General features: G+C 39.7%; 1 protein-coding gene and 1 long non-coding RNA gene across 3 annotated transcripts; one reads left to right on the plus strand and one right to left on the minus strand.

Annotated features, from left to right (window-relative positions):
* Positions 1-4589: 4589 nt before the first annotated feature.
* Positions 4590-96844, minus strand: INPP5D (inositol polyphosphate-5-phosphatase D). Of its 2 annotated transcripts, none has more exons than XM_060768114.2 (28): positions 96538-96844; positions 81693-81756; positions 65407-65557; positions 63017-63185; positions 61437-61577; positions 60383-60470; positions 58706-58774; positions 57940-58011; positions 56146-56269; positions 48424-48530; positions 45954-46056; positions 45235-45431; positions 43395-43512; positions 42377-42473; positions 37539-37677; positions 33050-33158; positions 32056-32144; positions 31786-31867; positions 29831-29920; positions 29598-29711; positions 27122-27204; positions 14447-14534; positions 12237-12386; positions 10283-10373; positions 9818-9919; positions 8802-9053; positions 7152-7719; positions 4590-5927 (listed from the first exon to the last, which is right to left on the minus strand). In XM_060768114.2, exons 1-28 carry the CDS (start codon positions 96669-96671, stop codon positions 5925-5927), a joined length of 3594 nt encoding a protein of 1197 aa, XP_060624097.2. In that variant the 5' UTR covers positions 96672-96844; the 3' UTR covers positions 4590-5924. The 2 variants fall into 2 exon arrangements, with proteins under 2 accessions (XP_060624097.2, XP_060624096.2); XM_060768113.2 differs by having other exon boundaries at positions 9818-9937; positions 96538-96843.
* On the plus strand, positions 22867-23758 carry LOC137096653 (uncharacterized). The gene is made up of 2 exons (XR_010909590.1): positions 22867-22926; positions 23674-23758. It is a non-coding gene; the product is annotated as an uncharacterized lncRNA (long non-coding RNA).
* Positions 96845-106113: the final 9269 nt, after the last annotated feature.

The following is a 106113-nucleotide window of genomic DNA, read 5'->3' on the forward strand; positions in this document are numbered from 1 at the left end:
AAATCTTCTAAACGGGCACAGACAGCACTTCTCAGTTCAAAGTATAGTCCTGGGATTTAACGTTTGCATGCCTTTGTAACTCTGCCTTCTTGTATGACCATGGTTCTATAAATTTTTATTCCTAGTGCAATTCTGCAGTTACATAAGTGATTGATTAGAAAAACCACAATAATTACTCTATTTTTTAAAAAAGCGTCTGAGAGAGCATAAGGGAAAAAGTAGAGTCAGAAAGGAGAAGAACTTGCCACATCAGTGCCAGCACAGGAGCAGAATGGCTCTGTTGCACCAGGTAGGTGACAGGAATGTGCTTCAATGCTGCTTTGCATCCTTTGTGTGATAGTCCTAAATCATCTTCTTTCTGATAGGCATTCCAAGTATACCAAGGGTCTATAAACACTACTCATATGCCATTTTTCTTTATAACTGTGATTGGAACTGTTATGTTCCCCCTCAGCCTTCTGTTTTTCCAGCTAAATATACCCAGTTTCTTCAACCATTCTTCACGTGACATAATTTCCATACCACTGATCTTTTATCTTCTTATGAACATGTTCCAGTTTGTCTATAGCATTCTTATGGACACAGTAGTCCTAATGTGGCCTGTTAGTAATGATAAATAGAACCTGAATACAATTTAACACATTGATTTATATTTTTACCCACTTGATAAAAATATATGGTATAAATATAAATCCGGTGATGCAATGGGTTAAACCCTTGTGTTGGCAGGGTTGCTGACTGACAGGTCAGCGGTTCGAATCACTGGCCCCCCTTGCCCCTTTTGTGCAAAACATTATGGTAATTTAACTTACATTCTCAAATAAGAACTGACTAAACATGATTTGAGTATTCATTGCGAGCTACTTTGAGTCTCATTAGAGAGGAAATGGGATACGAATACAACAACAACAACAACCTATTGGGAATTTAATAGTAATATGGAGCAGCACTTAATGGGAAGTAAGTGAAATTATTCTTTGCAGAGAAGGCAACATTTTCCCCATCAACACTGAGCAACCTGGCTCTATTAATGTGTTTTATATGGGACTTTTTCATCTCCCCTCCTTTTTGCCCACAAATCAGATGGGGACGATAACCAGAAATAAAACTGCACTCTAGCAGATTGACAGATCCTCCCAAAAACAGAGCAAGTAAATTAAGAAGACCAATCCTGCTTCTTGGCAGGGGATTGGACTGGATGGCCCACGAGGTCTCTTCCAAAATGATTCTATGATTCTATTAAAAAAAAATTCTATAAATAAACATACGTATGAATTGCATACTGATAAGCTCACACCTATAAACATAAGTTTATTCAGCTGATATTTAGTTTTCTTCCATGGATAATCTACAGCTAGGTTTGCATACACAGTTATCACTATGAAACAATTGTTACTACATGAAAAACCCACATCTACCTTGATTCAAACTTTCTGTGCTACCAGCCCACTTCCATGCTTTACAACTGTTCTGTCAAATCTGAGATCTGACTCAGGGGAGCACCAGCATGCAAAGACGGAAAAACTGAGTGGGAGGGGATCTCTCTCTGGAACGCAAATTGTGGTCAGGTAGAAAATGTGGTCTTCTCTTGAGTGGGCAGAACAGCAAGGAGTTTCCACAATTTCAGAACCTGCACAACACAATTCGCCTACCTTGGCATCTGTTCTGCTAGAAATGGAGTTAGAAGTGCTATTTCTATATTTCTGATCTCTGCAGCCCAGCTAGACGGGATGTTTTCAGCTGCTAGCTAGTTCTCTCCTTCCAGTGATAACTGCAGTTTTTTTCAGTCCACATAACAGGATTTCTAGAATAAGTGCACTCTTATATTAGGAAGTATTAGTCTGAGTGCATATTTTGCAGCTGTGGCAGGAGATTGGGATTTAAGGAGCATCAACACCGAAGCTTTAGGAAATAAAAGAAAGCCTTGTTGTAGCAACTCCATTCTAGATAGGAAATTTAGTTGGGGAGCAAGTCTAAGCCTGCCTACATGTTATGGGCCGAAGATGAGGTGGGGAAAGCCCTAAAAAGATCAGTCTATGCCACAGGGAAAGCAGAATAATTTGCATAAAGAAGGTCACCCAACTTTCTAACCCTATTGCTACTGTCTACCACTGTGCTAAGCAATGCTGCTTTTCCAACAGGAAGAAACTATCTGATTTGTTCCCCAATTCTTCCTGTATTGCTAGTTCTGCTTTTAACACAGCATTAAATCAGACATGTGGGTAGCAGCTCTTTTGGTGGGATTTTCATTACAACGGGTTTACTCAGTTCCAGAGCCTGGAAATATTACTTTTGGGGAGAATGTAACTCCCACATCCCCTTAGCCAATTTAGTTTGTGACTATGTTGGATGGGAGATTCTGGGAATTGTATCCCACAAAGGTAACATTTCCAAACTTTGGGCCCTTCTAGACAGGCCCTATATCCCATGATCTGATCCCAGGTTTCCTGTTTATCCTAAATTATCTGGCAGTGCAGACTCATATAATCCAGTTTACAGCAGAAAACCTGGGATCAGATCCTGGGATATAGGGCCTGTCTGGAAGGGCCCTCAGTTCTCAATTCATTCTTTTCACAGATCAAGTAAACATGACTATAATATCATATGGGAGTGAGGCAGATCTTACATGACAGAACCATGTTAATAAAAATGAGCAGATCTTTGATGCAAGTGTGTATGCACATGCAGGTTCACACACATGGCTGCATGCACATCTCTGTATAAACAATCATGCCTTTCATTTGTCACTGCTTTCTGCATGTTATGAACTGGAGCTGAAAATCATCAAGCATTCCTGACAGCTGGATCTCCATGGAAATTTAGCACAGTGAAAGAACACAGCTATTTTAAGAACTGAGCTAAAGTTGGGAAACGTATCTGTGGGAAACAAGCTGCTTTTGAGCACTCACAGTAATTTAATAGGGAAATGACTGGAAAAAATGGGCTGTGGGGCAAAAACAGCATACATGTCCCTTGGAAGGGAATCTGCTCTCAGTTGGAGGAGACCAATCCAGCAGGAAAACAGCAGCACTTATGTGCTCTAAATTGGGATCTTTCCCCAGCTATGGGGAACCAGTCCTTGGCTCAGGAAAAATGAGGGATATAGCATGAACTACAATTGTATTTATTTATTTTAGATAGAAAAACAGCTCTTTGAAAAACTTCAGGTTGTTGTATCTTCTTCAGATCAAATCATTTTTTTAAAATTCAACCATTTTTAGTAGTCCTTTGTGATAATTATTTTGCTGGTAATGAGCTTTCAAGTCAAATATAGGTAGAGCCTTGATGGATTAAACCACAAGCCCATCTGGTCCTGAATTTTGTTCCCTTAGTGGCCACCCTGATGCAGGTGAGAAGTTCACAAGAAGGACATGAGCATATTAGTACCTTCCTGCTCATGCACCTGATCAACTGCTATGCAATGGCATGTTGCTTCGGATACTAAAGATAACAGAAAGCCATTCTGAGTAGTGATTGATAGCTTTATCCTGTACCAGTTTTCTAATCCTCTTTAAAGACTGTTCAAGTTGACAGCCATCACTACTTCTTCTGGTGAAGAATTTTATTATTTAAATGTGCACCTTGTGTGGTACAGATTCTTTTAGCGTTTTCCCTAAGTCTCCTTATAATCAATTTAATTTAAACTTGCATTTTTTTAAAAAAAATTACAGCAGTTAAACCCGAGGAATTATCCAGCTCCACTTCCCTTTTCCTCTGCTTGTAGAGTTGAAAAGCGTGATTATTTCTTTTTCAAAGGTTACAGACAGCTTGCATGTATGTGTATGTGTTTTAAAGTCACTGTTGATTTACGGTGAGCCCATGGATTTCATAGGATTTTCTTAGGTAAGCAGGCCTGTAGCCGTGTGTGTGTGTGTGTTAGGGGTTCAACCCCCCCCCCCCCCCGAAATTTTTCAGGTTAAAAACAAAACCTGCTTTACTCATGAATTTTAACTGGTTAACCAAATCCCCATGCTAAGTCTATGAGAGGCAAAAAATTACGAATCCCTCCAGAACTGCAAGAACCATCTCAAACAAATATTGACAATTTATTTACACTGTCATTACTTGCAGCAATAGCCAATGTAGCGAAGCAACCAAGTTGGGGGGGGGGCGTGGTGGTGGTGATGAATGCTCTCATTAAGGAGGCCAGACTTGGTGGAGGTGGTTGACAGGGGCGAAGCTGCAGGCTATTGAACCCCCCCCCCTGAATTTTTTTTTGGCTACGGCCCTGTAGGAAAGGAATACTCAAAAGGGGTTTTGCCAGTCCCTCTGTCTATGGTTTACAACATTAGCTTACAAATGTATTAATTTGCAGTCTGCTATCCAAGTACTAAAGTGCAGACCCTGCTTAGCCAAAGGTTAGGTGAGATTTGTTACCCCTAAGGGTATTTAGGTCACATAGACAACTTACAGATATTTCCCAGATCAGTAAAGGATCTTAACTAGACAAGGAAAACGTTATATTTCATCATGCTGTTTTGAGCTACAGAATCATGAGATGGAAAGATGACAAAGAGGGACCCCAGTGTAAAGTCTTCATCGACTAATAACTCAAGGCAGACAACTTATTATAATTAGTTTTATTTAATTTTAAGGAATTAATGCTATTTAAAATTTCAGCAACATGGGAAAGCAGCAAAGGTGGCATTATAAATAGTACAATTCTATAGCAAAACTGAGGATAAAAATCACAAATTAACACAAAATAAATCAAATGAAAATTAAACCTCAAATGAAGCTAACACGAGTCTATTACAAATGCTACTAAAACAACCTGTAAGACAAAGGGAGACTGTAACTCTCATCAGTCCTAATCAACATGGCCAATGATGAGGAATACTGAGAGTTGCAGTACAACATTGTTTGAAAAAATTCTCTTTGGCCATCTCTGCTATAAGATATTTTGCTTTAGAAAAGTCTGACTAACTTTTAGTGATCATTTTTATTTGCTTCATACTTGTACCTGAAGATGATAAACAAAGTCCTTCACACAGAACTCCAGATGAGATAATCAACTTCATCTAACCCTTAGAAGTACCTGGGACTGATTCCACTTCATGTTATCAATCTGAGATTTACATAATTACTGTACTTACTTGAGTACAATGTGCCATCGAATGTAATGCACGTCTCAGTTTTGAAGTTGAGCATCACCTCCAGATGCCAGAAATGGAAAAAAGGGAATACTTTAACCTTATCTGTGTATTGTATGTTATTGTTTGTGTAAAAAGGCATTGAATGTTTGTCTTATATGTACTGTAATTTGCTCTGAGTCTCTCCAGGGAGATAAAGCAGAACTTAAATAAAGTGGGTTGTTGTAGGTTTTTCGAGCTATATGGCCATGTTCTAGAAGCATTCTCTCCTGACGTTTCACCTGCATCTATGGTAGGCATCCTCAGAGGTTGTGAGGATACCTGCCATAGATGCAGGCAAAATGTTAGGAGAGAATTCTAGAACATGGCCATATAGCCCGAAAAACCTACAACAACACAGTGATTCCAGCTGTGGAAGCCTTCGACAATACATTAAATAAAGTGCATTATTGTTGTTGTTGTTGTTGAAATATGAGTTGTACATTCTTTATTTTCCCTTCTTACTTCTCTGCTGAGTAAATGGATACTATGAAGTTGGATCATTTTCTGGAATTCCCACCATTTGTACCAAAAATATTTTCAACCTCCTTTAAAAAAATAAAATAAAACCCTACTAAAATTGCAGGGTAAGAATTTGGTTTCTGATGTTTAGTTGATTTTCAGTCTATATTAGTTTTGTGTTAATTTCAGGAAATACATATATTGATAAACACAGTAGCATTCATGATTTTACGCAGCAAACCAGATGGTATTAACATAAACTCTGGGAAATGTTTATGCTGATTCCCTCCAGGATTCTTCCAAGGATATCATCATCTGTGATGTTCCTATTCACTGTAAAAAGAAAAAAATGCAGTCACTTCAGTTTATTCACTTAATAACGGACACAGGGAAAACAGTCCTGCCACCAAGCCCACTTAGTCTGGCTCCTGCCTGACATAGGATACCCTTCCAATATCTCTGCTACTGTCAACATAGTATTTTGCATCAGAGGAACATGCAATTTCATCACCATGGAGAAATAGTGCCATGGTGGGACTCATCTAATGTAAGAATTAATCTAACCTATGAAGAAATTGGGTGACAATAGTGAGGAGAATGTAGCAAAATCAATTAAGACATTTAATGTAAAATCTGACCAAATAATATCAAAAATATTTTATGGAAATCCCATCCATATGCCCATAATCTAAGTTCATGCTACAACTACAGAGGTGGAAAAGGAAGAAACAAAAAGACCATATGTTGCAATCAGAGAAAAATAGTTCACCCACCAACTCCCATCAAAAAAGAAGAAGATAAGTTGGTAATTGTAGGTGAATAGAATGCAAAAGCAGGAAATGAAGCATGATAAAAAAATTGCAGGAGAAATTGACCAAGGATCAAGAAATGATCTAGAAGAGCAGCTGATTGGATTTTGTGACGTGAAAGTTTGTTTATTGCAAAAACATTATTTGGGTGATCAAAAAGGTAACCAATAGCCAATATAGAAACCAGGCAATGTAACTGGAAGAATAATATGATAAAGCTCCATTCTGTCTGCAAAAACAAGATCAGGAGCAGGCTGCGGAACAGATCATGAACTGTTAATGCCAAAAATAAGAGTAAAGCTAAAGAAGAATAGGAAATCTATGTGGCAAAATACAACCTGAAGAAAATGTGTGATGTGACCAGTGGATAAGTGGATAAGTCAAAGGTCATTCCACAGAGGGGGAAAACTCCAGTGCTGCCTGAGGGAGCCAGCCATTGCTGGTTGTTGCTGCAATTTTCTTGCCCAGACATTTGAAAAAGCCAGAGGCGCCATCATGGCCAAGAAAGTAGAGGGGATCCGTGTTTCTTTTAGTTTCTTCTGGAACAGACTAAGCTCTTGCCTTTTGCCACTCTGTTCAGAGAAGGGGATGGGGTTTTATTCAATAAAGATTAAGTTACATTATACATACTGGTCCATGGATGAACTGACTCACTTTTTGGGCTGATTTTTGAGTAAATTACTAGGCTTATACATGAATATATAAGGTAAATTCAACAAGTCAGATCTTGTTTCTATCTTAAACCTACCGGCACAATTGTCCTGCTGATAGCCCCATCTTCACTTTGGTGCTTTCTATTGTGTGGAAGTTCTGAACTCTCTCGATAATCACGCCCTTTGATGTTCTGCATGTCAAGTACTAACTGGCTTTTTGATGGAAGAGGAGGCTTACTTTGTCCCATTTCAGATCTTGAAAATTTGACAGGTTTCTTGAATGCTGGTACCACAGATTCTGAACTGGCACAGGGTCCCTGCCTGTTCTGAGTCTTTTGAATAATTGCAGTCTTTTCTTCAAATTGGTTGGAACATGTATATGACCGAAATCTGGGTGCAGGGGCTGGGAAAGGCAGAGAAGATTGTTGCTTGACAGAAGATTTTATGGCATCACCCTCCTGTAAGTTGGTGAAAGGAAAGCTCTGTTCAGAAAGAATTGGGAGTTCTTTTCGTATCGCCTTGAAGATTTCCTGTTCCTTCTTAGACTGTAGCTTATCCTTGGATTTTCCAAAGTCATAAAGTGGGTTGTCAATCATTCCTGGCTTTGGGAATGCATCCTCAAGTAGCAAGGGTTCTGTCATGCTTTTTCTCACCTCAGCATATCTGGAATGAGTTGGGGAAGAATAGCCAAAGGAAAATTGAGTTCAGCGTAAACCAATAGGTAGAGTGAATCTGGTGTATAAATAAAGTACATAAATAAAAGTCTCGGCCAACTGGCTTTAACATCTGGAATGGACCTAATTTGTTAAAACTCTATATACTATCTGTGTACTTCAGAGTGACAGAAATATTGCATTGCATGAATTAGGTGGGGTTTCTGATGGTGTTGGACTGCAAATCATAGCACTTTATGACTGGCTATGCAGGCTAAAGTTGGTGGAAAATTCAGTTTGGTAGTATCTGTAGACCATCCCTGCTACATTTATACTTCTCTAGCACTTACTTTTCAGTAGCCACATAAAAGAGCAGTTTATATAATACTCCAAAAGGAAGTATTATATACAAAAAAAGTGGAAATATTAATGGCATTTTAAACTTAGCAATTACATATTATTTAAATATTTTGGAAGCTACTCTGAGCTATAGACGTAAGGAACAATAAAGATCAAAGAAATATTTAAATAAATAAACAATTTCCTGATTATTGTTGTTCCACACAACTATGGATCACACTGCAAACACCAACAGAACAAAAATTAATTTCTTTCTCCCTGCAGAGGAAGCAGTATAATCTAACATAAGTGAGCACAGCTTTGGCTCGGCATTTTTGCACTCCAGCTCTCTTACCATTGCCTATGCTGACTGAGAATGATGGGAGATGTAGGCCATAAATATCTGAAGGACCACAGGAAATCACTACCTTCTACCACATGTCAAATGTTTACTACTTGTTGAGGAAGCATTGTATCTTCATGACATATAAAAATAATCTTGTCTCTCTTTTTCGCTTCTGTAGTTCAGGGGTGAACAGCTTGTGTTCCTCCAGATGTTGTTGGCCTATAACATCCATCATCATGTGTAACTGTTGTATGAAGCTAAAGTTAGTTGCAGTTAAATAACATTTGAAAGGACACAATTTGCCATTTTGGCTGTAATTTAAAAGTGATTGCCACTTTAGTGAATTAGTCTACTAAAGTGCAAAGGAAATATGATTAAACTAGAGCATCTGTAACCAGAAAACTCACAGCTGATCTTTTCGTTTGGTTGTAGGTTGAGTGGGTACTTTTGGAGACCCTGGTGACAGATTGGACGGGGTGGTGGGAGACTCTAGAGTCGTCAGCGAAGAGCTGTCTTTTGATTGTGGATCATAACTCCAGAAGGCAGGTACTTGGTCTGGTGAAGGAATCTGTTTAAGCTGACCTGTTGCAGAGAATGATTGAGAGGCAGAGGGAACCCGTATATAGCTGGGATTGTTGATATCTGTGACCACTGTACTGCTGAAAAGGGTAATGGAGGAAAAACATAAATAATGTTCACAGTAATGAAATTATCATAGAAATGAGCTAATTCAGATTCTAGATGATATGCCTAGTTTAAGGAAATAGGCTACTTCTGATATTATGGAAATTTTGGACTGCAATTCCAGACTATGCAATAACAAAAAAAATCTACCAAGGTAAATATTTTTACAATTTCAGTGCTTCAATAAACAAGACTGTTAATATTTTTCATATTAAATTTCTTTTCTTGTGCAAAATGATCTGCAAACTTGTATTTTCCAAGATGGTGGAGAAGCTAAAAGTTGCCTATAAAACCAAAACGCATGGGAAGTGCTGGATGTGATCCATTGGCAACCAACCTGAGCTCCAGACCTTCCCAAGCTAGTAAAAGCAAACTTCCTTTTTGCTGGCTATCAACATCTACTGACCTCTATTGCACCAGCAAAAACTCCCACCCTTTGTCTTTATCTCCTGGGAGAATACCGTCATTAAACCTGGAGCGTTTCTCAGGGTGTTCGATATAAATCATAATAGGAACCTACTTTAGAACATGTACTAAATGCACCACAAGGACAGAGATTTTCAGCTAGGGTTACAGCTACAGAGGAAAGGGTTGACCTCACTTCCTGCATACTACAGTTGTCCTGGAAACCTTCCACCTTCCCCAATCAGAAAAAAATATACACTATAAATGAATGTTCCTGATTGGAGAGCAAGATCAGTTAATGTATACTTCCTCTAATATGAAATTACGACATTACCGTAAGAGTTCTTCTTTGCATGGCTCATCTAAAGACACTGCTGGAGTTCCTCGAAAACGAGCAATAGCTGCTGCTTCTTTGGCCACTAAGTGAGTAGATTTTCTGTTGGACAAAGCAGCCCTTTCAGAAAAAGGCAGGTTAGTGAGTGTTAAAATCTGTGCCTATTTTTTCAATCATCATCATCTTTATTTATACCCTATCATTTTCCCTGTGGGGACTCAACACTATTAACATAGTTCCTTGTTTCTCAAAGCAGCTGTTTCTCTACTTTCCATTACTTTACTAAGAGAAAGTTCTTAACATGTTCAATTTATATTTTTTGTTTGCTAGGAAGAGCTGTGTGGAAACAACTTGTTTGTTTGCACTACACACTTCTGCTTGCAAATCCAGATCTGCCTGCGGGCATGTCATCAGTCAACGTGTCAATCACTTTTAAACTCATGCAATTAGCCTCTTGAAACCTACCTATTCGTCTGTTCCCACTCTGTGATACAGTCTACACAGCCCTTCGCTATTTTTTGTCCAGAAGTCTCATCCCGTTCAATCTTTACAAAATCTGAAGGAAACAAACATAAAATTAGGTTACAGGTGTACAATTTTCAGATTATATATTTCTGAATATCAGTTCTCAGTGTCAAGGTTGGTGATTTTAATTCTCATTTATTAACTTAATTCACCAGGGAAACAATATGTTATAATTCAGGCCCACAGCAACCACTGTATCTGCTTAAACTGTACTGCAGAAAGAGGAATAGAAACCCTGACTTGTTTGTTTTAGGGATTACAGTTTAGGCTAATCTACAGTTACTCCTTTCTATGGGCCACATTGGACAGGGTAAATTTGGCATCCTATGATGCTTTCATTCTGTCTTGGGGATGGAGACCCATGCTGGACATCACTCAATGTCATGTGACTTCCAGCAGAGTCCCTGCCCCCAACTGTGATGGAAACCTTGTCAACATGGGAGCCTGCCTGTTTCGTGCTTGCTCCAATGGAATCAGTATGGGTCCTCTGCAGAATGGTGACACTTCCCACATCTTATGGAGAAAGCATCACTGAGCAGGAGCTGCACGCCAGGTGACAGATTTGCCCCACTGCCTTGCCTCACTCTTTTCACCGTGATGCTTTTGTGATGAGATCCTATGCCAGTTTCTCTCATCCATGTTGACTTTGCACCTCACAGAAACAGTGCTGCTACCACAGGAGGAAGATTGAGAGCAATGGTGAAGCTGCGTGAGGTTATACATTTTTCACCCTAGGAATCTCTCATGGGCTTCAGAGATAGAATGGCTGAAGCAGACTGGGTGTTTGACAAAGCCTGGTTTTACACTAACCATATAATGCAGTTTGAACTGCACTGAGCTGCATTATATGATCAGTGTAGAACCATATCATGCAGTTCAAACTGCATTATATGGTCAGTGTAAAACCAGCCTCAATTAATGTTGGGTGGGAAGAGCAGCTCCAAGACGTGGGAGCAAGAACTCTGGCTCAAATCAACAAGGGAACTATTTGTTCAGGAGGAACCAGCTGTTCAGGAGGTATACAGCCAGGTGTTCGCTATGCTAATAAATGCAGAATCCTCTACCCATTTTTAAACAGATCTGGTTGTTAAGGTGCTGGAGACCCTCTTTCCAGCTTTAAAACTGAAAGAGAAAAGTAGCAGAACACTGTAGTCTATGTTACTCATTACTAGACAGAGGGCTCCCTCTCTCCGTTCATTTTCTGGAAGCAGGAAAAGGAAGCCCATCACTTGATTATAGCTCCCATATGAGGAGGAAGAGAATACCTGTTGACTTTAGAAGTCACAAAATGCTTACATACTGTTACCAAGATTTTTCTTCAGTATTTTCCCAGTGACTTGGGCGAACACATTACATTCTCCCTGCAAGGAGGCTGCCTGAAAATATCTCCATCCCTACCCTCTCTATGGCTTTGTGTGTATCATCACCAAAAAGGACAGATTATTTCCCTTCCTGTCAAGTGCACACACGTATATTATGTCAAGTATATCATATATGCATTGACTCAAACACATCAAAATGCATCCTATTCACTATTCATTGCTATCACTATCATTGTCCCTTGTCCAGGACAACCATACAGAGAGTCTAGAATTGAACTGAATTCAAGCTCTTCAACTCAGCAAATTGAGAGAGTGCTTTCCTATATTAACAGGTGCACTGTAATTGTTACAAAAACCAATTATCCACTTATGATACACTCAAATGAAGTATCTAGTGTGACATCGCTTCCCCCGCCCTTACCATACAACAAAACATTCAGAATGTATTGGTTCAGGAGGAAAAGAAGGTATAGCTTCACAACAGTTTTTGGCAGTAGGAATGGTCTACCTGGAACCACCCTTAAAAACACTTCTTAGCTAAGATTATGGTTTAGGTTGAGTAACTGCCTTACCATATAGTTTTTCTCTCTGTTTCCCTTGGGATGTTTGCAGTTTAAATTCCCCTTGGAAGATGCCAGTAATTTCACCATGGTGTGTTAATATAGTTTGGATAGGCACTTGGGATTCAGTAGCTCCACTTCGAAGGGCAATGCAGCCTTCACCTAGAGAATGAGGAGGAAATTGGTTTTGACACAAAGGAAATAAATACATTGTGTCCCATTTTGGGAGAAAGGTGGAATGGAAATGAAATAAAAGAATGAGTGCAGTCTCATATACCAAGTTTGGAATGGTGTCATCAGAGTGTGTTAGAAAGCAACTCACAATACACCTTACCACTGGCTACTGCAGATGGAAATTACTGTCAAAGAACATCTGGAGGCTGCGTTGTTCTCATCCCTGCTATATATCTCCCCCCCCCCCCCATGGAGAGACTAACTATTTCAGTAGCCCCATATAGGAGCCCTTGCTGGTGCAGTGGGTTAAACACTTGTGCTGGCAGGACTGATAGGTCAGAGTTTCGAATCCGGGGAGAGCGTGGATGAGCTCCCTCTGTCAGCTCCAGCTCCCCATGTGGGGACATGAGAGAAGTCTCCAACAAGGATGGTAAAAAAATCAAAATATCCGGGTGTCGCCTGGGCAACGTCCTTGCAGATGGCCAATTCTCTTGCACCAGAAGTGACTTGCAGTTTCTCAAGTCACTCCTGACATGAAAAAGTAGCCCCATACCAGATTGTGCTAAACAGCATTCTAAAAAAACAAGTAAAAGGTTCATGCCAAAGTCAGCTTAGCACTGAGCTCTGATTTAAATATGTTAGAAACCGCTCTGTAAATCAGCCTCAGAGAGAAAGTAATGATATGTAAACACACTGCAAACACAAAGAACACAAGGATTAATTTTACTTTCACTACAGAGGAAACACAATATTCTAATGCAGTGGTGGGAAACTGTCCTTCCAGACATTTTTGCACTGCACACCCACAATTTACTATGATAACTGAGGTTAGTGAGAGATGTAAACCAAAACATATTTGGCCATACCCTTATCAAAAATGTAGTACCTGATGGGATAGCATTTACATGGGGTGGTATGGATGGGAAGAATATATGGTCCTCCAGATGTTGTTGGACTACAATTTCCACAGCACTAGAAATCATAACTAAAGATATGGAATTGTGAGAGTTCAACAGCATTTGAAGGACTACAGGTTGTCTACTCCTGAATGCCACAAATAAAATATTAACTTAAGTGTAGGGCTGCCAGGTAAAATACAAGACACGGCTTCTGTATCTTTAATGGATATGTAGAAAGGGGTATTTCAGCAGGGACTGCTTGTCACAGCATGACTATTGAAGGTATAAGAGTGTTATCTTGTATTTTACCTGGCAACCATGTCTCCAGATAACAGTATCATATTACCTAATATGATACTGGTGGCTCAGTGGGTTAAACCACTGAGCTGCTAAACTCGTTGACTGAAAGGTCGCAGGTTCGAATCCGGGGAGCAGCGTAAGCTTCTACTGTCAGCCCCAGCTTCTGCCAACCTAGTAGTTCAAAAACATGCAAATGTGAGTAGATCAATAGGTACTGCTCTGGCGGGAAGGTAACGGTACTCCATGCAGTCATGCTGGCCACATGACCTTAGAGGTGTCTACGGACAATGCTGGCTCTTCGGCTTAGAAATGGATATGAGCACCACACCCCAGAGTCGGACACAACTTAATGTCAGGGCAAAATCTTTACCTTTATCTTTAACTATATATAGCCCACTTCACCTTACCCACCAGTGAAGCCTGAGAAATACTAATTTCTGCAGAACATATTTTTATCAAACACGTGTCTTTTTGGGGAGAATGGGGGATGGATGCCCCTTGTTCAAAGAATCATATCCGGAAGCATCCTGAAACTATGGCCCTCCAGCTGTTTGGGCCTCCAACTTCTAAAATTCCTGATCATTGAACAAGCTAGCTAAGACTTCTGGGAGTTGGAGGTCCAAACAGCTGAAGAGCCACAGTTTGAGGATGACTGGTCTAAAGAGAGTACCACGGTAGCAATCCTACCGATATGGGGGTTATATCGTATTCATCAATAATAGGACAAAAACCACTACAGCACTCTGGAATTTGCAATTTTCTGCTGTTGTTCTCCCCCACACTCAAAGCATTGTGAAAAAAATGTAAGTAGAGCTTGAGTCATATATAAGCTTTAGGGTAAAGGCTTACCATAAGATTCATCACTATCTGATGACTTAATGCTGATCAGAATATGTTGGTCCAGTAAATACTCCGGATCTGAAATAATTGGTGTAAGCTGCAAGAAAAAGCTTCATGAGTTCAGTCAAACCAGAAATGGAAATATATAAACAAAATTCTTCTCCAGGAAAACTCTTTTCTTTTTCTTTTTCAATTGCATTTGTACTGAAGTTGCTATTCTAAATGTAATTACATAACAGGGAGTTCCATTACATTTAATAAATATAATCCTGAATAACTTGTGTACAATATGAGTCTAAGGGCACATTCAGCAATGAATTGCATGAAGAATTACAATGACAGAAAAAGCTGAGCTGCAATTTTGGAACTTCATGATCTCAGTCTAAATCCGATCTTTGTCATGAAATTACTGGCTTTGTGGTGAAGGTAAGGTGGTATTAGGCAAGTTACTATCTCTCTTAACCCCAGTCCTTAACCTAAAAAGCAGATATTGTTATCTTGTAAGATTGTAAATACAACATGGAGCCTATCCAAATGTTTTGAATATTGAGACACACCATATAAAATGCTAACTAATTTCATGAGCTGGAATGTCTGTATCTCTTTTCAAATGAGTAAATGATGGAATTCTTCCTGACATTAATGACTTGGAATGATTTACAGCTCCACTTCTGGCAGCAAAATGGATTAACAATCATAGCTCTACACTTTGGAGCAAAGGTTGGGGAGTGTGTTACCTATAGGTTAAAAATATCTCTCCCTGGGGCCTCAAAGGCCATTTGAAGGCAATGTAGCTTCCTAATCTTCAGCAGCTATAAGTCCTGCTCTAGATTCTGGACTAATGACCTGCCTGCATGATGCCTTCATCTAAGATCCTGTTGGATTCTTCCTTCCACTAATAGGAGCCTTCTGATTTACAGATCTTAGTTAGAAGTAGGTAGCACCCTCATTCTCAAGCACCTGTATGATAGAAAGTGTGTGCAGTGGCTAGAGACACTGGTTAAAGAACAAAGCAATGACTTGGAGAAACAAGCTAAAGGTTTTCTAATAGGAGCTCAATTCTAAGATAGATAAATTATTCAGGGTGCTAATCTAAGATGGCTTCATTCTAAGAAAGATATGATAAAAGACTGATGAGAAGACGACAGATAGAAAAATATTAATAAGAGTACCAATTCACATCACAGAAGAGTCAGGTGGATAAGAAGGGGGGACGTTTTGGGTCACTCAAACTATCTCACCCCAAGGCTACCACCTTCTTTGAGACATTCTTGATTTTTCGGTTACAAGAATTATGGCACTTCTAACATGGTAATAGGCACAACTGACAGATTAATTGATTAAAAGCCAGATGACTCATCAACAAGAAAAACTATGGTTAATAAAAGGCTGAGCTTTTCCTTTTTTTCTTTCTTTCTTCCCTCTCTCCTTTAACAGCTTTATCATGCACTCTCATTCCACACACACACATTTGCTTTATGGATTAGAGGTCTGCAGCTAAAGACCCGGCATGGTATTAAGATGTGATTGTTATCTTTCCTCACCGCTGTAGCTCCTGACCATATCGTGATATCAAATGTAGGAAAAAGAGAGGAGGAATCTCATCATGTATCCTACTGACCAGGAAAATTAGGCTCCCGCTAGGCCAGTATTTCTCAACCTTCCTAATGCCACAACTTCTTAATACAGTTCCTCATGTTGTGGTGACCCCCAACCATAAAATTATTTTTGTTGCTACTTCATAACTGTAATTTTGTTACTGTTATGAATCATAATGTAAACTGTATTGTTGAAGGCTTTCATGGCCAGAATCACTGGGTTGTTGTAGGTTTTTTTCGGGATATGGCCATGTTCTAGAGGCATTCTCGCCTGACATTTCACCTGCATCTATGGCAAGCATTCTCAGAGGTAGTGAGGTCTGTTGGAACTAGGAAAATCTGGCTACCAGTATTAAAAAGCTCTAAAATTAAAATAGCAAAACAGCAGAGGGAAAACAATCAGGGACATCTAATCACCTCTCAACAAAAGATTGCTCCAGGCACTTCCAGGCTATCAAATGCTAATCAAGGTGGTCTGTTGAAACATTCGCACCTAGCTCCAGCAGACAAGAGTCCTTTGTCCCACCCTGGTCTTTCCACAGATATATAAACCCATTTTCCTAGTTCCAACAGACCTCACTACCTCTGAGGATGCTTGCCATAGATGCAGGCAAAACGTCAGGAGAGAATGCCTCTAGAACATGGCCATATAGCCCGAAAAAAACTACAACAACCCATAATGTAAATATCTGATATGCAGGATGTATTTTCATTCATTAGACCAAATTTGGCACAAATACTCAATACGCCCAAATTTGAATACTGATAGGGTTGGAGGAGGGAGGTTTATTTTATAATTTGTGAGTTGTAATTGCTGGGATTTATAGTTAACCTAGAGGATTCTGAACTCCACCAATGATGGAATTGAACCAAACTTGGCACACAGAAATATATGTTTTCTGATGGTCTTTGGAGACTCCTCTGCAACCCCCTGCAACCCTCACGTGGATCCCGACCCCAAGGTTGAGAAACGCTGCACTAGGCCAACATATCATCCATTTTCCATCCTTTTTCCAGCATTTCATTCTTTGCCCTTCATGTCTTCTTCTCTTCAACTTGTTCTACTCTCTTTTCCATTTTCCCTTTCTGAGCGCCTGCTTCCACTACCGCCCCCACTTTCCTAGTACCATCTGCTTGTTCTGTTCTTCTTCACATTACAGTAAGAGAGCAGTGCAAGTCAATGGTATCCAGAAACTTTTAGGTTCAAAACAGATCAGACCCTGGCAATTAGCAAGCCTTAGTCTCATACTACACATGCCAACAGCAGTCAAAGAACCTTTGGATTACCCAGATATGAGATGTGGGACTCCCTCACTGGATGCCAATGTAACAGCTTGTTAAGTGGAGGAAAATCAATAATTAATTCTTGTCCTCTCTCATATTATTATGTAGCAGCCTAGAATGCCACATACCATGTACAACTAACTGGGGTTACTACATTTCTTTTGGCAGCATTTTGTTGGAAATCCTTTTAAGGACACCAGCTGGAATTTCATTTCAACATGTTCTTCCATTTAATTACCCATATGTTCATTTAGTGCAAGAATTTGGAGCAGGGTCCCGAGAAAGCTTTTTGTAGCCTATCTAGAAGTAAAAATATCACCCAAAGTAGGGCATTTGAGGGCAAAACCAAAAGAGCCAAAATTCACACAATTATTAATTGTATGATTGGCTTTTGAAAGTAAACCGCAAATAAGAAAACTTTGAAATAGATTGGGACCACGAACAGGCAATAATGAACCCTTCATTCAGAGCCTTCCCATGCATGCTTTCTTTCTAATGCAAATTTAAAGCACATACCAGTTTACCTTTCACCGAAAACAATGAAAGTTATGCCCCAGGCCTCTAGTCATGTTACTTTTGCCTTCGAATTACTTAAAAAAACTACTCATGCAATTGTAAGTTGTGTAAGGTGTCTCATCTAATCTGATTGCGAGCTTTTCATTATCTGGAATCTGACTCTCTCAGTGAAGTTGAACTTTGCACTACAAATGATAAATTTAGGTTGCTTACCTGTAACCGTATTTCTTCGAGTGTCCATCTGCGAAATCCACACCTATGGGTTTCCCTTCGCGCATGCGCAGAAATCCAGAACATTCTAAGTTTGATGAAATAAAAAATGATTATTTTGAGGCTCCGCCCCCCTCCCCGCCCCCTCGTATATATATCCCGCCGTGTGCGGGTGAGCTCTAGTTCCCCAGCGCTAATCACAGCTAGGTCTAGAGGCATGACAGAGGGGAGGAAGGGCGGGTTGTGTGAATTTCGCAGATGGACACTCGAAGAAATACGGTTACAGGTAAGCAACCTAAATTTATTCTTCGTGTCCTCTGCGAAATCCACACCTATGGGTGAATAGCAAGCTACTGACCTGGAGGTGGGTCATGCCACGCAGGAGAAGAGGACAGTTCTGCCAAAAGCAGCGTCTTTCTTTGCTTGTATGTCCAACTTGTAGTGGGAGACAAACGTGGAGGGAGTAGACCACGTGGCTGCTCTACAGATTTGGTCCAAGGGGACTCCTCGAAGAAAAGCTTGGGACGTGGACACCGAACGTGTCGAGTGAGCCACGATGTGAGAAGGAGGTTCTTTCTTTGCCAATTGGTAAGCTAGTTGGATCGTCGAAACAATCCAAGAGGCCAACCCTTGAGATGATATAGGGTGGCCCAGCATGTCTTTTCTGTATTTCAAAAACAACTTAGGGGACTTCCTAGAGGTGGAGGTCCTATGTAGATAAAAGGAGAGTGCTCTCTTAACATCATGGGAGTGTAACGCTACCTCCAACGGGGAGGATGGGTTAGGGAAAAAGGCCGGGAGAACAATATCTTGTGACATATGGAAATGAGAAACAACTTTGGGCAAAAACGTAACATCGGTCCGGAGGACCACCTTGTCGTGATGGAACCTAATGTATGGAGGGTCTGAGCGTAGAGCTGTCAACTCGCTCGATCGCCTAGCAGACGTAATGGCCACGAGAAATGCCGTTTTCCAAGACAAGTGGGAAATGTCGGCAGAGGCCATAGGTTCAAAGGGCGGTTTTGACAACTGGGATAATACTAACTCTAGGCTCCACTGAGGTGAAGGAAGGGACGTAGGAGGGTGAACGTTTTTATAGCCCTTGAGGAACAACTGGACAAGGTTGTCTTGAAAAAGGGACGGCAAGCCGAATTTCCTGCGAACAGAAGAGATTGCTGCCAAGTAGCACTTAACCGAGGAAAGGGAGAAATTCTTGTTAGAAAGGGTAACAAGGAAATCTAGTATCACCGAAATAGGTGCTGAGGTGGGCGTGTAGCCCACTGTTTGAGTATACTTTTGAAAAGATGACCACTTATAATGATATGACTTTTTAGTGGTAGGTTTATGGGCGGTCAACAGAATTCTGGAAACATCGTCGGATAGGTTCATTGTGGTTTGATCCTCCACGCCGTTAGGGAAAGGGAGTGGAGATCCGGATGGAGGACCAGGCCGTTCTCTATTGAGAGAAGGTCCGTGGTTGGGGGGAGGCGGAGGAACTCCTTGTTGGAGATGCAGAGGAGAGGAGCAAACCAGTGCTGACGCGGCCACCAGGGGGTGATCAGGATGCAATCGGTATTGTCCTGAATTATCTTGGCTATGACTGGGGATAGGAGAGGGAGAGGTGGGAATAGGTAAAGGAGGCCTGGAGACCATAGGAACAGAAAGGCGTCTCCTAGACAACCTGGGGATGCGTGAGGGCGGAGCCTTGCGCAGTAGAGAGGGCAATGTGTGTTTACAGGGGATGCGAATAGGTCTATGATGGGGGTGCCCCATTTGTGGGTGAGAGTTTTGAATTGTGTGGGATGTAGTTGCCACTCGTGGTTGTTCTTTGAGGACCTGCTTAGAGAATCCGCCAGTATGTTGTCCTGGCCTGGTAGGTGGATGGCTGTGAGGAGGATGTTCCTCTGGATGCACCATTCCCAAATTCGTGTCGATATGGCTAGTAAGGTGTGAGAGCGTGTTCCCCCTTGTTTGTTGATGTAGTATTTGACTGCAGTGTTGTCTGTTACAATTTGGAGTTTGCGGTTCGAAACGATGCGGACAAAGGCTCTGAGGGCCTTTTCTACCGCCATCATCTCGAGTGCGTTTATATGTAGGTTTCGGTCCTGAGGGGACCAGTGGCCGCTCACTTTGAAACCTTTGAGGTGCGCTCCCCAGCCCGAGTTGGAGGCGTCTGTCGGAGGGACATGGATGGGTGAGGTTGGGTGAAAGGCATACCCGATTGAACATTGTATTGCTTTGTCCACCATGAGAGGGAGTGGAGGACGGAGTGGGGTGGGTATAGGATTCGGGATTGAGATTCTCGTAAGGGGTCGAATGACTTGATGAACCATCTCTGCAGCGGTCTCATCTTTAGGCGGGCAAATGGGGTTACATTTGTGGTAGATGACATGTGTCCAAGGATAGACTGGATAGCCCAGGCCGAGGCCCGACGGGATTGTTGGAGATTTAGGATTGATTGCTGAAGGTTGGTGAAACGGTCATCTGGAAGGAAGGCCTTTTGGAGGGTGGAGTCTATGATGGCTCCGATGAACTGGATTCGTTGGGTTGGGGTGAGATGGGATTTTTCCTGGTTCACAACCAAACCCAAGTCCTGTAAGAGAGATAAGGCGTAATGAATATCTTTGCACAGTTGCGTTTTTGATATAGAACAAAATAACCAGTCATCCAGGTAAGGAAAAACCACGATGTTTTGTTGGCGGAGGTGCGCCGCTATGACTGACATGCATTTTGTAAACACTCTGGGTGCGGTGGACAAGCCAAACGCGAGGGAGTTGAACGAGAAGTGTTTGTCTTGCACTGCAAAGGTGAGGAACCTGCGATGGGAGTTCCTAATTGAGATATGGAAGTAGGCATCTTGTAGATCCACCGTCGCTAGCCACGCTCCCGGTGGGATGAAGGGTAGTATGTTAGGAAGTGTAACCATGCGGAATTTGCGTGGTGTGATGAAGGTATTAAGCCTACGAAGATCTAGGATGGGGCGTAGTCCCCCGTCCCTCTTGTCTATTAGGAAGTATCGAGAAAAAAAGCAGGTGTCGGTATTGTGTGTGGGGTTGGGAGATATGGCGCCCTTTTGAAGGAGCGAGTGTATCTCTTCCCAAATCTCCTGGGAGGGTTGTGTAAGGAGGACCTTTCCAACAGGTGGGTATGTGTCAAACTCTATCGCATATCCTCTTTCAATTATGTCCAAAACCCAGGCATCTGTGGTGATAGATTGCCATGCTGGAAGAAACGGCTGTAGTCTATTGAAGTATGTGAATGGTGGTGTGTGTATGGAAGGATGAGTGGTAATGGTTAGTGATGTGCTAAAAACGATGTTTATTGTTATTGGAGGGTCTGGTACCACGGTACTGACCTCTGAAAGGAAGCTGAGGCCGTCTCGGGGCTGTAGACTGGGTGTAAGATCTCTGTCGTCCTCTGTAGAAGGAGGTGTTATAAGGTCTGTTGTAGTAATGAGGGCGGTAGTAATATGAGCCCCATCGTTGGCGTTGGTAAGAGTGAGGTTGTTGGTCATATTTGAAGACCGTTTGTTTCATTTTATGAGAATGCTCGAGTTGCGAATCAGTCTCCGGGTTGAAAAGTCCTGCTTCGTCCATAGGCAGGTTTTCGATGAGGTTGCGGTGTGATTGAGAGAGGATAGCAGCCCTTAGCCAGGCACGGCGGCGAAGGGCCACCGAGCCTGCAATGAGTTTGCCAGCAGTGTCTGCTGTATTTCTTGCAAGATCCTTTTGTAAAGATGACAAAAGTAGGGCCTCTTGCTTAAAAGCTAGAGCCAGTGGCTGATCAGCTGGAGGTAACAGTTCCAGGTAGGGTGATATTTTGTTCCATAGGTGGGTTTGATATACACTCATATAAACCCCATAATGAGCCATGCGTGCAAACAAGCATGCTGAGGAATAGAATTTCTTGGCCATGGAGTCAAGTTTCCTTCCCTCTTTATCAGAGGGAGAGGTCTGGTTAGTTTGGACAGGTTTTGGTTGAGCATCAGTTACAATGGAGTTTGCTTTAGGCATTTTAGAAAGCCATGAAGCTGCGGAGAGATCAATACGGTATAAATTTTCTGCTCTTTTAGGAGTTGCCGGGATCATAGCCGGAGCGACTCCAGTATTTTTTAAAATTTTTAGTAGAAATGGTAAGGTGGGCAACACAGTAGACATGGGCTGTTGTTGTTCAGTAGAAGTAAAGCAGGGGTCTACCACAGTGTCTGTGGGTTCAGGTGTAGCCAGATTTAGGGTCCTAGCTAGCCTTATTAGCAGGGCAGAGAATTTTTTAAATTCTTCCAAGTTCTTGGGAGAAGGGTCAGGGTCTGGGAGTGGTTCATGTATAAGTGGAGTCTCATCTGTTGATTCCAAGTCCACTATCTCTGATTCTTGGTGAGTCTGAATGAGGGGGTCTTGGAGTGGTTGGGGGGGGGGGGTCTGGAGCAATGTATTTCTCTGGAGGATGAGAAAATGTGGCTGTAGGTGCTGCATGTGGGGGTTGTGGGTATCCAAACTGGGGTGGATAATGGGCACTGTAGTCCCTGGTGGGGTTTGGGGGAGGGGGATAGTAGAAGGGGTACATAGGGTAAGGAGGAGGGGGAGGGTAGAGGTGATAAGGGTAATCCTGTGGGCTATAAGGATGATATTGTTCGTGTCTAGCCCTTTTAGAAGGGTGGGGGCTAGGAGAGGGATGAGGGGAAGGGGAGAGAGAGCGCTGGCGGCGGCGCGGAATGCGCGCTGCTGAAGCTTGCTGTTCCGAGGGAGGAGTCTCCCTCGGTACCGGCGAATCCGGAGGGCTGGGGGAGGGAGGAGGAGATGACTGGGAGGGAGGGAGGGGCGGAGGAGAAAGCTCCGTATTAGGATCAGTTTGCAGCGGATCCAGGAGCTCCAGCGGGGGAAGGTAGGAAGGATCTTCCAAATGGAGCAAGGAGGGAAGGGGATCCTGAAGCTGTGTGACGGAACCGGAGAGATGGGGCATCGGTTCCAGGGTAGGGGGGCTCAAGGGCTGCTCGCCAGTGAGTTGCCGTCCCTTTTTTTGCTTTGAGGCTTTCTCTTTTGTTTTTGTCGCCCTTGGATTTTGTCGGGCTTGGATTTTTTTCTTGGCGGCTCCACTGGGGAAGCGCTCGCCTGGCCCGGGTCTCGCCTATCTCCAGCACGTGGAGAGGAAGGCTGAGGGGGCTCTTGGGTTGGGGAGGAATGGGAGGGGGCAGAAGAAGCCTGAGGAGCCAAAGCGCGCTCATATAACAGCGCTTTCAAACGGCTATCTCTGCCTTTGCGAGCTCTAGCTGTAAAGCTGAGGCAAATGTCGCATGACTGGGGATTATGAGCCTCTCCCAAGCATAGTAAGCATTTGGAGGGTAGCCCCGCAGGCCGAGCAGTTTTTGAAATAAGGAGAAGACATACTTAGCCTGTAATCAAAAGAGTAGTCAGCCAGTCCGAGTCGGGGTTGGAGAGGAGACGGAGGTAGTAAAAACAGTCCTTAAGTCAAGCCCAGCCGGTAGAATGGAGAGAGAACGTTCCGAGATGCTGCCTGATTAGCGCGGAAAAATGAACTAGAGCTCACCCGCACACGGCGGGATATATATACGAGGGGGCGGGGAGGGGGGCGGAGCCTCAAAATAATCATTTTTTATTTCATCAAACTTAGAATGTTCCGGATTTCTGCGCATGCGCGAAGGGAAACCCATAGGTGTGGATTTCGCAGAGGACACGAAGAATAAATGTTTTCCTTCCCAGTAGCAGTCCTGCCAGGAGAAATCTCTGGTTTCAAAGCAGTTAAATTACAAAATGCTTTTACAAGGAACATGCAAGTAGTCCCATCCCTTACACCATCTTTTCAACCTTTGCATTGCAGCTTGATAATACCATTAGTGTCTAGTGATGGCTACTAGAAATCTTTCCTAAAGATTTGCATGATTCCATTGTTCTTCCCCCATACTTTTAATTATGAAATTATGTTGAGGTAATCATAGAATCATTGAGTTGGAAGAGACTTTGTGGGCCAAGAAGCAGGACAATTGCATTCAAAGCACCCCCAAGAGATGGCCATCCAGCCTCTGTTTAAAAGCTTCCATAGGAGGACCGTCCACCACACTTCGGGGTAGAGAGTTCCACTGCTGAACAGCTCTCACAGTTAGGAAGTTCTTCCTACCTGTTCTCTTCTGCACAGTTAGGAAGTTCTTCCTAATGTTCAGGTGAAATCTCCTTTCCTGTAGCTTGAAGCCATTGCTCCGCGTCCTAGTCTCCAGGGCAGCAGAAAACAAGTTTGCTCCCTCCTCCCTATGACTTCCCCTCACATATTTATACATGGCTATCATGTCTCCTCTGTCTTCTCTTCTGCAGGCTAAACATGCCCAGGTCTTTAAGCTGCTCCTCATAGGGCTTGTTCTCCAGACCATAGATTATTTTAGTTGCCCTCCTCTAGACACATTCCAGCTTGTCAAAATCTCTCTTCAATTGTGTTGCCCAGAATTGGACACACTATTTATTCCAGTTTTGGTCTAATCTGTGGTATATCTTTGTCCAGTCTTAGGAGGCTGAACATTTCTCTGCTGCAACTTCCAAATGTATCTTCATTCTTTATTGCTTTAGTGCAGCGATGGAGAATCTGTGGCCCTTAAGGGCCATATATCTTGTCCGTTGCAGATGCCCTGCTGAAGTGGACAAGGGACCTGATTTCATTTGATTAATTAATGGCAATAATATGTAGAATAGGTTTGATTAAATAAATAGTGTTAGAAGGAAATCTGCCTTAGTCGTAGTATTAAGCCAAGGGAGACACATAACAAATGGCAGTTGAAAGAAGGGAAAATACAGCCATAAGCAGCTCATCACTTCCTTAGAGATCAGTTGAAGGTCTGAAATGTCAAGCTGAGGAACTCACAGGACAATAAACCCTAAAGCAAGTCTTAGATGTAAGAAAATTCAAAACAATAATGATATTTTACTTTTGATTTATTGGACCAAATAGGTGCCTCAAAGAAAGGGAAAAGCTTCAAATGATAACTGATATATCGAATGACTGCAATTTGGAAGTTGTGCCTGTTTTGATAAGCTTGTGATCAAAGGTGGCATGGTGGATGAAGGGAATGGAGAGGAAGAGAGCGTGGGAAAAGAAATTCTGTAAGGTGTTAAATATCCTTGGAAATTCTATAAAAGATCAACCAACTGCATCTCGGGGGTGGCACTACTTTTTATGTCATGCTGCCCACAATTCTTTGTTTTCCAAACCAATAAAGCTGTTGCATCATCTCTTTGCCTCAGAATCTAAATTGAAACACATGGTTCTGAGGTTCACAGGAAGTCAAGCCTCTTCACTGCCCTCATCAGTTTCCCACCACCAGAACACAGAGCTCAGAGGGACACTTCATTGTGATCCCGAATGTAAGAAAAAGAGAGGATGAATCTCACTGTGTATCCTACTGACCAGGAAAACCGGGCTCCAATTAGGCCACCAGAAAACTCTTTAAAGGGCTTTTGGGAGTCTGATTCTTCTAAAAAGGGGGCTGTGGGGGCAACGGGAGTCACCACTGTCCTATATGCTGCTTCTGTGCATTAGGACTGAAAGACATGGGGAGGAGGTTTCTCATCATGGGAAGTGAAGAACATTTTTCCTCTTCCTTCTTCCATGCTTTTACTGTTGCTAAAACCAACCAACCCCAATAGGACCTCCATATCATAGAAATCTTGGGAGTGCACCAAACTACAGATAATGGCAAACACTTTTGAAATAGAAGACTTCTGGTTCAAGTATACCTCTTAGAGTCACACTGGAGGGCCTAGAAAATGCTTAGAAAGGACATACATATATTGTCAGGCATGGGTTAATGAAAATGTGGATAACGATTTCACGGATATCATGGGGGTCATCTTGTATACATCAAGATGAACATTTACCATCAATCACTCAATGGCCAGAAGATCTCACTGCTTTGAAGACACAAGGAGATGTATTTTATAGCTCCCAGCTTCAAGAAAATGTATTTTTAGAAACACGGTCAGCTTATATTAAACTATATGCCTAGCTCATATTCATATCCTTTTTATTTCTACAGTAGAGTCTTGCTTATCCAACATAAACAGGCGGGCAGAATGTTGGTTAAGTGAAAATGTTGGATAATACGGAGGGATTAAGGAAAAGCCTATGAAATGTCAAATTACGTTATGATTTAACAAATTAAGCACCAAAATATGTTTTAGAACAAATCAACAAAAAAAGCAGTTCAATACATGGTAATGTTATGTAGTAATTACTGTATTTATAAATTTAGCACCAAAACATCACAATGCATTGAAACAGCTATAGATCCGGGTGGGAGGCAGACTGTGTTGGATAATACAAAACATTGGATGAGTGAAGGTTGGATAAGCGAGACTCTACTATACTTTCGTTCTCTTCTGCTTCTTTCCTTCTCTTTTCTCTCCCCTCTTTTTGTTATCATATTCACTACTATAGTGCCCCCTTCCCATGCAATCCTAATCAGGACAGCTGTTTCTCAAGCCCCTTCTATACTGCCATATGAAATCCAGATTATCTGTTTTGAACTGGATTATCTGTGTAGACTCATATAATCCAGTTCAAAGGAGATAATGTGGATTATCTGTTTTAATAATCTGGATTATATGGCAGTGTAGAAGGGGCCTCTGTGGCTAGTTATTTCTGTCTAGCCTGACAGTGACTCATGTGTGTGTGTGTGTGTGTGTGTGTGTGTGTGTGTGTGTGAGAGAGAGAGATGTTTCACCCCTTAACTATTGACAGAATACTGTCCATTTCTGTTGCAACCAATCTCATCAAAACATAAAAGAACATTTTTGTCAATTTCACTTCCCCCTTGAATGGTAAAGGAAGTGAAACTAACAATGGCAAAGTGCTGCAAGATAATGTTCTTGTCTGCAACCTGTCCCTTGGGGACTTGTTACAGCACTATTCGCAAGCTGAGGAAGAATTGTGCAAGCAACAATTGCGAATCAGTGTGCATTTAATAGGACTTTTCAGATATAATCTTAATCATTTTTTGAATCAGCCAATAGGTGCGTTTCCTACACTGCAAAGCTACAGATGTACTGGCTTCATTAAAATAAACAGAAAAAACTACCTTAGGAAGGGCTTCGACAAACTTTACCACCAGTTCTCCCTCATTTCCTTCCTCATTTTCTCCCTCTTTGCTCTTTACAAAGCCTGGAAAAAGAAAAAAGAAATGTTCAACAAGCACCACATTTCCAGCTGAGAAATGTACAACAAGCACCCACATTTCCAAAAATAAAAAATCTGGCAGCAAAGGGGAACTGTTCATTACTCCTCTTTCTAGACACCAGAATGGAAAGCACCTACAGGGATCGGGATCTGATGTTTACATAGTATATTTGCAAATGACCTTGTTGCATTGTCTTTTTATTACTTCATTCCGGTTAAGAAAGACATTAGGCTCACTGCATGTGTGGACAAGAGGATAAAGAGAACATGACAGCTCTTCCTTCACTACTCAAGATAGCATTTTTCATACATTCTAATTTAAGCATTCTAACACATGGTTTCCATAGAAATGTATGCAAATCTCTGTACAGCCAAAATATATATTTTTGGTGTGGAGCTGGGTTACTACAGTTCTATGACATATGAATAATAGGAAAACACGGCCATGCAATTTCCCTTTCAAGTCTAATCCCCTCTTAGGGCACAATACAGTCAATGACTTGGGGCACACTCTTGTTTGGCAGACAACCAGAGATTCAGAAATTGGGAAATATCACTTCTGCTAATGTTGTACAGTTCTGTTTACAGAATCAGCATTGGGTAGTAATAGAATCACTCACACACACTGGTTTCTGATCTTCCCTCAGATTTTTTTATATTGGTTGCCATTCACAGTCCTGTCAAGCTGCAAATTCGAATGTATGCTCCACTTAAATGAAACGCCATTTTGCATAACACAGGGGAAGTCTTTTCGCATGGTTATTTTTCCATTATTTTGTTTGAATTGCAATATGGCTAGGGAAGGGAAAGTAGACCCTGTGAGCTGCGTGTAGCTCTCCAAAAACTGTTTTTTCTAGTCCCTAAGAGCCACTCAATTATTTTTTTTACTTTTTAGAGGGTACGTTTTAACTCAAAATGCACCCTGTCTTTTGGGAAATGGGGATGGGTTGTGGAGAGTAATTTTCATCCTGGTCTAGATTGTATGAAGTCATGGGGAGCTTTTTCTAAATCAGATTGGATTCTAATTTACTGCCTTTTTTTTTTTAAAGCTGCTTTGACTTAAAACCTCTTAATGGCCCTCAAATGGTATACCCTACAATTGGCAGAGACAGCTCATATTCATTTTCTGTTATCTCCCTTATTCAGTTTCTTTTAAAATATACTAGGGGGTATCTACATTGTAGATTTAACACAATTTGAAATCTCTTGCCATGGCTCAAGGCTATGGAATCAAGGAAGTTTCTGTTTGGCGAGGCACTTGCAATCTTTGGCAGAGAAAGTTAATTTTCCCAGATTTCATAGCACTGAGTCATTGCAGTTAAAGTGGCATTAAAAAGGGTAAAGGTAAAGGTTTCACCTTGCCACATAGTTGTGTCCGACTTGCCACCTAGTTGTGTCCAACTCTGGGGGGGGGGGGGGGGCTCATTTCTATTTCTAAGCTGAAGAGCTGGCGTTGTCTATCGACATCTCCAAGATCATGTGGCAAGCATGACTGCATGGAGTGCCATTGCATGTTGTCAAACTGCTAGGCTGGCAGAAGTTGGGACTGACAGTGGGAGGTCACCCCATTCCCTGGATTCGAACCACAAACCTTTCAGTCAGCAGTTCAGCAGCTCAGCGGTTTAACCTGCTGCGCTACTGGGAGCTACAAAGTGGTATTAAGCTCCATTAATTCTAAAGTGTAGATGCACCCCTGGTTACTCTTTCCTCTTCCCACTTTTCCCCTTTGACCCCATTTACTTCAGTCACTGCAAACTGAGTTCAAAGTATTTATTTTATTTATTTACTATATTTATATCCTGCCCTTCTCACTCCGAAGGAGATTCAGAGTGGCTTGCAAGTAGGCAAGTAGTTTAAACTCATTTAACTCAGTAAGAGGGAGTGGAGAGGATGTGATGCTCCCTCCTCCCAGTTGGCTCAAGCAAAAGCAAACTTAGGGGGCAGAGAAAGGGTTCAAAGATCCAGTGTGGGCCATTTGGCCACTAGAGTTTAGGTAATTGGTCCTGCAAAATAGTCTAGTTATAGTAAAGCTATAACTGTAGTTTAGCTATACTAAATTGCACAGTGATACTATGCTACAGTCTGATTTCTGGACTTTAAGAAGCAAGGGAGGTCTGAACAAGGACAATACTCTGAATCTATGTGTCAGTCAAACCCTTTAGAAACTAGGCTTTAGGGAAATTATAATTTCTGCAATCAGAATAGAAACAAATCAAAGCAAAATAAATACATGACTTATCTATGTCTAAGACTAAACTTGAATGGTTGTCTCAGCAGTCAGGTACAGACACACACACACACACACTTGCTGACTCAGTCTTCTGAATGAAGCACTATAACACACTTCTTTACAATAAAAAAGAAAGGAGAAACAGTACTTTCTAAGCAGCTGGAGTGGAATTCAATGTAGAATTTTGTCTGTGATTTTGTCTTGAGAGTGGCACTGCAGTGTAGGAATTCAATCTGTCCTGAAGAGTCTGTGCATTTATTATCTGAAGGAAAAGAACACTTCTGCAGGTTAGAAGTCCGTAAGTTAAAAGACTGCATTGTGACGCTCCACATTTTTCTTATAAAGAGCAATGAAAAAAGAACTTGCACTGCATTTACTCACCATTTTTTGAAACAAACTGTGAGGTAACAGCAACCTCAAACGTGGCAAAGACAGGACTGTGGTCACTTGTCATGATATCAGTGGCACATCCTAAGAAGAAAGGCAAATGCTAAAGATCCTTGTTCTTGACTTCTCAACAAAAGATCAAATATCATAATTATGCACACTTACTCATTTTTTAAAAGTCATATTGTTAAAAAGGGTTATATTTTGGATAGTAACCCCTCTGACCATTATAACACAACCATACCTGGAGCATCTTGAGGATAGGATAATTGTTCTCATATGAACCTACCCAAGTATTACCCTCTATCCATGATTAGGCTCTTATCACTTTCTGAGCTAGGTAAGTAGTAAGGTGGGTAAGTAGTAAAGGTAAAGGATTCCCCTGAAATTAAGTCTATTCGTGTCTGACTCGGTGTGTGTGTGTGTGTGTGTGTGTGTGTGTGCGTGCTCATCTCCATTTCAAAGCTGAAGAGCTGGCATTTTCCATAAACACCTCCAAGGTCATGTAGCCAGCAAGACTGCATGGAGCATCGTTACCTTCCCTATTGAAGCAGTACCTATTGATCTACTCACATTTGCATGTTTTCAAACTGCTTAGTTGGCAGAAGCTGGGCCTAATAGCGGGAGATCACCCCACACCCCGGAATCAAACCACCAACTTTTCAATCAGCAAGTGCAGCAGCTCAGCGGTTTAACCCGCTGCACCACCAGGAGGTCCCAAAGGTGGATAAGGCACCCTTTATTGTGGCATGCTATAACTGGAACTCCCTCCTTAAAGATCTTTGCCTTCCACCTTCCTTGCAGCAACGGGTGAAAATCATTTCATCTTACCAGGTCTTTTAATAACTGTTTTAAATTGTGTTGTTTACGGGTGGGTTTTAATATAAATGTTATTGTATTACCGATGCTTAACTTTCTACATTTTATGTCCAAATGTTATTTTAAGTTTTATGTTTTCATATGGTTAGGTTTTTAATTTATAGTTATATGTTATTGTCTAGCGATTATGTTTTGTTTTTCACATGTATGTACGGCATTGAATTTTGCCTTTATTAAGTTGGAAACTGTAATCCAGCTGTGCTGAGGACAGCGGATGGCGTGAACTCAGGAGTTCTGGGCTGCAGCGGGCTATGCTGGTCGGGTGTCCGTGCTAAGTCCGGCGTCACCCTCAGGGTAAGAAAAGTGGTATATAAATGTAGCAAGGAAATAAATAAAGTATATATTGAAATTGTAGTTTTATACTAACATTCCATTATAGTTGGTCCTCTGTATTTGTGGATTCTGCATCCAGAGATTCACCCATTCATGGCTTGAAAATACCTCACTATCCATTCCTAAAAGCAAGCCATGATTTTCCCATATTATATACAGGATGGACTTGAAAATTAATGGATTTTGTGATCCACATAGGGTCCTGGCAAGAAACCTTGCAGAAACCAACAGCCCACTATATATTGTTCTGCGTGTGGTCATTATTGCAAATTTAGTTTTACATTTTTGGGGATAAGATGATCTGAGAGCATCTCCTGAAAATGGTCTATAAGCATTCTAACTACCTATCTTTAATAAACACTGCCTGAGAGGGCTGTGGTCGTGGCCACTTCCCTAATCACACAGCCAGTTAAACATACACACCACAATTTAGGTCTGTTAATATTCGCCTTCTCAAGCTGACAGGTAACTATGTGGTTCTTATTTAGTAATTGAAAAAAAGGTATTTCTATATTGACAAAGTTCATTGTCCTCACTGCTGATCTGTAGCCCATTCCCCCCTCCATTTGCCACTATACTGTGTATCCTAGTTTAAGGAACACACATTCCAAGCCAGAAAGGATAGGATGTATCTGTTGTCAAGAACTTGGCACTGGAAAGTAATTCCACAGATTCGGCTCTGAATCATTTCCGTTTAAACCAGCTTTGCTGCTATTTTCAATCTGTTATCTACCCACCATAAGACTGACACACCACATGTACGAGGGGATATGATTTCCAGAGCACTCGATCGCACCAGGATGGCAAGTTGTATTTCATCTGCAAACAAAAGAAGAATCAATATCAAGGACACAGCACTCTGTTAGAAGGAACGCTCTGTTGCCAAAATGCCATCAGCTTGCTGCTCTCAGTTATCTTTCCTTCATTTATCTATTGAAAGAAAGAGAAGCTGTTTTGGTGGTAGATACACTCTGAAACATTACAACATGCTATACGATCTGGCTTACCCCGGTTGCTTTCTGCTTGGTGTAGACATAGTTCTCCCGGGTGTTCCTTTCAAAGCGATAGGTTGGGGCAAATGTTATTTCTTCCTCCTCTGAAATAGATTAGAGGGCTGTTTAGCAAACACATGAAATTATAGTAAAAGTGGTAAACGCCTAGCCTTAGGACCAAATTCAGATTTCCAAGGGTCCCTGTCCAGCTTCCTGATGCTCTCTGGATGGCCCCTATCTCCTTCCCATGATACTATTTGGCAGTTCCCCCTTTGTCCCAGTTTAAAAGGCTGTCTCTCTTATAGCTTAATAACCAGAGGTATTTACTTTGGTATATTTGGTACTCCCCCAACTTTGCTTTTGGCCCTGGCCACTATTGAAAGATGCCCCTCTTCCCATCAAATCTCTAAAATTGAATTAAACTCTCAGGTTGAAATTTGTTTCCCAACTGGAGTGGTGCAATGGGTTAAACCCTTGTGTCAGCTGAACTGCTGACCTAAAGGTCGGTGGTTCAAATCTGCAAGATGTGGTGAGTTTCCATCTGTCAGCTCCAGCTTCCTATTTGGGGACATGAGAGAAGCCTCCCACAGGATGTTAACATATCCAGGCATCACCTGGGCACCGTCCCTGCAGATGGCCAATTCTCTCACACCAGAAGTGACTTGCAGTTTCTCAAGTCGCTTCCGACATGAAAAAAAATTGGTTCCTACCCTTAGATTTCATGAAGGTCGTTGAAAACCTTTTAACCTATTGCACTAAAGCTGCTGGTGTGTGATTTCTTGCCAGATTTACGGTGTCATTTTTTTCTGTGATATATATGAGGAGCTACCAAACATTCACCATCACACTGACAGTTTCTATGTGTAGTGTTTCTTAAGCAATAATAATGGAATCTTTTCTTCTCCTTGATTACCTCACAGAAGCAGTATTTTTCAATGGCCAGGTAAAAGGAGAGCCAAGGAAAATCAATGCCTATTTCTAGCCTTAGCAGCATAATTTATAATCTTACCAAACTGCAGAAACACCTTTCGATCTTTCTTTTCTATGAGGAGTTGGTCAAAATTCAGCAGTTCCATATACTGTTGCTGTTTGATCTTCTGAATGATATTCTCTGCTTCCTGATAATAGGGAAAATGTTAAAGGGCAGATGTTAAAACACGTGTCCTGTTTTCTTTACTAAATTGCTAATAGATAGCAAGCTGGCACTCAGGGCTACAAAAACCTATTTGTAGAATCTACCAAAATCCAATATGTTCAGGGGTCATCTTTTGACACTTTCCCCCTTAAAACAAGCTTTAGCAACAGTGCTTGACATGATGCCTAGTATGATTGATTCATTTAAGGTAGCAAGCAAACTAGTATGATTGATTCATTTAAGGTAGCAAGCAAGTGTTCAAACTCAAAAGAACATCCTTAGAAGTTGGCATGCATAGGACTGTATGCTTAGGATGCATTTCAATATACACCTATTTCCACTGCCCTACTAATGTCTGCAGGCCAGTGAATTAACTGGGTTTTACTCTGAGTTGAGCTTTTCAAGGAAGCAGAGCTATTTAGCAGGTAGTGCTGTAATGTATTAACTGAACAGATTTTGAATTGTATTGTATTATTTTATTCAGGGATGAATTGTATAATAGCTTAATTCTATTTTAATATTTGTTTTTCATAAGTTTTAGTTGTATTGCTTTTTAAAATGGTGAGCCACTCTGAGTCCCAATTGTGCATGGAAAGCAGAAAATAATAATAGTAATAATAATAATAATAATAATAATAATAATAATATCGAATCGCAAAGACTTTGGCGCAAGCCAGTAAAGGTGGTCCCAGTGGTGATTGGCACACTGGGTGCAGTGCCTAAAGACCTTGGCCTGCACTTAAACCCAATCGGCATTGACAAAATTACCATATGACAGCTGCAAAAGGCCTCCCTATTAGGTTCTGTACACATTATTAGCCAATACATCACACAGTCCTAGTCACTTGGGAAGTGTCTGATGTGTGATCCAATACAACAGCCAGCATAGTGATCTTGTTTGCTGTGTACTAATCTTGTTGTGTTTCAAATAATAATAATAATAATAATAATAATAATAATAATAATAATAATAATGTGGGAGGAAACCTTTTGTGCAGCTGATCCTCTCAACCGAACACACATTCATGATAACAGTGCCGTCCCAGTGGGGCATATTGGAAACTGTGCAAATAAATTTACGGTCTGAAAAACCATATGAAATACTATTATATGATTTAAAAAAGAGAGAGAAATGGGAAAATATCAAGTTATACCTATAGCTTTGTTAACACATCGCTGACTGTATAATTCCATAATGCAGTTTTGTTGTGTGTCTTCAATTTGTTTCCAACTTATGACAACCCTATCATGGAATTTATTTGACAATTTTTATTCAGAAGAAGTTTGCTATTGCCTTCCTCTTAAGATGGGAGGCTGTGGCTTGCCCAAATTTACTTAGTGGAGTTCCGTGACTGAGAGCGCATCCAGACAGGGCGCAAAATGCATGTCCTCCTGGATATTTGCAGTGGGCGTCCAGATGACGCCCCACGAAATTGAGAATGCTTTTGGTGCAAAGCAGAAAAATCTGCTTTGCTCTGCTTTGTGCCGATATTATTTGTTAGTGGGTTTGTTCCGCACCTTCTTGAAATGCAAAGGGGAAACCCACTATGGCAGCTGCCTGGGCTGCTCTCTCAGAAATTCTGGACTTCTGAGGGGGCAGTCCAGACAACAGTCGCATGTTTTTCTGGACTAAATCAGCCCAGAAAACTGCAAGGGCATAAACCTCCCCTCTTTCTGAGCACCAGGAGAGGGCCAGTAGTAGAGAAATGCCAGCCCCATAAGTTATTTTCTTTTTAAAAGGGGTTCTAAAGGGATGTGGGGAGGGTAGGGGCTTTCTCCCTGTTCTCCTGGTAGGTGCCAGGTGGACATGTATACAACGCTCATGGAAAGTGCAGGCTTTTTGGGGCGGTGTGCAGACTACAGTCCGCCCTGATCTGGTTTTTTTAAACCTGGGTTGGCGCGGACCTTTCCGCCGTCTGGAACCACTCGGTGTGGGGACTCAAATCTTCAAGAGTCATATTCCAAATCACTACACCTTGCTACCTTTTACAATGTGCAATAGCACACATAAATTAATGCTGAAAAAGTAACATTGAAATAAATGCATTTACTAAGTTTACAAATGCTTTGATTTCTTTTAAAATCAAGAGATTTTAAATCATATCAAAAATTAATAATAGTTATGCTTGAAGGAGGGGGCTATGATTTTTTATGTTTAGAAAAGGAGGTTAAGGGTTAAAGGCTGAGAAACACTGAAGCCTTCCAAATGCAATGGGGCTCTTTTTGTCTCTCACCTATTTTTAACCCACTCTTCTAAGTAGTGCTGAAGTAATAGCCACTTTTCCAGTGACAGCCTCAAAAGTTAAAATAGTAGCAAAATAACACTTGAACGTTAAAAAGCATAATGGCATCACATCCTATAATGCTCTAATGCATTTTAAGATTGCAAAAACTCCCTTTCCAGTCACCATTGTTTCAAGTAAGAGGGGGTGGAGGTTAATGGCAATAACTGGAAATAGTTCTTAAATTGTTTTTTTAAAATCAGCATTATAGTACTACAATGGCATACACCCTAAGGGTACAACACTATAGAATTATGGCTTTAACGTATCATTATATCTACTTATATTGCTACTGTGTAGCTTTACACGATATATTGCCACAAATAATGGTCCAAATCCACTTGCTAGTTCCAACTAGAGTAGACCCATTGAGTCAATGGGGATCTGGGAAATTAAGACTCGAGTAAGTAAATATCATTGTTTCATAGCATTAGGAGTGACAAAACCATATTTACTTGATTCTAATGCTCACATTTTTTGACTAAATTACCTTCCCCAAATTAAGGAGAACATTGTTTTCATGTAATATAGTAAATACTTTTTTGGGTTTCCGGGTTTTGAAAATTGAGGCACGCATTAGATACGATGGCATATTAGACTTGAGTAAATACAGGTTTGTTGAGGCCAATGTGATCAAGCAAGTTAAATGTTTGTTTGTTTTTTAAAAGTATCTTTCTAATCTCTACAATAAATAACCTTTCCAAAACGGCACTGAAAGTCTATGAGGTTTTATGTGTGTTTCAGGAAAATGGATTATAATGGCACATTGCCATAGCACTTTGCCATTTAAATGACATTTTGCTTTTTTAAAAAAATTATAGCCAGAAGAACATTTCGGTTCTATCAAAAACCCTAATTTAGGAATTTAAGAACATTCCTAAATGTTCTTAAATACACATATAAGTGCCAAAGCGTAAAGATTAACATGAGAATACCAGCAACCATTTGATCTTGGAAGTTAAGGAGGATCAAGCATGGAAGGAAGATGGTTCAGGAATACCAAGAACCATAGGCAATATTTCAGAAGAAGACAATGGCAAGCCACCCCTGAGTGTCTCATTGAGTGGCTAGAAATTGAGAGGCAACTTGAAGGCACCTCATAGTAATCAAATACTGAAGTGTAATAGATTCACCTTCTTGATAGGTTACTAGCAGACAGGTCAAAACCATACCTCTTTTTAGAAAAGAACAAAAGCTAGACAGTCAGAAGAATATCTGCACCTGGAGAGATTGTGCTATGTTCTGTCCTCAAAAAATAGGCTTTTTGAGGAGGCAGTGAGAGGAAGTGTGGATGAAACAGGATTTCCATAGGACAATTATATCCAGTGTGTTCACTGTAAAACCTGAGTGAGTAAATCACTGCAATACCACAACCACTGCAACCACAAGCAACCTTGGTGTACAATAAGACCAAAGACTGCACAGAGATACAGCTACAGACAGGAGTAAGGTGAACATCTACTATTGAAAGTTCCTCATCTGGTTCATCTCTTCGTTGTACTTATCTGCTTTGGATTTGTTTGCATTTTCAATCACTTTTCATTTTTAGAGTCTATCTCCCCAAATCTACCATACATTATGACTGATGCTATGTGATTTTTAAAAACATAACCCAACAAAATAACTTTTCCAACTTCTGGTTTAGAGCTTTAGTTTTTACAGATTTTTTTTGTTATTGTTCCTGTCTTCTTCTGCTTGACAACCTGCTCTGAAAAGGGGAAGAAGTAACTTTGTGATTGACATATGGGCCAGCCAATTAGTGATGTGCAGGTAATACTTCTGCTGAAAAACAGAACAGGCTTCATTTCAGCTCATGAAAAATGGGACCACCACTAAAATTATGGATGGCTTTAAAACTAAAAGGATGACAGCTAAAGTAAAACAGTCCCAATTCAAATCTCAGTTCAGCCATGAATTTCATAGATGTTAGGTATTCTCTTGGTTTCAGCTCTGCATTTTTCATTGGTGGAGATAATAATAGAGTCCCAACTTACAGCATGTAAAAGGCATGCAATAATACAGGATGTAAAAAGAGTGCAATAGACAATAAGTACTATAGAGAAGCAAAGGGGCTCTCTAACCGTTGGGGGTAACTCCAAGCGGTAATTCAGGTCTCCCAGCCAGAAGAGATGAGTAAAGCGGTGTGTGATGTTAAATGGATTCAACTTCTTGTCTCCGAGTGACAGAAAGCGCAGAATACTGGTGAAGTTCTGGTTTCGCCTAATTAAAAAAAAAAAAAGGATAAGGATGCTTAATATATTGCTTTGTAGCATAATGAAGGGAAAGGCCAGAGGGTAACAACAAAGCTAGAGGAGGGCAAAGTCATGTTAAAGGAAAAAGGATACTAAAACAAGGAAAATATTAAGAAGTAGAAATTATTTTAGCTCTTAGGAATCTAAAGGAAAAGTAGAATAAGCAGAGCATTGTGGCGCTATTATCAGCCATCTACTTATAACAATAACAACCTAAAACAAAGTGAAAAGTTTGGCATGAATAGATTTTACATGGTGCTTGCTTTGTAATTATAGCTCAAGGACTTGTTTCCTGACTAGCTAATAGATTTCCAGTATCCTCTTATAATTAACAATATGTTGTTTATGCTGCTGATAGATAGAGGTTTCCAAAACAGCTGTAAATAATAAATACATGTGTGCTTCAGTGTCAGCTTCCTCACATTCACTAACAATTTTCGTACTGACACTCCATCCATAAATAAACTTCTACCTATTCACTATTCCATTCTTGAACTCCAGTTGGAGAAAGTTTCCATTCAATATTCAATTTCATTTGTTGTATTCATTATTTTATTTATTATTCTGCACAAAACATCAACGAAAAACATAGGAAAGGGACTCCACATAATCAAAAAAGTGTCAATATGACAGTAAATAATGGCGTAAGAGTGGGGAATAAAAAGCCAAAAGAACCCTATACACCTTAATATTTCAACACATGACTATGGACAGGCGTTGGACTAGGTCGTTGGTCATTGAATCAAATTTGGATTTGGCTATATGATTAATAATAAGCTAATGTTTTTAAGCTAATGTTTTATCTATTATGTAATGTTGTATTGTAATGTGTTTTGTATGTTGCTGGCATTGAGTTACTGCCCTGAGTCCCCCCTTGGGGGTTGAGAAGGACGGGGTACAAATGTTTGAAATAAATAAATAAATAAATAAATAAATAAGGCCATCTACAAACAAATGACAACTATACTGACAATGTATAATACTTGTAAAAATACGTAGAGCTAGATAGCAATGATAAAATAAACAGTTTTAATACTGATATATAGACTTGATGTCAGATATAGTATTCCACAAACAGTTGCATGGCACAAATTACAGAATTATTTTCAATAGGGAGAAATGTAATTTGTATACTTAAGTAATAAACTGAAATGTACAGATATGGGATGGGTGCCACCTGGCTTGAAAACAGTACATGTGAAAGGCATTTAGTAGTCTTAGCAGATTACAAGCTGAATCTGAGCTAACAGTATGATGGGATCAATGTGATTCTAGGTTGCATCAATAGGACTATACTGTCTAGTTCAGTGGTTCCCTGAGAGGTGACATGATTGCCAAAGATTTGAAAAGGTGTCACGTTGAGGAGGGGGCAAGCTTGTTTTCTGCTGCTCTGGAGACTTAGGGCACAATGGAGCAATGGATTCAAACTACAGGAAAAGAGATTCCACTTAAACATTAGGAAGAACTTTCTGATGGTAAGAGCTGTTCAACAGTGCAATACATTGTTTTGGAGTATGGTAAAGTCTCCTTCTCTGGAGGCTTGGAAACAGTGGCTGGATGGCAATCTGTTGGAAATACTTTGATTGTGTATTCTTGAATGGCAGAGGGGTTGGGCAGGATGGCCATGATGGTCTCTTACAACTCTATAATCCTACCTAAATGTAAAAATACAGACAAACGGCTCCCTGTTCTTTAAGCGACTGCATTACAAGAAAATTAAGAGAAGATAGGTTTTCAATACAGATACAGGCCATAACCACCACCTGAAATGGGCCACCTTGCCTGAACCACTGAAATGAGAAGAACAGGAGATAGAAAGAAGAACCTGCAGTATGTGTTGCCATGGGAATTAGTACTTGCTGCAGAAATTTGGGCAGGAAAAGAAAGTAAAATACTTTGCTGAAACACAGCTCTGGATTCCTTTGCTTTATTTAGGCATGTTTATATGATTTCTATTTCTGAAGCACACAGAAGAGAAGGGGCGATGAATCTAAGAAGCAATATAAACAATCGAGACAAGTAAGAAAAGACCCCTAAAAGCCTTCTAGGGTCGTTCTCTTAGCAGAATTCCTTCCTAAATCATAACAAACACAAGCACACAACTAACTGTCTGCTATTCTAATTTCTTTTTCAATAAAGGAATTTCATAATTCTGTTTATTATTATTTTTAATGTCAGGAGTGACTTGAGAAACTAGAAGGCACTTCTGGGGTGAGCGAATTAGCCGTCTGCAAGGATGTTGCCCAGGGGACTCCCAGATCCTTGTGGGAGGCTTCTCTCATGTACCTGCATGGGGAGCTTGAGCTGACAGAGGAAGCTCATTTGTGCTCTCCCCAGATTTGAACCTCTGGCCTGTTGGTCTTCAGTCCTGCCCGCACAAGGGTTTAACCCATTGTGCTACTGGGGCCTTCGGGTGTTTAAATTATCTAGCTTCATTGTGTATTTGTGTGGTTACGAATGGGGATGGATTGGCTGTAAGTCAGCTCTTTTGCAGGGACTTTTTTTCCCTAGGGGGAAAAAAAGGAAACTGGCCAAAATCACAGAACGAAGTTTGTATCACTAAAAGATTCCAGTATTAGAACCTTGTGTTGAATTCAACAGAGCCACGACTGATCATCTGTGTTTCTTTAAATTTCAGCTTCTTCAGGCTATAAATACACTATAAATAACAGACTGTAGATAAGGGATGGATAAGCTGCAACTTATGGGCAGAGCAGGCAACGGTGCAGAAAAGGACAATAACTATGGTCAGGGATTTGGAGCATCTTCCAGAGGAGGAAATACTGAAGAATTTGGGCTTTTTTAGTTCTGAAAAAAGATGGCCTGGAGATATCATGGAAGTTTATTATAAAGTTATGCATGGCGTGAAGAAAATGAAGAGGGACATGTTTTTCTTTCTCACTCATTCTAATAAAATTCAGGGACATGTGGTGAAATTAACTGCCAGTCGGTTTGAGACAGAATTTTGAAAAGTACTTCCTCACACAGCATGCAAGTAATTTATGGAATTTACTACCACAAATGTTGTGATGGACACCAGCTGGGAACTCATCTAGACAGGGTCAATTTGAGCAATTTGTGCTGCATTCTTTTATTACATTTAATGTCACTTCATCTCATTTCCCCTTCCATATGCTGCCTCCTGACATTTTTCTTTTTAATTGCAGCAGTGAGGTTCATAAAGGCAGGTCGTTCTGGTTTATGTGTGGCTGTCTGCTGGGGACATGAGCTGGGAACTTAATGTGGGTGTGCCACATCCCCTTATGCCTCTTTTCCATTTCCAGTTGTTTTTCCAAGCATGTTTACTTTCTCCTCTTGGCTGCTGTTTTATTTATTTTAATTCTGCACAACACTAGAGCTAAGATGACAAGTTGAAATTCCCTTTCCAATTAGTGCAGTACAGATAACTCTCCACATTTGTGGATTAATTTTTGCAGATTTGATTATTAGCAGATTTGATTAATATGCTCTGGCATAGTTCTGGCATCGTTCTATGGTCAATTTCCATACTAAACACCTAGGCAGCATATACACTGCCATATAATCTGGTTTTAGAATCCAGATTATTTGCTTTGAACTGGATTATATGGCAGTGTAGGATCATATAATCAAATTCAGAGAAACTACATTATGTGGAAGTGTAGAGCCAGCCTTAGAGATTCCCTTTTTAAACCTTAGAGCCTTAGAGATTCCCTTTTTAAACCTGTTCTCAGGTTTAAAAAGGCAAACTGAAAGTTTTTTTACTTTCATCGAAGTTCTGTGTCCCTAAACTCTATGAAAGAGAAGGCTGAGAAGAGACATGATAACCATGTATAAATATGTGAGGGGAAGTCATAGGCAGGAGGGAGCAAGCTTATTTTCTGCTGCCCTGGAGACTAGGTCGCGGAACAATGGCTTCAAACTACAGGAAAGGAGACTCCACCTGAACCTAACTGTGAGCGATGTTCAGCAGTGGAACTCTTGCTCGGAGTGTGGTGGTGGAGACTTTTAAACAAGGCTGGATGGCCATCTGTCAAGGGTGCTTTGAATGAGATTTTCCTGCTTCTTGGAAAAGGGCTGGATTGGATGGCCCATGAGGTCTCTTCCAACTCTATGATTCTATGAAACTGGAGAGCCTAACTGTAGTCCTTTTGTTTACAGGACAATTTCAGGTTGCCTGACCCTCCTTGTATAATGCTCATGGAGTCCTCCATAGAATCCAATGGGTTCTTCTTTTTCAAATAATATCATGGAATTCATAAAGAGGCAGGAATTATTTTGGTTCATCCATGGTGACATAGTCTGGGATATTCCTCTACATGTCTCTTCTTTATTTTAACCCCTCTTCTGACAAATATTGTCACATTTGCACCCTCTCCTCCATTACACTATTTCAGCTTGATGTGCCAGCACTAACTTAGAGTGAAAGCAAAGCAAACCAAATCAAAGCATGGGGAGGAATATCCCAGCTCACGTGACCACAAATGAACCAAAATGTTCCCTGCCTCTATGAACTGCAATAATTGAAATGCATATGGAAAATCTTAGTTTTTTTCAACTTCAGCTTTTACTAATCAAATTGGATCCTTCACACATATCTGAATTAACCACTTGAGCTAACAGAAGTGTCTGTATCAGTGTAAAAGGATTTCTCTCCAATGACTCTCAGAAAGATACTAGCAATTTACCTCTGTTTCTTTTCACTTCCTGAAGTTAAATGGCTGTTCACAAAGCCAAAGGAGGTTCCATTAAACATGAAGGACACCCCAACAGCACCTTTGTTACCTGAAAGAAAGAAATTCTGCTGTAAAATTGAATGTATTATTTGTATATATTTTTTCTAATGTTTTTGTTTACATTTCTACTTTTCTTGATATGTGCATTATGCAAGAAATGGTTCTTTATACGTGAATGTTCGATTCTCTCTTACCCTGTAGTACACACATATTGTGTACTTTTCTATATGATATGAATTTTCTTTTTGTAAGCTGCATCAGAGACATTTTAAATGCAATATAACTGTTTTTCCATTCATGTGTAGGCTTGGAAAATATGAATTGGGTAGATTCTTATTAAATGTGAATGCAACAAATTTGTCATCTGCAGTTCAGAACTTCTGAGTGCAAATTATTAGATTCCTTCCTTTGCAGGTTTTGCTCATGTCACATTTAAGTAACATATATTTAGTTTTAGATATCAGATCTAGCACATAGTAAGCACAAGACAATATTAATCATTTATGATTGAATGAATTGGGATTCCAGGGAAATAAATAGAAGAACAATTCAGGTTTGGATATACAAGGATGCCATAGGAATCTGTGGAGCACACTACCCAGTTAAATTGATATGTTAGATTTTGAGAAGATGGTGAAAGAGTCAAGAGAATTAATTTGTTTTAGAGGTGCCAGAGTAATTTAAATGCCAAAGCAATTTAAGTGCCAAAGAACCAGTTGGGATTCAATACATTGTGTGGTAGGATAGCAGCCAATATAAAGTGAGAGCACATGGAAGGGGGTTGGACTGGATGGCCACAAGGGTCTCTTCCAATTTTATGATTCTATGAGGTACTAGGACTTTGGGAAACCAGCGTTTGAATCCCTATTTTCAACTATGGAAACTCACTGTAAACATGCTTAACTGCGGTTTCTCATTGTAAGAGACTATGGTGGGACCTTCTCTTACACATGGTTCATTTGCATCTTACCCAATCTGTTTGCAATTCCAGTCCTCACATTGTCAATACAGAGGTGGCTTATACGATTCTCATGCTCTGGTTTGGCCAAGACAACAATCCTGATGTTCCACAGTGTGTGAATTGCTATCTAATAAGGAAAAGAGGATGAAAAATCAGCTGTCACATACTTCTGCATGACTGGGCAATGACATAGCCAATTCCTTTTTTGGATTGTAACTCTCAGAACCCTACAGCCATAATAGGTACTGGCTATGTTGTTGGGATCATTCTGGGAACTGCAGTCCAAGAAGGCAATTTGTACAAGCTCTCAGTTGATAACTTTATTTGTGTAATGACAAGCAAAAAGACATGTACAGTAAATCCATCAGAAGCAGCATATCCCTGCTTTTACGTGTTTTCATTTCAGGAACATGTTGCTAATGTTAGATATCTATTGAGATCAGCACACAGAAAAAAAATACTGAATAGAAGTTGTTTGATATCTGACATGCTTTGCTACAGTAACTGGCATGGTGTCTATACTCTTATGTAACATCATAGTTATAATAACAGAATGGATACAAAGTCTTATATTGTTGATGTTGTTAATTGCTATTAAGTCAACTTTTACTTGTAGCAACTCCATGAATGAGAGTCATGTATACCTTTTGTAATATTGAAACTGCATTTTGGCTCATAATAGGAGTTGGTGACATGAGCAAACCTTGACTGTTATTTGCTCATGACTGATAAGTAGCTGTACAAGAGATATGGATATTGTGTCTAGTGTGTACTGTGCCTGCCTTTAAAAATAAAATCTAAATCTTTTCTTAAATGCAGTAAGAAGAATGTGCAATACTGTTTGTACAGATCTCTCTGTAGTATCTACTATCCCTATGTAAGGCACTGGCAGGCAAAGTGTGGCCCTAGAGTCACACCTGCTCTCCCCATAGTGTTTTTGAGGCCCTCAACACTTCAGGTGAAAAAAAAAGGGTGGATACCCACTTTTGGTAGCTTTCGAGTGCAACAATTTACCCTTTAAGTTAGTGGTTTCTAACCTTTGATCCTCCAGGTGTTTTGGACCAATGCCCAGAAATCCCACCCAGCTTACCAGCTGTTAGGAATTATGGGAGGAGCTGAAGTCCAAAACATCTGGAGGACCAAAGGTTAGGAACAACTGCTTTAAGTAGATCATGAGGCGCTCTCTATTAGTCATGTGCATTCAGGACTTATCTTGATCTGTTTCGTGTCCCGGCTTTCAGTGGTGGCCCTGATCCATTTTTGTCTGAGCCTCCTGAAATTGGGAGGTCAGATATTTTGTTTTTGATTTCATTATTTGGGAGTGGGGGGACCAAAACACCTGGGCCCATGCATCTGGGCCTGGCAGGGCCTGCAGCCGAGTGCCAAGTAAGGAGCACTCAGATGCAGGTCCTGACAAGTCTGGGTGCGTAGGACCAAAGTGTCAGACTGCCTGCAGCTGAGCGCCAAGTGAGGAGCGCTTCTTATTCAGTGCTCAGCTGCAGGACCTTCCAAGCCCCACGCAATCCATCCAAAAAGCAGGCCCACCTGCCTTTCGTATCAATTGCATTTTTGTTTCAGGAGCGGTCTTTCCCTTTTGTGCCAAACATGAATGAAATCAATGGGACAAATTTTGGGCCCTCATCACTGCTCTCTATATGTTCAAACTTATAAAATAGCAATTTTGGAGAACCAAAGATTGACATTATAGGCAATTTGTGTTTTTACTTCTTTTTTTGGTAGCTCATGCAGCCTCCAAAAGATCCCAGAGGATAAAAGTGACCCTGAGATCCCCTGCAGTTGCTCATTCAAGAATAAAGCATTAAGATGTAGGAGGAAAATAAATCCTTACCACCTTGAAGCTGATACTGGTAATGGTTTGTAAGGATTGTCTTAGTATCTCTTGCCATTCTCTCTCCCCCAGGGAGTCTTCCTGTGTACCAATCACATAGATGTCATGGGGAATGTAATCTGCAGTGTCATCCCGGGTCTTCCCTTGACCCTTAGAAAGAAACCAGGAGCTGATCGTCTTTGGCGGAGGAGCATCACCTGGATTGGGAAATCCAAAACTTAACACCACATAAGAAGCTGTCAGAATATTGCCCCCTCTAACTCAGTATTTAATTACAATGGTTGATAGTGGGTTTCCAGAATAACATAACATGACTTTACCAGTTTAGATGGAGCTAACAATGACTTCAAATAAGACCTTCTGCATACAAAGCAGATAAAAATAGTTAGGTAACTATTCACTTAGCCTCCAGATCTTGAAGCAGAGGTGAGAAAACCTATTCCTTTGTGCTACAATACCCAGAATCTCCCACTGCAGCAACCTGGCAGAAAAATCCATTACATAGTTACCTTTATTGAAGCAGAACTTGTAGGAGTTACTTCTTGAACTACAGTTCCATGGTCACAGAGATTGTAGAAGTAATAGTCTCAAAAATAATAGTTATAAACATAGTCTGTGCATGAATGTCAGATCCAAAGGTTCCCCCATTTCCCCCTTTCTGAATAAGAAAAATCTGAATGTATAAAAAAGCAATTTGAATATATAACTGATATTTATACCCATGTTCCAGGTGCCAATGAAGATAGTGATCATGTCAGGCTCTGGTTGTTCAGAATGTTTATTCTTCATTTGCTGAAGAAGTTGGCAAAATCCTTCTCTCTTCTGAAAATTGCAGAGCAAAAGAGGAAGAAATGAATCAACAAGATAATGCTGCTCTTCAAGGAGTCACTTCAATCATTACGTGGAAGCTGGAGAAAATTGTTCTCAGGTGACAGGACTGAAAAGTTTTTGCTGGCATAGGTAGATAAAACCATGTCCTTGGGAGTTTTCAAAATGGCCTTCACCAGTGATCTCCTCTGTGTTTGCATTATATTTTGATGTTTACTAAAACTGTGATCTTATTTTTTCAGAACACAGGGGCTAGTGGTCTATATCATTCATTACTGTCAAAACCAACAAACAGGCCTCTCAAGGGCTTCAGGTAGCATGGCTTCCCAGTTCCACCCAGTGATCTGCCATTCAGGCACTAACCAGATCTGGTATTCCAAGCTAGTCTCCTATGCAGATCAGACCTTGCTTAGCAGCTGCAATTAAACAAAAAGCAGTTATATTCATGGGGGTGGATCATCTACATTCCACTAAGTATGAGGATGCTAATGTAAGCTACAATGCTCTTTGTTGCAGTGCTGATGAGACGTTTCCAAAATACATTCCAATTTTGTTTGAACAGATGAGTACCATAAAAAACAACTTTCTTCAATTTTTTCGTGTCAGGAGTGACTTGAGAAACTGCAAGTCGCTTCTAGTGTGAAAGAATTGGCTGTCTGCAAGGACGTTGCTCAGGGGATGCCTAGATGTTTTACCATCCTGTGGGAGGCTTCTCTCATGTCCCCGTATGAGAAGCTGGAGCTAACAGAGGCGAGCTTACCCCACTCCCCAGATTCAAACTACTGACCTTTCAGTCAGCAGTCCTGACGGCACAAGGGTTTAACCCTCCACTTTGTTCAATTAGAACACACGAAAAGTGAAGAAGTAAGAGCAGTATTTTTTTTTTAGTTCATAACACAAGCCAAAAAGAAGAGCTTTGCTCTGGACAAGTCAGGAAAGAAAAACCGACAAGGAAGGCTAGAAGTGCCAAAATATACTATCACTTTGACATCACACGGCTCTCTTGCCTGTCTCAGGGGAGTGACAAGTATAACACACTTTGTGTGAATTTTCCCCCTCACTAATCCCATAAAATCACTCAGTTTGATTTTCCCTTTTGCAAAAATATATTCACCTTCTTCAGTCAACATATGGTATATGTTTTAAGACTACCTTTCACAGAATTTGGGTGTAACCAAATCAGATGGTTAGGAGATTATTACTGGGATACAGTGAGATACTTCACTGACAGTTGCACACTTGGTATTAGTACAGAACACATAAGATGTTTCAACAGTAGAACTTTTCCATGGAACTGCCATTATTTAGTATTCATTTTTTCTGTTATGTTGTTTTCTTATTTTACAGAGCATCCACATGGCATCACTGGTAGACAACTATAACCTTAACATTTTTATTATCCCCCCCCCCCCAAAAAAAAACTGATCTGCAGTATTTTGAGGGGCAGAGATGGCGAGGTTGTAAAATGAACTTGTAATCTAGTATAGTATACTGCATTTAGTATACAGAGACAGATAACAATTAAAACATTTCATGACTCCTCTGTTTAAAATAAAACTAAAGATTTTCTGCTATTCAACTGTGCAAACTTACTGTTGAATTTGGCTGGAAAATTAGAGGCAAGTTGATTCTATTTTGTTCCTTAAAAAGCCTTTCCATTTCTCTAATTTACTTCAGGAATGTATGTATAGGGGGAGGCTTGAATTACTAATTTCCTTACATCATATTTCTTGTAATAGGTCCAGCTGAACCGTGCTGTGATATTTGATTTCTTGTAATAGCTCCAGCTGAACCACGCTGTGATACTTCACCTGAAGCAGTTGTAGATTAAGATCTTCCAGGGAGGTCCTGCTCTTGGCCCCACTGGCCCCACAGATGTGGCTGATGGGTACGAAGGACAGGGCCCCACAGTTGTAGAACTCTCTCCCAAATGAGATCAGGTTGGCCCCCTCCCTCCTGACCTTTAGGAGACAGCTAAAGACCTGGCTTTGGAACCAAGCGTTCGGCCCATCATAGGAATATTTAAAGTTAAAGCAGAAAGTGCAATGACCCAGGACTGTTTACGGACAACGATCATGTCTTTGTGTGATAGTTGATGTTATTTGTTTAATAATATTTAATGTTTTATGAGGGCAGGGTGAATTTTGATGTTATATACTGTTTTCATCAATGGCATTGAATTGTTGCCAACACTGTGAACTGCCCTGAGTCCCCTTCAAGGTTGAGAAGGGCGGTATACAAATACCGCAAATAAATAATAAAATAATAAATAGTTGAGAAGGGCAGTATACATAATAAATAATAAATAAAACTGTATTGGTACTGTAATATGTGTGGAAGCACCCAAACCGAGGGTTTTACCTTAGAGTCGGCAAACACATATTCTTTCCTCTGTGTTTTCTCTTTTTCTGTCTCCAGCACGATCACCAACTTGTTCGGGAACTTCTGAGACTTGATGAGCTGTAGGACTAAATAGAGGTCGCTAGTTTTAGCCTATAGACATTTAGAAAGTTAGACATTTAGAGCTGACAAAATTGTGTATACATGAAACCTGGAAAAAGTAATGAACTCAAGCTTTGTATATAAACTTTCTGACGACGTACTTTAAAAACGGATAGCAGGTCTCCAGAATGAACTTAAAATCTAAGCCTGATGTAGCTTAGAAACTTCAATTTGCTTTTAGATAACCACATTGCTCTAGTTTTTAAATACCCTAGCAATCAAGACAGATAGGAGAAAGGGCAATCTGTAGGTCACATTCACTCCCAGATCTCTTCTGAAGTTTCTCCATCAGTCTTCATTCCCTCAATTTTTAAAAATATACTTTTGGGCAAATCATACCCAAACTCCCACCCTACACAAAAACATACAAAAAATGACCACAGACTCCCACCCCCTAATATCTGTCTCTTCTCTAAGAAGTACATTCTTTGCACTTTGTCTCCTCTTCAAAACAGCAATAGACTCACCAACTGGAGGTGAAAAAGAGGGGAAATACATATTTTGGTGTACTCAGAGGATTCAGCTTCAGAAGGGTGATGCCTCTGTCCTGTGCAGTTGTTCACCCCAAATGAAAGGTTTACCTATTCATGATTTTTATTGACCAAAATGTTTTGTTATAAGATTTCATGAAAAGTATGAGGTAGAATCAACATGATTGCAAAGAGGACACACTAATATTTCATATAACATAGTTAAATTATATGTGGTAGAGTATCTACTAGACTATATGGCTTCAGAAATGGGCCAGAGAACTTAAGAAAGTCACATTTTGGATCACAACTCTCAGAATCCATAAGAAAACATCACTGGAATGTCTAGAAATGCAGGGCAAAAAGCTAATCATATTCATGGAGGATAAGGCTCCTGATGGCTACTAGATCAGGCATGGGTAAACTTCAGCACTCCAAGTGTTTTGGACTTCAACTCCCACAACTCCCTCATGCCCTTTCTCTCCCCCCCCCCCCCCCAGTTTAAGCAGCTGAGAGGGGAAAGGAAGGGGCCTGAGGCTGTTAGAAATTGTGGGAGTTGAAGTCCAAAAAACCTGGAGGGCTGAAGTTTGCCCATGTATGTACTAGAGGGAAGATGTTGCATTCAGAATCAGAGACAACATGTCTCCCCAAGTGCCAATTGCTGAGGAGCAAAAATGAAAGAGGTCTATTTTAGTTATATCTTTCTCAGGACTGCATACTCCCAGCAGATGAAAACTGACTTCTAGCCAAGCAACATTAAAGTGTGATGAAGATGGCCAAAGTTAATAATGAGGAAGAACAGAGTCAAGCTAGGAAACGCCATAGCAGTTTTGCTTTTGTCTGCATTTTCCAGAAAGAAAATTTCACACCTTCCTCTCCTTACCCCCTCCAACTGTATGCAAGGACTTTTCAACAATTGAAGTAAAGTGAGGAACAAATGGGGAAAGTGAGAGAAAGAGACAGAAATTGGGGCATTTTAAAAACAGCTGAAAAAGTGGCACAACAGAGAATTATTTGGGACTGTCCCTGTGAAATTGGGGCATATGGGATTGCCTATTCTGGGGAAAAGGACATTGGAATAGGGAAAGTAAATGCAAAATGTGGTCTGTGGGCACATTCAGGAATGCAACAGAAAAACCTGCATTGAGTAGAGTGCAGCTTTGGTGGACTAGAGGTTGAACAGTGGGATCCTCCTACCCTGGATATTGTTCACCCCTGGACTAAATTCTCCCCTGTCTTTTCTTTCTTCCTTTCCAAATAAAATAAAATAAACCAGGGATTTATGAATTTATGAATTGTGATTTATGAAGTCTTGCATAAAACTCCACAAATCTGGAATTTGCACATTTGTCTTTTAAATGTATATTCATCCAGCAGCATATTGTTAGTACCACTCTGCAAGTCTAAATAATTATGTTATCAAGGCCGCTCAGACTAAATGTCTGCACCAAAGGAGCAGAAGTTTGGGACTATACCTCAGGCTCCACTCGTTCAGCAAGAGAAAGTACCAACTAAATTAGGCAGCCCTTCATTTTTTGGGACTTGGATTTTTTTACTTCTATAAGATAAAACCCAGATGAACAGCATACATTAGCACTGTGTGACAAATTCAGCCGAATCTAACTAAATGACACTAATTTGGATTAGCTACAAATCAGATCAAATCAATCCAATCTGAACAAGGTCTTAATTATTTCAGAACAACTTGGGGATTGCACAGTTAGGCTCCTACAATTGCAGCACTTTCAGATCACTTTAAGTGCCATGGCTCCATCCATGCACATACAATTGTGCACATGATTACTAATCACTATAATATTATATATTACCGTACATATTGTAAAATCAAAAGGTCTCAATCCTGCTTAACATTACAACTTTTGCATTGCATGAAATCTGTGTTCACCTGCATCCCTCTGCCCAATGCACATTGTGAATCGGGTTAAACACTAGTCTTATCTTTCAATTCTAACTGACTTCAGAGGGGTGTTATTAGATAGGAAATGATAGGTTGGGTTGATGGGGATGATTAAAAATAAAGTACAATGCTTTTAGTTCCAGGAGAAATTAGTTAAGAAAGGTGTTAGAAAAAAATATGACTGTCATAAAGAAATCAATGTATTTCAATGGTCTTTTAGAATATCTCCCTTAGATTATAATCCTATACACATCTACCTAAGGAAAACATTTTATTTGTTGTGGTTCAGCCAGATGAAGATGATGGGTTTGGTATTTCAGAGCCTGGGAGAGTAGTACAGGGTGAGGCGCATATCTTCCTTTTTTCAAAACTTAATAAAACCCATGGTATGAATCAGAATTTTTTTAATAATGTAGGCGCATACCTAAAGTTTTGTTTTGCGTAGTTTTGAAGATCAAATTAGGTAGGTGACATCCCCCATTCTCCATTCTCCATACACTGAGTAATCCGATTTCTGGCGTTTGTCATGACTCTTGCCAGCATAGCAGGCATTATGTTGGCAATTTCTTCCTGGATGGTGGTCTTCAAATCTTGTAGGGTCCTTGGTCAGTTCACATAAACACAGGATTTCAAAAAACCCCATAGAAGAAAATCACAAGGAGCCAAATCTGGAGAGCGGGCCGTCCACTCCAAATCCGTTCAAAAAGTAGGCCTCAATGGCAAAAGCACACTCCTCATTGTTCCAACGCGTGATGGCAACAGAACTGTGTCAGGACAATACTTTATACTCCCGCCTCTCGAACGAGACCACTAGCACTCTGCTACGTCTTCAACCAGTGAATGGCACACATTTAAAAAAAGGATGTTATGCTGCCTCACCCTGTAGATGGTTATTTCAATGAGGGAAATGAGAGTATTTTAGAGCAAGATTCTGTCTTTGAGGATAGGCTTGAAAGTGAAATTGTTTGGGAGTCCAGAAGACAGGGAGATGCAGTGCCTGGTAGAGACCTTTTGTCTATTAGTAGCATAGCAACCCCAGATAAAGACATGGATGAGCGAGAAAGCTAGCCTGAGAGAACACCTGTGTTGGACAGACATATCAGGCTTGATCTTGGGGAGGAATCCAGCAAGCTCGGAAAATCACAAAAGCTCAGTGATAAGGAAGAGCAAAAAGGTATCACAGGCAAGGATGCCAAGGTCATAGAAATGACTTCATGTTTTGTGGTCCTTAAATCAGAGAAGTGCCTTGTTGAGAATTCTGATCAGGCAACACTGCTAAACAGTAAGGATCTCAACTCCTGTTTCAGTTAATGATTTTAGTCTAAAATTTTGGAAGTTTTGATTCATGTTTTAAGAAGTTCTTATAGCCTTGTTTTGGATTCATGCTCATGTTTTGATTCTGGTTTTTCCTGTACCTTTTTGATTATTTGGAATATTGCCTTTGACGTGTTCTACTCCTAACCAGTTTGGTTGGGCTTTTAATTATTGACTACTTTTTCCTAATGCCTGTTGGATTTTGCTTTTCTTATTTCTTTTGGTAATTTTCCCTTTCTATATGTACTTTTCCAATAAACCAGTGGTTCTCAACCAGTTTACCAGCTGTTATGATTTCTGGGAGTTGAAAGCCAAAACATCTGGGCACCCACAGGTTGAGAACCACTGCAATAAACTGTATTACTAGTGCTTTTGGATTTCTGGTTGGTGTTGATGGCAAGGTGAACTCTGGCAGGGGTGCAACATCATTGAAATAATTGGGGAAAACTTATGGTTATAGTAGATAAGTCTGTGATTTCATTGTTAATGAAAATTGAACATTATTATAAAGAGATTTACTAGCTGTATTAGTCAGAAAACCTCTCAGAACTTATTGGTGTGTACAGCCCATCATTAATTGACAATGGGTGAGGTGAGATGGGGTGGAGAAAAGAAAACCAGCAAAAGTAATTCTTTAAAATACAAGAATCATGGAAATCTTCAAAACAAATAACAAGCAGAGATGAAAGAAAAAGAGAAGTATGTGTCTCTGGAATATGGATCCTACTTTAGGGAAGTTAGAGGTGGAGGAGGAAATCTAACATCTATTCAAGGAAATAGTTGTGTGTATTCCTGAGAGAGAGCGCACTTTGTGCACAGTTCTGGAGATGTCATAATTCAAAGGGAACATTACATCCCCAAGCCAAGTCAAGCCAAGCCCCTCCTCTTCTTCTTTTAAAAAGATGTATTTATTCCTTTTCCATATTCTCAAAAAATTGTGATTACAAAGCATAAGCTTTTCATTACAGAGATTTTTAATAACTATAGTTGTGGTAGCTCTTCATCTACTGGAAAGAACAAGTCTTTGCTCTCTCCTTTCTGGAGTATAGGCCGCTTCCTGCTAAGTGTTATCAAGTGCAAATCATTTTGTAGTAATGACTGCAAGCCTAGGATGGCGGAGGAAATTGGGAGGAAGAGAAAGTCAGGCATTTTACATCCAGTTAAGAAACCAGAATTGAGGAGGGATAAAACCTGAGGTGTAATGGTAATGATACAGCTGGATTGAGTATTGTATGTAACCTAAAAAATATAATGCCAGCAAATTAATATAGGCATGATGAAACATGAACAACCCCATGGCCAATCTCTGTATGGTGTTTCCCAAAATAATATTATCTTCCCTATTAAAAAGAACAATTCATGCTTCTGTTCCTGAGTTGGCTGACAAGGAGATGAAAGATACGCTAGAACTGAAAATAAACTTCTCTATGTAGATTGCAGCAGTAATGGAAAAGGGCGAGAGGAAGTTTCACTCAGCAGCCGCTACCGGTGAACATGGGACTTAACTGAACTAATTCTCATCTCAGAAAATGTGTGTGGTGCATCCAATTTAAGAGTTTGGTTTTTGCATTGAACTGAAACAGTAGCATTCTTCCTTAAGAAAGCTTTACCAAAATAGATAATAACATTACTTCAGCATTCCCACATCAAAATTTGCTCCTCACAGAGAAAATGGTGTAAAGGAAATGGAATCAGCCTGAAGGAGAACCAAAAAATATTGCCATCATTATATCAGTAATGTAAATGGAAAAGAACATACTGAAGTGAGAAGATATTAAAGAAAGCTCTTTTCTATCCTCCTTCTGTGGTGATGATGATGAAGAAGAAGCAACTGAAAGCAGAGAGCACCCAAAAGTTTCTCTCTTAAGTTAGTTCTTCAGTACATCAAGATTAAGTTCATATATGTATTGCTTACACCTTTAATAAGATTAGGAAGAAAGATTTATCTGCTACAGGAAAACATCAATCAAGGCTTAGTTCTCTGCTACCATAGCAACTATTTATCCAAAATACTCAGAATCAGAAATGTTCTGTATTTTGCACTTTTTTGGATTTTAGAAAACTTGCATGTACATAATGATATAGCTTGGAGATGATTGTATGGCTACGTTCCATCTGGCTACCAGTATTTAAAAAACTTTAAAATCAGGACAGCAAATAAAGAGCAACACTCAGAAAACTGGGGAATTCCAGACATGAAACAATCAAGGCTAGCGAACACCTCCCCCAGGCAGGAAGCAGCCAGTCTTTGAACCTGCTAGGCCATTGGATGCTAATCAAGGTGGCCAATTGCAAGATTCACGCCTGCCTCAAACAGACAAGAGTTCTTTCTCCTGCCTTGACATTCCACAGATATATAAATCTCACTTGCCTAATTTCAAACAGACCTCACAACCTCTGAGGATGCCTGCCATAGATGTGGGCGAAACAGCTGGAGAAAATGCTTCTGGAACATGCCCATACAGCCCGGAAAACTCACAGCACCCCATATGGACAATGTTGGATTTTGGATTTCATACTTCAGAATTATGGACAGGAAATATTCAATGTGTAGCAGAATTGTAAGGCTTGACCTGTGTATAACTTCACACTTCAGGCATGAAATGGCACTTTCAAAGGTATCCATCTACATTCACTGCTGTACATGAAGACTATATTGGTTTCATTATATATGCATATATCATGAAGCCGTCATTAATGGCTTCTCCATGTTAAGGCAGTCCCTAAGTTGCAAACATCTGACTTACAAATGACTCATAGTTAATTTGTAAGGGTGAAACAACAGGAAGTGAGAGAAATCTACCCCTAGGATGGGAAATTCACTCCTGGAAGAGTCATCAGGAGTGTGAACTCTTCCCTATACTATCCAAAGCTAAAAAATACATATGTTTGACAGGAGTTATACTAAAAAAATGTGCTTGTTCCGACTTACATACAAATCCAACTTAAGAACAAACCTACATAATCTATCTTGTTTGTAACTTGGGGATTGCCTGTATATGCACACTACAAAGGAGAAAGAGGAGGCATCTTCATACACTGTACTTTATTTACTTTACTTTATTTGTATACCGCTCTTCTCAGCCCTTAGGCGACACCTTTCTCTCATTTATGTGTCAAGTTTGGAAAAAAAATACAGATCCCTGTAATGTTTGGCTCCTCTGATCTTTGGCATGTTAGTAAAGATATATATGGGCTGGAGGTTTAGCACAACTGGTAAATCATCAGCAACTATAAGATCTATCAACTGAAAGGTAGCAGGTTCAAAGCCCCGGGTCGGCATGAGCAGCCGACCATCAGCCCTGCTCACTGTTTACCTAAGCAGTTCAAAAACAGCTTTAGCTGTAATTAGAGAAATTAAGTACCACTAAAAGCGGGGAGGTGTTTGTTTTACAACGCCGTAAAGAAAAATGAAGATCAGAAAATGTATTGTTGAAGGCTTTCATGGCCGGAATTACTGGGTTGTTGTAGGTTTTTTCAGGTTATATTGCCATGTTCTAGAGGCATTCTCTCTAGAACATGGCCATATAGCCCGAAAAAACCTACAACAACCCAAGATCAGAAAATGCTGGAATGAGGAAGTCCTGACGGCTCATCATAGAGGATGGAGTGACAGCACTCCCTGTGGACTCGAGCCCAACTGTCCATGGCATCGAAACAACACCTCCTTCTGTGCTGTCTGTCTGTGTACTATCTATACAAATGGCATTGAATGTTTGCCATGTATGTGTACTTGTGATCTGCCCTGAGTTCCCTTTGGGGTGAGAAAGGCGAAATATAAATAGTGTTATTGTTGTTGTTGTTGTTGTTGTTGTTTTCATTCAGTGAAGCCCAATGGGATCAGTAGTTTACCCATTATTTATGAGTCTAAACACTTACTTCTTTTGTGAGTAAAAAACTTGTCTTCAGGCCCATCCTTAGCTTTCTTGATAATGAGTTTTCCCATCTCAACATCCACTTTAAGATGTATTTTGGGAGAAATCCCAAGAGAGTCTGCTTTCACCTATGAAAAAAAGGAAGTGTTGTAAGTATTTTCCCCCCTTGGATATTATATAACTCTCAGAGCCACAACACTGCATAACGATAAGCACAAATGTATATTTATGGTATGCAAATTTAGCTGTATTACACCCAGGAGATTTGGTTAGATGAATATGGATTCTTATATTTATTAGAATAAAATCTTGTTCCTTATTTCCAAAAGGTACCAAATCCAAAAAATTGAAAAATGAGTTATAGGTGGTAGCATGTTTCTGGCTAGGAGTAGGATATTATGCACACATCAATCTATCAAAATGTATCAAATTACTTAATTATAGGGTTTGGAAAATTCCTCTCCCACCCTCATCATGAAGGCAGGGAAGGACTTTGCTCCCTACAGTGAAGGAAGAGAAAAAAATAGTCCTGACCAGGACTTATTGTGGGCAGGGACAGCGTAAGTGCACTCCCCGTCCTTTTCTCTCATTCTCTCATCGTCGCTGACCCACCCGCCCTGTTCTGTAACAGTGTGTTTTTTTACAAAGGTTGCCGATGGGGCAAGGTAGGAATCTCACATCCCCCCCCCCCCCGCTTTCAAGGGGCTTTTTCACCTGTCCTACACTGTTTAATCCAAGGGTCTTCAAACTAAGGCCAGCAGGCCGGATGTGGCCCTCTGAGGTAATTTATTTGGCCACCACCCTATACTTTAGACTTATGTCACCCTAAGTCTGAAATGGCTTGAAGGCACACAACAACAACAATCCTAATTGACTTGACTATTTCATCAGCCAAAAGCAGACCCACACTTCCCACTAAAACACTGCTATGTTTTTGTTGGTTAAAATAGTTCTTCATTTTAAATATTGTCTTGTTCTTTCATGTTTTTCTGCAGTACAAATAAGATAAATGCAGTATGCACAGGAATTCATTCACTTTTTTAAACTATAGTCAAACTATGTTTTTTCAACAGTCTGAAGGACTGTGTACTGGCCCTCTGTTTAAAAAGTTTGAGAACCCCTGGTTTAATCCATGACAAATTTGGTGAATGGGTCCTAAATAGACTTCACGCATGAAAACTAGGGACAAGTACATATCAATGTGCACCAAGGCACATTGATATGTACTTTGCGGTGTAGGCAATGAATGGGAACCCTCATCTGTTATTAAATTAATCGAGGTGAGGGCAAACAGGAGTGGCCTTGAGCAAGGAGAGTTATGGACTGAATTCTCCACCCATTTCCCTGAAGGATCACCTTGGGAACAACATTGGGTTGCATCCAGGGACCTTGGTTTCTCACCATTGTTTGAGGATGAGTTGGTCTCTGATGGTCACTGCCTCATTTTATTGCATGTCAAATTCAAGTTTAAGTTCAAATTCAAGTTCATGCCCTTAAATTGGCTGGCAGATCACACAGAGATTGATTGATAGGTAACATATAATAAAAGTTGCCCATAGTTAGCTCACACAGTTGTGTTGTCTCATGATTTCGCTGGTGGGAGAGCAATTGCATTTTATAGCAAAACAATGCGCATCTTCATAGGTTTTTTGTTTGTTTGTTATTGTTGCTGATTTGTTCAGATAGATTTGGTATTTTTGGAAACAAACTCCACAAATATGGTGGGATTTTGATGCTGCTGGTGCTTTTGTATTCCTTAATCAATGTTTAATAAAAGTTTAAACAGACTCAAAGTCACCTCAAAGGTCACAGGAGGGATAAGTGAACGCCGATGTGTTGAGTCAGGTCCTTCAACCAACATTTTTTTCACCTGTAAAATGCAAGCACATGCACTCCTCATTTAGCATTAGAAAGCTTCAAGTGTAGAAAACATTAAAGATTCTTTATTATAATCAGTAGACCAATGAGGATGAATAAACATACAATTTAGCCACAGAAATTCTGGCTGTCAAAGAAAATGGATCAGGAAAAAACAGGTAATCATCTAATTCAACTTAGCTTATCAATGCTCTTCATGTATAATGGAGCAGCCAAGTATATTTTCACCTAACAGGGCATTCACTAATAGGGAGTTCAATAAATAAGGAGGCAATTTACAATTTTCTGAAGCTGTAGCTAATTACTGGATAGAAAAATGAATTTGTCATGTGGACATGTTACAGTTTATGATAATGTGGCTTTATAACAAAAGGTTTCCTAAATAGCTAGCTAATTCTGAGAGTATAAGCTTAGCATTTTATGAATCCTGAAGAAAGCAGTCTAGACATGGAGGCATGTTGCGAGAGAGTTGAGTTCTTGACTGTCACAAGAAAAGATAAATAGCACTTTTCAGTAAGGTTCACAACAAATGTTTCAGGATCCCCCTCCTACCCATCTTACTGCCATTCTTACAGCCTTAAATAATACTAGGATGAAGAAAATACAGAAATAACCATGAAAGGTGTATGAGCAATGCCAATCAAAGATAAAGAGAGAACAAGATAGACCTGTAAACATTACTGTACCTTGTCTTCAATGGAAGCAAGTACACTTGTCAACTGAGTAAGTTTTGTACGGTTGGCTTCATAAGATGGCTAGGAAGAAAAGCATTTGTAAAAAGTATAAGGTCTGGTAGAATATCTTTTTCTAACAGCAGTTTGTACCACATACACATATGTCAGAAAGGATAGAAAGAACTCACATATTTTGTATTATCATATCTAGTCCTCTGTAATCTGAAAAACTACAGCCAAGAACTTAACTGAATATGCTGAAGAGTCAAACTGAAAACTTTCAAACCTGTTGAGAAGAGGCTGGAAAGTGATGGAAACACAGTTTTGTAATGATGGGCTGAGAAGCTGAGCCATGAAGAGGAAAATTGTGACATTTATAGAGTCAGGCAGAACTTTGCCATGGCTTCAGGCAGAAGAACTTTAGGTACCTGACTTACGTAGACTAATAGAAGGCAAGATTTCTCAGTGGGATACAGGCAGAATTGAACACATGAACTTATGAGGTACTGATGTATCATGCTCATGTCAGATCAATGGCCTGGCTAATGCAACATTGTCTGTCTTGACTGGCAGCAGCTCTCCAGAGTTTCAGACAAGGAGCTTTTCTCAGCTACTTCATAAGTTGCTGCAAGCAAAACATGTCATGTATTCTGAGTTATGACCTTTCTCAATGAGAAGCTCCATATCAGAGAAAGGAGCAAATGAAGACAGACCACAGTGCTAATAGTTTTAAGACAGGAACATAGGTCCATCCACAGCTATGAAAACCTTTTTCTTAGAAGCCTTCCCCATGCTTTCTCGGGTTCCTCAAATCTGTTTTGGACGAACGTACAGGAGAGCATATATAAACAATCTGAAGTGACTTAAATGGGTTAAAAGCAATAAGTTAAAGAGTCTACCCACATCCTCTAGGGCAGTGGTTCTCAGTCTGGGGTCCTCAGATGTTTTTGGCCTACATCTCCCCTCCCAGAAATCCCAGCCAGTTTACCAGCTGTTAGGGTTTCTGGGAGTTGAAGGCCAAAACATCTGGTGACCCACAGGTTGAGGACCACTGCAGTTGAAGACAATGGCAGTGTTTCTGAATCTGTGTTCCTCCAGGTATTTTGGACTTCAGCTCCCAGAAATCTCAGCCAGTTTACTAGCTGTTAGGAATTGTTGGAGCTAAAGTTCAAAACATCTGGAGAAGCACAGTTTCAGAAACACTGCTCTAGGGCCATGTGTGAGAGATATGCCTTTGGTTCTTAAATTGTTTAGGCATAGTGAATTAAAAAAAAACAAAACCAAACCCTAGACATAGTGTCAATCACATGTCAAGGGTGGGAAAAGACATTCTGCTATTCTATCCACTGCCTCAGAATGTGTGAATTAAAAAATAGGGGTGCATTGCTACCTGACTCTGCAAGGAGACATGCTCAATGCCTGGCTTCCTGGTAGCTATCGAGCCAAGGGGTTATGAGAGAGTGTGAGACATGCTACAACCCACCAATAAAAAATCTCTATAACCCTGCTACACCTTACTAATAAGCCAAAGGAAAGGAATGAAGTGGAGGTTGCAACAAGCCAAACACCACACAGGATATGAGGAGCAAGATGGAAATGTTATGGATGCTAAGGGAATAAGTGACCTCCACTGGGCATCTCTGAACAATTTTAACTTGTCGCTACATTGTCGTCACTCGTAAATCATACTTGAGATTGTCGGTGCATGCCATAGGACAGTTGCTGGTCAAACACTGTTTGCATGGACTCCAGAGAAGGAAGAATCCGGGAAACCTCACTGAAATGGAAACACATGAGTATAAGAGATCTATGTTCATAATTACATGGACATGCTAGATGGACTAGCTCTTGCTAACCAGCCCAAATAAATGAGTCTGGAATTACATCATGTTATTTTTCTATTTGGTTGGTTTCAGAGATAAGTCTTTAAAGTACTAATGTAGATTAGGGACCTCATCACATTGAGGTCCTCAGGCCAGGAGGCACCGGGGCAATCCCGAGGGCAGCAGGGGAAACCGTCGTCCCGCATTGCTGCCTCCCCCATTACAGGGGGGAAAGTGTCACTGTCCAGCTTATCTAATGTCCCCCCTGGCTTATCTAATGAGAAGACTTCCAGGATGGAGCCAGAATGGAGCCCTGCCAGAAGTACTCCTGCATCATGTAATGGACTCCATCGGGCTCCGTCCCAGAAGTGTCCTAGGACGGAGCCCAAGCCTCATGTGATGAAATCCCTAGACTTAATATTATGTAAGCAAAGACTTCTGAAACTGTAGGCTTTCCATACAGAATGTTCTGTGTCAATGGAGTGTCTGAACTGCTAACAGCAGAACCTTCATTCAAAAACATAGTTGTATTAATTCTGAATGTAGGTCTATACATGTAATCAACAACTAAAGCCTTGTAAATCCATCTATATCTATATATCTATATTATTCTCAAATTAATTTCATTTTTAAATGTGCCTTTGAACTACTGCATTTCTTTGATTCTAAGACACCATAAGTTATAACACGCACACACACAAAATCTTTATCTAGGGGGCCTTTCACACAACCATATAACCCAGAATATCAAGGCAGATGATTCACAATATCTGCATTGAACTGAAATATCTGAGTCCACACTGCCAGATAGTCCACTTCAGTTTGGATTTTATACAGTTGTGTGGAAGGGGCCTAAGACTTGCCTATTTTTTGAAATTGTTTAAATTTAGAATTGAAGAAATATAGTACTGTGTGTTTACCTGAAAAGGCCTTTGCACAGTCCTGAAAGCAATTTCTTCAACTGAGGTAGATTCCAGGATCCTTGCTGTGCTGTTTCGAGATCACTGATCATATGCACCCTTAGATAATCCTGAATGAGTTTGAGGTGCTCTTCTGGAATACTGTAAAAGAAAGCAATAGCTTGGAAGACCTGGCAATGAGCTTCTGAACCTAAAATGAGGAAATCCTCCTGGAGAATGGAAACTGCTGCAAGTGGTAAGTATATCTTGTTGGGGATGATTTCTAGCAGAGAATGAAGGTGAGGGAGTTTTAAAACCTAATAATTTTTCTAAGGAAAGGAAATATCTGGAGATGCATCTCTTCATCACTTTGTAACAAATGAATCAGGTACATCAGTGGTGAGCAAACTCTAGAGATTCCTTAGGATCCCAGATCCAACTTCTAGAGTACCCAGCTGTGTTGCCTGCAGGCTGAAAAGGGCAGTATATAAGTGTAGCAAACAAACAAACAAACAAACAAACAAACAAATGCTTTTTTTAAGATTTACTTGCTGACGGTGAGAATGTGAAGTGCAAATATGCTAATTTTTCTCTCTCTCAGCCCCTTGCCCTCAGAATTAAATTTGGCTTTACAGTAAAAGGCATCTCTCACAGTTGGTCTATATGTTGTGCTCTATATGTTGTGCAAGTATTTTACATGCATTCTTTTATAGTGCAATATCATTCCAGCACTGCAGATAGGTGAGCTGGAGGCTACAGAGGCTCGTTCAGGGCCAGCTAGCCAAGCAGGAAGATCATGGTTTGTAACAGCCAATGTACATTTATGGAGAAGTACATTCAAATGAGGTCTGTGGGGCTTCCTCTTCAAGAAATACATATGACTTTGGCCTTCTTAGCCAGGAAGGCAACACCAATTCTCTTTCATCTTGTTCCTGCTCATTAGTGTGTTATGTATTAGTAACTCCTGAAAGAGGGGGAAGGAAAGCCTCCTTCCTGTCTGCAACCCACACAAAACCAAACCTCGTAACCCTTTCCTGAGAGAACTTCCAGCTAGCACATTTATTTGTTATCTTCAAAATAATCTTGTGCCACACCTTTGCTATAAGGTGGGACAGATATTCTGATTTCGGTGTTTGCAATATGCTTGCTAGGAGGGCTGGGCTTCTGTATTTTTTAGATATGCAAAGAGAACTTTCCCAGCTTGCAGCAATATGATAGAACACTTAGGGTGCATCTACACTGTAGAATTACACTGTAGAATTAATGCAGTTTGACATTACTTTAACTGTCATGGCTCAACGCTATGGACTCCTAGAATTTGTAGTCTGGTGAGGCAGCAGCACTCTTTGGCAGAAAAAAACCCAAAGATCTTGTAAAACTAAAACTCCCATAATTCCATAGCATTGTACCATGACAGGTAAAGTGGTGTCAAACCCCCATGGTGTAGATGCACAATATATATGCACTCTCAGTTTATCTTCTCAGCCACTTTATATGATCTTTCTGAGGGACTTATTCAAAATAATAATACAGTAAAATGGATTTCTAGACTTTTGTGTTACCTTTCCTCTTTCTGTGACACATGGATTAGGAGAACTCACCTGCTGGTATCCTGTTGCTGCAATCGCTGGAGCAGAGTCTCAGAAAGGGATAGTTTGCTCACTTGTGTCATCTGGACATAGTCATCCAAGACGTGATCTTCTACTGCCTCATTTATCAGAGATGGGACTGAAATACGAGGGGGTAACACAGGTGGCGTAGACATAGAATCTGTCAAAAAGAGCAGAGTTGGGGAGATCAGCTATTTTTCATCCCATTTTAATGACTTTAAAGTTCTGAATTTTTGGTGGAGTGTTATTCTTTGCAGTGAATGTATATTCTGAACTCTGTGCAAGATCTCTGTGTTGTGCTTCAAATTGTGAACTAGGAATGAAGAGACTCAGGTTTAATTAAGAGACTTAAGTCCCTACTACACTGCCCAATATCCCAGGATCTGATCCCAGATTATCTGCTTTAAACTTGATTATATGAATCCTGGGATATAGGGGCAGTGTGGAAGGGGGCTCAGGTTTAAATCCCTGTTCAGCCATGATGCTCACTGAATGATCTTGGCTCAGTTACTATCTCTCAGCACACATCAGCATAAATATCTCAGGGCCCTTCCACATTGCCTTTTATCCCAGGATCTGATCCCAGATTATTTGCTTTAAACTGGACTATATGGGTCCCCACTGCCAGATAACCTGGGATAAACAGATAATCTGGGATCAGATCCTGGGATAAAGGGGCAGCATGGAAGGGCCCTCAAATGCTTCTTGTGTAATAAAAAAATAGAATGAAGGATCTATGCATCCCACTTTGTTGGAGGAGGAAATGAAATAAGAATGTTCTATTTTTCACCACATTGTCAATGCAAAGTACTGCAAAGCTGTCATTGTAAAGGGCTGTAAGCCACTGTTAATACATTTCAGGAACACAAAATGTATTGTGTATAATTTAATTTGGCACAAATTATCATTGGGTTGCAGTGAGTTTTTCGGGATGTATGGCCATGTTCCAGAAGCATCCTTTCCTGAAGTTTTGCCCACATCTATTGCGGTCTTCCAACTCCCACAATTCGTAACAGCCTAACAGACCTCACAATCTCTAAGGATGCCTGCTACAGATGTGGGCGAAACGTTAGGAGAGTACGCTTCTGGAACATGGCCATACAGCCCGGAAAACTCACAGCAACCCAGTGATTCCAGCCATGAAAGCCATCAGCAACACATAAAATGATCACATTTGGCATATGACTTGTACTGTTTATCTGATCAGCTATTTCAAATTGGGTTCATTTTTTTAACAAATGGGGTTACACAGGAAGATGCAGCTACCAGTGAAGGGATAAAATTATATTATTGTCCCCACATAAAGAAGTCTGAAACCCCAGTGAAAATTTTTCATCACAATCTAGATTTCTAGCTTGTAGTAACTTAAAAACCTTTAAGTTACTACAAGGCTTTTTGGGTATTTGAAGTCTAGGTTAGGTAACCAAAGAAAAGAGACGGGCAAAATTATCAAGGGAATTAGAACACAGCACATGTAAGAGAAAATGTACAATGTCTCGCTCACTGCAATGCTAGAAATGTTGGGAATGAACACACATTTCGTTGGGATAAGAAGCCTTATGGGGAATGCAATGCCCTAATCTTTCATTCCATAGCTACATCCCTCTTACATGGTGTGTAAAGAAGACCTGAACTGTAAGGAACCTTTTTGGTTTTACCAGTTTATTTGGGATAGAAATGAGAAAAGAATCTATTCTTAGTAATAAAACAAAGAAAAATAGTTTTTTCTAGTTTGCCATAATACCAATGGGGCCTAAAACATTCATTCTTATAAAAAGTAGTCAGAATTGTAATAAAGTATTCATACTACAGAAATAAAATCCTCTTACTTATTCTTGGAAATGATTTGGGGGAATAGATATGTGTTTGCACCATATGTCAAATGGACCTCTTTCTCCCCATTCAGGAGACTCTGTGTGTGTGTGTGTACAATCGTGACAATAATTTCACAATTCTGGCTAAATAATAATTATTAACACAAACTACTACAAATTAAATGTAAGTAGCTGTTTTGTACTAATGTCTGCCATTTAAGACCTAATTGTGGCACCATTGCAACAAATAAAATTTCCCTTCCATCCTAGTTTCCCAGGAATCAGCAACATGGGGAGAAGGAGGTCCATTCAATAATATTTCTGTTAAGGGGTGAGATCAGGAGAATTGCTTAGTTAAGTACAAGCTGAGATGATGCAAAATACCCATCAATATTCCACAATCCATTGTTTTTCCATTCCTCTGGGACAACAGTCTTCCCAAACCAAGTACTTAAACTTCTTTCCTCAACAATCTCATGTCACGTCCAGAAATACTAGACTTTTCAAGGACTAGTAATCTAAGGACTTTTTGGAACAAAGCTACCTTCTGTGTTTTGAACTACTTACCCTTATCATCTTCAAGCTCATCTGTTGCCTCTTCCTCTTCCCGTGGAACTGGGTATTTAAGGCTCCGGACTAGTCCCATATTCTCTTTCTTGTAAAACTCTATGACTTCATCCAAGTTGTTGAAGTACTGCACTGGAACACCTTCCGATGCCTGAAAACCCCACACAAAGAATTGATATCAAATAATTTCCAGAGCTGGAACATTCATATAAGAACAATACAGAAAAACTTAGCAGTCAATCCAGGCATGTAGCCGGGGGGGGGGGGCGCTCGGGGGGCTTCAGCCCCCCCCCCCCGAAATTCTCATGGTGGTTTGCTTGCAAAAAGGCCTTACTGGTGCATTATTTAAACTGTTATGTTTATTCATATCATGATCTGATCACCATACTCAATATATCCCATACGCATGGGGGTATTGGGGTAATGATACAAAAGGTTTGCTAGGCTAGACCCTCTTTCACTCAGACTCAGCCCCCCCCCCAAACCCCCCCTGAAAAAAATTCAGCCCCCCCCCCAAACGAAATCCTGGCTACGGGCCTGAGTCAATCCATAAAGTGTAATCTGATCTTGATTTTGATTAGCTGTTGGTAATCTTCAGATTCTGAACTTCATCACAGTTTAAGCCAATGTACATATACTTACTCAATAAGCATATCGCTTAAGTAATTCTGGTAATTAGATATTTTTATCCACTGTTGCCTCCATTCCCCCCCCCCCCCCCCCGCCAAATGTAAATCTGTTTCAAGATTGCAAGCCTTACGGGTTAGAGACTTTTTCTGTACATAAGGCTGCATGCCTATGGATGGACTTATATAAACACTGCCATGACCATACTTTCCTTTATAGTCTTCTCTGGGGAGACTCATGTTTAGAAACAGGATGCAAAATATGAATTCAAACAGTGTAGGATTTATGAGTTACCTTTTCACCTGTTCTTAATCTGACCCCAAAGGAGAATGTCTTAAAACACATTGCTTCCCAGAAATAATAATAATAATAATAATAATAATAATAATAACTACTGTTATTATGATGTTTATTTATACCCCACTTTTTCTCTCAACAAAAGAGAAATAGTTTTGAACAATAGACAGTAAGCCAGTTTGTTTGCATAGTGAAATAATTTGCCTTCCGTGATGGAGAGCAAAGTGAAATGTGAAATCCTATATCCACGCTCCTGGGAGTCCCTAGGATTACATATTAAGGAAGTCATCATATAGGGATTCAGAGCTATCAGCCCCTCTTCTGACTCTTAAGGGATGAGAAATGCAGCTGGGACAGCATCGTAATTTTTCTGTTATTGGGAATGTTTTGTTGTGTTGACAACTCACCCTTCTGTGCTGACTTCCATTTACTGCTGACACAAAGATTTTTACTGGTTCATGATCACTTCCGTTCCCTTACCCCACTTTTCAGCTTTCATTCACTGATAATATTACTGCCGTTCTTGCAGTTATGACTAAACAGAGGCTGGATGGCCATCTGTCAGGGGTACTTTGTGCTTTTCCTACATAGCAGCAGGTTGGACTAGATGGTCCATGTGGTATCTTCCAACTCTATGATTCTGTAATTAAATTACTGACAACTTACTTACCGTATGTTATCTCCCCATACGACTTCATTTAGTCAAACAAATAGAAAAAAGGCCAGAGATATTATTCTGTGATTAAATTTCTAACAACTTACTTATGTTATCTCCCCATACTACTTCATTTAGTTAAACAAATAGAAAAAAGTCCAGAAATAAAGGTTGCTGACATATATTAAATTCCAGCTTTTTCATGCTAATAGGCTTTGCTCTGCATACATACAAATCATAGGAGGGAAGCATATATTTGGACTTGTGTATCTCCAATTTGCCTTTGCGTTTATTCTATTTAGTTTAATTATGTAAACACAAGGTCCCATACCTATAAAACCTAAGAATGGTTTTATATCTGATTTGTAGACACTAAGGATTTATTTTCATATCTGAAAAGCCGTCTTCTAATATTTCCAGTGTGTATATTTTTGTTTTGCATTTCTCAACAATAACATATAAACTTTGACAACATTTCCTTGGAGGATTTTAATCTCAACAATATTTTGGTATGAAGTCCTGGGAGCAATAATTTGATGAGGCACTACCACTCTCTGGCAGAGAAAACGGAAGAGCTTGTAAAATGACAACACCTATGACTCCACAGCATTGAGCCATGGCAGCTACAGCCTTACCACATGGGGCAAAATAAGTGTTCTAGGACACTTTTCCCCCAGTTCATCCATGGAGCCCCACATCACCCATCATACGATGTGGGGTGACTTCTGGTAGTGCTCTGTTGGTGAACTGGGATGGCAGCATGGTAGAAGGCTGCCACCACCAACACAAAAGCAGTCCCGTGTTCCCTAAGGAACAACAGGGCAGCTCCAGGCATTAGCCATGGCAACGTTTTCCCACGTGGAATGGGTAAGCATCAGCTGCTGGCTGCCCCATTTCCACCCCACTGCAGCCCTGATTTGCCATGGAGGCTAGTGAATCACAATGCCAGTAAGTCTGCATGTGATGAGGTCCTTAAAGTGGTGTCAAACTGAATTAATTTTGCAGTGTAGATGCACTCTATGACTATGACAGAAAGCAACAAAATACCTGTAATGTTTCTTGCTCACAGATTGAGTAAAAGTAATATAGGCCCCATCTATACTGACCATTTAAAGGTAATTTCAAATTGTTGTGGACCAAGACACAAATGTCCACAAAAGCAAGAAAGAAAGCCCTTAATGTGCACCAGTGCTCTGTCGTTTGTGCAATCACCATCCGGGCCTAAAACTGGCTTCAGATTTCTTACATAATCATCTGCACAGTGAAACCACATCCTTTATTATGGGTTTGAAATTGCATTAAATGGACAGTGTAGATGCCCTATACAAAGTTGCTAGTATAAAGTTTTATACATGTCTGCAGTGAATCTTGGGGGAAGAGGAACTGCAGAACATGAGGAGATCCTGTCAGAGAGAGGAAGATTAGTAATACATACTGGTGAGGGGTTTCTTTTCTTTTTGAAATGAGGAACAGAAATGGAAACAAGCAGTGCAAGCAGAAGTGAGAAATGCACAACCACAAAAAAGTAAACTAGGTGCCGACAAAGCTCCCGGATAGTTACTATCTTTAGTGGTTAAAAAAAATTGGCAGAAGATAATGTCTTGTTCGTATTCTGTTAACTGCATGGCCATGGTTGAACTGTTAGTGTTAATTGTAATAGCTACATTTGTAGAATTATTTTAAGTAATAAAGAATTTACAGATGTGGGTCACATCTCAAAGATTATGTATATACAAGTATTCCAAAACCCGGGAGTGGGGGTGGGGGTGGGGTTAAGTTAAACTCAATTTTCAGGTTAAGTTAAATTCAACCTGGCATGGCTTTGTGGGATAAAAGTAGGAGGCACTTTATCACAACAGTTCTGTTCCTATGTACAGGGTTGGTTACATAGCGTGGAGATGAGAATTCCTGTTCAACTCCATAGCTATCAACCTGGGTTCCATTCTATTTAATAACATTGACTGATATGTGAATGGTGAAGTTACTGGATGTTTGGGGGCTGTATGCTTCACCTCTTCTCTACCTACCTTGTTGTCATGGCCCACTGAGGCTGTGCAGGTACTGTACTAGATCAGGCCCTGGATACTGTTATGTGCTGGATGAGTTCCAATGAATTAAATTTGAATCTAAATTTATTATTTGTTAATTTGATTCATTTATATTCCCACCTAACACAGCACTACACAGCATTAAAAGCCCAAGCACAGTCAGTTCCACAGTCTGGGAGCAACCACCATGAAGGATGTCTTCCTTGTTTCTACCAAATGAACATGAAAAGATGGCAGGTCAGAGAGAAAAACCCTTCCACAGAACACCAAAGTGTGGCTCAAAGTGTTTGAGTGTGGCTTCAGCTGGCCCACCAGCTATGGCCGTGCTGTATTGTGATAATCTCCCCACTGTAGTTCATGCACTGAAAACTTCTCATGCACTATATGTAGTGATGCCCTTTAAAGGCCTCATCACATGAAACATATTCCCATACAAAGACACTTTTGGTCCATTTTAAGGACAAAGTTGCACGGAGCCCATCAGGGGCGGCTCAACCCATTACGCAAAGTAAGCATTTGCAGTATAGTTGATTTAGCCCAGGGGCGCTCTTGAGGCGCTCTTGGGGGAAAATAGACCTTGACATATGCGAGTTGTAGTTACTGGGATGTATAGTTCACCTACAATCAAAGAGCATTCTGAACTCCACCAATGATGGAATTGAACCAAATATGGCACACAGAACTCCCACGATGAACAGAATATATATATATCAGTGATTGGTTGGGGGGGGGGGCGCCAAAATACTATTTGCTTACCATTGAAAATTACCTAGGGCCGCCTCTGACTCCCAGTCATCATCCATTGCCTTTCAGCCTTGAAATGGTGCTGAAAAGAGGGAGTTCAGAACACAGGGAGAAATTGTGTCCTCTCGTGTGCACCAGAGCTGCCAGAACCAGCACTAACACTGAAAAGTACATAGGATGGGATCTGACAGATTCATCCGTGTTGAATCGTTTCAGTGACGTGGAGGAGTGGGCATTCCTCACCACCTTGCTTCTACTGAATTTTCTCCTTAACAGCAATCTAGGCTTGAAATCATGCTCTTGCTAGGTTTTTAACATGGAGGGAAGCAAAGCCTTGCAAGAGGGGATCGTAGCAAATGGTGTAAAATTACACTGTTATAATGGAGGGAAGGAAGGCATGCAAAAGACTTGCAGCCTCATCACACTCGAGCCTGGATCCACTTTTAATCCAGTGTCTGCCTCCTGAAGAATTCTGGGGTTTGTAGTTTAATGAGGCCCAGGATCTCTCTGGTTGAGCAATTTAAAGGTCCCTTCCCAAACTACAAGCCTCAGAATTCTGGATGAGGATGAACCGGGTGTTAAGGTGGAACCATGCTCTAGTGTGATAAGGCTGCTACTGTGGCAAAGGAGTTTAAAATCCACCTGCTTCCCTCTCCCCCCACCCCCAATGGGATGAGGTTCATAGTAATCTTGGCTTTTGATATTGGTGTTTTCCCTGTTTTTTCACAAACAAAAGTAATACAGAGAGGGTGGAGAAAAAGATTATCTGTGTGATGGTTTGGAATGCAGACAACAACAGGGGAAAACTGAAGAGAGAAACAGGTGTGATGAGAAGACAGAACACGAAACAGAATAATTGTGGATCTAACAGAACAATTGCCTTTGATGAACAGATGGTACCCGGCACTTCTCAAGGTCCATGTGATAAGGTCCTAAGATAACTTGGAAACACTAGTGCAAAGTGCTACAGTTAAATAGCTTATTGGGATAACTCAAACTTTTTTTGTAGATGTTCCTCTTTCTATAAATGGCAACCTGAGGACTGCGATCTGCCCTTCTCTGTGCTCCACCAAATGCTGCGTGATGACATGTGAAAGACCTTTCTCAGATCAAGCCTTGTGGGCTTGATTGGAACTGACACTGGTCTCATTCCAGCATGAAGTAAGACTTGGCTTTCCATTAAAACCTTTGGATCCTTCTGATTTCATCCAGGGCTGTATATATCTCTAAGTTATCTTTATTCAACTTTTTAAATTGAGTTAGTCTGTTTTTGAAGTTTATTATAGGTCTATAGACGTTATGCTATAGGAGGAGTAGCCTAGGAAGCTGGCTATGTTTAGCTTAGAGAACAGAAGACTGAAAGGGGTCACAATAGCCATGTTGAAATATTTGAAAGGATCTCACCTTGATGAGTGGACAAGTTTAATGTATTGTCGAAGGTTTTAACGGTTGGAATCACTGGACTGTTGTGTGGTTTCTGACCATACAGCCTGGAAACCACACAACACCCCTGTGGACAAGTTTGTTTTCTGCTGCTCCAGTGATGAGGATATGGAGATCAGTGATGGGGAAATGGAGAAATGGTTTCGAATTGCAGGAAAAGAGATTCCACCTAAACGTTATGAAGAACTTCCTGGTGGTAAGATCTGTTTGTCAGTGGAATATGCTGACTTGGAGTGTAGTGGAGTCTCCTTCTCTGGAGGTTTTTAAACAGAGGCTGGATAGTCATCTGTTGAGAGTTTTTTGATTGTGTATTCCTGCATGACAGGGGTTGGGCTGGATGGCCCATGTGGTCTCTAACAGGATATAAATATTTCCACCATCACCAGTATTATTATTAATTATTATTATTATTATTATTATTATTATCATCATCATCATCATCTTCATCATCACCACCACTACCACCACACCTTTGAAAAACTCCTTGATAACAGCCTCAAAAGCTTCCACCTTTTTGCAGTCTAAACTAATTCTATGTATCAGTATCACACCCTCAATTCTTCTTTTTTTGCAACCCCTCCTCCACCCCATCCCCCAGTTTGAAGAAGAATAGAAATTTTGGAACCTCCTGAACCATAGGTTCCCCTAATCTGCTTCATTTTGGCTTCCACCAAGGGAATACATTTATTTATGTATCTACCATATTTATACCCCGCCCTTCTCAACCCCGAAGGGGACTCAAGGCAGCCTACACATAGGCAACTATTCAATGCCTTAAAAAACATACAATTAAAATAAACATTTAGATTAAGATTAAATGAACACACATTAACCAGTTAAAAACATTACATCTATTACTAAAACCATACAATCCACAATCGTAATCCCAGGCTATTCCAATAGTCATTGCACATATTCCATATCTGTCTATTGCACTTCGAAGGCTTAATCCCAAAGCCATGTTTTCAGTCTCTTTCTGAAGGCCAAGAGGGAGAGGGCTGATTTAATATCACTGGGGATGGAGTTCCAAAGCCGAGGGGCCACCACTGAGAAGGACCTGTCTCTTGTCCCCACCAGGGCCAAGAGCAAGGCCTTCCCAGTGAGCAGGGCCTTCCCGGACGATCTTAATCTCTGAGATGCTTCATAGGGGGAAGATGCATTCAGACAGGTACATCTGGTGGAATTTGCCACAATGGTTTTCAACTGATACAATGGCAAGGGACATGGAATAGGACCTCTGAGCCTCCCTAAATAATAGTCCCATTTGCCAACAAAGCAGCATTTCTGAAGTTCACTACAAAACAGCACTCTGCTAAATTCACCATACTGTATATTTTCATTCTCCTGAAGACTTTGGAGCAATAAATAAACTGTGGCAATTTAAATTGACTTAAAAACTTTGTTTTAGCCAATCCCATGAACTTAACATTATGCAAAGCAGTTCTCGAAGTATATCACAATAATGTGACCTTAGATGGGACTTGCTGGTATGAGAAAGCGCTGTTTCCCAAAATACAAGCCAACCATAAGTTTATACTATTTTTAATCTAACTTTGCAGTGGAAAGGAAAGTAGAACAAGGATGACAGGGGGAGTGTGATCTATCCTGAAGATACTGACAGTAAACTCTTTTCATTATTTGTGTTCAGTTTCCACTGTTCCTGAAATGCAAGGTGTCAAAGTCTGAATTTCACAAAGCAATCCATGGACACCTCTTTCTGCATTCTGGTTTGTATCTGTTGGTGCTGTAGCTCACATGAATAATTATACAAAATATTCATGAAAATAGAAAACAGCCTTGCAGGGGGAGGACAGGTAAACGTTTGAAATCTTCATGGCATCTAGGGATTTTTTTACATGGCATTCTTTCAGAGATACAAGTTCTTCCTCCCCTGGCAGTAAAAAATAAGGCCAAACGAAGCACAACATTTCTTTCCAATCCAAAGCAATACTGGGACAGGGAGAGTTTCATTGGGATCGGAGCAGAGCTATTTTTTCTCCTCAAGGAACCATTTGTTTTCTTCTTTTTCTTTCAATCCCTGAGCAATTCCAATGATTACGTTGAATTATGGCCTTTCATCTAAGCCACTGTTGGAATTTTTCAGGGTAATAAATGAAACTAAAAATGAAAAATTATAAATAACCTGCAGCTGCAGTAAACATTTTTTCGTTCAGAATTCCTGTGGTTAGAGACAAGAAAAAAGTGAGAAAAGCCCTTGTGGTCTCTTCTAATTCTATGACTGCATCTACACTGAAGAATTAATACAGCTTGACAACACTTTAACTACCATGGCTTAATAATATGGACTCATGGGAGCTGTAGTTTTACAAAATATTAATTTAGTATTCTCTGCCAAAGAGTGTTGGTGCTTCACCAAATGTCAAGTCCCGCAATTCCATAGCACTGAGCTGTGGCAGTTAAATTGGTATCAAAATGCATTAATTCTACAGTGTAGATGCACAGTATGATACTATAAAAGGCTACCATACAAGCCTTAAGAAAGTTTGTACAGGTCTCTCGAAAACTTTAATCTTTTATGTAATGGCATCACTCTTATCAATTCCTTCTTTTCTCCCCTTAATGGAGAAAATCTTTTGTCATTCTGGCAGTAATTAGACCAGCTGTCTTCTACCCTTTTACACTGCACAGTTATAGCACTATGATTTTACTTTAACTGCCATGGCTGCATCCAATGGAATCTTGGATTTGTAGTTTGATGAGATACTAGAGCTCTGTGGCAAAAAAAAAAACAAAAAACTTCCTAAACTGCAAATCTCAGGACTCCACAGAATAGAACCATGTCAGTTGTAGAATCACAATGCTACAACTGTGCAGTTTGAAAAAAACCCTACTGTGTCTTGCTCTGATAATCTTAACTTCTTATTTTTCAGGTCTTCTCCATTATGTTTAATTTAATTTTAACACAATATTATATAAATATAGAGGAGTAAGGTTAAACAATGCAAAATCATTTCCACTGTCATTATGACCAGAAATTAATCAAGATCTAACCGGCTTTTTAGAAGTTATTCCGATACCTTTCTACTTAGGCCAGATGCTATCATTATGTTGCAACATCTTATATTGTACTGGTTTTTCTAAGCACATTTTCAGCAGTGGGGAATATCATGTCAGACAGCTCTTCACTGAACCTGCATTGCTTATTTCAATATTTAACTTTGCTGGGACAATGCAGGATTTAATGGGGAGAGCTCATTGGAATGCTACCTTCATATGTTCATTATAAGATCTGACAGATGCCACGGTAAACATATAGTTTTCTGAACAGAATGCAATTGAAAACTCCCCAAAATATAGTCTCAAATCACCCACACATGCAGTTGCCTTTGTGCTGGAACTGTTTAAGACTTCATAACAAAGGTATGGAAGATAAGTGCATGTAATTCTATTCTTCCTTCCTTAGGGTCAACCAATATTCGACAAGGGCTTCTGAACTAGCCCATATATACACAAATGAAGAAGATTTCTTATGTCCATACATGTTTGTCCTGAACTTAGAAAGAGTGATAGGTGGTGATTTACAAAAGGAGTGGTACAATTGTGGTGGTACAATAAGTTAAACCCTTGTGCTGTTGAACTGCTGACCTGAAGGTTGGCAAGTTCGAATCCACGAGATGGGATGAGTTCCTATCTGTCAGCTCCAGTTCATGCCAACCTAGCAGTTCAAAACATGCAAATGTGAATAAATAGGTACTGCTTTGGCAGGAAAAGGCAAAGATATACTCCAAGCAGGAGGTGACAATGCAGGCTCCTCGGTTTGAAAATGGAGGAAAGCACCTCCCCAGAGACAAAGATGAGCACCATCTCCAGAAGCCGGAAATGAAAGGAGAAGCCTTTGCCTTTGTTTGTCTTTATGTGTCTCATTGTATATTATTGTAAAGGAATTGAATGTTTGCCTATGAATATAAATGCTGTAATCTGCTTTGGGTCCCCTATGGGAGAAGGGCAGAATATAAATGAAGTGTATTCTTATTGTTGTTGTTATTGTTATTATTATTATTATTATTATTATTATTATTATTATTATTATTGGCTGCTACTACTGGACTCTTCCAGGGAACATGGAGGCTGGAGGCATAGTCAGAATTCTCCAAATTGTGAGTCAAAAAGTTTTGAACTGATGCTACAGTTATTCCTGGCAGTGGTTTTCATAACTGTCTATTAAAACAAATTTCACATCTTAATGTCCTTTCATTTTCAAATCCTCCATAAAAACAGCAGCATGCAAATTAGTCTATCTAATGAGTCAGTGATATTTTCTAATGTCTTTTCCCAAAATGTCTATGTTATTGACAGTTTCCCCATTGTCCCTCTATCACTGTTCTTTCTCAAAATCTTTTTGTTGATGTGAAAATATGTTTAGCATTTGGGATTTTCAAGGAGGTGCTTGTTGATAACTAGATGTAGCCATTGTTTATTTGCATAGCATTCACATGGAGCAGGGGAAAGTCTTCCACAAAGGCCAGACGTTTGATTTTAAACTGCAAGACTGGTGTATCAGGTTTCTAAATAACATCTACTTGTACATGAAAATCTGCTAGTTGCCCTGGGTTACATCCCTGAATTCCCTGTGGAAAGGATCTAAAATTTGGAAATAAGCTCTTTAGAATATTCTCCTGTATCCTCGTAGTATTTCTATACATGTTTACTCAGAAGTAAACCCCACTGAGCTCAAGGAGATTTACTCACAGAGATGTGTATATCAGATTGTAACCTAAAATAATTATGCAAATATATTGAGTCAATGATTAGAGTTTAAAAAATCATGTACCAACATATGCATTACAATAAAAGCCCAGTGCACTTACTGTACTTTGGGAGGAATTAATTAATGTGAAACCATACGGGGATCAAACACCACACGGTACTTCCTCTTGCAAGCATAATGGAAAGTGCCACCACCCTTTGTGCACTTAATCGTTTTTTGTTTGAAAAGCAGAATTTCAGTCCATGCTGTTAATCTCAGCTCCTTAACGCTAAAAGAGTAATAGGTATGAAATAATTTATGTGCAGTAAAAATAACTGTACTTCAGTTGGGCAAAAGTATTTTCCACCTATTTGAACAGTCAACATCCAGGAGTTATTATGCCATGAAGGTTCCATTGAAGAACAATCTTAAGCCATTCCACTCTACACAAATATAGCATTAGGGTTCAACTTTCAACCTCATCCGCCGGGGATTTTCCCCATCCTCGTGCGCTACCGAGGCGGAGTCTGCTGGAGCCATCATATGATGCAGGGCTTTTTGAATTCCTAAATGGTGAAATGGCAGTGACCTGTGCTAGAGTTGGCTGCCCCCCTGAGGTGGGATTGGCGTTTTCCCCTCTCCGTGAAATGACCCTCACCTTATCCATGGGTCACATCAAAACCTGCCCTCGTATTCTGTTGCGTGCTGGGCCTGTAAAAATTATCTTTTGAATAGGACGTGCACTTTGTGCCCAGCGGGAAGCCAGGGCGCCTCGAAAGAAAGACCCTCAAGGCTTTTCCTGTACAATAGTCTTAGAGGCTTGAAAGGTTTAACAAAGTCCTTTATTATTGAAGAAATTAAACAAATACTTCCCAGATCTTCAATGAGTCAAACAAATGCTTCTTAACTTGTCTACAATGGACAGGCACCTTGCTTGGAGAACTATTTCTTTCTTTAACAAGGAAAACCCTTTTTTAACCTCTCCCAAGCTGTCTACTATCTAAGCTTTGCTGATGTGGGTTCTACTACTGGATCCAAACTGCTTCTTGGGCACCAAGTAGACCTACCAGTCAAGGCTTGTAGATTCTCCAGCTGGATTTCTTTGGGTCTGTAAAGCTGTTTCCCCCCGGATGCTGTAATTCTGTAAGCTCCCAGCCAAAGCTTTGGAACTTTCCTCCCAGAAATTCTTAAGAAATGAAGCTTTTCTGCAGGTGGAGCTGGTCCACGTCCTCTAGCTTAGTTTCCTTCTGTAAGACTGAACTAAAAATGGCTCCCTCTCCTCCCCAAATCCCTGGGGAAAGGGGCAGAACCAAACACAACAATGATAGACAGGTGACTAGCCCTATAACTGCAAACCAAGGGAAGTCACCTTTTTGCAAAACCTCTGAAACCTTGGAATGCGTGCAAACATTAAATAGAAAGAAAATGAAGTTGGAGCTCCTGGTACAGCCGTACCAGCACACCTCGATTTATACATGAGCTCAACTCACACATGAGTATATATGGCAGTCTGTATATCATTGAGGCATTTTTACCTTGCTTAAGCATTATAATAAAATGAGCATTTACATAATTAACCCAGTACATGTAAAGTAGTCCGGCTTCTTACACTGGAAACTACTTCTGAGTATATATAAAGTATTTATCTTTCTGATTTCTTGAGAGACACCAAAGGACCAAGGATTGAATATGCCACATCTGTGTTAAGTCTATCTATAAAAAGTATTTATGTTACCACCTAACTAAAGGTATCAATTGCCACTGTTAACGTAATCATTATTTGCTTTTCTTTTTCCGCTGGATTTCAATTATAGCCTATTTTAGGCACTGTAGTCCTCTATCCACTAACTCAACCAAGCAAGAATATAATAATTTGACAACTGAAGCAGTACTCCATGTATCTGGTGAAGTGTGCTGTTGCTTATGAAGCACTGTGCCATAATAGCATTTAAGAGCCACCAGGCTCTGTGTTATTTTTGCTGCAGTGAGCCCCCTGTAAAATTATATTTATCAATGCTTATCACCATTTCAGCAAGCTGATAGTCTCATACGATAAGAATACATAGGCAAGCACTCCATACAGTTTGAGCTTCATCTGATGAGGAATGAGCCATGCTTTGCTGGGGCTGCTTTTGAACTACGCAGTCGGTGTGTGTCATCCATTTCCTGTTACACAAAGTCCTGGCCTCAGAGGTGGAGCAGGAAAAAAGTGACCAGATGCTGAAAGCTAACTTAGTTTATGAAAAGTTAAGAGATGACCCCAGAATCCTTAGGTCACTTAAGTGCTGAAAGAGTGTGAAGTCACAGCCCCTCTTTGCTGGGAATGCTGTGGACACAATCTGAGAAACTGAAATAGATCAATCAAATGCTTATGACTAATGCCTAGCTAAAATAGTGACTACTGTATTTCAGTAAATGAACAGGCCAGTCATATCCCTGACTTGGGCCCATGAATATGTATGCACTTAGGTTTGCCAGGTAGTTCTTATTTTAAGGGTTGTCCCTTATTTGGAAAAGGTTTCATTTTATATAGGCTGAACAAAATCCTGTATTTTGAGGTGTGGGCCCTTCATAGAGATATATCGAGTATATAACAAGTAATTTTTGAATATGGATAGTATGCTGAAATACATATTGAAACACATAGGCAGGACAACGGAAATCAATATTTTGTTTGGTATTTAGGTAATGGCTACTTCCTGCTTGTCAACTCTGCATATCGCAAATACTGTCTGTACCTTTTGGAAAATATGAAAACAATTAGAAGCACTGCAAAAGCTCGTGTGTTATCCAAATGGACAAGAATCCTCCAAGTTTGTTTTGAAACCAATTGAAACACTTTACTTTTAAGATGTAAAAAAACAGCACCCTGCCTCTCCATTAGAGTATAATAACACTTGCAGGATGGGACTGCACTCACACTGAATTGGCAAAGCCAAACTGCAAAAAAGATTTTCCAGTGGAAAAGGAAACAAGCAGCAATCGAGCATAGTCAATGGATTCTGCTGTTCTTGGCCTTCTCACAGTGTCAGAGGAAAAAGATGAGATATATAGAAATCTGTCAGTTTGATGTGCACTGGTATACAAGAGGAAGCTGCAAATTCTTTTCTGGACTAAGCCAGAATTTAGTGCATGAATAGGGAAGGTGTGGCCTACTGGATATTGTTGGAATGCAACTCCAATCATCTCTCACTCAAATGATGGCTTGGAGTTATTGGGTTTTTTAAATAAATGCAGGAGTTCTGTAGCTGAGCCTGCAACCAGTTCCTGTCTTGTACTGAGTGACTTGGTCCCAATCTCTCTTTCAACTCCAATCAAATAACTGGGCTTCAGGGATAGTGATCCAGAGTCATGCAACATGCTTCTTACTGAGTTCCAATGCTAACATTATGAAAAAGGCAGAAGTGTGTAGTATTATATATTTCTAATATCTACACTTGTCTTTCTAGTAAAGTCCATTGCATGTGACAAAATATAAATAGAATCAGAGAATCATACAGTTGGAAGGGACTACAAGAAGGGATATGGAAATAACCTGCGTGATCGAATTTCTGTGTATGAACCCACATGATCTTACGTTCATCTGGAGAGGCCCTCCTTGCGCTCCCACCTCCATCGCAGGCGCAACTGGAGGGTACGAGGGAGAGGGCCTTCTCAGTGGTGGCCTCTCGACTCTGGAATTCACTTCCCAAGGACATCAGGCATGCCCCAACTCTGGCAGTCTTTAGGAGGAGCCTGAAAACGTGGTTGTTCCAGTGTGCCTTCCCAGAATAATGAATTCTCAGCATTGTGCCCTCCAAATGCACTTTACATTGATTTAGGATTGTTGGTACGCTCCCACTAACGCCCCATTTCTCCTACCTTATTCATGCCTAGCATTATTTTTAACTTAATTACATTTGGCCCAGCCATAGATTTTAATTGTGTGTTGTATTATTGTCATTGTATATTGCTTTTTTGTTATGAGTTTTATTTAATCTGTTTTACTGTTGTTGTATTGCTTGTATTGATGTATTGTGGGCTCGGCCTCATGTAAGCCACACCAAGTCCCTCGAGGAGATGGTAGTGGGGTATAAATAAAGTATAATAATAATAATAATAATAATAATAATAATGATAATTGAAAATATTCACAAAATGGTCAAAAACATGTTTTTTAGTGTTGAGAAACCATGACAAGTAGAATCCTGGGCTGATAAGAATTTTTGCAGCCTGGGACTTATTCATTGCAAATTTCACACATGATTGTTTTATGTACAAACAAGCATTTACAAACACAGGAAATAATGTTTTTTTTTGCATGGAAATGATATTTCAATGCATAAACAATAATTCCTGCACCTATGGAACGCCCTCCCTAGAGATATCAGATTGGACACCTCCCTCTTGTCTTTTACAAGGAAAATCAAGACGTGGTTATGGGACCAAGTGTTTGATCAGTGAGCAGCAAGTGGAAGAAGATCACACAACTTATGGCAATGAATTAACCCGGACTGATTTTTGGATTTCGATGTTAATGGATGTGTCTTAATTAATTGTTTTAATTGTTGTTTTAATTTTTAATATTTTGATTGTACTGTGGTTGTTTTTATGATGCTAGCATTGTATGATGCTTTTGTTAGGCTGCCCTGAGTCCCCCTTCGGGGGGAGAAGGGCAGGGTATAAATATAGGAAATAAATAAATAAAAATAAATAAAGTCCACATATAGGACAGATTCTGGAACCTGCCTTAATACTCTTAGTTATGGGATAAGGGCCATTCTATGAAGATTGGCCAACTTCTGTAATCAACTACCATATGGGATGACAATGCCAAGACTAATCTGACCATTAGGCAAACTCCGGCAACATATCCTCAGGTACATAGGTATATAAAATAGGTATTAAAATCAAACATTTACTGATAATAAATTAGCAATTGGAAGGCTTGCTAATCAGGCTGATTTTGCTCTTTGTAGAGTACAGCTGCAACATTTTCTGCAACATTTTCTGAACCCACAGGTTGAGAACCACTGTTCTAGATCACCACAAGCAATGAGGATCCATATCACTGGTAAATGTATCTGCTCTGTGTTTTAATATGAATTTAAAGGTGCTATCCATGGTTCTGAACCTATTTTGTGTTTGGCACCTTGAATTAGTTGTTTTAAAGCTAAGACTAATACCAAGAGTAGACTGGCAACACTCAAGGCATTTTGGATCTATATATTATATGTGTCTGCAGTATACAAAGGAATTGACTTCCTTTAATTCTGCAGACTATATTGCATACAAATTTTCATATTACATAATTCACAGTATTTGAAATTAGTAAACCTTGCTTTCAAAATAAGTAAAATTATATCTTTTTACCCAAATGAGACACAAAATGAATATTTTTTTACATTTCTCAGTGTTTTAATGGAACTATTGAACTTTTCTTTTTGTCAGGAAAGTAGTGAACCTTTTTGTTAATTTTATTTCTATATCCCCTCCTGCCAGCATTTAACCTTTCTATTTACCCCTATGTTAGCCTACTGCTTTCAGGTGGATGATCTTCCTTCACCAGACTAGAAATAATATCCAACTGCAAATTCAGGTAGTATTGTACATGGAAGGGACCATCTTGCTCTTTAGGTCAGGCAGCCAAATACATTGGGCTGTCCCTCAGCAGCATATAAATTGTTTTAGTTTTACCATATATTCCATTGATACCTGGAGTCCTGCTTTTCAGAGTCAAAAGGTATAAGTAGAGTTCCACACGAAGCATTCATTTGGGGCTTACCTGGATGACCAGCTTATCTTCTTTATTCGGAAGAATCCTGTAAGTATAAACACAGTTCCGATGCCTGGAAAACATTAGAGAGAGTGGTAAGAACAATTCATATTATCCCTCTACAAAAAGAAAATGTATATCTCATAAACTGTTAAATGTTGTCAAGCATACATATGTTAAACCCACTTGCCCAACAAGGTCACCTACTGAACTTCTGCTAAATAAAAACTTTATTTACACTCCCAAAAAATATACCTCTGATATTTTATTTCCTTTTCCTCATTTCCAGCTCATGGGGTTGTAGTAATACATTTGGAAATGTCATGTCACAAATGTTATCAAGAAGATGGTGAAACTTTATTATGGGTTGCAGTGAGTTTATTCTGTTTTCAAATTTCATAGTGTGGCTTCAAAAGGTGGTTTCTTGAGTTTCAAATTTAAATAAAAGCAATGCAAGATATTAGTAAAATAAAAACTTTCAGTCTATATTCCAGATTTCAATATTAATGTCAAAAATATGTAGTATGATTTTACATAGGATTTGTGCTACATTAGAACAGTAAAGACAAACATCACTTAAGTAAAAAACATTAAATATTAAATAACCAAAAATAAAATAATGTGTAAACACTAAACTAATTTGGGATTCTGCTATTGCAACACATCCATTATAACCCAGTTGTCCCCTGTCTAGTATTTTCCAGACATGTTGGACCAAAACTCCCTTTATTTGGGGAATGAGATATACCAACTTGAATCCCATTTTTAATCTCAACTAGAATAAACCCACGGAATCAATATAATTTTCCTATGTGTTTATTTACTGTTCAAGACGTGTCTCAATGGGCCCACTTTAGATGGAACTAATCAATAGGATTCGGGCCATAATTCAAAATATCTGACAAGTACTAATTGATGGAAGAATGGCCTGGTCAGTGCAAAAAAAGAATTAGATTCAGCTGATCTTCTGTAGTGTATTGATCAACTCCATTTTGACAACAGCTGACATCGCCCCATGGCCTGTAGTGTTTTGCTGAGCCTTGTCATTTGTGTTATACTAAAAGTGCTATAATTACAATATAATGGTCCAGAGACAACAACCAGATGTTATGGCTGCACACAGTACCAGACCCTTAGAAACATCCTCGTCAACCTTAATGGAGCCCCTGGTGGCGCAGTGGGTTAAAACCTTGTTTAACCCGATAGGTCACAGGTTTGGATCTGGGGAGAGCGCAGATGAGCACCCTCTGTTAGCTCCAGCTCCCCATGCGGGGACATGAGAGAAGCCTCCCAAAATAATGGTAAAACATCAAAACATCCGGGCGTCCCTTGGGCAACGTCCTTGCAGACGGCCAATTCTCTCACACCGGAAGCGACTTGCAGCTTCTCAAGTCGCTCCTGACACGGAAAAAAACCCCAACCTTAATACATTCGGTACTGGACACATAGATCAGGATTATCACATATTATCACATATTCATTAGATATTGCTAATTTGCACTTTGTCATTGCCTCCATAATTCCGAAGTTATATAAAATAATGATACTTGAAATAAATTGTGTCTCGGGTAGTGGGGTGAATAAGTTTGACTTGAGTGGGGTGAGTAGGCTTGGTGAATCCTTGGGTCAGAGTTATTGTTTATTGTCTCTTTGCCTTCCTGTTCTGTGTCAGGACTCATCCTAGCTTTGCATCTCATCTGGTAGAGATTACAGGGCTAATATTTCAGATCCTACTCAACAACCCAACTAAACCTTATCAGATCCTTCTCAAAAAACTAAACCGTATGCTGGCACCACTGTTCAGTTTCTCTCTTGTACTGGTAACATCTAGAGTTGCACAATGCTGATGTCATTCTGCTGAATGTTTCCTGACTGCCACAGATGGCAGCTAGTGACCTGAACTGGAGCCAGGCAAAATGTTTATCTAGATGCTAGCAATAGAAGAAAAAAAGAGGCATGGAATCATAGCGATGGCTCAGCCTCGCCTTCTTTTAGCGTTTAATTTGATGCTTAATCTGAGTGCAAACACTTCCGTGATATTTCCATTAAATGCCAACTGAGACAGAAATTGTGCCAGAATGCATCAAGATCTAGCCCCACCATCTGTTTATTTTTGGATAAGAGCTACATCTTGGGATATATGAAATTATAAAAAGAAAGTACCTCTGATCATGTGCACTGTCCTTTTCTTCATGACTAACAGCCCCTCAGAATTGATTGATAAGTCCAAGATTTTGTTTTTGTTCTTTCCGATTTCATACTGGATTAAAATAGATTAACCCGGGGAGTTGCTATAAAAAATCCGGGCTTGTATCAGGAGCTGACAAAAATATTCTGGGATGAACAAAACATGAATGGATTGTAAAAATAAAATTGGAAAGAACGAGAACAAAAACCTTGTTTTTCTCATTTTTTAAATCAGTCTGGATACACACTTAATTGTCCACATATTTAGGTACAATTCTGACATTTGTTATCCAAACTATTCATAATTGCATAAACAATGTAGTGACATGGGAAGACCTAAGAGGACCCAAGAACTAGTTCTCAGATGATCACTGGCTCCCAACAGTATACATTTATACATGTATACAATTATGAGGAGGAATTTAACACTGTTAATTTTCATATAATTTTATAACAATGGAACAAGGATTCCAAGACCTGTGGATAGCTTCCTCTGGATGACTTGCGATTAGAACCGCTCTCTCTTTCTTTCATCATCATCATGGTGATGAATTATGCACTGTTTTGGGCTAATTTTCACTATTTTTCAAAACAGAGATGTGGGAGGATTGGGGGCATGTCAAACCACTACAATTTCAGGAAGTTTGGAACACTTGGAATAACCTTTTTGAGGGCAAAATCTGTCCATATATGCAGGGTATGGGAAGGACACTTTGGGTGCTGTAAAAGGGGGAATTTAGGAGCTACACTCCTTGTTCGAAATAGAAACCTTCTTCAAGCCTCCACAGGTAATATGTTTGTATATGACCCTGTTTGCTTACTGTATTGTATGTGTATGTTTTGGTATGCAGTTTTTCCTTTATTCTATGTTTCTTGAGGTTGTGGGAGGGCCTGCAGACTGCACGATCAGATCTGGGAATTTTCTGAGCTCAGACTCCATTTTAGAACACAGAGATGCCATTAGACTTTGGACTGTTAAGAGCTCTTCTCTGGAAGTTCGTGTTTTTACAAAAAGTTATAATTTTCAAATGATTGTGAATGTCATTTTTCTCCAAAAGATTATGGAGATTCTAGTTTTCCAAAACTTCCGTACTCCTGCTTCAAACCCTGACCTTGCATTCCCAATATCTGACAAGCTGGGAGTATTAGGTCTGGATTGGGCAAATAACTACCAAGATGGGTTTAGGCCTGCTCAACTGCAAGACTCTCTTGATGTTACAATTATCATGCTTTATAAGTGAACAAGGCAGTTACATGATTAAACAAATATAACTGTCACCGTCATGTCTATTTTAGCCCTGAATGTGTGAGACTTAAATTGAATGTGTGACTGCATTCTGTGTCATTGCTCAAATTCAAGCTTTTTTTTTGAAAAGCTAATAGCTTATGGTGCCTGCAGTCTGCACTTTTACAATGGTTATTATTTTCCCCAACAGATTAGTAAGCAATGAAATAATCTTTAAGAGAACACAGAAATACCATTTAGTAGTCTTCCTCTCCTGTTTTCTTTCTGATTCCATTTGGTACACTGAATAAAGGGCATAGGATTGAGTTCTTTAGCTTAATTCCAGATTTTCATGGCAATGGAATTCCAAGGACATACCAAGTACAGGAGGATAATTAATTGCTTGCTATCTTTTAAATGGTCCTAGATTAAATCAAGCCTGAACTCTCTCTGGAAGCCAAAATGATTAAACTGAGATTGTCATACTTTGGACTTATCATGAGAAGACATGACTTCTTGATTAAGTAAATAAACAAGCAGTAGGAAAACAAAGATGGCATTCCAGATGGTTCAATCATGGTCTTGAGTCTGCAAGAACTAAACTGGATGACTTTTGACAGGGTGACTTGTAGGTCTTTCATCCATGGGGTTGCCATAAGTTGAAGATGATGAGAGTTGATAACAATAACATATTTTGCATTAGGGACCTCAATATTGTGTATTATGTTTTTTATGGTTTTAATTGTATACTGTGCACTGTATATTTTGTTGTAAACCGCGTTGAGTCGCCAATTAGGCTGAGAAACGGCGGTATACAAGGACAGTAAATAAAATAAAAATAATAAATAACACATGGAGGTTGAGATTCCAGGGGACAATGGGGGGAACCTTGGGGTAGTGTACTGCTTTGTCTCTTTACTGTGGTTGGCCGTGGGCTCCCATCCCACAACTTTTCTCTGCTGTTCCTGGCTCCCTCCTGTGCTGTCCCCAGCTTCTTCTATGAGAAGTCAGGTAGTCACTGATTCCTCAGGTCCTCATGTAACTGCACTGCTGGCACTCTGCCAGCACAGAGCCTAACAGAGCCCCACCGGAAGAAGCCCTATGTCATTTGATGGGCTCGGGCAGACTCCATGCCAACAGCATGCCAGCAGAATGCAGAGACGGTCTCAGCTATCCATGTGATAAAGTCATAGAGCTATTTGAATTATAAGTGAAGGAGGAGGAATTTTGTCACATGATGCTGTTATACTATTACAGTGGCCTTTGAATAATAATAATAATAATAATAATAATAATTCATTTATAACCCAATCTATCTCCGGGCAGTTTCCAAAAAAAGTAACAAATTGGCAAACATTCAATGCCAAAAAACAAATAACAAATCAAAACAGTGGATAAACAATCTTACCATAAAATTATAAAACAACCGAAAAATAACTCCAAATTAAACATAAATAGACATGACATAGCACATCGCATGCATTTACAACATGATAAACTTCTTAAAAGTTAAATTAAGAGGCATTAAAATCAAAGATGGTTTCCAACATCCAATGGGTGGAGGTAGGTGTCCATGATAATTAGACAAGTATATATAGAGAGGTATACTAGTCCTCCTCCTCTCCGTAAGCGAAAGTGCATAAGTGAGTTTTTCAAAGCTTTAAAAAGGAGAAGAGAGAGGGGACTATTTTTTTAGTTCTTTAGGGAGGGAGTTCCAGAGGCAGGGAGTGAACATGGAGAAGACCCCCCCCCTCTCGTTCCCACCAACTTTGCTTGAGACAGGGGTGGGACTGAGAGCAGGGTCTCTTCCACAGACCACAGCTCCCGTGGTGCTTTGTATGTAGAGATGTGGTTTTTCAAATGTGGTTTTATGTGCTCAACAGTCTTGTAACCCCTTTTCGATTTTTTGTGGGGAGGGGATATATGAATACTTTGTTATAGTCAATAACTATGTGCGCTTTGGCTGCTTATCTTTGGAAGTCACTCTTCATACACCTTTACTTCACAAAGACCTTTCCCCTGCTTTCCTGTGGTATTATGTGCCACATTGTTACTACCAGAATGTTCTTTTAAATATATATATATTTCATCATTTGTGTTGAAGGCAGTAGTGGAATACTGCAGTGATGTCACACTGTAATTCTGTTATTACAGTTTTTAAAAAATAAAGAAATACATAAATGGAAACCAATCATGATGGAAGTGGTGGGACAGAGTGCTGTAAATGGCATTGTCAATATTGAGGGGAAAATGAGTGGAAGTTAGGTTATTAAAAGCGCAAATGTAGTGAAGGTACAATACATAGCACCAACATTGTTAACAAATACAGATGAGGTATTTTTTTCAGACAGGACAACCTGAAACAATTGACTAGTGTGCTAAACACCAAAGCCATTTTCCAGAATGGGAATCACATTTCCTTATTGCTTTTCAGTTTTAGACACAAAAGTGGCAATGTCTAAATTATATATTCAGTTTCAGATTTGATTCCCTCACCACACTTTGCTCTGCAGTAGTAGTATCTAGGTCTGCTATAAAAGTGCAGATAAATAAATAAGAGGGAAAAGCAAAAAGGCCTTCTAAATGCATTTTGGAAAAAACTATATCTTACTTGGTTGCAATTGTTTCCATTGGAGACAGGAGGATACTAGAAAATATACCAATACTCATCTCACTCACATTTGTCCTCATTCAAATTTTAATTTCCCTTTCAGATCATGTTAGGAAAATTACTGTTTTGCTTTTCATTATAAACACTGTAAGTTTTTGTCCTTTCAGTTAATTTAGATTGTTATGAGGATATTAAGTAGGCAAACTATTTCCATGAAAGAGGTCATTTAGCAAACCAAATCTATAATTTCCATTTATTTTATCTAGGGATCCTTCAAGTAAAGATTTTATCATAGCATTATTATACCTCATTCAAGGTATGTTATCAGTATGTGATAATCTAGTTGACCTCATCTTCCATTTTTAACCCACCATTTCCTCTGTCCGTTTTTCTTTATCCACAAGACACCAATTACATTGGGACAGGAAGAATTTACATCTTCTGAGTGTTAGCACTAAAAACCATCCATCCAGAAGCACCCAAAACACTATTTTTAATTACTGTATATACTTGAGTATAAGCTGGCCCAAATATAAGACGAGGCACCTAATTTTAACACAAAAAACTGGGAAAATGTATTGACTCAAATATAAGCCAAGGGTGGGAAATGCAGCCGCTACTGGTAAATTTCAAAATAAAAATAGATAGCAATAAAATTATATTAATGGAGGAATCAGTAGGTTAAATGTTTATAAATGTTTATGTATAAATGTTTATACATAAAACTGAAATATAAGACAAGATTGTCCAACTCTGATTAAACCATTATTCTAACCTTCAATGTAAATGTGCTTATATATCCTTCCAATAATGATAGAGTAAAATAATAAATGTAATAATAACAATAATAAATAGATAAAATAATAAATGTAATAATAATAAAGTTAAACTATAAATGTAATAATAATAAATAGATAAAATAATAAATGTAATAATAATAATAATAATAATATTTTTTGTCATGAGAAACTGCAAGTTGCTTCTGGTGTGAGAGAATTGGCCGTCTGCAAGGACGTTGCCCAGGGGACGCCCAGATGTTTTGATGTTTTTACCATCCTTGTGGGAGGCTTCTCTCATGTTCCCGCACAAGGAGCTGAAGCTGATAGAGGGAGCTCATCCGCGCTCTCCCTGGATTCGAACCGGTGACCTGTCGGTCTTCAGTCCTGTCGGCACAGGGGTTTAACCCACTGCACCACCGGGGGCTCCATCATCATAATAATAATAATAACAACAGAGTAAAATAATAAATAACCTTGTCTAGAGTATAAGCCGAGGGGGGCTTCTTCAGCTTTCAAAAACGGCTGAAAAACTAGGCTTATACTCAAATATATTCAGCATATGTTGCAAAACTGCATTTGACTTATGTTTCACTTGAGAAAGCCATTCTCTTCAAGAAACTGCTTTCATTGTTGCAACCAAGGCAAATTTAGCCACAGATTGAATGACTTATTTGCTGTCATTGAAAGGAAAATTCAGGGCTGTCCAATTTTACTACTTGATACATAGCTTCCACACAGCCATATAACACAGAATACCAAAGCAGAAAATCCCACAATATCTGCTTTGAACTGAATTATCTGAATCCACACTGTCACATATTCCAGTTCAAAGCAGAAAAAGCGGGATTTTATTCAGCTGTGTGGAAGGGGCCATAGTCAGTTAGAGAAACTGATTTCTACATTTTTAGGTAACAGAAATACATTTAACATTCAGCTAATTCTCTTTTTGAGTCCCTTCTTACAACTACATAACATGAGGTCTTACTTTATATTAATTATACAAGATTATTCGCCTAACATGGCAGAGGAAATTAAATGAAATCATAGCAATATATCTGTTGGAGAAACAGTAGATAAATTACTTAAATTAATTTCCAGTCTCTGGTGAAACTTAATCAGAAAATGCTTTTAACACCTGCCATTAAATAAAGACAACACTGAACAAAGAGGCCTCCTGCCCTACTCTTAAATGACAGCAAATGAAAAATCACAACTTAAAAAGTGTGTGATGGAAAAACTACTGACTCCCAAGCAGGAGACTTGTAAACTTCAGTTGCATTTCCAGTAATATTTATATGAAAATGGTCTGAAGGTCATCCATTCTCAGTGGAAAGGGTGAGCTTAAAACCCTTAAACTCCAGTTGCATTTCTATATGAGGACAAATTCCTCATAAAGTCTCTCTCCTGCTAACAGTGGTTCTAAACCTGTGGGTCCCCAGATGTTTTGGCCTTCAACTCCCAGAAATCCTAACAGCTGGTAAACTGGCTAGGATCTCTGGGAGTTGTAGGCCAAAACACCTATGGACCTACAGGTTGAGAACCACTGTGCTAAAGGGTTAATCTTGGACTAACCCAGGCTTAGCTCACCATTCGTCCATATGTTTTGATGGAATTTCAATGATGTTTAACTTCTACTGAAATTTTGTACTAACATTAATTGTTTTAAGGTCATCCCTTCCACTGTGTATGGATGACCTTCAAACCATTTTCATATAAAAATCACTGGAGACTGAGAGAGACGGCCTTCAGCAACCATCCCAATGAAATGAGGTGAGTCTTCTTCCTATGTTACCAGGTATGTAGCCGGGGGGGGGGGGGGAGGGGACTCCCCATGCGGGGACACAAGAGAAGCCTCCCACAAGGATGGTAAACATCAAACATCCAGGCGTCCCTTGAGCAATGTCCTTGCAGACAGCCAATTATCTTAAACCAGAAGCAACACTTTGAGAATACCATCACAGAAGGAAAACATTCTGCTACAGGATGCATAATATTGAGGTTAGAGGGGATTTCGTCCTCTACCTGCCCAGTAGTTGTCCTGCTACATTCCAGAGCTCTTTGAAACGACTTCACTGCTGTTGCTGCTATAAGTGAGACCAGGGATAGTTTAATTATTCATTTTTTGGCTAATGGATTTAAAATATATTTCAATATGATATTAGTTTTATTATATATTTATTTTGAATGGTCTCTAGGTAGAAATGTATCAAAATGTTTTTGAATGGATTTGTGTACCAACAGGATGTAACTGCTTTTTGACCTGCAGAGTGAAATACTTTGAGTGAATAAACAAATTTGTATTCATTCTAAACAATAATGAAAACTGAAAAATCTGTGTTTCTCCTAGCTGGAATTTCCCTCATTTTCAGACCATAATTCAACTGGCGAGGTAGCAATAAATCTGAAATGATGTTGATTAAAATGATTCAAAGGGGATGTCAAACCACAAATCTATACACTATAGAATCTGTGAGTATGATTAAGCTTCCAGAGTTTTGAAAATTACAATGTTTTTTTTTTCATTTTATATAAAATATTTCTATCCTACCTGATAAAGTAGAAACTCTGGGTGGCCTACAATAATGTTTCACTTGCATGCGCTTTATACTATCAGGAACCCAGTAACTGTGTCTGAATCTACACTGTCATATAATCCAGATTAACAACATCCACATTATCTGCTTCAAACTGGATTATATGAGACTACACTGCCATATAATCCAGTTCAAAGCAGTTAATCTGGATTTTATATGGTAGTGTAGATCCAGCCAGAGAGTTCTTTGAATCCAAGTATTTAAACATAAATGATTTGAATTAAGCCTCTATTATCTACATTTGAACTTCGATATGTCCAGAATCATTGATGTGATGTGTCAGAATATATGTAAATTCTATATTCATGTGGTATAAATATATACAGGTTTCAGCTGCTAATTTCAGGTCTCTTTTTTTTTTTTTTTCATCTCTAGACTGGAAACTTTTGGTCCAGCTCATGGCTTCATTTCTGCTCTGAAACTGAAATGCGATATCTGAGAAATGTGACATTCCTTTCTTCTGCTTTTTTTTAGACAAGCAAGTTTATGCGGCTGTACTTATAAAGATCAGTTTAGGAAGATGTGGTTATTACGCTGACATTTAAGTTATCACTTCCCCAAGTAGCAAGAGTGAAGGCCTCTATTCTCTTGAAGAGAAACAAAAATCTCTGCTATTGTTGTAGAGGTGTGTATGTACAGTAGAAAACAGGAGCATAAAGGAAGAAAGCATCTACCGGGGAGAGGGCTTAACTATCTTGCACTAGAAGGCAAGTGATGTCACTTCTCTCTTCTTGTCTGCTTTCAGTCGAGTTAAACTCCAACACCAAAATGTCTGCAGTCCTCCAACAGGTTTCCTGTCCTTCCAACTAGTTGAGTGGTATCATCTTCCAGCTAGTTGAGTGGTACTGAGACCTTTCAGAAACTAATTAATTAAACTACAGATCTCAGATTTCTAACTGGGCACATATGGGAGTGGGTAGTCTTCCAGAAAACTTGGTCACAAGCTGGTCAGGGCTTCATAGGTTAAACAAGCACACTGAACTAAGCTCAGAAGTAAACTGAAAGTTCTTATAAGGATGTACTGATAATCCCTAGTCATTGAAGCAATGGATTCAAAATATGGGGGAAAATATTCAAAAATATGGGGGGAAATATTCCACCAAAACATTAGGAAGAACTGACAGTAAGTGTTATCTGACAGTAAAATATGCTGCCTCGGAGTGTGATGGAGCCTCCTTCTTTGGAGATATTTAACAGAGATTGGATAGTTGTCTGTCATGAATGCTTGAATTGGGTATTCATGCAGGTTGAACTGATTGATGGTCCTCAAGGTCTCTTCCAACTCTATGATTCTATTATTTTAAAAATGCATTTACTTCTCACAATCCCTAACAGCTAGTAAGATGGCTGAGATTTCTGGGAGTTGAAGTCCAAAACACCTGGAGGCCCACAGGTTAGGAACCACTGTTGTTCTAGGTCAGTGGTTCTCAACCTGTGGGTCCCCAGATGTTTTGGCCTTCAACTCCCAGAACTCCTAACAGCTGGTAAATGGGTTGGGATTTCTGAGAGTTGTAGGCCAAAACACCTGTGGACCCTCAGGTTGAGAACCACTTTACTAGGTAGTTCCATTTAGCCAGGATGTCTTTTGATCTGCCAACACCACTTTTGAGTCTGTTCAGGGAATTCCACGCTGCCTATTCTTGATTTCCCCCTGAAGGAACACCCTTGTGGGGGGCCATCAAGTTGCCTGATTTTTCTGATAAATCTATCAAATGAAAATGCTTGGACAAATCTGTATATTTTTGCCTGGCACCAAATATAGGCATGAGGTCAACTTATTCAGAAAGGGTTCTCCAAATTACAGATTCTCTGTGAACAATTTTTTCCATCATTGTTGAATAAAACACCTCTGATCAAGGTGAAAGTTCTCAACAGATATTTTTGATATTTTTTAGCCTAGTCTGACATCTCATCAGTTGCCTCATGACAAAGCGATAATATAGATGGCCAAATACATCAGTTTCACCCTGATGATTTAAGTTCCTTTGATCGTTCAAAGCTCACTTTGAACTGTCCTTATGCTTAATTCAGCAGCAGCTCAAGAGAAATGCAGACTTTAGTTTCTCTCACTTCATCCTTTTTCTTGGAATTAAAGTTGTTGCTAACTGGCCACACTGAGGAAAACGTTGACTCGGATTCCCCAGACCATCATCATTTCCAATATTTTTTCGGTAGTCCCATCAAATAATCCCCATTAAAGACTGTACAATTGAACCAACTGTTGACATTCAATTCTCCACCAAATTTTCACTATTTATTTGTAAACATTCAACTGTATATTTGCATAATTAGATTTCTCCCCACACAATTTTAAAAAAAATTACCATCATTAATGGTAGATGTTGGGTTAGGGATTACAGATCATGAAGTGTATAAATGCTAAAGGTAATGAACTGTTAGTAAATATTGCCTTAAAATAAACAGTAATACTTAAAAGTACATTTTTAAAAGCATATCAACCATGTACAGAGTCAAAACACTCAGGCTAAATCCAATTGTTTATTCCAGCTAGAATAAATGCATTAAAGGAATGAAAACTCATATACTATAAATTATTTTATAATTTATGCATTTTAGTTGCTTAGATTTTATTAAAGTGTAAATGTGTTTGATTAGATTTACTATGTTTTATTTGATTACTTGTTTTTACTTCTTTTTTGGCTAGTTATTATAGGTTTTTACTGAAGTTGTTTTATGTATTGTCTCAATTTAGTTGGTTTGTTTCATTATTACGGCATTGAATGTTTGCCACTTTTGTTTGGAAACCGCCCTAAGTCCCCTAGGGGAGATAGGCTGGGTTATAAATAAAGTTATTATTATTATTATTATTATTATTATTTTCTGGAAATTGTGGGTTTTTAAAAAGATTTATGTATTTATTCATATAGACATACATGCGTATTTGTTGCATACAGTGCAATATTTTCCAGCTATTAGTGTTCCATAATAATTTCTCAAATAATATATTTTATTTAAGGAGTCACAGTCTTCTATTTAAATAGTACATATAAAGGTATCATAGACTCTAAATTAATATCCGCTTCCTCCTTGTCTGCAGTCTTATAGGATCCCCATGTACATTTTTAGTTTAATTTTACATTGAGATGTTGAATCATTGGCTGCCATTCATTAACAAAGTTCTCTAATAGTGCTTCTCTTAAGAATACAGTTATTTTATCCATTATCCATGTATTTTCCCCATTCTTGTGAGGTATCTCTGACATTTTTCAATATCCAGCATATACTATTCGAGCTGCCGCTGTCATGTAAAACAATTTTTTCCTGAATTTCCTTTCTAGTTCTTCATTAGGCATGTTCAAAAGGTACATTTGTGGGGTCATTTTGACCCAAATAACTGGATTGACTTATCTACATGTTAGTGCAAGTACTGTCACTTATATAAAGAAGGAACCATCCCATTTTCTGAATAGAGTGGCAAAAGGCATAAGCTTAGTCCATCTTCAGAAAATCTAAAAGAAACACTAAAAGAAAATCTAAAAGAAATCACCACTACTTTCTCCACCTTAATCCCACTTCTGGTCTTTTTGAATGCCTGGGTGGAAAAACGGCAGAAGCCAAGGATGGAGAGCCTGAGCTGCTGCTGCTGCTGGCACTTTCTCCTCTCCGCTTGACTTATCCTCAGCTCGGATCATATGTGAATCTATCGTTTGGCCCCCAAAACCTGCTCTTTGCTAGGTCAACTTATACAAGAGTGATTGTTGACTGTCATATGTGGGTATATTTTGGTTAGAACTAAGAACTGGATCCAGGCTTCATTCAGAAATTTAGTTAATCAATTTTTAACTGGATTTCACTACTAAAACCCCACATCTTTGACCTTGGAGGGTCCTGCCCATACACTCCACCCTTGGGAGTTCCCTTCAGCTCTTCTTAGTTAAAACTAGTTCACATGCCTGAGTCTCTGAGGTCCCTTCCACACAGATGTATAAAATCCACATTGAACTGGATTATATGGCAGTGTGCACTCAGATAATCCAGTCCAAAGCAAATATTATGGATTATCTGCCATGATATTCTGGATTATATGTCTGTATAGAAGGGCCCTGACTCTTTGGAGTCTACAAAGTTGATTTCTCACAGGAAATATGGGACTGAGCTTGGAAAATTTGCATTTTTGGATTATACTTTGGATGTCCCAGTAAGCATGGGAAATATGGGACTGAGCTTGGAAAATTTACATTTTTGGATTATACTTTGGATGTCCCAGTAAGCATGGCCCATAAGTATGCAAGATGAGAGACACTGAGGGCTCTTCCACTGGGTTATCTGAGCCCACAATCAGATAATGTGGGATTTTCTGCCTTGATATTCTGGGATATAGGGCTGTCTGGAAAAGCCCCTAGAATATCAAGACAGAAAATCCCACATTATCTGAATGTGGATTCAGATAACCCAGTTCAAAGCGGATATTATGCGATTTTCTTCCTTGATATTCTGGGATATAGGGCTGTGTGGAAGGGGCCTAAGACAGGTTTGTCCAAATCGCAACCCGTGAGCCACATGTGTCCCAGGACGGCGGTGAATGTTGCCAAACGCAAAATCGTAGACTTACTTAAAACTTGAGATTTCTTTTGCATTTTTTGTAACTTAATTATATAGTTCTCGAGCATGAACTTGTACATAACAACAAAGTGGAATGAAATATTCAGAATATGTTAGGTCCACAAATATCTGGGTATTATCTGCAATTATCTGTGATGAGGGATATGACAGAAATTATGCACTGACTTCTTTTGTTTTATTCATCAGCTATCGTTAATGTTAATGTATTTTATGTGTGGCCCATGACAATTCTTCTTCTTCCAGTATGGCCCAGGGAAGTCAAAAGACTGGATATACCCCTGCTCTAAGTGATACAGTCCAAACAAGGAAAATTATCAAACTCCAGTAAAGGGGTATTTCTGAAGTAAAGCATATTTGTGTGACCTTTCATATATTCCCAGTAGTACATTATAACAGCACCTCAAGTAAAATTAAGGCCATTCCTGAGGATTATTCAGAAAATCAGCATGTTTTAATAAAACCTCTTCTGATATAGCAAACATATATGCATAAAGAAAGCTGGTGAGTTCCAAGCCTCAATGATTCAGCAAAGAGATGGGTGCATTATTATTATTATTATTATTATTATTATTAATAATGTTTTACAAGGTGATATCTCATGACATTGTTGGAGAACTTACTTTGTAAAACTTCCATCCCCTTTTGTGCTTGCTAATGACTAGCTACTCTTTTCAAGTGACTTTTTCTGTAATGTCTATCATGTCTCCAGGTTCATGTACTGCTTTTACCGAACTTAACTGCTCCTCGATGGGATCACCTACTGTGTCGAGAAAGAGTGGATAGCATTGTAATATGTGTGGCTTGCACTCCCTGTGGAGCTGAAATAGCACCAGAGATGAAGCTGAGTACAGTAGAAGATAAGAGGCATACTTACAGCAGGCAGAGGGCATATGCTGAAGAGATGGACTCACTGGCCCGCACAAGGAAGCTCCCATCCTTTCCCACTTTAGAGAGGAGGTCTTCAGCTCTTGAACGTGTGATGGTCCCATGGTACCAGCACTGATCCATGCCTCATAGGCAAAACACTCTGCCTCCCCAATGCAAGCAACTTTTAATTTATGATAACAATAATCAGCCAGCCAGCAATTATGTTGAGATCTCAGAGCTGTCTGTGTGTAGTGTTCAGCAGCTGCCGCTCACTCAGCTTCCTGTTTTAATGGTGCAGAGAGGAGAGAGAGAGAGAGGAAACAGAGCTGAGAACTTCCTTATAGAAGCAACTCCAAATGAGAAAGACATGCCACGCTCACACTTCACCTCCAAATTCGCTCTTTCTGGATAGTTGCAGTGTCCACATTAATTGTGTTTGTACAAATTCAATGGATAGAGTTCATAGCCAGTGGACTGTCCCCAAATTAATCTGCCCCTAGGCAAATACAGAGTTCTTTATCTCCTTCCCCAGTCCTACACTTTCTCTCTCTGCCTTTCTCTGTTTTATCCAAGACTTGGTTGTTAAAGCCTGAGGGTAGGACACAGTCAGATAAATATTTATGAGCTGCGCTGTGAGCCTTTTTGGCTGAAGAGAATGGTATAAGTGCTCTAAACAAACAAACAAATGAATACTTTAGTGCAGCATTGTACTAAATAATGGATACTGTATAACATTGTTAAAGTTGTGGGAGAGCTGCTCGCATTTATATGTACTTACAGGGAAATTGTGGCTAATAATATTTTGCTTCTGCCCAAATACATTATAATTGGGTCTTGACATATAGGTCAAGTTTAAACTTTGATAGAAGTTCCACATTGTTTTGCTTCCATGATAGTTATGAATTAATTCAGCGAGGGGTGTAAAATCAATAGTCACAAGTGGGAGATAAAGGTGGAATAGGCAAGGTTAAGAACACTAAGAAAATAATATTTGATATGTATTTTGAAATGGTGATGGATTGTGATATTATTCTACCTGTGTCTGCAATAAAAACATATTGGGGGGAAAAGCAATTAATTCAGGTAGTAAGTAATTTGATATATGTATCAGAGGCAAATGTGATGGGGAAAAAAGGAAAGTGAAAGATAGGAGTGGAGGTATTCAATTAGTCTCGTGTTGCCCAGCCATGCCCTTGGACCTCCATTTGTGATCTTTTATTGCATTTACACAGTGGCGGGTGACTACAATGCACTTCACATTTTGCAGAGGTTATTTTGGCCGGAATCTGGAATACATGGGGATCAGCTGCAGCACATTTTTTGGCTGACCTCAGGCTTTCCTGGGACATTCAAAGAAGTGCTGCATGATCCTTGATGTGCATTACAGTGTGCATTGGCGGTGTGCATTTTGTGGCCACCATGGCCTCAAGTCAGCTTCAAACTGCATTATAGTGTCAGTGCAGTGTGCTCTCAGACTGAGTGCTTGAAAGCTTTAATCTTGATCTGAATTCACCATCTAGCTAACACTTTCCCTCCAGCCTTCTTTCTTCAAGGAGGCTGGGGAAAACAGCGGCAGTACCTTTATCCCAGTAGCTCCTGCTTCAAAATGGAGGGTGGCCAAAAAACATCCCCTGAAAATGTGGGAGCAATTGCTACAAAGGACAAAAAATGCGAGATTTTCAGTTGCGGGAATATCCCAGTTCTGGCTGGAAAATGCAGATATTTGAATACAGGATTTTTTTTCTGTTGCTTTGTTCCTGGGTTATACATGTCGGTTTCTGACTGGTTGTATCTTAAAACATGGCAACAGTTGACTAGAAGGTGAAAACGTTATCCTAGAAAGAGAAACTTTGTCTTCCACACGTTTAATTAAGTTTGTGAAACACAAACAAAGGTTTTCCCGTGCATTTGCAATCAACTTTTCTCGTGTTTTTATGATAAAAGCAATGAGGAACAGACATGTATAACCCAGGAACATGACCCTGTTCTTCCATGCCACAAGTACACCACAAAACCTGTCTGCACAGATGGCCAGGCAGCCTCTGAAAAGTGGTAATAATGACTAAGTTCTGTTCCTGGCTTGAAAGTGTGTGTTCCTGTTTGATTGTATAGTACTTCCTTCAAAAGTAATGATCCTACTCCATAAACTTTGTTTGTGTGCCAGAAACTTCATTAAACATGTGGTTGGCAAAGTATTTCTTGTCAAAACAAAGTTGTCACCCTGTAGTCAATATTGTACATCTTTTCACAATAACAGCAATGAGGAACAGACATGTATGTCCCAAGAACAGCACCCTGTAGTTTCCAGGCACAAGTACACGGCCAAACTTGTCTGCACAGATGGCTACACAGCCTCTATAAGCCAGGAATGGAACTTATACAATGATTCGCATATTCACAAATTTGCATATTCACATCTTAGGGGCTGCAAAATCCCAGAACAAAGCAGCAAGTGTGGATGACGGAAACAGAAATCCCAGGACCAACAGGTCTGTATGTAGACCACTTCTCATGTCCTGGGGTTTTTTGCCTTGACTAAAACCCGCAATTTGGTGCTGTCTGGAAGCACCCTGAGTTGTATACTGAAATGTCAGGTTTGTAGCTTGAACAAGGTGGAACAAATTATATCATGGGCTTCGGCTGTTGACCTCTATCTATATTGTGGAATATGATGGCGTTGGGTCCTTCCACACAGCCAAACAGCCTGCTATTTCTAAAACTACTGTTCCATCAGTGGTTGCACTTATACCTGGCAGATCCCTGGGGTGATAAAGAGCAAATGTACAGTATCTTCTAGCACATTGGTGGGAGAGAGACCCACCAAATGATGTTGGACTATATCTTTACTATGTCAGAATATTATCCAGCTGATAGGGGATGATCGTTGTTTGAGTAAAACAGCATCTGGAGAGCCAAAAATTCCCCATATTAATTTTAGGATTTTTTCTCTTTGCACAGGTCCCTGTTCCCAACTATATCTATAAGGCTGTGGCCAAGACCAGATGCTTGAGAGATGTGGTATTATAATGTGCAGTCTCCAAGTTCCTATACTATTTTTGGTGAGCAGGTCGACAGGTCATTATAATTTGCATAACTGTAAAATCTGTGGTTTCCTGTGTGCCATGGATAGGAACTGTACAAAAGCTTGTGTCCCAAGTGTTTCAAACTGTGGTTCTGCAGCACAGAGCTACAATAAGCTGTAGCAAAACTGTTGTGCAGATATGCAGTGACAATGGAAAGTGGCCTCAAAATTATCTTGCATAGTGATAGTGGCCATGATCAGTGATGTAAGTGATAACAAATGGTCGTAATGAAAGGGCAGTGATGAACTAACAAGTCTATTTTTGTGAAAGTCATTTGCTGGCTACGTTTATTTCAATTCAGTGATGTAAAAGAGATGCTTCAAACTCATTCTATGATATATAGCTCTCGTTCAGTCAGGTTATGGTGTCTTTAAAGGGGTGCTACTGCTGTGCATTTTAAAATATTATGCATTTTTAAATGTATTCAAGTCAGTCCAAGCTATTCCAACAGCCGTTCTTTCAACACCGGAAAGTCTAGTCTATCCAGTACACAATATTGGCATGCACACAAATAGTTCACCCTTTGGCAATTGAGAATGGACTAACTCCGCCTGTTTTCCAGAACACCATGTAACAAAATTTGAAAAAATTTCTGTTCCTGGTTTGAAAGTATTATTTCCCGTTTAATTGTGCGCTGCTTATTTTGAAAGTAGCTGTTCAACTCCAGAAATTTCATTTTTGTGGCTGCCACAAACTATGTTGAATTGGTTGAGACTCAAGGAGATATTTATTGAAAACCTATAGCAAATTGTACTGCAGGATATCCACCCCCCCAAAAAAACGAACATTTTTGTAGTTTAATTAACTGTTCCCGTGTTTTTATGATAAAACCAATTAGAAAATGACATTTATAACCTAGGAACAAAAATGGTGTTACACAGTGTAATGTTTTCAAGCACGTGCTCATGTCATTCAAGTTACATACCAGAACTGTGTGCATGTAAAAGTTAGCTCATAAATGCACACACGTATGTGGAAAATTTTGTACCTATGACTATTTCAATGCATTTTATGCATATCTCCTATTAATTTTCATTCTTTTTTTGCAGTTTTCTCCTAGCCTAATTTTGTATATTATTTCTCCCAGGATTTTGTGTGGAATTGAAAAAAAATTGTATACATTACCTTGTATGCTTCCTCTTGGGATCTGCAAGCAAATTTCTCTGATTTTCACAATTGTGTTTGCTAGTTATTTCTATTTATGTAAGCATTGTGCAAGCATTGCTTTGAACATGGAACTGCATCACAACTTTTGAAGAAATGTGAAAACTGAACAGTCATTGTGTGCTATTTCATGGATTATTTCAAGAAATGCAAATTAGGCCACTTCATGCTAGAATGTGAATCAGACACATTTTTTCTCCATTTCTCCTCCCTTAATGGTCCTACGAATAAATGGTGAATGTCTTTTTATGGCCTATGGCACTTTTGACATGTTTTCAGATGTAAAAATCCCTTCCATTCTATTTCCTCATGAATCTGCAGCGCTGTTTAAAAATCTCCCAAATGCGAACTATTTAAATACATAACTAAATAGAATTTAATTAGGTATGCAAAGGCTACTTCCCTTTAAAAATACGCATTTTGTACTTGGTTAATAGCTGACTCTGTTCCACCTGACAACTTAGTGCCTGGGGTGTCCTCACTGGAGGAACTGTGGCTGACAGCTGGTTGTCAACTTTAGTACAGCTGGCAGTGATGGAAACTAACCATCTCCACTTGCTGCTTCACAAATGGCAGAATGAAACAGAGCAGATGGTGTTCAGAAGGAAGGATGAGCAATGACTAAACTTCTGGTCAGCTGAAGTTTTAAAAAACCGTTGTTTCAGACTGAGGACTTTATCAAGTATCTTGTTCAACCTGGTCTTCCATTATAGTCATATTGGAGTTGATCACATGTGTCAAACTCAAGGCCTGCGGGCTGAATCTGGCCCTACGTGTCATTTAATGTGGCCCTCCAGATGCTGGACTACAATTCCTGTATTCCTTACCAGTAGACATAATGACTAGAGCTGATGGGAGTTGTGATACAATAACATCTAGAAAGTTACAGTTTGTTCTCATTAGTCAGGATAGTTTGGATTTAGATACAAGTTCGCGGATGTGTTGTCTGACACTTAAATGGCCTTTCATCTTTCTCCAACCTCAGAGTTACAAGTGCTGTTGGGTTGCAATTCCCATAATCCCCAGTCTGCATGGCAGATCATCAAAAGTGATGGGAGTTGTCCTTTGATAACATCTGAGGGCCGAAACTGGGTAAAAACATAGGTAACAGTAAATGTTAAGTCCAGTTGTGTCCGGCTCTGACAGGTGGTGTTCATCTCCTTTCTAAACCAAAGAGTTGGCATTATCAGTAGACACCGCCAAGGTCATGTGGCCGGCATGACTGCATGGAGCACTGTTACCTTCCTGCTGGAGTGGTACCTATTGATCTACTCACATTTGCATATTTTTGAACTGCTAGGTTGGCAGAAACTCGGGCTAACAGCAGAAGCTCACCCCACTCCCTGGATTAGAACAGCCAAAGTTTCGGTCAGCAAGTTCAGCAGCTCAGCCGTTTAACCTACTGCGCCACTGGGGGTAAAAACGTATTTTCTAATTATCTATCAGCCAACTTCAGTGTCTTTGCAATTAGTTATTATTATTATTATTATTATTATTATTATTATTTAGTTGTATCCTGCCACCAACACCCTAAAGGACACAGGGCGACTAAAAGTGCCGCATATACAATAAAACAATTACAAAAAAGTGATAATAGCATGAAATAAAATATCACATAATAAAATTAAAATTCAGTAACCTTCTGAATTATTTTAAAATCTGTTTTTCATAGGTATGTGTATGTTATATGTCTCTAGTTTCAACTAGGTACTTTTTGATGTAATGGAAAATATTTAAAGTAGAGGGCTTGGACTGTGGGCTTCATCACAAAAGTCAGTATTCCATGGCAATCATGCAATCGTTCATAGTAGATACATGCCAGGATGGATGCTTTCATTAATGCACTTCTCTTCATTCATGCAATTGCACCTACATACACCTTAGAATTAATGCAGTTTGGCACCACTTTAACTGCCATGGCTTAGTGCTCTGGAATCTTGGGAGTTGTAGTACTACAAGATAAATAAAGAGTCTAGTGCCTCTATAGTTCAAGTATGGGCAAGCTTTGGCCCTCCTGGTGTATTGGACTTCAACTCCCATAATTCATAACAACCTCAGGCCCCTTTCTTTTATCTCTTAGCCACTTAAGCAGAAAGAGCCTGAGTCTGTTAGGAATTGTGGGAGTTGAAGTCCAAAACACCAGGAGGGGCATAGTTTGCCCATGGCTACTATAGTTCCTAGGATTCTATAGCCTTGAGCCAGTTAAAATGGAACCCAACTGTATTAATTCTACAGTGTAAATGTATGCCAGTGGCTCTCAACCTTGGGTCCCCAGGTGTTTTGCCTCACAACTCCCAGAAATCCCAGCCAGTTTTCCTGCTGTTAGGATTTATGGGAGTTGAAGGCCAAAACATCTGGGAACCCACAGGTTGAGAACCACTGATGTACACAAAGCAAAAGATGTGACAGTCACTATTCTCTGGAAGAGAGCACATAAAAAGAGCAAAGGGTTACTTTCCTTATTTTTCTGTGTCATTTTGTGGAGGGCTTTGTAATCAAATTGTTCCATCATACCAATGCAACATCATAACGTCATAATGTCTTTGCAGGCATGTAGCGTCAGCTGGTTTGTATAATTTCTCCTCATTAAGCCTCCTGTGAGCCAGATAACTACCTATGGAAAGCACCTTTATGCATTTCCATGAGCTATGTTTGTTGCTGTGTCTGTTCTCTCAGATAATTTAGGGCTAATTTATTAATTAAATGAACTAATGATGAGATGAGGGGTAAAGGTATCAGTAATGATACCATTAAGGCTGATTAAAACATTATTTAAATAAAGCTATTAAAAGACAAATGCAATAGGAAGGTTCAACAAACAAATGCACTCACAAAAATAGCTAGACTGCATTTCAAATTGAATTATTTATTTATTATTTACGATATTTCTATCCCGCCTTTCTTGAATCCAAAGGTGACTCAAGGCAGCTTACAACCAGGCTGCCATTTGATACCTTAATAAAACCACATTTAAAATGGAATTAAAAAGTACATACAATAAGACCTTTAAAACCAATATATAAAACCAATATCTTCACTGTTAGCCTTGTTGTCCAAATCATTGTCTGAGCCATTCCAATATTCAATTGCACATAATGTAACATAAAGGAACGATGTGATGAGACCTCAGGCCCCATCTACATCCCATTATATGAGGCCACCGTGGTGCAATGGGTTAAACCCTTGTGTTGCTGAAATGCTGACCTGAAAGATGGCAGTTCAAATTTGCAAAATGGGGTGTTCTCCCATCTGTCAGCTCCTGCCAATTTAGCAGTTCAAAAACATGCAAATCTGAGTAGATAAATAGGTGGGAAAAGGCTAAGCCTTCTTGCCGGTCACACAACCAGGAGGTGACAATGCAGGCTCCTCAGCTTGGAAATGGAGAAAAGCACCTCCTCAGAGCCAGAGATAAGCACTGCTTCCAAAAGCCGGAAATGAAAGAAGAAGCCTCTGTCTTTGTTTGTGTTTGTGTGTCTCATTGTATATGATTGTAAAAGCACTGAATATGTGTAAATGCTGTAATCCTCTCTGAGTCCCATAGGGGAGAAGGGTGGAATAGAAATAAAATGTATTATTATTATTATTATTATTATTATTATTATTGGGTTGTTGTAGGTTTTTCCGGGCTGTATGGCCATGTTCTGGAGGCAATTTTTCTCCTGGCGTTTCGCCTGCATCTATTGCAAGCATCCTCAGAGGTAGTAAGGTCTGCTGGAAGTAGGAAAAATAGCCAGGGTGAGACAAAGGACTTTTGGCTTCTGGGGCTAGCTGTGAATGTTTCAGCTGATCACCTTGATTTGCATTCAATGGCTTGGAAGCGCCTGGGGGGAATCTTGGAAGTGCCTGGGGGGAATCTTGGAAGTGCCTGGGGGGAATCCAGGTGCTTCCAAGCCATTGAATGCAAATCAAGGTGATCAGCTGAAACATTCACAGCTAGCCCCAGAAGACAAAAGTCCTTTGTCTCACCCTGGTCATTCCACAGATATATAAACCCACTTTCCTACTTCCAACAGACCTCACTACCTCTGAGGATGCTTGCCATAGATGCAGGCGAAACGTCAGGAGCAAAATTGCCTCCAGAACATGGCCATATAGCCCGGAAAAACCTACAACAACCCAGTGATTCCGGCCATGAAAGCCTTCAACAATACATTATTATTGTTGTTGTTATTGTTATTGTTGTTAATACACTACCATATAATGTAGCTTCAGAATGCAGTTTACCTGCATTGAACTGCAATATATGGCAGTTTAGACTAATATTTTCCAGTTCAGTGTAGTTAAACTGCATTCTGAAACCGCATTCTATGGCAGTGTAGATGGGTCCCCAGTTTATGGCTTTCATTAGGTTTAACAAAAGACATATGTATCTAATTAACAAATATACTAAACAGACTTAAGTCCCTTATATAATGTTCCATAATCTTATTGCTATTCTATTTTGGCAGATTGTTAACAGAAGTAATCTACAGCAGAACATTTGCTAACACTAAAATTAACTTTATTTATTCGAATGGGTGGGACATTTCCAGTCATCAGCCACCACCAGTTGTCCACCAGGGGGCGTGCAGATCTTCCCCTGGAAACGAAAAGAGACCAAGCACATCACTATCATGTGTTACATAATTTGCTTCTTATGTAGCTTAGATTGTTAATGACTTCCTCTAGAGGTGGTGTAGGAAAGAGAAATACAGTGAAAACAAACTTTTATACAAAATTTGTTCAATATTAATGCTGCAGTTGTTTTTTTGTGCCCGAGTCAAGTTTAGTTATGACCCTTTGGTTGAAGTTGAGTTTCCAACCTGTCTCTGCAGAAGACTCTTTAAGTATAGTTCAAGTTTGCAGGAATTAGCATAGACATGGGCAAACTTTGGCCCTCCAGGTGTTTTGGACTTCAACTCCCACAATTCCTAACAGCCGGTAGGCTGTTAGGAATTGTGGGAGTTGAAGTCCAAAACACCTGGAGGGCCAAAGTTTGCCCATACCTGAATTAGCAAGTTATAATATCAACATTTTATCCTCAGGATAACATCCGGTTGTTATTCACAGGGCAGCAGTAGGATCAGTTATTATTTTTATGTCTATTTAGCAGTCACAGGCAGAAGTGTCGTTTTAATATGTGGGATTTCAACATCGGTCTTTCCTTCCCATTTGTTTATATCATTTTATTGAGAATAACCCAAAAAATGAACTGAAGAGCAATATAGAAATGCATGAATTAAATAGACTCATTGAAAAGAGCTCTAGCAGCTGCTTTTTAACAGCTCCCTTGCCAGCAAATATGTTTCCTTTTACAATATATAAACACACATGAAAAGGAGATGAGGGACCGCCTA

Source organism: Anolis sagrei, chromosome 3 (assembly GCF_037176765.1).
Source record: "Anolis sagrei isolate rAnoSag1 chromosome 3, rAnoSag1.mat, whole genome shotgun sequence".
Classification (NCBI taxonomy): Eukaryota; Metazoa; Chordata; class Lepidosauria; order Squamata; family Dactyloidae; genus Anolis; species Anolis sagrei.

Excerpts from the sequence above, each read along its gene's own strand:
- INPP5D (XM_060768113.2), bottom strand. The coding sequence starts at position 96,671 with ATGGATCAGTGCTGGTACCATGGGACCATCACACGTTCAAGAGCTGAA. Across the intron at positions 32,145-33,049 it reads AAAGGTGTTTCTGCAGTTTG|AGGAGGAAGAAATAACATTT; the intron begins GTAAGATTATAA and ends AATCTATTTCAG. Across the intron at positions 27,205-29,597 it reads CCACTCCAGCTGCTTAGAAA|GCTTTGTAAAGAGCAAAGAG; the intron begins GTACTGTTTCTC and ends TTCTTTTTCCAG.